At 31.6% G+C, this 144179-nt stretch overlaps 4 protein-coding genes across 11 annotated transcripts; 2 read left to right on the top strand and 2 right to left on the bottom strand.

Annotated features, from left to right (window-relative positions):
• Window positions 1–36140: 36140 nt before the first annotated feature.
• On the bottom strand, window positions 36141–129022 carry LOC119599544 (RNA-binding protein fusilli). 8 transcript variants are annotated; one of them, XM_037949334.1, is made up of 13 exons: window positions 121476–122132; window positions 106130–106567; window positions 79150–79602; window positions 65517–65793; window positions 65349–65438; window positions 65157–65211; window positions 59646–59756; window positions 54828–55098; window positions 54443–54757; window positions 54217–54363; window positions 53505–53745; window positions 41269–41519; window positions 36141–37754 (listed from the first exon to the last, which is right to left on the bottom strand). In XM_037949334.1, the coding sequence occupies exons 2-13, from the start codon at window positions 106256–106258 to the stop codon at window positions 37116–37118; spliced, it is 2979 nt and encodes a 992-aa protein (XP_037805262.1). In that variant the 5' UTR covers window positions 106259–106567; window positions 121476–122132; the 3' UTR covers window positions 36141–37115. The 8 variants fall into 8 exon arrangements, with proteins under 8 accessions (XP_037805262.1, XP_037805263.1, XP_037805260.1 ...); XM_037949335.1 differs by having other exon boundaries at window positions 37433–37754; window positions 41265–41519; window positions 121476–122135; XM_037949332.1 differs by lacking the exons at window positions 36141–37754; window positions 41269–41519; window positions 121476–122132 and adding an exon at window positions 128455–129022 and having other exon boundaries at window positions 52160–53745.
• Window positions 129023–131185: 2163 nt separating this feature from the next.
• On the bottom strand, window positions 131186–133469 carry LOC119599545 (mannose-1-phosphate guanyltransferase alpha). The gene is made up of 6 exons (XM_037949337.1): window positions 133223–133469; window positions 132392–133159; window positions 131881–132020; window positions 131693–131813; window positions 131487–131630; window positions 131186–131384 (listed from the first exon to the last, which is right to left on the bottom strand). Exons 1-6 carry the CDS (start codon window positions 133260–133262, stop codon window positions 131284–131286), a joined length of 1314 nt encoding a protein of 437 aa, XP_037805265.1. The 5' UTR covers window positions 133263–133469; the 3' UTR covers window positions 131186–131283.
• Window positions 133470–137051: 3582 nt separating this feature from the next.
• On the top strand, window positions 137052–140853 carry LOC119599537 (importin-11). Its single transcript, XM_037949317.1, has 3 exons — window positions 137052–137237; window positions 137343–139432; window positions 139488–140853. The coding sequence occupies exons 2-3, from the start codon at window positions 137360–137362 to the stop codon at window positions 140508–140510; spliced, it is 3096 nt and encodes a 1031-aa protein (XP_037805245.1). The 5' UTR covers window positions 137052–137237; window positions 137343–137359; the 3' UTR covers window positions 140511–140853.
• Window positions 140854–140999: 146 nt separating this feature from the next.
• Window positions 141000–143227, top strand: LOC119599538 (protein Cep89 homolog). The gene is made up of 2 exons (XM_037949318.1): window positions 141000–141741; window positions 141802–143227. The coding sequence occupies exons 1-2, from the start codon at window positions 141511–141513 to the stop codon at window positions 143104–143106; spliced, it is 1536 nt and encodes a 511-aa protein (XP_037805246.1). The 5' UTR covers window positions 141000–141510; the 3' UTR covers window positions 143107–143227.
• Window positions 143228–144179: the final 952 nt, after the last annotated feature.

Here is a 144179-nt window from a genome sequence, read left to right as displayed (position 1 = left end):
AAATTACCTAGATACCGAAAACTAGTAACTAAAATTATTTTTACTTTTACCTGAGATTGAAAAGAATTAGTGAAAAAACAAGCAGGAAAATGTTGATTTAAAAAAAAATTAGGTGGGACCCTAAAATATAGATTAAATTTAGTTGGAAAACATAATAAAGTACTATTGTTTGTCTAATGCACATAATTTCTATATGAAAAACATTAAACCAGACTTTTCAAAATAAATCAGTTTTTAAGAGCAGATCTAATATCCCAACATTTATCAATGTGACAGTGTGTAATTACACACATACGTTTGTCACTTTATTTATTTACTGTTTAATGACAGCCATAACACAAAACAACAACAACAACACGAGCATTGAATGGGTTAATCTATTTTATAAGTTAAATATACTTTTACTACTGTTTGTGTATGTATGTGTCCCATTTGTTCACCTACAACAGCTGCTTATTTATCAAATGGTCAACCAAAAATTATCCTGTGTACACACAGACACACATACATTTTTAAACCACTATTAATAAACATTCACAGGGACACGCATTAATAGCAAGTAATCATTAGAGTGGGTCCATTTTAATGGCGCCAAAATATAGTTCCATTTTATTTTCAGGATACCCTACACCATTATAATGAAGAGTTATAGAATAATGGTAATGTTGGAAAAAGTCAACAATTCTCTTTATATTTGTAAATTTTAAAATCAAAGATCTTTTAAAGGACCCCATTGCAAAAAAACTCAACTTATCCTTTGTAATCCTCCTATTAAATCTACAGATAACTATAGTATTTATGAAATTGAAATGTGTATTTAATGGTGTTGTGGTATTAATATGTGAGAGTATATATAAATGTATGTACATATGTATTAGTAAGATATGTATGTAGGTTTGTATGTATAAATATTTGTATGCATTTTGCCATAAACATGCAAATAAATGCACATGTGACATTTTAATTTATTTATTTGTTTCTTAAATAAATACAAAAAAATAAATTTTAATTATGATCGTAATTATCTACTACATTTACACTTCATTTAACTAATTATTGTTAATATAATTAATTTTAAAGAAATATTGCTGTTGATGTAATGTTAAGGGAATGGGACCTTTAGTAGGTCATAATTAGAAAACTTTTTAAAGATTTAAATTGGTCTTATATAGAGGATCAATTATGAACTGATCCTCTTAAAATTGAAAGATTGGATAGATTTTGATTTCTACAAAACTTGCGTCACTTTACTAGTATGTTGGCGCCGGTTAGAAGCTTTAAAGTTATTTTCTGAAAGTGTATCTTATATAAGGGTCAAATACGAACCAATGTCGGTCATATTTTACAACTTAATTACTGAGTGCATAAAACTTAGGTTAGTTTCAGGTGGATCCAAGAAAGTGAAGATGGAAGGATACTAAAGAAACTAACAAAAGAAAGAGAGGAACTGGTATACAATTAAGCAGAACAAATAATGACTTAGTGGGAGTTGTTCTCAGAGCAACAGTTATAAGATGAGCAAAAGATCTCATAACTTTTTCAAAATATATTTTACGCCATCCGAAAGCGATAAGACCTCAACATTAAGACGAGGAAGAGAAAGCTCTCTCTCTCTCCACAAAATAATAAGAGACATCACGAAAAAATATAATATTTCTCTCTCTCTTTCGCACAGCAAAAGCTTATTTTAGACTGTGGGGGGACCACCAGTAACAGCTAATGTAAGATTGAGAGCGTATGTGACTATTTTGAAGACAAGAAAGAGTCGTTATTTATGTCGACTTGATGGAAGACATTGTAATTTTGGCTTAATCCCAAATTCGCGAAAGGAGAATGTCGGGTAGAAGACTGATGTACGGTAAAGTCTATTATTCCGAATAAGTTCTGTGCTGTTACCGAGACAGAGGAGTGACTGTGAGACTGAGCATTGGAAATAAGTTGATATGGCATGTGTCAAGTGAATGAGAAGTGTGCAGTGTTGAATGGTGATGGATGAAAGGTATCTAAGGCAAGTAATGCCATTGAATTTTCTTTCCTTGTCCGGGTATGTGCAGGGTTCACTCTGTTCAAACCAGATTTACCACAAGTCCTCGACTTATTTGATGGATTCGTGTTTCGTTCTACCGAATACGTCATCTCTAGGTGCTGCTGCCGACTCAACAGAGGCCGTCGTGGTTGTAAACGAAAGCGATATTTTTGCGTCTCGGAAGTTAAGCAATGGGACAGCAATGTTCAAAGTACTTGAGCAATGTGCTTGTACATGGGCCGACAGAACCATGTACTAAAATTTCCACCTGTAAGATACACAAAGGGGCGGTGGTGAATCGTCAATAAAGCTCACCATGTGGATGAAAAAGACCACCGTGAATTTAGGCCTTCAATGCAGGTGTTCACGTAAAGCACTTCGGTATCTTATATGGTCCCCTAGGTCTTTAGATCGGATACTATTGTGCTTTCAATAGACATACAGTCAATCGGACGGATAGACAGACGGACTTATCTAAATCATCTTAGAAGGATTCATAATATATCTATTTACTTACTTTTGTAGTGTTTTATAAAGGGAGTGATAAAATCCAAATACCCTCCACCTTCCCTTCAACATATTTCACTTTTATTTATCTGTAAAATTGTATGTAAATTTGACGCTACCTAATCGGACCGAACATTCAAAATGAATACATTTTTCACTCTGCGTTACCGACACTGCACTCCTGAAGTCTTGTTTAATATATACGTCATTGGTTGCTAATTCTTCTCTAGAATCTTAATTTACATTATTTAAAATTGTGTAAATGATATAACAATTTAATATACAACCCTGAAATTATTTAAAATATAACACTTGTTATAAGTATTTGAAAATTTCCACCTGAAAGTTAGACTTCATAATTAACAAATTAAGTTTTTCTTAAACTTTATATTTCAAAATGATGAAGAACATTTTGTATGATTTTATAAAGTCATAAACTGCATTTAAACTAAAACTCATAATACATATAAAATAATAAATGCGTAAATCTCCATATAGTATATTATTACTCTAAGAACCTACTTAAAGATATAAACTTTTTAAAATAACAATGGCTTAACAACTGTACACGTAAGTAAATGTACATTAGACAGATCCTTTAAAGAGTAGATTTATTTTGAATGGATCTTATTATGTTCAATAGTATAGACAACTAACTGATGTTAAAGTTAAAGCTTAAGAGGATAAAAAAAAAACTTATGGAGATAATCAACTGTATTGACCAATTTCATAATTTTGAATCCATATCTATCTCAAATTCGTATTATCCTATTGACCTTTTGTTTTTTATCAGTTAATTAAACTAATATCAATCCAACGTAAATCACTTTTTTAAGGACAAGCCTAGTTTACACGTACAATTGTATCTTTGTGTGAACTTTTTTAAGGGGTATATGTAAGCTATTTATGGAAATTGTACTTAAACCTAGAAGTAGGAATATTTTGCAGACGCTCATAAATATATTACATCATATAAGTGATACGTATTTAGCGGTAAAAAGAAAAAACAAAGAGCCTTATCAGAGGCCTTTCATAAAAATATGAAAGATATCGACACAAATATATTGACTATATATACACAGACATATATAAATGTTATTCAAGGACAAGGTATACTAGAATTTTGATTAACTTAACTTTATGCGGTACGGTCTCCGCATAAAAGCCTGCTAGAGGCCTTAAAATGTTTATCCCTGTAGAATGCTTACATGTAGGCTTAAAGTGAAAACAAAAACAATCTTTACTTCCTTGCACACAGCAGGGTCTCACAGAAACAAAAAGTAAAATAACGAAAAACAAACGTTCACAGACTCGCACAATAATAAAATAAACAAAAATTTTGAACAAAAAAAACTTTGAAAATACTCTGACACAAACTACTCGTGCAAGAACTAAGATTTATGAGAAACATTTTTCATATGTGGCGTCCATTGAAAACACATTTAAAATCGAATAATTTCTTATTGTTATACATGGTCATTCGAATATATACACAAGATGTCCTGTAATGCAATATAAAGACAGAAAAAAAGTAAGGGTATTGTCTATTAAAGGACAGGGCTGGCCAAAGATTGTCAAAGGATCTATGCAACTATTGAAATTTTGCCGATTTTAAAGATTGTTTAGGTTTAAAATTTTGTCAAATTTACGTAATTTTACGATAAAACTTTGTAGAGGAAGGTCTACTACATAAATATATATATGTTTTTATTGGATTATTTCATGAATAGTCATAAAATGATGTATGTTTACTGGACAAAATGGTATATGAAACGAAAATTTACTGTGTAAAATTGAAATTTAAAAGTATTTACCTATACATACATAAGTTACTTCCTACTTTACATATACGTATATTATATATACAGCCCTGCAGAGCTAGCTACAGACATACACTGAAAATAATCCATGCCTAATATATACGTAAACTTTCGCACATTGTACGAAATGATTCGTTATTTCGCACCACAACATTGTTCGTAATATGTACGAAATATTTCAGATTACTCAAGAAATTTTGGTATATATTACAAAAAATAGTTACAAATTTTTTTCCATAATGGGCACTTCACGTATACATATTAACAACATATTACTTAATGACATAAACGTGTCAATCGATTCAAAATATTAAACATTTGAGTCAAGTTATACCGTTGTTCATAAAGTTCTTAATGACTTATAAGTGTTTTATTTCACAACTTATTCAATACAAGGTCTCTCTTACAAATCATTAATAACTTGATTAATCGTTTACGTATGTACCCAGTAAAAACATGGTAATGACTCAACAACTTACTTTTCAGTGACTACTTCATACCATCTGCTTTACTTAGAAGAAGTCTTGTAATGACTTTCAAATAATATATAATGTAAGTACTTACTTTTTAGCCTTGACATATTCTTTTCAAGCTATGTTTTTGACACTTCCGATTTGCAGGCGATCGTAGTAAGTACTTACCTAACTCCCTATTTGTAAACGAGTGTTAAGTACTTGCCTCCAATGTCATCCCTTTGTTAACATAATTACTCAAAATGCTATTGTGTAAATAATATTTTTTTTTTTTTTTAACTTTTCAATGTAAGTTTTTACTGGGTATATCTTAAGAATATACATTGACTCCGGTTAACGATCGTTACTCATAATACAATATAATTGGCATGAACTTCAATGGAATTTAATTTTGATTTTTTATATACTATACAAGTATTTACTTATTTACCTATGTATGAAGTTACATACATAGGAGTCTGTATTCTTGTATAAAATTAACTTTCCTCTAAAGATTTTATGAAAAAAGAGAAACTTCTAACATTACTTTGGATTTACATGCCAACATGAACGCATTCAGTTCTATTGTATATTCTACAACTACTAGAAGCTGCAAAAAAGTTAATAAAGTACTTTATACTTTTTATAGAATTTGAAGTCGTATAGTATAGAATGCAAAACTTTTAAGTAATTATTACATTTTAAATAAAACTTGAGATTCTGCTCTTCAGATTTAAATTACAAAAAAACCTTAAAACATGTAATGATTACATTTTTGATTACAATTATAATTGAATACCAATCACAATTACTTGTCAATTACAATTACTTGTAATTGTAGTGTTGTCAATTACTTCTAATTGTAATTGGAATTTTTCCAATTACAGCTAATTATAATCGATGAATTTTAAATTGTAATTGACTTGTAATTGTAATTAGTAATACTTAAATTACAATTATAAGTAATTACAAATGGTAAACTTCAATTACAGTTCCATGTAATTGTAATTGGAAATTCTTCAATTACAATTACAAATTGTAATTAGTAAATCACACATTACAAATAATTGTAATTGTGAAGAATTAAATTACAAATAATTAGTTATGTTCTAGTATACATTACAAGTGATTGTAATTAACCATGTAATGAATTACTTTATGTTACATTACCCCCAAAACCTGGCTTTAATTTCCCATATTTAAATAAACACAAAATCGTTATTCTTAAATAAAACTCACATTTTTCTCTTAAATTTAAACCTGTAGCCCAAACAAAACAAAAATTTGAATGATAATTTTTAACCACAAATACACATTGGTCATCGTGTTAATGTGCCACTCTGTACAAATTGTGTTTAACAATACTACAGCATGCCAAAGGCGTTAAAAAAAGGAACAGATTTTACAAAAATTACCCTCGTATTTTGTAAAGAATGAAAGAATAAAGAGACAAGTTGAAATATAAAAAAAAAAAAAAAACTGAAAAAAACAGAACATAACAAAAGAAAATAAAATGGACATTTTGCAAATCTTGTTTGGCCAATTTTTGTAGCTGTTTCTTATAATTTTTTTGTTGTTCAAAAACCCTTTATTATGGTCAAAAATGTTAACAACAGAATTTCAGTAGTTATATGGGTTGTGTTCGTGTTTTCCTCTTTTTTTTTTTTTTTTTGTAGTTTTATTTAGCAAAAACGTACAAACGTATGCAAGTGTAACTACAAAAGTATCTATAGAAATCTTAAATGTTCATAAGTAGAGATTTAACAAATATACGCACAAACAATACAAGAAAATTTCATGTTCGTTGTTCATATTACGACCGACTACAAATAGAAATACACAAAATACATGCAGTTAACAGGCATTAACCTCAATTTATTTCAATTTCAATTGCAAAAATACATTTTCTAATGCACTTCATTGCACAAAATCACACTCACACAATTTCACACTTGTACGCATTTTCCAAAATAAGAGAAAAATAACAATATTTTTGTTGTTTTTTTTTATTTCTTCTTTACTTATTCTTGCAATCATCATTATGATCATTGTATTAGAATTGTTATTAGATTGTAATGTGAAATCAGTTTTGAAATTTTCTTTAACAAATGTTGTCATTATTAAGTGCTTTGATTTTATCACTAAACAAAATGTTTCGTATGTATTTGGGGTTTTTATATGGATTTTAAATAACGAGTTTCTGCTAGAATTAACAATAGTTGTTGTTAAATAAATTTACAATTTATTTTCGGTTAAATGCTTCGCAAATTTTGAAGATTTTATTGTTCAGAGTTGAAATATTTTTTTTAAATTATATAATTGCGAATCGGAAGTCTCTTGTACCGTTGTATAATCTACTTTTAGTCAGCAATATTTTAAACAGTAAAAAACCTTTTACAGCTTTAAAGGAAGTTATATAATTCCGAGAAATTTTCGAACAAAAATCATTGATGAAATAACTTGTTCCTAGAACCATCCTATATCGTGGCTAGATCCAAATCCCAAACTAGTTGAGGGACTAATATCATTTTCCTTGAGATTGTTTAATTTTATATCTATAGAAAGAAATTGTTCTAAAAATTTTTCGCCTGGTAGTTCACTCTCAATATGCGCTTAATCGGCATACGCCTATTATCGAAAGAATCCAATTTTGAAGTTCGTAACTTTCGGTTATGAAACTACATACATATGTATTCTGTCCCAAGTTCAGATCCCCACAGGGGCATGTTACCTTACTGAAAGACCTTCATCTTCACCAGTACCTATAGTCTGCCGGGACTATAAACTGGTGATGAAAAAATGTTTCCTTGGCCTTTCCTTCGAATGAATTGACATGACGTCGAACTAGAGAACCAGATAATCTCTCAGGATTCTGACTTGAGGTTCTTTTAAGTGAAGTATGGCTTGGCTTCGACTGCGTATTAGAAGACGGGAAGCTCTTTTTCTTCTTAGGTTTATTCTCAGTTGTGTTGTTATTATCATCTGAGGATTCAGAGTCGGAACCGTCACCTATTTTTAAAGTCTGAGGTAGCTTAGAGCTCTCTCCGAGTACATCCTACTCTTTCACCCCTATGTGTTTGCCAATGGCATGCTGTACACTTGACGCATTGTCCGCCACGGAGGCCAAGGTACTCAACTTAGTAGTAGTATTTTGCTCACGATTGCAGGATGACGACGACACGTGACTCGCGAGTGAATCAACACTTGCCGCCGGTACTGGGTTATTTAGGCCCTGCACCGTAACTTTAATATTTTTATTTTTATTTTCAATGTTGTTTTTTTCCAGTTTTTTGGTCCGCGGGGAATATAATATTCCCAGGTGGTGAACAATCTGCCCTCCCTCAGTCAAACTAAAACTGGGGGAGGACAGATGGTCCATCACCACCCCCTATCCGCCACCAGGGGACGCGCTCGGTAGGAAAAACGGGAAAACTCCCCCGAGCTGATGTACGGTAAAGTTCGGTCCTGTTGCCGAGACAAAACCCCACAGAGAAGTGTGTTGGTGTCAAGTTTACATGATACGTGATGGATGTGGTGGTATGCTTGCATTACCCCATCCGTATACCCAGAGTGAGTGTGTCAGATGAATGAGAAGTTGAATGATGATAGATGTAAGGTATCTCATACAATTGATACCATTGAAAGTTCCACTAAGTTTTGGCCTTTCTATCGAGGGTGGTGCCTTTGGTTCTATGGCTTCCGGTTTAGCGGAGATAGAGGATTGCATATTAGGAACAGATTCCAGTAACGCATCTTCTTCATACGTTGGGATATGTACTTCGGTAGAGTTTGGACATGAGTCCCCCAACATCGTGGTATCATCCACCACAATGTGATCGTTTAGATCCATAGATCCTTGCTCGGGTTCAGCTAGGTCCACGAGGACCATGATCTGATTCGATTTCTTTGTTTTTTTCAAAGTTTAAGATCCATCTAAAAAGAGAATATTAATGGGGAAATAAAAACATCTGCAACAGAGCCCCTTGCGGCAGATAGGTAAAAGATACAAGACACACTAACGAAATGCCATTCATCTCATGGTCACGGTACGGATAACAACCGGGATTACGGGTTTTTATCGAGCGTGCACTCTAGATCAGCCATGTTTTGCAATGAATGAGCATAGATACCTCGTGCAGGGTGTGACTATTCGCCACGAATGGTCGGTCATTGGAAATATGAAGAGGCTATAACAGTACCAACTGGTTAGCTATATTACGCGTTCATACCCCTGCAGAATCTTTAAATCTAGATAGATGAGCTTGATATCTATCAGAACGCCATCTGATATTGTTAAATCCCAAAATTATATCTTCAGATGACAACCATTACTATCAACCCTGTTGCTCTCAACTCTAAGGTAATGATATAAAAATGTCTTCCTAACTTTTTCGTTTCGATATGTCTCCCAGGATACAAAAATATTCAGGGAAATGAAATTGCTTAAAAATTATTGTTGCCGGATCGCCTTTAGAGGAAACTGTTTTGCAAAAAGATATTTATATTTCCCTTGTAACGGTATCAAATATAATCGAGGAATCATTTGTTAATGGAATGATTCGATCAAAAAAGGAATAATCGATACAACATATTCTATGTCATTGACTCGATCTACAAGATATGCATTGGATATTGGCGTATTTAACGATTTAGACTATATCGAATATATGTTGCTTATGAATCTAATTTAATGTATGTAGATCCAAGAGGAATAATTTCTTAATGAAAAGATTTTCTAATACCTTCTGTAAAATACCCAAAATACTCTGGCATTGTCTTTCAAAAACTCTTGAGACCTTTGACTATTGACATTTTAGGCATACGTTCTAGACTCTATATATTGATTCGATGAAAAGAAGAATAATCGGTGCATCACCTTCTATGCTTTTTCATGATTTAGACTGTCTCAAAGATATGCTACTAATGAATCTAATCAAATTGCTAAGAATTACCGGTTGGTACTTTCAACGATCGCAAGATTCGCCAGATTACCGAAATTATAGAGGAATTATTCCAAAAGCATCGCAAATTTCCTTCAAGTGCACAGAATAGCCCTTTTTAAAATCTTTTGATCAGCCAAAAAATCTGAAGTATAGACGATATAAACATAAGTTTGCAAGTTCGTAGTGCTGCTATATGTAGATCCAAGAGGAACTTTGGACGTATTTCTCGATCTGGAATAGTATTTGACAGGGTATTCTACATTTAAAGCTTAACATTAGAGTAAACTTTAGGTTGATGTATTATTTGTAAAATCAAATTGGGCGTATTCTCAGAAAATGACATTATTAAAAGTAGTCCTGGAAAATCGGTATAATCTAGAGGAATGAGATCTCTTCCAATACGAAGATCATTGGATTCTTATCCCAAAATATAGAAAATAAGGCTATAGTCTCCTTTGTTCGGTAATCTGAATGGTTCTAGTTAAGCCTCATATGCCTTTTTATTTACCTCCTAAGATGTCCAAAGGAACTTTGAATTTCATTTTTACATATGTAATAATTTACTTACATAAATAAAATTTTATTAAAATGATTGCATACAAAATTTGATTTTTCTAACACTTCTTAAAAATTTATTATATTCCAAACTTGTAGCCTTTATCATAAATAAGTCCATTGTTTTATTATAATTTCTATAAAAAAAAAAAAACTTTATATTTGTTAAAAATTTTTACATAAAAATATGTTGAAAGCATTTGTTCTATTATATTTTATTGTTGTTCCAAATTTTCGTATTATTTTTTCATAGACAAATTTTTGTTAATACTTCGTTGTCCTTGTTGCACTACTTCTTTATGTATTCTTACTTACAGTATTTGGATTTTTTTTTTCAAAAATATGTAGTATATATTTTTATTTGCAGTAATTTATGCAAAAAAAATATGAGAAAAAAACACTAACTTGTCATAAATTCTCGACAATAAATTTCTATTTTGTTTCAGTTTCGGTTGTAGATTTTTACTTCTATTGTTTCTTTTTCTACTATAGAGTTTTTCTTTGCAGAAAAACAAACGAAAAATATGTGCAAAAGCATTCTACCATGATTAGGTTTTTCTTATTTGTATTTTCATTTTTATTGTTTAAACGTTTTTTTTTTTGGTGAGTTTTGTTTGCCATAAAAATGGGAATAAATGCAACCAACAGTTTAGTTGGAAAGAAAACAAGTGGGAAATTTTAGTCGGGCTTAGGCGACATTATGATACTGTACTCCAGCTATACTTATACTTATATCCACTTTAATCCCAATTTAAGACACATTTCTGAGATGACGTTTAAATGGGGCCTATGTGGGGCCTATTATTCATTCTTGAGCAAAATTTTTATTTAAAATTGTTTTCAAGTATTGGAACAAACGCATAATAACCCTTGAATCTTAAAGCGCTATAAGATATAAAAAGCGACTATGAAAATGTAAACTGCAACCAACATTCTTCCCTAAACCACAATTGTATCCAAAAAGGGATGAAGTTTTGAAAAATGTAACGACTATTAAATTGTTATTATATTCAGTTTTATTTTATTTCATAGCATTTTATGCAACTACATTTTGTTTGCTGTTGTAGTTTTATTTTATCCTTTCCAAATGATAACAACAAATATTTATCATAATAAAAATATTTTACCAAGAATCTTTTTTCTAGTTTTGTTTAGTTTTTGCAATTTACTTCATATCATATTTATTAATAAAAACGAGGTAATAAAGTAAATATTTTCTTGAGAATATTTTCAAGACATTTGTTTAATATCTTCATCTTTGTTTTTCTCCTGTTTCTCTTGTATATTTCTTTCCAAGTAAAACTAAGGTCGTATATCAATTCTTAAGAAATATAGCTGATTACGTATATTTACTACGCAAATAATAAAATTGTATATGTTTTACTAATGAAAGCACATTTTTACTAACTAACTGTTTGTAATTAATCATTAGTTAATTAGTAACATATTTTCTGTATCAACGATTTTCAACAATATATTGTATTCTCTTTCTGGCTCCTTAATACATGCACTTAAATACACTTAGGATTTATTTTACGGCTTTTAACATAATACCTTCTCTTTTCTTTCATGCTAAAATTGAAATTAAACAAACATTGGTTAAACCAAATTCCAATACAAAATTTGTTTAAGTTTCTTGCAACTTTTTCAATTGAGGGATAAGTGTAGTCATTGTAAGAATAAATATTCTTGCGTAAACTCCAAAGTATTAGTAACATAAATTACAAACCTTACACGCATACGAATGTGGGGGAGCGTTTATCATCCAGTATTGCAGATAAAATTAAGCTAATTTTTTTTTCTATCTAATAAGAACTTCTATTCGATTGGAGCCGAATACCACAATCCAAATATTATACTAATATTAACTAACTAAATTTAAATAAAGCATTATTTTATTTATCATTTACTTACAACACAACACCCCCCCCCCCCCCCCCCGGGCATGTTACCTTGGTGAAATCTTCATCTTGGTGTTATTGCAATATCCCGGGGAAAAGAGGTGCTACCAATACCTCTAGTCTGCCGGCACTATAAACTGTTGATGACCAAATATATACTCGGCCTTTAAGAGGTTAAGGACTGCACTGGAATGGGCCATTAGTTGATATGGATTGCATTTTAAATAATGCAATCTTTCATGACATCATAAGGGTGGCCACCTTCCGGTATACCGGAAGATTGATTTCACCTGATGTTGGGGTTGTCGCCCCTTCTATTGACTTTAGACCAGTGATTGCTTTTTCCTTGTCGGGGTTTGCATTGGGATTGATCCCATGCTGCCTGTCATTCCGCAACGGTGCTACTATGGCTCGAGTTCTTCAGCAAAGTGCTTGTACATGGACCCGTTCATGTACAAAAATTGCCACCTGAGTTCTTCATAGAAAGATTCAGGGGCGCGTGGTAGACCGTCTCAAATCTGCACAGTGGATGAAAAATACAACCGTGAAATAATCCGTCAAGGCAGGTTAAGCACTTAGATATCTTACTATTTACTTACTTTTTATAGACTTCACCTTCGTGAGAAGGGTATATGTAAATAAGTTTGTCATTCCGTTTGTAATTTCTATAATATAGTTTTCCGTCTCCGAATTCATAAACTATATATGTTTGTTTGTTTGTCTGTCTGTCTGTCTGTCTGTCTGTCTGTCTGTCTGTCTGTCTGTCTGTCTGTCTGTCTGTCTGTCTATCTATCTGTCTGGCAACATATGAACTCCGCACCAAAAGATCTTCTAATATTTTGATGCCAAGTTTTGAACTATAACCAACCACTTCTTCCTAAGTAGTTTTTAGCAGGTATTGCCAAATGACGTGTTCGTGTATGGCCGCATATAATGGCCGTTTACGGTGAAAGCACGCTTCTAACGAAGAGGTTTCTTTCGATATAGGTTCCCTGTGTACATAGGATAATTTTAGTTTCATAAAACACAAAGAGTAGCCTTAGCAACATGGGTATTTGGCTACGGACGCGACTCGACTGATTGGTTGTTCTTAACATACGATTTAATGTTTTATCTTAACAAGTAATTACTTTCTTTTATAGCTTTCAAGCAGTATTTTTGACATGCAAAATCATTTTTCTAGAGAAGAATACTTCTTTAAAATATATTTAATGATTTTGTAAACCTTCAAACCTATTTTAGATGAAATGTTCAAGAAATTTTCTTCTATTACGTTACTATTTGGTTCATCAGATTAGATATGATTAAAGTAGCCTATAAGAAATGTAGAAACAAAAACTTATAAATAAATACAATATTTCATATGAGCCAATGAAAAATTATACTGTTTGTTTATCATCAATTTAGTTAATGTAGAATTCAATTTATTATTATATTTTTCGCCTTATTTTTTTTTTGGCAAATCTGTTGCTGACTGATGTTGTTTGATAGATGATGAATTTTATATAAAACGAGTGCAAAATTTGTAACATACAAGTTAATTAACAAAAAAAAAAAAAAAATGCAAAAAACAAACTTCACTTCGCATACAGCAGAAAACACCGGGGCGTATGAGTATTAAAATTGTATCATTAACACTCATACGCCAGGGGTAACAGCAACAGTGTGTTATGTGGAAAATTGTTTAAAATGAAAAAAGTAATTATAAATTTTAAACAACAAATTAATAAATTATTTACTATAAATCGTGGGTTTAATCATGATTAAACTTATTAATGAGGTATTAAAAATATAAAATGAAAATTATTAAATATTTTAAAAAACTTTTTAATACAAATAAATGTACCAAATATTATATAATTTTAAATATATAACGTACAATTACAACACAAACAATCTATACAATTTCAATCATCTTCGATTTAAATATTATTTACTTAATAAAACTTTTTGAGGAGTGTAAGAAGTTTTACATTCACTACATTAAATACCCAGCAGTTTTATTTTTCAAAATATCTAGTTAATTGTTTAATTCAAATTCTTCCCTTTTAGGGATTTAATTTTAAACATCAGAAGCATTATATTTCAGAATTAATGGTAATCAAAACAAAATGTTATTAAAATAAATATGAGAAACGTCAAGCATATTGTGATATACCAGCAACAGTCACCCCGAACTGCAGGTATACCTATAAAATCTCACTCACACCAAAGCGCACTTATAAGTGTGCGTTATATTTGTATTCATGTTTATGCATACACTTTCCTAAGAAAACTATTTGTATTAAAAATAAACTACGAATTTTTCTTTCGTAGATTTCAGTTCTTTTTTCTCCAAAAAAAAAAGAAGTTAGCTTGTACGTGTTATACTTTTGCGCTAGTTTTGTATATTTCATTTTATTTTCTAGTAAAATTACCCCCCCAAAAAAATATACTATTTTTTAAGTGAAATGAACACAAAACTATAGAAAAAAGAAAACATACAAAAGAAACAAACACTGACTGCACTGCAGATGGTAGAATTATCAACCCCTATGGCATCATCAATTTAATTGAAAGGATTATTTTTTTTTTTTTTGCTTTCTATTTTGCTCCTTTTAAGATACAAATATTCACTCACATTTAAACACCAACTTAAATAAAATTTTAAAAAATTAAAATTGATAAAACAAGTGATGAGTTAAAGAAAAAACTAAGAAATTTAGTTTGCTTAAGTCTAAAAAAAATATTAAAGAAATTAAGTTTTGTGTTAAATTATAGAAATTTTGGGAATAAAAGTGATCATTAAAGGAAAATTTTTTGCTGGAAAATGATTTACTTCCTTCCTTCCTTTCATAAAATATCAAACATATTCTTTTCTGGTTGCCTCTTCCCCCTTCACATATATTGTGTGCATTTGTTGAAAAATATAAAAATAATTAATTTTAAATCATTTACACAAGATTGATTTCGAAGTACATACTTTATATAATTTTATAAAATTTATTTCTAAGAAATATTTGTCGAAAACTTTTGTTAACTTTTTAAATAAAAACTATTAAAATTCTATCTTCAAGTTCAATTTTACATTAAAAATATTTTTAAAAATTTTAAAATAATATATTTTACATAAATATATATTTTCTAAATACATCTATTCAAAATTTAATATTTAAATAGTTCTTTTTTTTACTTTCCTTTTAGATACTCCCTTTGCTGGCAAAGACTTTTCGATGCAGGTAAATAAAACAATCCTCAACAATAAACAGATATTGATCTGTAACTAATAGATAAGTAAAATAAGACAATCAAGTTATCAATCTGAGAAATTTTTATAAAAACAGGTCGAATGACAAAAAATGTAGCGACAGATGTATTTCTATATTAAATATATTATTATGGGTTCGATTCCCACCAGAGACTCTGGTGATGTTGAAAACTAGTTTTCAAAAAAGGTTTAATATTGAAACCATGGTTGGGGGTAATGACTACATTTGAAGTAATTGTAGTTGAAATTTTACCAATTACTTGTAACTGTAATTGAAGTTTTTCCAATTACAATTATTTGTAATTGTAATTGAAGTTTTGCCAATTACAATTACTTGTAATTGTAAATTTAGTTCCTTATAATTACATGTAATTTGTAATTAATAATACCTTAATTACAATTACAAGTAATTTTAATTGGAAACTTCAATTACAAATACAAGTAATTGTAATTGGAAAAACTTCAATTAGAATTACAAGTATTTGTAATTGGTTATTTCTCAATTACACATTACAAGTAATTATAATTAACCATGTAATGAATTACTTTGTGTTATCATTACACCCCATGCCTGAATGAAACAATTTCAAAAAGGTTTTATGGTTATTTGAGCCGTGTTAGTGTCTATAACTGAATGAGTGAATCATGAATCATAGCGAAATCGAAAAAACTTAGTTTTCTTGATTTTAATAGATCCTATTCAGCAGACCGGTTGTGTGGGAGCTAATTTCAGATACAATAAAAGATTTCAAATTTCATTGAGTTATCTTAAAAAAAAGGAACTGCAGTTTAATTGCAAGGTTAACATGGATGGATGGACAGACATAGAAAGTGATTTTTATTCATATATACTTTATGGTCCATATAGGATCGTTACAAACATCAACACAAATCTATAATAAAGAGGAAGAGTTTTCTAATTAAGGGCAAGTAAAGAAAATAAGTCAATCATGGATTAATGGAACGGTGAGCAGAACCCAAACGAAAGGATAACCAAAAGTCTCCTCAGTGGAAACAAGTCCAAGTTTAGTTAGATAATACTTATTCTAATTTGACAAACTGAACTACGAGTACAACTTCATCAAACTGGACGAGCGGAATGTGACGAATGCAGAGCATATGAGGATAATGAAACACTGTAACACTTTCTCGGATATTGCCAAACAATATGAGGAAGTTATCCTGACAAATGCAAAAGCATCTAACTCGCTAAGGGTGGGCGGATTTAAAACCATTAGCAATAGAAGCCACTCAACTACATGGAATTGAAAAAATCTCATAGGACAGCTTATTTAAGACCCTTCTGGTTCGATCCAATGTAGTGTCATGAATGTCCTGTTAAAGGTAATGAGATCTAATGTGCCTATCATTACCGGTGCTCTTAGAAGAACTACCTCAAAGGCGTTGTTTACTATGCTCAAATGGTTTTCAGTTGATCTTCTAGCCAAGCAATCGGCTACGACCACTGCTGAAAGATTGATTTTAACTGACAAGTAAAAATACTTTTCCGTAGGTCACGCTAACATCACGGATCTTCTTCTAAGTCACCAGTACACTGTTGATTACTGCATTTCGGAATCGTCTCTAATGAGACAATTCCAGTATTATATCTCTACGGAGTTTCAAGAATCTTCCCTTCCGCCTAATAATTGCTTCCGTTTGTACACAGACGGTTTCAAAACGACGAAAGAAGTTTTGGATCCGGTGGCTCAGTTATTCATTGAGGAATTTGGTATAAAAATCTATTTTTGACTCAATGATGACTGCAGTATCCTTCAAGCTGAAATATCAGCGATAAAAAGGACATCGAATTGGCTAAGGTACTATCGGATATCTAATAGGGATATCAGAATTTATACCTACTGACAAGCTGTTATTAAAACCCTAATAGGTGTTTTTTCCGCATATAGAATTGCCCGTGAATGCCGGTCGTCTCTCAACGAGATGGCGAGACATTCAACAGAGACAGATTACCAAAAACTGTTCCTCTATTGCTCGTGACCGATTGTCGCATGAATACACATGCTCAATAGCTAAAGCGCTGTGGCCACATATATATCCATGCTGGTCTAAATATCTCCTTAGTCTCCAAAGACCACAACTGAGCAAACTGGTAGCGATTGTTACTGCTCACTGTAAATTTGGAAACCATGCTAGACGCATTGGTCTTTCGTTCAATGATTTCTGTAGGATCTCATCTTCTCTGTAATTGTACTGCCTTGGCAGAGACCTGAATTCGGACGCTTGGATCGGCCTACTTTATCGATCTATCCGAATTGTTGAATATTCAATTGGAACATCTTGTGGCGTTCATTAATTTATCAGAATGGATGTGAACTTCGGTATTCCCACTAACCAGGATGTAATCTCTATAGTCACCTCTTTTACTACATGGTAATTATGCTTTGCTGTTCTTCTCAACAATTGAATCACTGCTCCTCTCTGCATTTTCTATTCTTTCTTTTATACTTTCCCTATCTTTCTTTTCTTCCAAGATCAACTTGGACCCCAAGTTTGGCTACTTGTGATAATCTTAACTATAATGTCCTGTTCACAATCGATGTCGTATCGTTGTATGTCATAAAAATTTTTCAAACTGAAACAAAAACAAAACAATAATATAAAAATTACAACATACTACCATACAACCATACCACACCGATTGTGAGTTGGATGATTATGTTTCTTAATCAAGTCATTTTTACGATTTCACATTTTTGTATGATTTAGTTCCTAAACTTATACATGTAAATACTATTTTATTTGAGTCATGAAAAAAATAACTTTTTAACTATATTTTCAACTGTTTCAATTAAGCATCCACCTTTTAAATTTAATTTATTTCCATAAGCATTTTGTTTTTATTAAAGTTTCAAATATTTTATTTTATATAATTTTTTTCCTGTTTTAACTACAACAATTAGCTCTTGGCCTCCATATATATGTATAGGAATTACATGTGCATGTAGACATCATTTATAATGGATTTGATGTTTAATTGAGGTATTTGAAATTAAATTATACACATATTTACCTTTTCTATATATGTCAATAATAAACGTATCTTGTATATGTGTATGTATGGAAGTGTGTGTATGAATTAGTATCCCTGCAAGTCGTGATAGCTAATAGAATTAGTCAAGTGAGTATCCTAGGAGGAAGTCAATTGTATCTATACAGCTAAATATCACAAGTTACCTCTATTACAAGTAGAGTCCAAAATAGATTACTTCTGAGGGGAAATTAGATAATTTCTAATAGAACTCTATATAGATCAAAAATACTAACTAAAAAGGATACATTAACTCTTTTAATAACCGCTGGTATATAACACTGTATTTTGCCTTAAACTAACAGTGACACAATATTTAAATAAATATTATAAATATTTAGTTAGTTAAGCATTTAAAACATTCATTCGTATAACAACAAAACAAACAAAAAATAATAATATAATAGAAATTTAATAACAAATGGTCGTGTGTTTGTAGTTGATGTACGAAAAAAAATGAATTAATAAAACAAGCAAATAACCACATAAAATAATAAATCAAATTTTTATAGTTTTTTAAATAGTTTTCAGCAGCATGTGGTATATTGGCAATAAAATAATAAAAAAAAATTAAAAACTCTCACATCACACACATACATAGCAATTTTTACTTACCACCCCAACAAATATTCGGTTGGTCAAATACATATATACATCAGACTATATTAAATTTTAAAATTAACTACCAATATATTCACACATTTTAGCATAGACGAAGATAAATAAATGTTGCACACATTTAGTAGAATAAATATATAAATTTAATAGTATTCTAAATGCATGACTATGAATGTGTTAAACAAATTACCCAAAAAAATGCTAAAATATCCGGTAAAAATTTATAACATTTTTCTAAGTACTAATATTGCAAATCATAAATGTATATCCAAATAATAAGTATTAAGTGAATAATGGGTTAAGTTAAAAGGTGAATGCTTTATAACATCACATATACATTCAGAAGGTCACTACCGCGCACTGCTTTACATGAAAATTTCCCTTAGACATAATTCCCTAAAATATTTTAATCAATGTTCTTATATGCGTTATAACATAGCTTTTAAAGTATTTGGATCTAATTTCGACCAACGCTTGGCAATAGCGGAGAATGTATTATAATTTTCACTGTCCTTTCCGCCTGTTCGGCATTTGTCATATTCCGCTTGTCAAATTAGTGCTGATGTCCCCTTAGTCCTGTGTGTCCAGTCAGTATATGTACCATCAAACTAAGCTGGGACTTATACCCTCTGAGCAGACTTCTCGTTTTCCGATCGTTTGGGTCATCACGTAAGATTTTTGTGGTCATACACACCATTCCATTATTCCATGTGGTCGAGTCGGATTTTTTAGTTCACGCTTAAGTCCCCTCTCATTGCCTCGAATGGTTTTGCATTTGTCAAGTTAACCTCCTCAAGATCCCTGCCTTTATTAGCAAATACATATTATAAGCTTTTTCGCTACATAAAATCCCCAAATGACCATATGATCTTACGGGTACAAGAAAAGCTGGTTATGGCTTTCTTGCAGTATACAGTCTTAAACTTGTCCTTATTCCTAAACCTTTGGCTTTCAAAAATACATTTATATCTAACTGTACCCTACTAGAATTGAGTTCTTGATAATGGTAATATATCTGGGTTTCTGGGTTTTCAGTATAGATCCATGTGACCTTTGTATCTACCAGTTTAGAGCCCGATCAAATGCTAGAGTAGCAGCTTACCATAACTTACATACGTGGCATTCCTATTATGACATGTCCGGCAATACTTCTAGAGCTACTCTACTAGTGTTGTGGTCTTGAAGATGGTAATACATCTCGGTTACTGGGTTTTCCATTTAGATCCATATGACCGTTCTATCTCCCAGCTTAGAGCCCGATCGAATATCGGAGTAGCAGCTTACTAGCTCTAATAACACAGTTTTACAAAAACCCAGAAACCAAACTATACTTTTCTGAATCCGAATCTGACCTTAGAATTTTACCATCACATCTGGGGTTCGAGATATTGTGTCCTGAAGTTTAAAAAAACGCCGCTTTTGGCTCTTTTTGTCATCTTCATTTCTAATATGTTGTAAGCCTTCTGAAAGTCTCATCTGTCAGCTTTAAAATAATATTGGGCTATAGTCCCTTTGACCCTGATCTGTGATCCTTGTTGTATGTAACACATTTTGTGCAAAGCTGCCACTTGATTCTTAAAGCTTAAAGCTTATAAATTTATTGATCTAATTATGCTTGTGTCACAGTTGAGCTAAGACCCCATTTCGGACCCACAGCGCCAAATGTCGTGAATTTTTTTTTTTGGTTCTTTTGTCTATTTCCTTTACAGTTCTCGATAAAGATTTACGCATAGATATTTATGATGAAGGATAATTAAGTATTTCTTGTGAAAAGACAGACATAAATTTTCGCTTGTTTTAACCTTTAAATTTGACCAGACAAAAGACATACTTCTCGTACATTGGGAAGTATTAAAAAAACTGTTTTAACAGATTGGACAACATCCTTCTTCGGTTAAGGTTCTTCGTAGGTTATTAGACATTTCCTCATAGATCATCATACATCACTCATATTATAGACCTATTCCTTAGCACGAAGTGTCCTACTGAACAGCCTTTATGTCGGCATGATGCCTATATTATATGTATTTCTTTCCTAATAAGTATTATGTTGTTAACCATCTTATCGACTATTCGTTCCAAAGTTTTTAGAACTAAGTACGATAAGTCTTTTGCATAACACGGGTTTTCACTCTGGAATAAATACAACTCTAGCAACCTGTCAACGTATTACAAAAAAGTCAAGATTAGGGAAGGGTAGACTTTGATAAAAAAAAAAACTATTTTTTATTCGAACACTTTGTGGGGAATATTAAAGATATACCCACTCCAGCTCTCCCGGCTATATCGTAGATTACCATCCGGACTTACACCTCTTGAGCGTTTGCCATCATATTTCTTAGCGGTTTGTCATCAGAATGCATTCAAATATTTCGATAATATGAACCTATTGATGTATAAGCTAGATTTAAGCATATCCTACCTGTCACTCCTCTACATAATCTCCGTCCTCTTTAACATACTCCCACTAGGTTTTGTATTTTATACTCAAATTTCCTGTCTGTGGCTATTAAAATTTTAACAAGTTTTTCTAAAATAATCATAATAATAGCTGACTAGTAGTAGCAGTAGATACATATAGTAGGTATAGTAGTAGAAATATTACATACCTAACAAAAATAAACAGCTAAGTATATCATATATCTGCATCCCTGTAGTTTCAGGTGAAGGCCCTTAACTAATATATCTACTTAACATTTAAGGAAACATGTGACTGCACTTTGGGAAATAATTTAGACTGAAAAAGATACGTTAACTACTACCAAAACCGCTGGGCTACACGTGTATCCACCAATATTAATTTTTTTTTTTTTGGTTATTTTTGGATGGTCGGTTTGTTGGTTGGTTTATGTATATACACCCATACATACATAAATATATACATATTTAGTAACTTTTTGACTTAAATGAATTGTATTTTTCGGTTTTAGTTTTAACTATTATTGCCATTTTTATTATTAGCGCATTTAAGCCAACAATTAGCGGTTGTTATGAAATCAACTTAATTTATGTACTTGTGGTAAAAATAATGTTCTTTTTTTGTTGTTGTTGCTATCACATAAAAATATATACAACCGATGTAAAGCTATTATAGAGAAAAAATATGTAAATGTTATGTTAAAAAAATACGGGCGATAAAATAAATATGTTACTGATAAAAAAAATACGTTAAAAATCCTATTTATCCTTATGTAAACTATATTTACCTACATTATTGTATGTTAAATTTAAAAAAAGAGTAAAATGCAAATTTTTTATATTTCGAAAAATTTAATATGCTCAACAAAATCTAATTTTCTAAAATAAATTGCTTTACCTAAAAGGTAAAATTGTGTTTTTTTCGTGTATTTTTTAATTTAGTAATTTTTATAGAGAAAAATTAGCATTAAAATTTTGGAATTTATAAACAGACAGAGAACAATATGGAGTATTATAGTTTTAGAAAACAGTTCTTTCAGATACCGTCTATAAGTTTTATATATGAAAGTTTGTTTTTAACATTTCCACTTACTTTTATGCTCATGTTGTCAATCAAATGCAGCTAGAAACCTATTTTTTAAATTACTATCCAAACTCTCTTACACATACATATGTATGTATGTTAAGGTCTTCAAAATCAACTTAGTTCTTAAGAAATTTAGTCAAGAGTCATCAGCAAATCAAATTTTGCAGCCCTGTTTATGACAACAAAAGTTATGAAAAGATTTTTTTTAATTTTTTATTAAAATAAAATTAAAATAATAATTAACAAATGGCTTAAGTACTACTGCCGCAATAGCAATTTTTTTGCTCTTGTTAGTAATAGTGCAGTAACAGTGTATTTAGCTGCATTTCCGTTCTAAAACTACTATTAGATATGACTCCTTTTTGTATACTTGACAGTTAAAAACAAGTTAGATTGACATATTCAGCTATTTCGAATCTTATATAACCACCATCAAAACATATGTCGGAAATTTTAAATGAATTTCGGAAAGTGTACACTACACTCAAAGAAAATATTGAGTTATCGGTACTCAATTCGAAGGGGTTTCAGTACAGTACATACATGGATACCAGGGCACTCGGGAGTAGTCGGTAACGAAAGGGCGAATGTAATAGCTTTAGGGGGAAGGGACTTCGAGGTAGTTAACCTGACAAACGCAAAACTATTCGACGCAACAAAAGCAGAACTAAAAATATAGTTGAGAGAATCCCATAAGGCGTTTTGGAATAATGAAACGGTGGGTAGAACCGCAACGATCCTATAGGGTGACCCTAATGAGAGCAAGAAGAGAAATCTCCTCAAAATGAGCAAGTCCGAGGTTAGTATGATGGGACGTATTCTGAGTGGACACACAGGATTAATAGCACATCTATACAAAATTGGACGTGAGGATTCCAATGAATGTAGAGCATGTGGAGAGAACAGTGAAACTCGAGAGCACTTTCTTTACCACTGTCAGGTATTCTTCAAAGTTAGATCCAAGTATCTTCAAAGTGATATTATTCTGGAAATAACATTTCTGACTAACACTGATTAGAAAATTCTTAGGAATTACCTTCTAGAAACTGAGTTTCTGAACATTGAAAAGGAGTGCACAACTGGCCCAATAGTGGCCTATGTGTATTTCTACGGATTTGATGTAGTTAGTATACATCCTCCCATCAACCTAACCTGTCCGAATAACAGTTAGTAATCGCCTTAACGCATGTAACACCATTTCGTCAAAGCTAGAAAAAAGCTTTATTACAGAACACAGCTTTATGTTAAAGATTTTAATTTAGATAATTTCGTAGTGTCCTAGCAAAAACTTTCATTAATTTTAAGGATGTAAAGGATTCAAATTCTAACATTTACTTACACAATAGCTTTTTAAGTCATGACGTTGGAGGCATATTCCTACCACGCTCGCTTACAAATAAGGAGTGAAGTAAGTAGTTTTGTTAAAACTACAAATAAGTTCACTGCGTCTACTAAAAGTTTTCACACAAAAATACTAATAAATATGTAAATTGATATTTGTAAGTCATTACTAGTCTTCATCTATATAATGCAGACAGTATGTAGTGGTCATTAAAAAGTAAGTTGTTGTTTATATACAAGTCATTACCACGTTTTTGTTAGAGTTGTTCAAGGCTCAAATTATTCACGATAATTTGTCAGAGTAAAATAATCATAAATGTCAAAGAGTTAGCGTGCAGTATGAAAGTTCGTTTAACAGTTACCCCAACCTAGATTTAGGAATCGATTTTTAAGCTGGATTCGGTAGGTGAGCTTTTACAGGAATTTGTAACAATAAATTTTAAACGATATTAAGTATAAAAGCTTTCCAAAATATAACAATGCTAAAGCTCTCACTACACGATATCAAAAATAATTCATGGAGTTCCTTTCGTTCTGCAAATCATGGTCAAGATTACTAGACAAATCGACGAATATGATAAGAATTTCCATAGTATTGGGTATAGAAGCACCACTTAAAGAAAGTATTATATTAGTACTTAGAACTACTCTAATGTTTACAGCTATTTGAAAGTCATTACTAGACTCCCTCTATGTAATGCAGACGGTATGTTGTAGTCATTAAAAAGTAAGTTGTTGTGTAAATACAAGTCATTACCATGTTTTTTCTGGTGTTGTTCAAGGCTCAAATTATTCATGATCATTTACCAGGTTAAAATTTTCATAAATATAAAAAAGTTTGCGTGCAGTATGACAGTTGGTTTGTCAGTTAACCCTACCCAGATTTAAAAAGTGATTTCGAATCGATTGAAATAATGTAAGGTGGATTTGGGATATGACTTTATGTAGGGGTTTGGGTCAATCATAGGTAATTTTAAACGAAATTAAGTATAAAAGCTTTCCTAAATATAACCATGCTAAAGCTCTCTCTCTCTCTCTCTCTCTTTTGTATCTAAACGATATCCGGAATAATTCAGAAATGTTGTATATATTTTGATGAAATGCTACTGATGATGAATCTGGTATCAATCTATTGATAAGTGGTTCCTTTGGAATAGAATAACTTTAGTAAGATGGAGTTTCCTTTTGTTCTGCAAATCACATATACTAAATGGATCTGCTTGAGCCAGATGGTCATGGTTACTAGACAAATCGACGGATATGATTAGAGTTTAGATAGTTTGATGGCAGTGATTCTAAAATCTACCACTTTCTCTGTATCTTTTCCGCTTTATCAAAAAAGTAGATGAATTGGAGTAGAAGAACCACTTAAAGAATGAATTATATTAGAACTTAGGACTACCCTAATGTTTATTTATAGTTTTTTTTCTTCTTCCTTCAATATATGTAGTTATTTGTTGTCCTTCGTTGTCGTTTGTTGGTAAAATTTTATGCTCTACTATATTATAGTGTGTGTTTTAAAAGAAATCAACATCAAAGCCAAAAAAAAGAAACGAATAAAAAAGTTATTATATTCCGTCCGTCTGTCCGTTAGTAGTATTTGCGTTTTTTTTTTTTTTTTGCGAAAGTACATACACATTTTTTGCTTAAAGCCCGCCGCAATGCAGCAAAAATATTTGTTATTCTTGCCAACTAATGCCACTGAATAAATATGTATGTTTTTTATTCAAACCAAATACATAAAAAAAATACAAAAAATGTATGATATTATGTGCTCGTTCGTTCCATTCATTTCATTTTGAATTTTCTTATTAATATCTCAAATGGTGTTATTTATATAGAAAATATCAGCGAACAATACACAATAGACAAACAACTGATTTTAGCAAGAGGTTATAGCAGCAAAGTTGTTTTTAGATTTGTGTTACTAGACAAATAGTCGCCTTACATTTTCGGTCTTATTTGCATGTCATCTAAAGCTGGCACAATTAAAAAATAGTCATTTATAGTAAAGAAAGAAGCATAATTTCAAAAACTATGATTAGCTATCGAAATTTACAGGAAAATAGCCAACAAGTTGCATTGCAAATAACAAAATTAACAGATTTTTATAACATTTTCGTATCTTAAACTCTGAACAAATTAAATTTCATTATAAAGTCTTAACAGTAAATATTTACTTTAAAATAAATGCTTATCCATATTATTGATTTTCAAAATTTTTTTCCTTTTGTTCCTATATTTCTATATAAAGGGAAAATCAAGTGCCAAAATAAAACTAAAATATATTTGATTTTTACAATTTATTTTATTTATATGTATGTGTGTGTGTGTTTGTATATGTTGGTTATTTTTCTGGTGGGTTTTTTATGTGCATTTGTATACTTATACAAATGGAATTTATTTCCCATTTCCGAAAACCATTAAAATGTTACTTTAAATGTTCAAACTCTCAAACCCTTACACATGTTACTAAATATTAAACGTAATAGTATAGTTGAGAAAAAAATAATAGCGGTATTATTTATTACTATAAATAAAATTAAGAAATTGATCCCTTGGGTATTGTTACATTGGTTAAATATTTGACGAAACTAAGTGTAGCCATTTTATTTCAAATATTGGTTACACAGGCCGACAAATTTTTAACCCAGTGATCAAGTTATACCTTTTAAAGGACTGAGCCAGGCTGAATCCGAATTTCTCCATCACATCTGGGATTTGAGATGTCATTTTTAGGCCTTTTGTATATCATCTGAAAGTCCATTCTGTTAACTTTAAAATAAGGACTTAACTTCAGACATATCTTCTCACTTTTTCGAGTTATCTTCACCTAAACCTTGATATAAAAAATAAATTGACAAAAACAAAAAAAAACTTATGCATTCCAATTATTTACCTATGAAATTACTTTTTAAATTCTTTAAAAATCTGCTGTAATTTCTGAGATATCACCCATTGAAGTTGACGGACATCGTTAAATCGAATCAGAAGGAAATTTTGTGTCAACATCCTTAGATAGGTGGGGATCCAATATTTTTATTCGTACTATAGTAGTATAGGGTATATATAACCTAAAGTATAGGGTTTTGAACCTAACCTATGCATTCCAATTATTATACTTTTTAAGTTATTTAAAAATCTACTGTAGTTTCTGAGATATCACCCGTTGAAGTTGACGGACGGACAGACATCGTGAAGTCGAATCAGAAGGAGATTTGGAGTCGATTGGAACATCCTTAGATAGGTGGTGATCCAATATTATTGTTCGTACTATAGTAGTATAGGTTATAAACATCTCGAATATACCGAAAATGATGAGTTTTCAGGATTTATGTGAAGATATCTTTAAAAATAAAGAAGATATATCAGATTAAGCCTTTATTTTAAAGCTGACAGAATGGACTTTCAGATGGTATACACAATTTTATAAATAAAGTTGTTTAGAGCAGTTCTAATGTCTCAAACAAGGCCAAATTTAAAATCCCAGATGTGATGAAGAAAATTTGAGAAAAATCATATTCAAATTCAGCACGTTGGCATCCTTTAGAAACGTCTAACTTCGCCTCTGGGTTTCGACCTTTATCAAATTTTGTCGACCTGTGTTGTTAATCGATTGTTATTTTTTAAGTAGTATTATTAAACAACATTGCACCCTTCCATACTCTAATGATGAAGAATATATAATTTCATTACTAACCAGAGTCTAATAAATATTTTATTTTTTTCTTTTTATTTCCAGGACGGATTTCTGTGTTTATTCCAAATTAATCAAGATATAGCTTCAACAGTTTCCATGTTGAAAGTTCTTCGCTGGAGAAAACTTATGCTTGCTATAGCTGTCGACAAACTTTGGTCGATTGAGAATCACATTGTTCGGAAGTGGAGATCGAATTGATTTTATCCCACTGCCCCACATTGGTAATTATATCAACAAGTGAACACATAGAAGCGAAATCAGCAATAGGCTAGTCTAGTCTATAGTCTAGGCTATAGTCTAGTCTATAGTCTAGTCTATAGTCTAGTCTAGTCTATAGTCTAGTCTCATAGTCTAGTCTATAGTCCTAGTCTAAAGTCTAGTCTATCTATATCTAGTCGAAAAGTCTAGTCTATATTCTAAGTCTATGTCTAGTTATAGTCTTCTACTAGTCTAGTCTATAGGCCTAGTCTATAGTCTAGTCCTTGTCTAGTCTATAGTCTATTCTATACAGTCGAGTCCTATAGTCTATCTATAATCTATAGTCTAGTCTATAGTCTAGTCTATAGTCTAGTCTATAGTCTAGTCTATAGTCTAGTCTATAGTCTAGTCTATAGTCTAGTCTATAGTCTAGTCTATAGTCTAGTCTATAGTCTAGTCTATAGTCTAGTCTATAGTCTAGTCTATAGTCTAGTCTATAGTCTAGTCTATAGTCTAGTCTATAGTCTAGTCTATAGTCTAGTCTATAGTCTAGTCTATAGTCTAGTCTATAGTCTAGTCTATAGTCTAGTCTATAGTCTAGTCTATAGTCTAGTCTATAGTCTAGTCTATAGTCTAGTCTATAGTCTAGTCTATAGTCTAGTCTATAGTCTAGTCTATAGTCTAGTCTATAGTCTAGTCTATAGTCTAGTCTATAGTCTAGTCTATAGTCTAGTCTATAGTCTAGTCTATAGTCTAGTCTATAGTCTAGTCTATAGTCTAGTCTATAGTCTAGTCTATAGTCTAGTCTATAGTCTAGTCTATAGTCTAGTCTATAGTCTAGTCTATAGTCTAGTCTATAGTCTAGTCTATAGTCTAGTCTATAGTCTAGTCTATAGTCTAGTATATAGTCTAGTCTAGTATATAGTCTAGTCTAGTATATAGTCTAGTCTAGTATATAGTCTAGTCTAGTATATAGTCTAGTCTAGTATATAGTCTAGTCTAGTATATAGTCTAGTCTAGTATATAGTCTAGTCTAGTATAGTCTAGTCTAGTATATAGTCTAGTATATAGTCTAGTCTAGTATATAGTCTAGTATATAGTCTAGTCTAGTATATAGTCTAGTTCAGTCTAGTCTATAGTCTAGTCTAGTATATAGTCTTGTCTAGTCTATAGTCTAGTCTAGAGCTAAGCTATTGGTCTATAGTCTAGTCTATAGTTTAGTCTATAGTCTAGTCTATAGTCTAGTCTATAGTTTAGTCTATAGTCTAGTCTTATATACTTATTAAACATATTCATAAGTAAATTTTATTTTCAGTTTATTATGAGTCCAGGAGCAAAAGTTGGTTATAAATATGTAAATACAAAACATTTAAAAATAAGGTAAGATAAATGTTTAATAGGGAAATAGCGACAAAATCTGGTGAAATAATTAACTAGAAAATATTTATACTAAAAACTTAAGTGATAATCCCAATATAAAATTTGATCTACACATAAGCATAACATAGAAACCTAAAATTGCTTCAACTGTAATCGGTGCGACCGGATGATGGTCCTCAACGACCGTACATTTTACACTGGTCGGTGGGATTTTCGTCCGCTTGTAACGCCATAAGTCAACGTATTGATATATAAGACATAAAAAGTGTTGTTTGTTAAAGAAAATTCTCTAACAAATCAATTCTATTATTTAATTAAGCTATTGTAATTTTGTTGGTAACTTGCTCTGGTTTTAACCACAACTGTATGTAATAGTAAGTATATGTACGTTTGAGTATTCAAAGCAGGACAACATTAAAAATATTCATGCAACCATGTTGAACAAATACAATATATAATAATAATAAAAAAACATACAAATACGTACATATGTATGTATGTGTAAATATAAAAAAGCAATATATGCATTAGTATTTGTAAAAAAAAAATCAAATAACACAAACGAAATAAAAATTCCATTTTTATTCCTCCAACGAATAAAAAAAATACAAACATGAAAAGATTTAGTACACTTTTTGTTTTAAGCTAAAGAATTATTTTAGTTTTTTTTTATTATATATATATTCACATTAAAATCTCATTTTATACATATTGATTGGCCATTATTTATGAATTTATCTTCTTTCAAATACAACTACTCACATGTACTTGCATACGTTTGTATGTATAAGTAAGTAGCTGTGAAACTATGTGCATGTGTTTCAGCTTAAAAACTAAAAAGGGGTTCATATTTTTTTGGCAGTTTTTTTTTAACAAATTATTTTAAACTTAACTTAACTTTTTCAGATCATAAATTATTAAATCTACAACCACTGGCAGTGGCAGGCAGCAGCACTCAACATCCGGCAAACACTAGCATCACAATCAAGCAGCGAGGAAGCTATAGAAACGAAGAAAAAAAACAGACGCAGCAACTCAACTCGACAACCTTGTGTCAACAATATTGCAAAATTTATTTTCTATATTTCATTTATTAGTCTTTGCTTCAACACATTTAGTTTTTGCTTTTCCGCCAATTTTTGTTTTTCCAATATTTATATTTTAGTTACACATTCATTGATATTGTCTCGTATCATTGTCATCTATTTTTCAGCTATAGATCATTATAATCGTCATATTCTAATGGTTTTATTATTTGGCTGCACATCTCACGGTTCCTGCTACTGCAGCTGCGCTGTGTAACAAATGTTTCAACCGGAACATAAATTATGTCATTCCGTTATTGATGAATTCTTTTCTACTTTTTTTCTTATTTATTTCATACCCCTATAAATATGCAGTAGTATTTAATGTGTGTTTTAGTGTTTTTCCTTAGAAATAATGTAAGTATGTATTTGTGTTTAAGTGTGTTTGTGTTAAAATAAAGGTGCTTTAATTCATGTGTGTTTGTGTTTGAAATTTTAGTGTTATTCGATGTGTCTTTTATTTTAATGGTTCGGTGCGACCGGATGATGGTCCTCAACGACCGTTTTTTTAACACTGGTCGGTGGGACTTTCGTCCGTTTGTAACGCCATCTGTCAACGTTATTTAACAATAGAAAATGAAAAACTAAAATGCTATCGTTTAATAGTAAGTGAATTTATAAAGTTATTTAAATACATACAAACATACTGTACTTATTTCAAAAACCCCGATCTGCGATAATCTGATGGTCTATTTCATCCACTGGGTAACCTTGAGAACGGTCTACCATCGCCCCTAAATTCTTCAATAAAGAAATCAGGTGGCAATTTTTGTACATGGCTAAGCCGGTCCATGTACAAGTACTTTGCTGAAGTACTCGAGCTATCTAATCTCTTGCCATAGTAGACCCGTTGGGGAATGACAGGTGTCATGAGCAAGCTCAATCTAAACTCGACAAAGAAAAAGGCAATCACTGGATAGAATCGATAGAAGGGGCGGATCCAACATCAGGTGAAAACACCCTATTGATGATATGAGGAAAGCACTGTCCCTACAAACATTCTCATCATCTCACCCCAGTGCATTCCTGAACCTTTTAAAGTCGCCCAACCACACTACTGAGATGGCTTCTGTTGATTTGACAACAGCACCCAAGATAATAAATAAAGATCCATCTTCATGAACCGATCCGTAACAAAGGATGTAAGAAATTCCAAAGTCAACTGAACCCAATAATTGTCCCGACAAATAGTCGTGTAGCATGAATCCTGTTGAGATGGCAACAGCACCGAGAACCTTCCCCGAAGCGTAAAAAGGCATACTAAATCAGTACTGATCTCTAATATATGGATACTTTCCCAATCTTTCACCAATTTTTGCATCAGTTCCATTCCCATGATCATAAAGCTCTCTCTACGGAATGACAGGAAATTACTGATCGCTAACCTGACAATTCCCCAGCATATACCGGCTCCCTACTACCCGATCAGAAATGCTGATCGGGCTCAGGAATTTAGCATATGCCTATTTGTACACAGACCTGTGTCATTTGAAAAGAGAATAAATAGGGAATATCAGCCCTTAAACCAACATTCTCTTCCAGCGAATTTGGGTTTTTAACCACAGGCACTACGTGGATCCCGAAGCAACCTCAACCAACTGACCAGCCAGGATAAGTCTTTCCACCCGTAGTACCAGATTATGTGGTTCTCTGGTTAGACCACATGTCAAATCACACCCAGGACTAGCAGAGGAGTGAATTGACATCACCAGTTTATGGTCCCGGCAGACTAGAAGTATTGGTAACACCTCTTTATACCGGGATTGCAATACAATATGGGATCTATCATCAAGAAAACATGCCCCCGGGGGATGTTCGGTGTGAGTCATTATCGCGTAAGGAAAGAATGTATGGTTCCAAGTGAGTCTGCTAAAATGGTCGTCTGCTTGTAAAACCTAATCTAACCTACCCGACGGAATTAGTCTAATAACGACTTATTAATAATGTGTTATATATATAGATATATTCCTTTCACTCCTCGGGGGAGCATAGAGCATATAAATACTTTGTAATTCATAAATCATCCTCTGAGTAAAGCTATTTTTGCTGTATACGATTTTTCACACAATTTACATTGACTGCTTTTTCGGATTACTTATAAGCAATTGTGGTAAATACTTGCCTTCCATGACATCACCGCGTCAAATAGAGAGTTAAAGAAGTACAATTTCGCTTAAAAGTAAGTTGTTGAGTTGTTAAATAGTTATGTTTTTTAATAATAAAAAGAACCAGCGAGAATACTAACCTGGTACTTCGGTTTGTTAGTCAAATGTTCCACTCACTGAGCCACTGCTTAACAAATTTATTGCGCGTCAAATAATGGTTTTTCACATAAAAATGTTATTGTTTTATTTTTTGTAAAACACAATTCTTAACTTGCGATCAAATAAAATGTCAAAGCAGAAAATAAGGTACTTCTGTATTAGATTAAAAGAAAGTAATTGCTGGAGTACTTCTAAGTAATGCACACGGTAAGAAGTTGCCATTGAATAGTATGTTGTTGAGTAAGAACAAGTTGTTAACAGACTTTTACTGGATAGTTCATCTCATCTACATTGTACTGGATAGTATTGCATTGTATTTAACATGTCACTAACTACATCATTCTTAGTTTTAGAGCTATTAATAGACATCTCCGACGATCCATTACGGAAGATTAGTTCCATTTTTTTTATTTTTGGTAATTGTAGAATTTAATAAATTAATTTTTGAACTTGTACCCATTTTTACTTAAATTTAACGAGAATCGAACCTATAAACCCCAAACTGACGGGCTAAGATACTAGCCTATAAATGCACCCATAGGTATCTTTTTTATTTGTTGTAAAAGAAACGTCCATTTAGTGAATATTTTCTACACCTTTGTATTTTCAAAATCGGAGGCCTCAAATATGGTTCAAATGAGAAAACTCATTGCATAATCATAGGTCATATCATACAAAAATCTTTTTTTTCGTTTCCAGAGAATCTCCGTATATAAATTTTAAAAACCGATTTCAACATACATACAGACTAACAGACTGACAGACAGACGGACATAGCTAAATCGACTCCGCTGTTTATAAGGATCCAGAAGATATTCGGCTATTCCGAATTTATAAAAATTTACGTTTTATAAACTTCTAGCTGTACCTGTGGAACAATTTGAGGATTTTAGGTCTAATAGTTTCTCGGATATAATTCATATGCTAGTACTCCAATTTTTGTCCTAAGTACTTATATGGACACTAAAGTGGTTTCAATATTATATTGTATTATCTTTATATAGCAGGTGCCACGCCCACTATAGCCAGCCCGCCCATTTTGTGCCTAAATGTTCATATGGATGTCAAAATTGTTTACATACAATTCGAGCAGCTTCTGATATATGCTGATTGGTTGGTTAACGTGGTATTTCACTGCTCTCGAACAATCAAGTAGTGTCGAAGAGACTCCGTTTTGACCAGACCACTCCACTCGTCAGATGTAGTATTGTATAGTATTAGATCCAGCCTGTAGCAGTGAGAAATCTTAGGATATCATTAAGCTTAGATCCAGAAATCTCACCAAGGTTAGATATGAAGTACGTGCCAAGAAAGATGGAAGACGGTTTCTTGCTTTACCCTGTCTTTGTAACTGCGACAGTGTTCAGTGAAGGGTAGCCCAAGCCGACTTGCATGTCTGCCTAGCACCCAGTGTCCTGTTGTTGCTGCTATCAATCTCGATATATCCCGTCTACTTTGGTTTATAAGGAGCGAAGAAAGGGCCACAATATCTTGACCTCTTTACATGTGTTTAGGTTATTCCACCTATTTTCAGCCTTTTGAAGGTAGAATCTGAGGATACTATTCTGATAAAACCTAAAGAGGTTGTTACTGGAACGGCGTTGGAGATATCAAGAGCAGATCCCGTTCTGGCAAGCTCATCTGCCTGTTCATTTCCATAATAGTCCTTATGTTCAGGGACACAAACAAGGGTCATGTTAAATAGGCGACCCACCCTTGACAGATCATTCTTGCGTTGTCTATCTAATACAGAAGTGGTAGTATAAGAATTTAATGAGAGAAATGGCGCTTGACTATCGACAAAAATTCTTATGTGGCCTCGAATATTGAGGTCTGACATTATCGTGAAGTGAAGACGGTGAGATATAATTATCCCAGCTTCTTCACAGAAGACACCAGAACGAACACCTCAGTTCATTTTAGGACAATTTGTAAAGATTCTGGTGGTTGTTGTTGTAGCAGCGACACCTGAAATTACACGTACATATATATATATACATATATAGTTAAATATTATTCCCTACTCTTCTTCTTCTTCGCTCTGGTTTTACAAATCCTTTAGATCTAAACCCAGTAGACGAGCAGCATCTAATGGTTGAGCCCAAAGGGATTCAGGTTCCAACTGAGTTGGATTTGACCTGCAGTTGAAAAGGTGTTGAACATTGTGTGGGTTTGTCCCACACGCAGGACAGATATCTCGAATGGTGTCGTTTATTCTCGATCAGCACGAGTTTAAACGGGTAAACCATCCCGATCTAAATTGTGCCAATACCACTCTAGTACAACGTGGTAGGTTTCGTTGTTCGTTTGCAATGGGTGGGGGATCTTTCTTGACATGCCTGGGGGGTTCCAACTCCGTTATTTGTAGGTTCGGGTGGCCCCTCCGATGACATCCGTCCAAGGACTCCACCTTGACGTACTCCCTTCTTTAATTCTACGAAAATTGGATCTCTGGTTCCTAAACTCCACAGATGACTGTCGTCCACACATGTAGTTCACTAGCCATCTCTTGGTGTTGTCGGAGAGATCAGATGTGAAAATGTCTCTGCAGAGAATGGCGTGATTGACCGTATCAAACGCTTTTGATAGGTCGAGTGCCACGAAGACCGTTCGTTGACATGGTCGGGCCTGATTAAGGCAGTGGTAACCTGGTGATGGCGTTTAAAGCTGTTGTTGTACTGTGCGGAATCCATGTTGATGATCTGCTGGATGTAGGTGTTGTAGGTTGTTGTTCTGGTGGTATATTCGCTCGGTAGGTAACCCCTACATCCTGGAAGGAACTCTGACTTGGAAAACTCTATCAAAATCCGTGTGTTGGGTAACATAATCGGATGGATGATTCAAGATTGGAGGTAATTGGCATAAAATCTTAGCCTCTCCATATGTTCTTGATTTCCAACTTCCGGATGAGTTAAACCTCGCTGTGCTGCAAGCAGATATAGATGTGAGATATGTTACTTTTATTACTTATTTCGTAAGTAGGGTTGTCAAACCTCAATGCTTTAGAAAAAATAGGGAAATGGAAAACAAATATTTAATCATACCATTTTTATCTCTTATCTCAGATAGACGATATGCCAGTCTATCTGAGATAAGAGATAAAAATGGTATGATTAAATATTTTTTTTTTTTTTTCCATTTCCCTATTTTTTCTAAAGCATTGAGGTTTGACAACCCTACAGGTTTTCCTATTTAGTTTTAACAACACCCAGTGTCGGGTGTTAGTCTTAACTAAGCAAAGGCACACTATACTAACAGCATGTTTCAGAAATCTTTAAACCCAAAATGTAAAAAAATACACATAAAGAAATTTTTGATTATAAATATACAATAGTTTATTTAAAACATTTAAAAACAATTTAATAAAAAGACTTGACAAAATTAAAAACAATATAAACAGAAAATTTAATTACATTTAAATTAAGCAAACATAAACAATTATTGAGAGTTTTGACAAGATTTTAAAATTTATGTATTTGTAAGTTTTGCATTAACTTTACGTTTAGCATAAAATTTTCTAAGAAAATTTTTTTGTTCTTTTTTTTGGGGAGATGCATTAAGAATTTAATTTAATTTAATATTTTTTTGGTAAACCAATTTTTTTATTATTTTTCATTAAATAACATTCATTTAAATAATTAAATACATAAAAAAAAACATAAATAATTTTACTATTGACTAGGGTTTTGTTTTTCGTTATATTTTTCTTTTTCTTGTGATTAACTTATTGCTTTTTTAATAAATTGTGAAAATTGTATTAATTATTGATTGTTTTCATATTCACTAGAAGATTTGTATAAAATGTTTAACATGCAAATTTATTTAAATTTATTTTCTAACCAGAAAGAAATTTTATATTTGTTAGACAAATGATTTCTTAAGACTGCACACTGGTTTCTCTTTCTTTTTTATCTTTTCTTCATTTTGTTTTATGATTTGTGAAAATTAAATAAATATTAATTAATTTAGTTAACTTAAGAAGCGAAATTTAGTTTCTGGCTAATTTTTTTTTAATTAAATAATTAATTATTTTTCGCTATATTCTTCAGTATTTTAATATCATAATTTTTGTTTAAATAAAATTTATAAACGTAGAAAAACTACTTTAACTAAAACTACTCGTATTTATTATTATTTGACGAGTTTAAAATGAGGACATAATGAATGTTTCTTTTAATTAAAGGAGCCGTTTTGTAAGCATTCGAGATTCGTTTGGTATGACAAAAAATTCATTCTAGACTAAAAGGTTTGTAACTTGGCTTAAACATTGAGTTGGTGCAACAACCACTTGCAAGGTGTTTTAAAATATTAGAAATAATAGATGGGCCATCTATTGGCAAGATTAGGAATAGTGGTTGTTTGTTGTTTTCAGTTGTGAATAGATTAATAATAATAAATAATTTAAAATAAAATCCTTTTTTTTTAATAGAAATCTCAATTTTTGTTGTTGTAGTTGTTTGTGTTTATAAAGTAGCACTTCTTAGTTTTAGTTGTAGAAATATTTCATGCTTTTAGTATTTCCTATGATGTATACAATTCCACACAGTGATTTGTGACTAAAGCAGTTGTACCATTCATAGCAGCCGTGGAAGTAGTAGTAGTAGTAGAAGATGAAGTAGAGGTGGTGGCATCTGTCGCTGCTACAACCGCCTTAGCAGTTACAGCCGGCGGCCCTGTTTTCAATTTCGCATTTGTTTTTAAAGCATTACGTTCTACTGTATGACTGGTATCGATGGCAAGCAATGGCTGTTCAATTGGTGGCGTTTTTAAGACGCCAGCCGGTGGTGTATTTACAATTGCTGTTGCTGGGCTAGGTGGTGCTGCCAAAACTACGGCAGTTTGCATAGGCGGTGGCGAACTATAGTGGTGATACATGTTTGTGTGAGTATGTCTTGCTGGTGGTGGATGTGCTGGCGGTAGGGCCATTTTACTGTGATAGGTGGGTGTGATGGGTGTTATAGTTGGTGATTGTGTTGGTGGTCCAGCTCCAACTGCTGGATATTGCTTGGGATTAGGCACCATGGCCATTGTTGGTGTCTTATTTGGTGAGAGTATTAGACCACTAGTGTTTGTGGGAATTCCCACTGTAGGAGGACTTAGTGGTGATGTTGGATTAGCGTAATTTGTTGGTTGTACAGCGGGTATATAATCGAGAGAATACTGGAAAATATAATGAAAAAAAAAAAAACAAACAAGTTAATAACTATATTTAGTTTAGTGTCTATAGTTTAGTCTATAGTCTAGTCTATAGTGTGGACTATAGTCTAGTCTATAGTGTGGACTATAGTCTAGTCTATAGTGCAAACAATAGTCTAGTCTATAGTGGGGACTATAGACTAGTTTATATTGTGGACTATAGTAAAGTCTATACTCTGGGCTATGGTCTGGACTATATTCTAGTCTATAATCTGCACTATAATCTAGTTTATAGTCAGAACTATAGTCTAGTGTGATCTATAGTATGGACTATAGTCTAGTCTATAGTCTAGTCTATAGTCTAGTCTATAGTCTAGTCTATAGTCTAGTCTATAGTCTAGTCTATAGTCTAGTCTATAGTCTAGTCTATAGTCTAGTCTATAGTCTAGTCTATAGTCTAGTCTATAGTCTACTCTATAGTCTAGTCTATAGTCTAGTCTATAGTCTAGTCTATAGTCTACTCTATAGTCTAGTCTATAGTCTAGTCTATAGTCTAGTCTATAGTCTAGTCTATAGTCTAGTCTATAGTCTAGTCTATAGTCTAGTCTATAGTCTAGTCTATAGTCTAGTCTATAGTCTAGTCTATAGTCTAGTCTATAGTCTAGTCTATAGTCTAGTCTATAGTCTAGTCTATAGTCTAGTCTATAGTCTAGTCTATAGTCTAGTCTATAGTCTAGTCTATAGTCTAGTCTATAGTCTAGTCTATAGTCTAGTCTATAGTCTAGCCTATAGTCTAGTCTATAGTCTAGTCTATAGTCTAGCCTATAGTCTAGTCTATAGTCTAGTCTATAGTCTAGTCTATAGTCTAGTCTATAGTCTAGTCTATTGTCTAGTCTATTGTCTAGTCTATAGTCTAGTCTACAGTCTAGTCTATAGTCTAGTCTATTGTCTAGTCTATTGTCTAGTCTATAGTCTAGTCTACAGTCTAGTCTATAGTCTAGTCTATAGTCTAGTCTATAGTCTAGTCTATAGTCTAGTCTATAGTCTAGTCTATAGTCTAGTCTATAGTCTAGTCTATAGTCTAGTCTATAGTCTAGTCTATAGTCTAGTCTAAAGTCTAGTCTATAGTCTAGTCTATAGTCTAGTCTATAGTCTAGTCTATAGTCTAGTCTATAGTCTAGTCTATAGTCTAGTCTATAGTCTAGTCTATAGTCTAGTCTATAGTCTAGTCTATAGTCTAGTCTATAGTCTAGTCTATAGTCTAGTCTATAGTCTAGTCTATAGTCTAGTCTATAGTCTAGTCTATAGTCTAGTCTATAGTCTAGTCTATAGTCTAGTCTATAGTCTAGTCTATAGTCTAGTCTATAGTCTAGTCTATAGTCTAGTCTATAGTCTAGTCTATAGTCTAGTCTATAGTCTAGTCTATAGTCTAGTCTATAGTCTAGTCTATAGTCTAGTCTATAGTCTAGTCTATAGTCTAGTCTATAGTCTAGTCTATAGTCTAGTCTATAGTCTAGTCTATAGTCTAGTCTATAGTCTAGTCTATAGTCTAGTCTATAGTCTAGTCTATAGTCTAGTCTATAGTCTAGTCTATAGTCTAGTCTATAGTCTAGTCTATAGTCTAGTCTATAGTCTAGTCTATAGTCTAGTCTATAGTCTAGTCTATAGTCTAGTCTATAGTCTAGTCTATAGTCTAGTCTATAGTCTAGTCTATAGTCTAGTCTATAGTCTAGTCTATAGTCTAGTCTATAGTCTAGTCTATAATCTAGTCTATAGTCTAGTCTATAGTCTAGTCTATAGTCTAGTCTATAGTCTAGTCTATAGTCTAGTCTATAGTCTAGTCTATAGTCTAGTCTATAGTCTAGTCTACAGTCTAGTCTATAGTCTAGTCTATAGTCTAGTCTATAGTATAGTCTATAGTCTAGTCTATAGTCTAGTCTATAGTCTAGTCTATAGTCTAGTCTATACTCTGAACTGTAGTCTATTCTATAGCCGGAACTATAGTTTCTGAACCACAGTCTAGTCCATAGTGTGCACTACCGTCTAGTCAATAGTGTGCACTATAGTCTAGTCTATATAGACTGGACTAAAACCCGGACTATAGACTATACTGTAGCCCAGACTATAGAATATACTATAGCCCACACTATAGACTATAGTGTGCACTATAGTCTAGTGCATACTATGTAGTCTATAATCTGGGCTACAGTCCAGGTTTTAGTCTAGTTTTTATGTGGACTATAGTATAGTCTACAGTCTGGACTACAGTCTAGTCTTCATTCTAGACTACAGTCTAGCCTATAGCTTGGACTATATTCTAGTATATAGTGTGAACTATACTCTAGACTATTTTCTAGTATATAGTCTAGTCTATAGTCTGATCTATAGTCTATTCTATAGTCGGAACTGTAGTTTCTGGACTACAGTCTGAACTATAGTCTAGTTTATAGTCTGGACTATAGTCTAATTTATAGTCTGGACTATAGTCTAAGATATAGTCTAGTCTATAGTCGGGACTATAGCCTGGTCTAAAGTCGGTACTATAGTCTAGTCTATAGTCTGGACTATAGTCAAGTCTATAGAATGGACTATAGTCTCGTCTATAATATGGACTGCGGTCTAGTCTTTAGTCTGCACTGCGGTCTAGTCTATAGTCTGGACTACAGTCTAGTTTATAGTCTAAGCTTTGGTCTAGTTTATAGACTATAGTCTTGTCTATAGTCTGTGCTATAGTCTAGTCTATAGTCTGTATTATAGTCTAGTCTATATTCTGAACTACAGTATAGTCTATATTCTGGACCATAGTCTAGTCTATAGTCTGGACCATAGTCCAGTCTATATTCTGAACTACAGTATAGTCTATAGCTAGGACTTTAGCCTAATCTATATTCTAGATTATAGTCTAGTCTATAGTGTGGACTAATTTCGAGTTTATAGTCTGGACAATAGTATAATCAATAATCTGGACAATAGTATACCCTATAGTTTGGAGTATAAAATAGTTAGTAGTCTAATCTGTAGTCTACACAATAATATATTCTATAGTGTGTACTATAGTCTAGTCTATAGTCTGGTCTGGTACCTTAGGATATTCTAGACTGTTGTTTAGTCCATAGTCTGACCAAGAGTGTATAGTCCGGTCTATAGTCTGGTCTATTGTGCGGTATTAAGACTAAAGACTAGGCTACAGTCCAGATTATAGACCGAACAATTGTCCGGACTATAGACTAGACTATATTATAGGCTAGACTGATTATGGACTCATGTGTAGTCCAGACTATGGACTAGAGTATAGATACATATACATATGTATGTATATATAGGCTTTAATTAAAAACCTAGAATATTTTATAGTCCAGACTATAAATTACACTATATTACGGACTAGGTCTATAGTCTGGATTATAGTCTACTCTATAGCCGTAACTTTAGTGAGGTCTTTAGTAGTCTATATGAAAGAAGAAGATGTATTTTGGAGAAGTCGAATGCACATACTTAAGTAATTTTGAAATTGGAATACAAAGCAATATTTACCTACCATAGGTGGTCCATGACTACCAGGCACATGAGTGGGCGAATGTGTAGGCTGATTAAAGTAAGTCGTTGGCGATACTGGAGGACTTGGATATGGCCAATAAACTAAAGGATGTGGATAAAATGCCGCTGGATGTGGCGGTGGATGTGTAGGACCATGCGGATGATGAGGAGCACGATGAGGTGAAGCCAAAATAGGGCCTGGCGGAGGAAATGGACCAAAATGACCAAAAGGAGGACCAAGCACAGAGGCACCTAAACAAGAAATATGAAATACATTAATAAAAATCACTCTTAAATTAAACAAGAAAATAACTTTTAAATTTCCATAATAATTTTAATATAAAAGTAACAATAATAGGGGTATTCAATTAAACTCGTTTACTATTCATCATTTTGTAATAGATAATTGGCAAAGTTGTAAGCTTAACAAACAGTAGACGAGTGTAAATTAAAATTTATAATAAAAATCCAAGATTATTAAAAAAAAACTTAAATGTTTAGAACAAAATTCAAAACAAACTCAAAATTATTTATTAAAGTTAAGTTATTATAAGTTTAAAAAAAGAACAACACAAGTGATAGAATTAATACAGTGTTTTTGTTTAAAAAAAAAAAAAGATTTTTGTTTTTAGGTTAAAAAGTGTTAAAAGGAATCAAGGAGGATAGGAAAAGTGTGAATAAAATATTAAATTTAAATTAAAAGCACTCACCGTAGCAAAATTTATTAAATTAAAACATTTATTTAATAAAAAAAATTAATAATTACCAGTGACCCACCATGAATAAGAAGACTGTATTTTTGCAATTCAGTATTTTTTTTTTTTTAATTTTTATGCCACCAGCACCACCAATAAGAGTAGAATACAACTGACACTCTGGACCAAAAAAGTACGTACGATGATGAATATTATAGGTTTTTTTTTTTGGTGTAAAAATAGTAAATGTATAAAAATTAAACAACACACACATATTTTAATGTAACTATGTAAAATAAACAAACACTTTCAATTTAAGGAAATTATGTTTAAAATAAAACTAAAACTAAAATATTGTTTTTTTGTTTTCAAAAAGAAGCTCCAGTGCTAAAAGGTAAAATGTCGTTACATTTAATTAATCGAAAGAGTTATTTTAAAACGTTATATACGACTAAAAGGGAGTATGAAAATCCAGTGCTAAACAAATGTCAAATGTATGCTGCATATCCGGTTGATCTCGAATGAAAACATTAAACGTTAAACATGGTTGAAATAGAAAGAGATTTAGATGTCTTTTTGTCGGAACTAGAAATTGCATTACTAGACTCCGCTTCTTTATTGTGCACTAAGCATGGAAATGTGCAAATATTTAGCGAAGGGTATTATTTAAGGTCAAAAGTACTACATTATTTTTCGAATTTTTTATTAATATTTTATATTATCTACTAGTTTACAGACTAGACTAGTCTAAGGCCTAATATATAGGCTTGTCTAGGGACTAATCAATAGACTATTTATTAGTCGATTGCCTAATCTATGGACCAGTCTATAGATGAATCTATTGACTAGGCTGTTGAAAAGTCAATGGACTAATCTATAGGCTAGTCTAGGGACTAATCTATAGACTAGTCTATGGACTAATCTATAGACTAGTCTATGGACTAATCTATAGACTAGTCTAGGGACTAATCTATAGACTATTCTATGGACTAGTCTGTGGACTGTTCTATTGACTAATCTATAGACTAGTTTAGGGACTAATCTATATACTAGTCTAGGGACTAATCGATAGACTAGTCTATGGACTAATCCATAGACTAGCCTACGGACTAATGTATAAACTAGTCTAGGGACTACTTCATAGACTAATCTTTGGACTAATCTATAGACTATTATGTGCACTAATCAATAGACCAGTCTATGGACTAATCAATAGACTAGTCTATGGACTAATCAATAGACTACTCTATGGACTAATCTATAGACAACTCTATGGACTAAGCTATACTATTTTATAGACCAGTCTGGGATCTAATCTGTAGACTAGTCTAGGTACTTATCTAAAGACTAGTCTGTAGACAAATCTATAGACTAGTCTACGGACTAATCTATAGACTAATCTATAGACTAATCTAGGGGCTTATCTTTAGACTAGTATAGGGACTAATCTGTAGACTAGTCTAGGGACTTTTCTATAGACTAGTCTAGGGACCAATCTATATACTAGTCTAGGGACTAATATATAGACTAATCAATGGACTAATTAATCTATAGACTAGTCTAAGACTAATCTATACAATAGTCTAGGGACTTATCTATAGACTAGTCTAGGGACTTATCTATAGACCAGTCTAGGAACTTATCTATAGACTAGTCTAGGGACTAATCTATAGACTAGTCTAGAGAATAATCTATAGACTAGTCTAGGGACTAATCCACAGACTAATCTGGGGACTAATATACAGATTAGTCTATGGACTGATCTATAGACTAGTCTATGCATTAATACACAGGCTAGTCTATGGACTAATATACAGACTAGTCTACAGACAAATATACAAACTAGTCTACGGATAAATATATAGACTAGTCTACAGACTAATAGCCTAATTACTAGTCTATGAAATAGTCTATGGGTCGGTGTGCTAAATAGTCTATGAAATATTCTAATAGAAAAACTATTGACTGATCTATGACCTAGCCTATTAACTAGTCTGACTGACATATATTTTAAACTATAATCTGGAGTACATACCATATAGTAAATTAATGTCTAGTGCATATTGTAGATGAGGCAGTAATTCAGACTGAAGAGTCTGTATTATGATTTAATTTAAATCTGAATAGTCTAGACTGGCGCGAAGTCTGCTCTACACTTTATCCATAGTCTGAACTTTAGTGTAACCTATAGTCTGTGCTCTTTGGTGAGACCTTTATGAAATAAGACTTTATGACGACCACTGCTCTAAGAGCATTAAAAACTACTAAAAAAGTCAGATATATTTGAAAACTCCGTTTCTAAGAGAGCAACTTTACATGTCGGCATAGAGGATTTTGATATATATGCATGTATGTATGAGTTTACAAATGTCCGAAACCAAGAGAGCCGTTAGCTTGAACTCTGATAATTCAGAAAATTGATTAATGTAAAAGATGTCAAAAGTTAAGAGATGTTCCATGTAACGTTTAATGTTATAGACTTTTACTACGATATACTAAACGATATTATAAGGAGCAGGTAAACAATTACTTACAGCTTCATAAATAAACGCAGTTATACTTTAAGTATTTGTTAACACCAACCACGAAAACACATACAAATAGTTATAGATAAATTTAATTAAAATTAATAAATAAAAAATAATTAAGAAAATAAGTTGTTTGAGCAGTTTTGCACGGCAATCAGCACCTTGAACCCAAGATTATAAATCCAAAGAATTTTTTGTTTTTTTTGTAAATTGATTTTTAATTGAAGAGATATGGGCGGACGTTACAAGACACACACGTAGTTATATATGTTGGTATGTAGTAGAGATTTTTTTTTGTAAATTTTTAATTAAATACAATTAAAAACTAAACTATAAACTAAAATAAATATAAATATTAAAGCCACCTTTGAAACCCCTTTTGTTTTCTTTAATTCATTTAATTAACTTTTTGTTTGATTTATTTTTGTAGCTGGAAACCACCAAAAAAAATTTGTTAATTTTTTAAAACCAAATTAAAATGGAAAAAATTGTACACACTTCTCTAAAGTAAATGAATGCAATATGCAACCATTGAATTAATTAGATAACCAGAGTAATAGAGAGAAAAAAATTATTAAAAAAAAATTAAATAAAATAGGAAAAAAATACACACATATATACGATATATAAAAAATGCTAAATAAATGAATGACACCCTACAAGAAGAAATTAAATAATTTATGCGAGTTAAAAACACTAGAGAAATATACACACACACATACAAACTAAATTTTGAAGAAATGTTTTAAATTTTTTGTTTCGTTTGTTTTAATTATAATGATTATATTATATATTTGTTGTTGTAATTGTATATAAACAATATATTAAGTAGATAATATGTTTTTTTTTTATTATTATTTTTTTAATATTTATTTAAGTAAATAATTCAAAATTAAGAAAGTGGGAATATATTTTATGTTGTTTTTATGTTAAGTATCAAAAAAAATAATTAATTAATTAAAATTATTTAATATCAAAACAAAATTAAAATGTCTTTTTTTTAGTTAAATTATAAAAAAAAATCAAATCTTTAAAATGATTTAATTTTTTGTTTTTTTATGTTTTTCTAATTCTAAAACATTTCAATATTTTGCTTAAAATTTAACATAAAAAAGCATTTTGCTTTGATTCCATATAAAATCCCAGGTTAGATTTATTAAGGCACTTAAGGTTTTAAAACCCAAAATACTTTTTTATGCTAAATATTGAAATGTTTTTGTTTTTTAGAATTTTTTACTTTTAAACTTAAATATATAAATGTATTTTTTAATAGTTTACTCTATTGAAAGCAATTCCTTTTTGAGCAAAAATTTTTATGTCGTTTTTAAATTGTTTTTGCTACTGTTTTGTTGTACTTAAAGTACAAATTTTATAAAAATATTTATTAAATCAATATTGTAAATTTAAACTAATTTTCTTTTATATATAAAAAAATTTTTAAAGTGCCAAAGGTTTTACTCGAAATATTTGCTGCGAGTTACAAAATCATTATCTGTAAATGTATGCATGTTTTGGGGAGAGCAAGAAAAGAAATGGTCCTTCGAAAAAATCGCTGAGCATTCACTAAATTTAAGCAACATTGGCAGATACACATGGCCAATGATCTGGAAACATTTAAATATTTAAAACAATCGACGAATGCTACCTAATCTAGTCTATAGCCTAGTCAATAAACGAGTCAACAGACCAGCCTAAAAGGCTCTCTTGTTATCATTCTTTCATGCGTATGCATGCTCACACATGTATAAAAAGTAAGCAAATCCAGTCAGAGAACTAATTTTTTACTCTTTGCCTTTCGCTGCTATAAGGTAATGAAGAAAGCTGTCAATAGACCAACTAAACATTTACCCTCTAGACTAGTCATTAGACCAGTCAATAGACTAGTCCATAGATCAACCAAAAAATATATATATAAATATAATAAACTATTTTGGGTCTTGATGTTCGTAAGCTAGACCATTTTCAAAACTAACGTAGAATCTAGTATCTAGTCTAATCTTAAGAGACCACACAATAGACTACTCTATGGACTAGTCGTTAGACCAGTCAATAGACCAAACAATAGACTATTCCAAAGGTTATTATGAAAAAACTCAGTACTATTTCAGTCTCTTCATTTTAGAGATTTTTAAAAATTGACCTACAATGATCATAAAATTAGGGCAAGTTTGCTCTCTATCTCTCTCTCTTTTACGAACTGAAACTTTCAGCAAAAAAACATAATCAATCTAAACCAGATATCGGCAGAGAGTGACAAATATTCTCTGACATATGTATCTGCATCGTAGAAATTTTTCAAAATTCTCGTACAATGATCGTAAAATTAAGGCAAGTTTGCTCTATATATCTCTCTCTTTTACGAACTGAAACTTTCAGCAAAAAAACATAATCAATCTAAACCAGATATCGGCAGAGAGCGACAAATATTCTCTGACATATCTGAATCGTAGATATTTTTCAAAATTCTCGTACAATGATCATAAAATTAAGGCAAGTTTGCTCTCTATCTCTCTCACTTTTACGAACTGAAACTTTCAGCAAGAGAACATAATCCATCTAAACCAGATATCGGCAGAGAGTGACAAATATTCTCTGACATATCTGCATCGTAGATATTTTTCAAAATTCTCGTACAATGATCATAAAATTAAGGCAAGTTTGCTCTCTTTCTCTCTTTTACGAACTGAAACTTTCAGCAAGAGAACATAATCCATCAAAACCAGATATCGACATAGAGTGTCAAATATGCTCTCTGATATGTTATAAATAATTAAGTGAATACAGACGATCTGGGATAGAAAATGTCATAAAATTGTAATATCTTTCGAACTCTTAGACATTTAAAAGTACCTCAGTAATATCAGATATCAGGCTTGGACATAATGACTATATAAAGTAATAACCAATTACTATTATTTGTAATTCCAATTATAATTACTTGTAATGTGTAGCTGAGTAATAATAATTACAATTACTAGTAATTGTAATTACTTTCATACATCTTTATTTATAAGAATTTATCTTAAGATATTTCGAAGAAGGAAGAATAACAAAAATTAAACATTTATTTCAAAGTCGACAGATTTTCGGATGACATAACAGATTTTTGAAACGAAGATGTCTTTGCGCTGTTAAAACGTCTCAGATATGGTCAGAACAGGGGTTTTTTTAAATTTAACACTCTATAAATCAAAAACGTGATGTGATAGAGAAATTCATAATTGATAGTAGAAATCAGGCTTCAATTACATTTACATTTCAAGTAATCGTAATTACCAATTACAATTACTTGTAATTGAAGTTTTCCCAATTACTAAAATTAATTGTAATTGTATTTGAAGTTTTGACATTTACGATTACTTGTAATTATAATTGAAAAGTTTCCAATTACAATTACTTGTAATTGTGAATATTGTTCCTTGTAGTTACATGTAATCTGTAATTAGTTATACTTAAATTACAATTACAAGTAATTTTAATTGAAAACTTCAATTACAATTACAAGTAATTGTAATCAGGCTTGGGGGGTAATGACTACATTTTCAATTACAATTTGAAGTAATCGTTATTAACGCTTTATCAATTACTTGTAATTGTAATTGAAGTTTTCCCAATTACAATTACTTGTAATAGTATTTGAAGTTTTGACATTTACGATTACTTGTAATTAAAATTGAAGAATTTCCAATTACAATCACTTGTAATTGTGAATTTTGTTCGTTATAGTTACAGGTAATTAGCTATACTTAAATTACAATTACAAGTAATTTTAATTGGAAACTTCAATTACAATTACAAATAATTGTAATTGTCGAAAATTCAATTACATGTAATTGTAGCTGTTCTAATTACAATTATTTGTAATTGTAACTGTAGAATTTCTAATTACAACTACTTGTAATTGTGAATTTTGTACCTTATAATTACATGTAATTTGTAGTTATTAATACCTACAACTTTAATTACAAGTATGTAATTGTAATTCGTTATTCGCCAAATACACATTACAAATAATTGTAATTAGAAAAACTTCAATTACAGTTACAAGTAATTGTAATTGGTTATTGCTCAATAACACATTATAAGTAATTGTAATTGACAATGTTATGAATTACTTTGTATAATCATTACCCCCATGCCTGCTATATAACTTATTTGGAATTCGGGTACTAAAGCCTATATAGGACCAAATTAGAGTAAATAAATCATAACTCTGGAGCACTCATACTCATATTAATAAAAGATAATTAAATTTCCATTATTAATTACAACTAAAGTTCATTTTCTAATTTACTAAATAAAAACAAGAAAAAAACATGAATGCATGAAACTGTTTGAAATACACAACCCAACAAAGTAAATTTTATGAATTTCATATACGAATACTATGAAAAGATAAATAACCCAGCAAACATATTAAAGATAGAGCGCAAAAAGTTTTGACATAAAAGCGAAAAAAAATTTTAAGAGATAGAATACAAAAAAAAATATTGAAACTGTTGTCTAGTGTACATGGATTAGTGATGACAAAAACAAAACATACATTTAGATTAAAAAAAAATTACAGAAATAAATACGAGTAATTAAAAATAAAATCTATACAACATAATGATTTTGTAACTAACACCAACAAATTTCTTATTTTACCCTTTTTTTAACTCACGCACAATAATAAATAATTTTTTTATATAATTAAATGTATAAATAATGTTTTAATGTAAATATAATAATATTAATATTTTAAATTAATTTTTTTTATAAAAAAAGTGAAAATTATAAAATGTAAGTAAATAATTTAAGTACGAATTATGAAGAAATTAGAAAAAAGAAAGTTAAAAAAAAATTTATAAAATGTATAATTAAAATAGACAATTTTCAGATTGGAAGCAAAGTGTGAGAGGTTATTGCTTTAATATATAAATTTCATGCTTTTTGGTTCCGATAATAAGTTGTAAAAGAAAATAATATAAAAATTTGACATAGAACTTTTTCGGATCTGATCTTTACAATTAGATCTGTAAAGCAGCATGATTCGAGTCTTAATCGATCAAAGTCTTTAGAGAAAAGCTCCTGTTACTCATCAGTTTTATTCGATTTGAGTTTCTCAAGTTTATATTTGATATATATGGGTCCAGATGATATCGTTGAGATCGGGGGTATTTGGTTTGATTTAGCTATATATATGTATATGGAAATCTCTTTTAAAATTCGAACCAAAAGCTGAGAATTTTGGTTTTCAAGTGTATATCTGATCTACATACAAATATAGGTCCATAGGCAATCGTAGCTCTAGTTTTTAATTGGGTAAAGATATATTGAAAACCAGAGAAAACCTTAAGATAATGATCGGTTTTAAACGATTTAAAGTTCTCAAATGTATATCGGATATATATATATGTATATAGATCCATAGGACCTCCAGTTTTTATTTAGCTAATGATATATTGAAATCTATTTTGATTCAAGCCAAAGTAGAGAAGACTCTAGTTTATATCTTATATATAGTACATATATCGATCGATATATAGCTGTAGATATAGTGAAATATCTTTTAAAATTCGAACCAAAGGTAAAAAAGAACTCAGAGTAATGATAGGTTTTAATAGATTTAAAGTTTACATCTGATATATGTATATGGGTCCATAGGATACCGTGGGGTGAAGAGTATCGTCAAATTGATTTATCTGTAGATATATGGAAATCTATTTTAAAATCCGAATCAAAAGCAGAGAAGAAATGACGTTAATGATCGGTTTTAATCGATTTCAAGTTCTTAAGTTTTTATCTGATATTTATGGGATCGTAGGATATCATGGGTTTGTGAGTATCGCCAGTTTGATTTAGCCGTAGGTAATTAATAGATTTAAAGTTTTCAAGCTTATATGTGATATTTATGGGTCCATAGAACATTGTGGGATTGTGAGTATCGCCAGTTTGATTTAGTTGTAGATATAGTGAAATATTTTTTAAAATCCGAATCAAAAGAAGAGAAGAACTTATGTTCACTTTCACGTTAACGATAGGTTTTAATGGATTTAAAGTTTTCAAGTTTTTATTTTATATATATGGGTCCATAGGACATCGTGGGGTTGTGAGTATTATCAGTCTGATTTAGCTGTAGATATATGGAAATCTCTTTTAAAATTCGATGCAAAAGCAGAAAATAACTCACATTAAAGATCGCTTTTAAACGATTTAAAGCTCTCAAGTTTATATCTGATATGTTTAGGATCGTAGTATATCATGGGGTTGTGAGTATCGCCAGTTTGATTTAGCTGTAGATATATGGAAATTAAAATCCAAAACATAAGCTGAGAAGAACTAACATTTATGATCGATTTTAATCGTTTGAAAGTTCTTAAGTTTATATCTGATACATATGGTTCCATAAGATATCGTGAGGTGGTGAGTATCGCCAATTTGATTCAGTACAAAATCAGAGTAGAGCTCACTTTAATGATCGTTTTTAATCGATTTTAGGTTCTCAAATGGGTCCATATGCATATTAGATTCCCTAGGATATCATGGAGTTCTGAAATCTCTTTTAAAATCGAAACCAAAAGTATGAACTTAGTTGCAATAACCCTGTTTAAAGTTAAAATTAAAAATTTTCTGAAATTGTCTTTTAATTAAGTAGTAATTAATTAAAACTTTGAAAAGATTACGGAAATGTTTTCAATAAAGAGTAATAAACATATTTCAAATGATTATTTCAAAATTATGTTCAAATAAATTTTGAAATTTACTTAAAGATGACAAAAAGACCAAAAAAGTGACACAAATGAGCCAACCAAAAACTAAAAGTGATTAATTTTGATTTGATTTTGTTTGCGAATAAAATATTTTATATAATTAACTTAAAGCCTGCAAAAAACACAGTTATTTAAATTAATTTTAAATTTATAATTCTTAAAAAAAAACAAACTGCAAATGCCCAAATATGTAATAAATAAATGTCAGACCATTTAATATAAATATTTTGAAAATTTTATGACAATTCTTTTTTTTAATGTTTTCGTAAACAAAATTGTATGCAAAAGCCAACACCAGACATTAATCAAACACGGTAGAACTTAATTAAGGAAATAATTAAATTAAATACTTAAACAAATTAATATAAAATAAAAATTTTATTTTTTAAAAATAAATTGCACTTAGTAGAAAGAAGGTTTTTTAAAGAAATAGTTTTTTTTAATTTTTTTAAATTACGTTGAACAGTGTTTGATTAATGTTAGCCTCTTAAAGTCTTTTTTTTTAATTGTTATAATATTTTTTTGAACCAAATCTCAAAGCCCAATTAATGATTTAAGAGATAGTTTTTTTTTGTTTAAGTTTAAAGCTGCCAAATATTGTTTGAATTTTTTAGAATTTTTTTGTTTTAAAAGGAAATAATTTTGTTTAACTTTAAATCCTTTTTTTTTTTTTGTTTAATTATAAATAAATTAAAGTTTTTTTAGATTTTAAGTATAAATTATAAATTTGTGCAAATGCTTCAGTTTTTTTTTCTAAAAAAAAGTTTTAAACTTAAAGCTATATTTTTGTTTTTCAAAATATTGAACTTAATATAAAAGAAAAAAAAATCCAAAATTAAACTTAATTTTAAGTTAAAAGTAAAAAAAATAATAAACAAATAAATTTTAAAAAAATATATATAAATTGTTAAACCCATGATAAAATTTATAAATTTCAAAGAATTCAATCAATTATTTGTATGAATGTAAAATGATGGAGTTTAGAAAATAGGTTTTCCGTTTTTTTTAAATGATAATTAAATTAATATTTAATTTGTTTAAAAAGTTTTGTTTTTTTTTTTAAATATTGCAATCGTACCGCCCTTGTTTCATGCAAGTTAGCTCGGGTTGCTTTCAGCTGGGAAAGGCCTTAATGGAAGCACTTAATAAATTTTATAAATTGGAATGTCTTGAGCAAAGTAATGGAGTCTAGTTAGTTGCAAAATGCTTGCAAAATTATTAAAATTATAAAAATATATATTTTTATTATAACTACTGCTATGCAGCCATTTTCTTATTCGATTTTCAATTTTCATTTAAAACACAGAACTTTCATTTAAATGCCGGGATTATAGAATTGATAGAAATTTCCCGGTGGACGGGTTAAAACACGTTTGGCTGCACTAGCAGCGGCATTGGCTTCCTGTTGAAAGGCATTCTCATATGAACGTTTCATGGAATGTGGCAAAGAAGCAGCGGCTGCCACATTGGCAGCATTAACAGCAGCTGCTGCAGCAGCAGCATGCATGCCACTTGTGGCAGTGGCAGCTGGAGGTTGATGCATAACACCCGCAAACTGATAGCTCTGCTGGGCGGGCATATAGCCTAAGGGAAAGGGTTGGAAATAGGGGCGTGGCATAAAGACAAACTGAGGCTGACCAGCAGCTGAGGCACTGGCCTGACCCATAGCTGCAGCAGCGGCAGCAGCATTTTGCTGTTGCATAAACAAATGATTAACATTTGTATACATTTGTTGCTGCTCAGCTACGGAGGCGGCAGCAGCTGCCTGTTGGCGTGCCAACAAATTGTGTTGAGCAATAAATTGAGCCTGTTGTTGGGCTATCAAAGCCGAATTAGCGGCAGCAGTGGCCGCTGTAGGCGGAGGGGGTAAAGAGAGATTAAAGGGAAATGTCATGGCTGCCTGAGGACTAACCGCTGATGCTGAGGCAGTATGCACGGGCAATTGATTTGAATGATTGGTTAAAGAACCTGCCACAGCAGCGGCGGCATTTTGAGCTGCTGCTGCTGCAGTTTGAGCCAAGGACGGATGTGGTACGGCGGCCGGTGGCGCAGTAGCTGCCATATAGGGTGATAACCCACCAGCAGCAACGGAAACCGTTTGAGCTGTGGCCGGCACAGCTAATTGGGGTGGCTGTGAGAGTGCCGCAACGGCTGCAGCAACAGAGGGCGGCGATTGCAAAGCATGAGCATGGGCATGAGTGTGAGCATGCGTATGAGGACTAATAGTTTGTGCGTTGGCCGGCGGTTGTTGTGCTAACATACCCGGTGATAAAAGTGATGGTTGTTTGCCAGCCCCCAAATGGGGGTGTGCATGAGCAGCTGGTACTGGTGATTGTAGACCTCCGTTCAAGACCATATTCATGTCGTCACCGGAACATTGGAAAACTTCTATATAACGATACTTCTTGCCGAACACCATGAATTGATGGTGTTTGCGCTGGGCACACAAGCGAGCTGATTCCTCGGAATCCATCTGTATAAAGGCCTCTCCGCTGGGTTGACCCTGTAATGAAATAATTAAAAATATTTAGAATATTTTATTTGACTAAATCTGACAGTAATGCAGTTTTATACATTTTATGATCACAAAGAAGCGCTTTTGAAATGCATTACTTTTAAGGTATCATAAGAGAGAGAGAGAGAGAATAAGAACTTTTAAAAGATTGAAGCCTTTCTTTAGTCACAAGTTATGCTTATTCTACTCATTATAGAAGACCTGTTTTATATGTTAAAAGCTTTTATTTAGAAGAAAGTCCCGCTCATGAAATTATAGGAGAGGGAGAGTATAATATCGTTTAAGAGATTGAAGCCTTTCTTTGGTCTCAGGTTGTGCTCATACTCCTCTTTATAGAAGACCTGTTTATATGCTAAAAGCTCTTATTTGAAAGAAAGTCCCGGTTCATATATAACTTTTTAGTAGCATAAAAGTTTGTTCAGATTACACTCATACTATATAGATCAAATCATTAATTACCTGTGCATTGATGACCATATGAACACCTTGGAATATAATATGTTTGGCAAAATCATCTAGGAAATGCAAAATATGTTCGACGAGAGCTTCATAAGGTAAGCCTCTTAAGCGTATACAATTTTTAGTAGTGCCCGATGTTATAAGATGCTATAAGAAGAAGACATTTTTAAAAAATTAGATTTAGGTATAAAAATCAATACACTAAAATATTGAAAATCAATTTTACTTGTGGCAACAGAGACAACTGCATTGTAGGCAATTGAGCTATCAAAGGTGGCTGATGATTTGGTTCATAGGTCTTGGGATCTAAAGAACGATTCAAAACCTGTTGCACCTCAGCCGTGGTTGATCTAAACAACTCAATATAACGTTGACCAATTGATTCTCGATGACGAGCCAATGCCTTGGGAGCATCACTTTCATTGGCAAATAAAACAAAAGCATCACCGGTAGCCCGACCATCGGGTTTCTTAACGAAGAGAACACCTTCGGTATTATCCAAAACATTGCAAGGATTTTCGCCATTTGTGAAAAAGTCCAACTATTAAAATTATTAGAAATTAATTCAAAAATTTTCAGATAAATTTCGATATGATTCAAAATACACTTACCACTTGTTTAGCGGTGCAATCGTAGGGCAAGCCACGCATACGTATTATAACTTGGGCACCTTTTGAGAGAAATGCCTGAGCTTCATTGGAAGCACCACCAGCTACGGATAGGAAATCATCACCGGTGGCACGATAAACTTCTATATAACGATTACCAATATGATGTTTGTGTCGTTTTAAAGCCATGTCGCGATGTTCTTGGGATATAAAACGAATCAGGGCCTCACCGTTACGACGACCCAAAGGTGAAAGACACAATGCTACGCCGCCTCTGCAAAAATATAAATTAAATTTAATTATTAAACATAATTCCTCAGACTTCAATATATATATTTTTTAAATCGGTTTAAAATTCTTTTTAAATCATTTAATATTACTTCCAATTCAATCGATAATATTATATACCTTTCTCAGTAAATTATTATTAAAACTACATATATATTACGTATTTAATATAGAATAATTGCAAAAAAAATAATTAAAAATCACATAAAAGATTATAAGAGATTAAACTCTAGTAATAATTATTTGAATTTAAATAATTGGAAAATATTTATAAAATATTTAGTAATAAATATATTGGATTTTGATATTTAAATAATAAATTAATATCAAAATAGATACTAAAGCATTTTATTAGTTCTAAGAACAAACTTCATTATTAGTAGGAAAATTATTAAAATATAAGGGAAAATCCCTGATTTCAATTATATATAACTCTTCATATAATTATGATCAAAAATGCATTAATCCAAATTACATTCATCATTTCCAAACGATTAAAGTCATAAAGTAAATTTGCTAAATGTAGTAGTAATATGAATCTTGTAAACCTTTAGAGATCTGTTATCAGTGCGTATTTGACCTTTAGTGTACAATACTGCTCGTATCTTAATACAGATCAGTGGAAAGAGTACAAATGTGATAGAGTGAGAGAGAAATGAGTGAATCAGCATCAAATATTTTATACTATATGTAGTAATAAATTGTTTATCAGTTCAATATTTATGTATATACAAATATATTAACTAAAACGTAACTAAATATATAGACAAGATTTGAAATAATTACAAATGAATAAGTTTCAATTCTTTAAAAGAAACATGAATTAAATTCATTGAAAAGTTATTTTCCATATTCTAATGTTAGAATGTCAAGGACTTGAAATGAAAATTATAAAAAGTTATAATCAATGAATTGGGAGATTTTTTTGGCTTAAAATACATCAATCAACTTTGAACATTTTTTAAACGATCTACCATTTAGAACTTCTTTTGCTTTAAGAACAAACTCATAATAGGTTTTAAATATCTGATAATGTAACCTTAACCTTAGTATTATAAAATCATAATTAAGGCTCATTTTTGAGTTGATCATCGCTAATATGTTCACATCTGAAGATATTCGGGAATTTGTAATAATTGCTTTAAACAAGCTATTTGAGGAAATATTTAATATTGACAAATCCTACATTCTCAGAATTTCCGATTTCATGATTTTAAATATTATACTCTTGTATTTCACCATAAACTCGAACGAGGAACAAGGGAGGCATTTAAAACCTAAAATTTTGAACCAAGATATCATTCAGAAAAGTGGCAAACTGGTCTGCTATAACAGAATTCAGATAAGAATGTTCAAATATTTACCGACAGCCAAACTATAATCGAAATCCTAACAAATTTTTGTACTACATCGATATCAATCAAGAAATCCTTCGGCATAATATTCACGTTATGGCCGTCGAAAAACATTTTGCGACTATATACATCTGTATAGACAAGACTGTCCAGTGCTTTACGTGAACACCTGCCTTGACGGCCTAAGTGGTCTTTTTCATCCACTGGGTAGACTAGGGACGGTCTGAATCATTTTATTAAGAACTCAGGTGGCAATTTTTGTACATGGCTGAGCCGGTCCATGTACAAGCACTTTGCTTTAGTATTCGACCTATCTAATCTCTTGTCATAGTAGCCCAGTTGCGGAATGACAGGCAGCATGGGATCAATCCCAATGCAAACCCCGACAAGGAAAAAGCAATCACTGGTCTAAAGTCAATAGAAGGGGTGACTACCCCAACATCAGGTGAAATTAGTATTCCGGTATATCGGAAGGTATGTGATGTCATGAAAGATTGCATTTTTTAAAATACAACCGCCATCAACTAATGACCCATTCCAGTGTATTCCTTAACCTCTTAAAGCCCTCGCAACCACACTACTGAGATGACTCTGTTGATTCGGCAACAGCACCTAGAGACGTATTTGGTAGTCCGAAATACCCAGCCAATAAATCAGGTTCCCTCAGTATATCTGATAATGTGACAAAGGATGTAGAAATTTCCAAAGTCAATTCGAACTCAGTAATTGCCCCGACAAGTTAAATCGCCTAGCATGAAACAATATGAATCCTGTTGAGATGGCAACAGTACCGAGAACTTCCCTGAAGTAAAAGGTCTACTAAATCAGTACTAGTTCCCTGTCGGACAGAGAAGACTTTCCCGATCGTCATCAGATCAATTCTCAGACCATAAAGAACGATCTAGGGGATGAAAGGCAAGTACCAAGTGTCAACATGAAAATTCCCCAACCTATACTGGCGCCCTACTTTGCGAAGAGTAAGAGTTACTCAACGGGTTCAGGAATCCAGCATAAGTTGAATCCAGAATCCAGACATATATGGCATTTGGATACAACATTCTCTCCCCGCGAATTTGGCTATAAACCACAGCCACTACGTGGATCCCGAAGAAACAACAACCAACTGACCGGCCAGGACAAGTCCTGCGGGCAACTGGCCACCCGTAGTGCCAGATTATATGGTACTCAGGTTAGACCACATGTCAAATCATTCCAAGGTAAGGCCGAGGATACATTTGATCATCACCAGTTTGATAGTCCCGGCAGACTAGAGGTATTGGTAGCACCTCTTTTCCCCGGGATATTGCAATAACACCAAGGTGGAGATTTCACCAAGGTAACATGTCCTGGGGGGAACTGCGTAGACAGTCCTGCATCTCTTTATGCTCTCACCTCGATAAAGTCGAAATATGTTCTCAATTGCAGTTCCTAAGCCAATCTAGAAAATACCTGATGATTCTCTCTGGGACCTAGCCAAATGGATAGGTCCCTATCCAAAAGAACGCCAAAGCAAGGGAAAAAGGGGCAATGACTACGAAAGTACTCCAGAGTTTCACAGTCATCTCTACATGCTCTACATTTGTCAGAATCCGCAGGTCCAATTTTGTATAGTTGTGTCCGTAATACTGTGTTTCCACACAGAAAACGTACCATCATACTGTCCTCAGACTTGCTCATTTTGAGGAGGCTTCTCGTGCTGCACTCTTTAGAGTCGCCCCATATCTAGGATCTTATTCTAAGAGGCCTTATTACATTCTCTCACCAAGACTAGATTGATAAATATATCCTCTATAAAACCTATCATGACCTATCAAGAATACTTGTATTGCCCTTTAATGACTTCTTTATTCTTGATATAAAATTTTCAATGCCTGACAGCTAACATAGTGCTGAGAACTCATTTTCAGGCAGTATGTTTTCGGGCATGTATAAATTATATAGATAGACAATGCTAATTTGTCAGATAATTTATCAGAATTTTAATTAGACTGCCTCAATGCATATACCTAAAAGGCACTGAATTTGGTTCAGGAACAGTACCTTTCCATTGCACTATATGAGTCAATAGCATTCTTCTTATAATCCTTTTTATTTCCCCTTAAACTTCGTTTTACTTAGAACTTGCTCTTATATTCTACACAGAGGGATAAAGAAATATACACGCCTGGTACCAAATTAACATCAAACTGTTTATAATTTTTCAATACCATCCGTTGTCAAAGTTTATACATACGTATGACAACACTATATAATGTTGACAATATTGCAACAATTCGTTGTCGAAATCTAAATTGTGTCTAAATGTTAACAATGGTGGTAAGCTCTCTATTGACAAACAATCCGTTGCTCTAATAGTGAGCTTACCACGTTTGTTAACATTTAGACAACGGATGTGTATAAAATTTAGATTTCGACAACGAATTGTTGCAATGTGTTGTCGTACGTATGTATATACTTTGACGACGGATGTTAATGAAAAATTATAAACTCTTTGGTGTCAATTGGCGTGTATATTTCCTTTACCCTCTGTGTATGTAAAATTTTTGATTCCGAACCAGATCTCACCGTTCCCCTAAAGAATCGATTACGAAACTTTTGAATGTATTCACTCCCCTCTTTGGTTGGTTGAAACCAAATTGAACGATAATGAATTTAACAAAATATGATTGCGTCAACTAGATATATAAATACAGTGATCATTATATTGTTGAATACCTTATAGCGTTAGAATGACTTTTTTATCTCTGGCAACCATATTTTTGCTAAGTGTAGGGCATGATTAAAGCAACATGATCTTGCAAACCTATCTGACTTTCTTAGTCTCTTCGTAATAGAAATATTCGAGCCTGATTATACTTTAACTATAGATTTATTCATATAAATAATTCAAAATCTAACAATTCATTAAAATTTTATTTCTAATACTTCAAATACTCTGTATAAACTAGGTTTTTAAAATACAGATTTTAGTCACAAATACGCAAAAAAAAACTATATAACTTTATGCGTAGACATAGAGCAGATATGTATAGATATTTTAAAATTTCCATAGACAAATTGAAAAGAAACCGCTTTTAATATACAAATAACAATTGAAAAGGAAATCATTTATACATCATACATATGATTTACATACAAGTATGTAAATAATGAAATATTAGCATTTTATTTTACTTACTTGGCGACGTTGAGACCACGAAAGAATTTAGCTATATCCTGATCACTACTCTGCCAAGGTAGACCACGAGCTCTTACAATACAATTTCCATCAATTTCATCATCAATTGAACTGAAAAGATAACAAAGGGAAATTAATTAAATATAAATAAATTTTGTTAGAGAAGAACAAAAATTAGTAAAATATTTTAACTTTATATAGTGTAGAGAGGAATTATTATTTTGAATATAAAATAATTTTGAATTTGCTTTAAAACAAAAATTACATATTCATAGGTACATAATAAGTTTAAAAAAATGATTACTTTGTTTTAATATTTAGTTTTTTTTTTATTACAATTTTTACAAATATATTTGCCAGTAATTTTTTGCTTAAAAATCACGTTTTCTGTAAAATCAATTTTGCACTGCACTATAGTCAGCCAAATAACTCGGAATTGGAAAAAAAAAACTGCTGACTTTAGCTGAAATTTTACTAAACACTTGGCTTTTTAACTCACTCTACATAAAGAACTTTAATAAAATATTTATTTTAGTATTTTTTTTTTTTACTTTTTTTATATTTTGCTTTATTTTGTTACAATTTCTGATTGTATAATACTTATTAGGGATTAAATTTATAACAAATCCATCAATCACTCACTTTATCACTCACTTTTCAAGAAAATTTCTTTGGACTTTAGTTATGTTTTCTATGTGAAATTTAAAGTGATAAAATCTAGGATTTATATTCCTTTTTCTATTCTATCACTTGTTAATTATTTAAATAAAATATATATAATATTTGCTAGATAATTTTGTTTATTATTTTTCTGTTTTCTTTTTAAACTAAGAATAGCAAACGTTACGATAACAATCGTATATTTGATTATTTTCTTTTGTTTTTTGAACTTAAAAAATCAATGCGTTTTAATCCGTAAGATTTAAATGAATAATTCTTTTTTTTTTTTGTTGCTGAATCCCGTCAGTTGTATTTAGAGTGTAAATAGCTACTGCTGATTTCAAGATCTTTTTACACTTTTAAGCCAGAGAGCACGTTTCAAATAGATTTGACGCAAAGTAAAGTGTCATTCTTTAAAAATGAACAACAATAAAAAAAACAAAACACCAGTTCGATTTTCGAAATTTATTCCAATAAGTATGCAAGAGTATTTTGAACTATAATAAAAAAAAAGCACACATAAACAAAAGAATAGAGTAAAAACTAAGGTACCCGATACATTTGCTCAAACATAAGAGAACAGTGATGGTACAGGGACAGCAAAAGTACTTAAGTACTTTTTCTTTAAATATTTATTTGTCAAAATTAATGTAGAAGTACATTTTTAAAAAAATTCCGAAATTAAAGAATGATGTTTCTACGGTCTAGTTGTTAAACTAATATTCGAATACGTCATTGGACTTGTTTTTGGACTAGTTTATGGACTAGTCTATGAATTAGTTTATGGAATAATTTATGTACTAGTTTGTAGACTAGTCACTCAACTTATCTACGGTATATTCTGTAGAGTACTCTTTGGACTAGTTCATAGTCTAATCTATGGACTTGTTTTTGTTCTAGCTATTAAATCTTTGGACTACACTATAGACTAGATTATGGACTACAATGGACTAATTATTTTACTAGTGTTATTGACTTGGCTTTGGAAAAGTCTGTGAACAAGTCTAAGCACTAGTCCATGAAATATAGTCTAGTCCACGAACTATAGTGCAGAATATGGATTAGTATATATTAGTCTAGTCTATGGACTAGTATATAGCCTAGTCTCTTGACTAGAATATAGCCTAGTCTATGGACTAGTATATAGTCTAGTCTAAGAACCAGACTATGGATTACTCTATGGGCTAGTTTGTGGACTAATCTATAGACTGGTCTATAACTAAGTCTATGGACAATATGGTCTAATCATTTTACTAGTGTTATTGACTTGGCTTCGGAGTAACCTGTGAACAAGTCTATAGTCTAGTTTATGGACTAGTATATAGTCTAGTCTATGAATTAGACTATGGACTGTAATAGTTTGTGGACTAATATATAGAATGGTCTAAAACCTAGTCTATAGAGAAGTTTACGGATTAGTCTGTAGTCTAGTCTATGTACTAGAATATAGGACTGGTCTGTGATATAAATAAGTCTATAGTCTAGACTATGAACTAGTCATTGAATTACTGCATTGACCAGACTTTGGAATAGTGCATGGACTAGGCTCTGATCTATTAAAAGGTTTATGGGCCAGACCATTAACTAGTCTATGAACAAGTATACGGAATAATCATTTCGGAATAATCCGTTGAGTATAGACTTGTCTATGACTTAGTATATGAATTACACTGAATTACACATTATGGACTAGTCTGTAGTCTATTCTATGGACTAGAATATTGATACATATTGGCCTTGTCTGTGATCTATGAAAGAGGTATGGCTAATCCATGAACTAGTTATTATACTACTGTATTGACTAGACTTTAGAATAGTATGGACTAGTCTGTGATCTATTAATAGGTCTGTGGGCCAGTATATGTAACTAGTATACGGAATAATTTATGTTTTAGTTCATAGACCATGGACTAGTCTATGATCTAGTCTATGACCTTGTATAAGATCTAGACATTATGGACTATATACGAACTAGTTTATGGACTAGTCTATTGAATGGTCTCTGGTCAAATAATCTAAACTACTCCCATTCAACAAAGAATTTAAGTTATTAATTTAAAGCCGACTTCATCTTTACATAACAGTAAAACACTTACAGTTTCTTCTTCATAGGATCATTGCTGAGCCTATGACACCAAATTTTTAACCATCAAATATCATCCAGATTTTTCCCAATCCTAGAAAAAAGGTACCAATATTTTCAATAACAACCCCCCATCACTGATATCTGCACTGACTATGCATTTTTAAAACACCAAACCAAAACACTTAACTCTCGCTCTCTGTTTCCACCAAAACCTTCAAATATTACTCTTTAAAGAGAACATCACTCAACAATTGTTTATGTTTAAGAAACTAAGTGATCTTCTAAGCGATATGACGACTGCAAGCAAGTGTCATATTCTAGTCCGTTCTACATACATGTGTGAGTTTATATTTTTGTATATATAAGATTTTAACATGCTCTACTGATAATTATCAAGTGGTTGTTTGTTGTGTATTTGAAAACTTATATTATTGAGTTAAAATTTCTAATGCATATCCTAAGAGAAAAACTCTTTAACGAAGTCATAAATATATAAACTATATCGATTACTAAAAAAGATTATCTTTGGGGGAAAATAAATAATTCTTATCTTTAAAAACTAAATTTGACACTTTTTTTCATAAAAAATTATGTACATATGTATGTACTATTACTTAGTCAATTGTTGTACAAACAAAAATTTAAGAAAAAATTTGTATTGCTTTCGATATCATGTATTTAAAATTGTCAAATACTACTTGTTCGAGGGAATATTTGTTAGGGGAGTAGTATGATTTCCAATTAGAATTATTAAGTGCATTTTCAATAATGTTTGATTTAATTTAAGTTAAACAATATTAGCATTATAATGACAGTATATATTTTCATTAGTTACATATATATGTACATTTTTGAGCTATTTTTGTATAATGGACCCCTTAAAATTAAAGGTCCTTATAAATATCTAGTACAATCTAGAGTCATACTATGTTCATCCCTTTGCCTATTTTAAATACAACATGCGCTCCTTACAAATCCAAAAAAAAATGATATTAGCTAGCTAGCTAATAGATCCACTATCAGAGCTAGTATTGAACTGATATGAAAATAATTTGTGTTATAACAACACCGACTAAGCAGTTCGTCAAAGGATCAATGCTTCCGAAAAGTGCAGTCATTTCCACTAAAGTCTAACCACCTGGTTGTTTTTAATTCGTCTTTCGAATTTAAGAGAGTAAAGACAGTCGTCACTTTTCGTCTCCTTTGTATGCGACAGCGGAAATAGTCTTCACTTTACAGTCCCCAAGTAATCAAGAGAGTGGACCCTTAAAAAAAACCTTAAAAAGCAAAGCAAAAATATTCATTCTCATACATTGACTCTTTGTAATCTATGGAGTGACGATTGACTTCCTTCTACGACAAGCATACATATGTTAAACAAGTAGGAATGTATAATCGGGCATTACCGACATAAAAATAGATTTTATGAAGAATAGGTTATATAGGTCCATGGGTAATTATAGGCATATCCTTATAAATGTTGTTAGCGGGATTTAAGTTTAAAATAATGTTATTTATTTAGATTTATTGACCTTGAAGTGATTTTCTTAAGGGAACTTTATATGGCGGCTAGGGTCAAATGAGAGCGGATCATTAAGAAAATCGGCAGTATTAAGAATCCTATTGGGGTTGTATGGGGGCTAGGTGAAATAATGGACCGATTTCAAACATTTTTAGTTCCTTCGTCGATGAGCCAAGGAAAAAGTATGAGACCTGTAGGGTGCGCGCATGGACACATAAAGAAACTGATTGACAATAATGTCTGAGTGCCTATCTTAACGGTCTTGTTTCACAGTGGTCTTCTTCATACACTGGGTGACTTTAGAACGTTCTACAGGCCGCCTCCGAGTGGCTTCAACGTGGCAATTTTTGTACATGGTTTTGTCGGTCCAAGTACTAGCACGTTGCTGGAGTACTCAAGCTATCTAATCTCTTGCCAAGTGATCACGTTGGGGAATGACAGGTAGCAACAATACTACCCCGACAGGTGGAGAAGTGCAAGTCGAATCAGAAAGAAGGGGTAACGAAACCCCATCAAACGCACCCGATAAATATATAATCACGATGTATATCTCGATAGGATTCTCTCGGAGAGAGAATCCAGACATATACATATGGCATTTGGACATACCAACATTCTCTCTCCGCGAATTTGTGTATTAAACTACAGCCACTACGTGGATCCCTAAGGAACCTCAACTAACTGACCAATCAGGAAAAAGTCCTGCGGGCAACTGGATACCGATAGTATCAGATTATCTGGCACTCTGATTCCACCTCATGTCAAATCATTCCAAGGAAAGACCGAGAATATATTTGATTCTCACCAGTTTACAGTCCCGACAGACTAGATGTATTGTTAGCATTTCTATAACCCGGGATTACAATACAATACTGACGGTTAGACGGATATAGCTTAATTTACTCAGAAAGTGATTATGAGCCGATTTTAATACTTTAGCCAGTGACTAGGGATAAACCTTAATGGTCGGATCGGAACTGCTTCTCTAAACTGCTGGGATATTTTGTCGTGATGAAAGGGATTACGTGCACATCGTGGCAACAGCGTTCTATGCTTAAATATGGTTTTAAAGGAGTATACAAGTAAGGGTTTTTGACAAATTGGGTATCAAGTGGGGTATATAGCTAGTGCTCCTGCAATTTCTCTATCAATTCCTAGGTTATAAGCTTTTCAGTCTACACTGGTTTATATACTTAAAAGTATATTTATTCTAATATTAAAAATAAATCATAAAAACACTTACCAAATTCCTGGTTCTAACACTAAACTAACAGTTTCATTTGCGGTAAATTTATGACCTGCAATAACAAATATAAAATTTATTTTTATATTTTCTTTAACAAATAAAATACATAAATATTAAATAAACAAATAATAATAAACCCCATAAGGCAAACATATAAATATAAAATACAAATTCAATATTGATTATTACCTGCTTTAAGTAAATGTTGTATTGCCGAGACCATATCACGAGATTCGCGAATATAAAATTCATTATCATCCACACTAGTGATGTTCAGTTCTAAATGAAATAATATTTTTTTTAAATGTAATAACAAATTCTTCAAGTAAAATATTTTTATTAATTTTATTTATTTACCTTTCATTATTTCCCCGATACTTTGTGGTAGTGTTGTAGCGGGCATTTGTAATATTCTTTTAATATCTTTAACTGGCACCAGGGCTCTGGACAAATCACCGGATTTGTATATGGAAAATTCTTTGCGTAAATCCGAAAATCTATTATAGTATGAAGGCAGTGCGATTTCTTTGACACAGGCCTCGCGATGTAAACACTGACGCAGGGGCAATTGACCATCGGTTATGATTTTGAAATCAGTATCGTACAACGATAATGAACGTAAGTAATCATCGAACTATGTAAAAAGAGAAAAAAATTAATTACGATTTTTTTTATATTTATTAATCATTTGTTTATTTAAATATTTAAAGTTATTGTTTAGTTAACTGGTCTCGGGGTTATTAATAAATTTAATTTGAAAAATATTTATGGGCTTATAAATTACATACGCAAATAAGTGTTTAATTATAAATATACAAATTAGATTTTTAATTATTACTTTTTTATTTATATTAAAATTCTGAAAATATTTAATTCCAAGATTCTTAAAATAAAGTGATTATGCAATGCTGAAGGTAAATAGTCACTACATTGCGATAATCAAAAATATTGGCAATTCACTCCCTACATTGTCATGTTGAACTGACAGGTCCGGACCCCACCCTCCAAGGAACATGTTAGGAGACTTGTTATGTGTTAGTTCCTTCAACACAAAATAGAGACTTATTGTTCTGAACTAGAAAAGACATTAAGATCTTGCATTACATTTTCAAAATCGTTCACTCTTATATTGGGTCCGGCTATAAAAATTATACTATTTTGCCCACAATTGTTACAGTTTTAAAGCCTAAGTAACAGACCCCATAATAAAACTTTCCTAATAAAACAAAAATATCTAAAAATAACGGTGAATTTCACTTTCATTTTGTTCCTCCTTTAAAATCATATTAAATAATCTACAATTATTTTCTAACGACAATTTGTGTTTTCATGAAATTACGTTTTTTTTTTTTTGCGTAATTATTTTTCAACAATAAAATAAATTTTAAGAATATTGAGAAAGAAACAAAAACAATGACTATAAAAAAATTTTACAATATATTGTACATCCATAGAAAAAAAAACAAAAACGTTAGCTACACGTAGCCATTAATGCATTCTCAAGATTTTAGCAGCGTCATTTAACAATTTACACGCACGCATACAAAAAAATTATTTGTTTGAAAAACACAAGTACTTACGTAGTAATGGACGTATGTACGTGAAAATGTACTTGTAAGATAATCAACTGTCAAACTTAAATTAAAATCAAAACAAAGAAACTCTATCGCTAGAAACTTCAAAGCATCGATCGCTCTTGCAAACTTGCGAAAACATATTATTACACCGTAAAAAATGCGATTTGTATGCTTTAACTTTAATGTTGTAGAAAAAATTTGTGCAAAATTTATTAAGAAATTTTATATTTTTTGTAATTAGTTCAAAATTGTTAAATGTTAATAAAATATAGGAGAATTGATTCAAAACTGTACCGAAACAGTAGCCAATTTCGTATAACCTGTTCTGTTTTGTTCTGTTCTATCAGCAAAATACTTTTTTTCCCATTTTCTACCAGCATATGGGCCAAGAACGAATCTAGCCAATTTCGAATAATCTGTTCTGAAGTGAATCAGAACAGAGGGAGAGAGAGAGAGCAACTACGCTTTCATGTCTGGCCATATATTCTAGGTTTTGGTTTCAGCCAATGCTCGCTTTAAATTAATCTATTGCATTCAATATTGGTTTCCTTTAATGGTCTGGCCAGATTTTAGCAGCTCACATTAGATAGAACCTTTTTTTGGTACCAACAAATAGAGAGCATTCCTTAGTGCCATGGATATTTGACTTTGGAATCGATTCGGCTGCTTGATCGGACTACACATGCTATCACATATGCTTCGTGTTATAATCACGGATCAATTTATTATGACAAGTTATGATTCGCTGCAATAATTCGTATGTTATCCAGTTACAATCCCCAGATCTTCAAACTTTTTTGACTGTCAAAATTACCATTTCTGAACCATACAAATCATCCCTCGTAAGTTGAAACAATGCAACACATTTACCATTAACTTCGGTGAGTAATCGGCGCGCTTTAGGCATGCCTTGATGCCACATAATTCGGCATTTTTGAAGCAACAAAAACTTTGTTATTTAAGCTGGTGGTCCACACCACGCGTTCTACGCTCCTTCGCATTCTATGCGGCTGTCAAAAGAGTAGAATCAATGTTGTTGTGTGCTACAAGTTACAAGCGCAAAAGCGTAGGATGCCTTGACGTGTAGAATGCCTAAAGTAGATCTACTTTCTACTTCAGTATGTGTCATAAACGGTTAGTGTCAGCTGATTTTGACAATTTATATTATATTTTTAATGTGTAGTTATCAATTTTAATAAACTAAAACGCTAAGTTCATTGTAAATAAAGCAAAAAATTTAGGCTGAAGAAGCGTAGCATGTAACTTGATGCATAGGATGCAAAAGAAGGTATGAAAAGCACGAAATGCTTTGCCGCGAAGACGCGTAGTGTGGACCTCCAGCTTTACACTATAACGTTCAATAACTAATTAAGAATAAATGACATCGAAATGAGGGAGTAACAAGAATGTCAATGTGCTTAACATGAACACCTGCCTTAACGGCCTTATTTCACGGTGGTCTTTTTCAACCACTGGGTGGACTTAAACGGTCCTTCAATGAAGAAATCAGGTAGCAATTCTTTGTACATGGCTTTAACGGTCCATGCACAAGCACTTTGCTCAAGTACTCGAGCTGTCCAATCTCTTACCATAGCAGTCCCGTTGCGGAATGACAGGTAGCGTGAGATCAATCCCAATGCATACCTCGACAAGAAAAAAGCAATCGATCTTCCGGTATCTTACTACGGAAGGTGACCACCCTCTTGATGTCATGAAAGATGGCATTATTTAAAATGCAATCCCCATTAACTAATGACGCAAAGCCCGCGCAACCTCGAGTCGGAAATAGCACTTAGGGACACTGTTGCCAGATTTGACGATTTATCGTCATTTTGACGATTTTCACTGTCAAAAATGGCCTGTTGACGATTTGACGATTTTAACTCTAAATTTGACGATTTTTTAAAATAGGATTTTTGTACTAATTTTAATACATTTTATCATTTTTCTGCCTATAATTTTTAAGAATGTCGATGTATTTAGAATATCCAATGAAAATGTTAAGAAAATAAAACATTATAATGTTTTAGATAATGTCCATTGATCGAATGATTTAAGTAATAAGAACTCAAAAATGTTTGAGAATTTCTCTTTTTTTTTTTGAGCCAGCACTTAGGGGTTATTGGATCTAGAATAATTGGTAGTGGGAAGAAGGATAGAGGAAGTAGTTTTTTTGGACATTTGATTTAAAGGAGGAAATTTGTTTTGCATACGAATAATTAAAACATCTAATATACATACATTTACTAGAGATCATACCAAGTTAGTTTGCAAGAACTCAATGTAAAGTATTTTAAATCATATTTGCCAAATTAAACAGATAATAAACAAATGCATTCGTAATTCAGCTCTGGGGGGAGGAAGATCGTCGTGTGTCGTTGCCATTATCGCTTAAGGGGAATAACGACGTCCTTTTTGCTCCGCCTTCGAGAGTTTTACGTTTCAAACCGCATTGGTCAAATGTGTGACGTCGAATAACTGTATCGAGTTACAGTTTTTTGAAGAGCATGTTGACCATATGTATTCGTGTTAACTTAACCTATGTTTTAATTTTGATTATTGTGGAGAACCAAAAAACTCAATTTGGTATTCCGTCCAGTCGTACTGGAATAATTGGTGTTGACGTTATAATCTTTCGATTCGCCCAAGAAGTCCTAGCTGCAGATGCAGCTAAGCAAACTTAAAGTACAAACAAACAAACAAAACTAAAATCTATCGAAATTTATAAAAATTTCTCGATAGTTGAAATAATTACTATAAAATAGTAAAAATACCATCAAACATGTATATTATATAAATGGAAAATAGCTTTGACGATTTAATGACGATTTCGAAAAATCAGTTGACGATTTTGACGATTTTTTCCTCGAAATTTGACGATTTTACACCCAAATCATCTGGCAACTATGCTTAGGGACAAATTGGTAGACTGAATCACGGCCTCTATAATAACTTGACAAGACTTATTTCAGTGGTCATTAGGACCTACTGCTTTGTGCTAAGCATGATTAGAGTAAACTCCAAATATACCCTACCACGAAGGAAAATTGCCGATAAAACAAAGATTAAACATCCGCCACTCAACCGCTCAAAAACCATTAATGATACTTAAGTATGCAGCAAAACTCTAAACCATCTTCTTCATCCCACCGTTATCATCAACTTTTCAACCTTTGCACTCCATCCATCTTACAACACTTTCATATCTTTCAACACAACCGTCTAGGCCAACCATCCATCTCTTCCATCAATCACATCATATCCAACAGTCAGCACAGCATTTTAATGTTTAATCTCTGAATTATCAGCTCATTCTCAACATTTTATTGCACAACCACCCCCCCCCTGTGGTTTGTACCTTTCCTTTGAACGATAACAGAAATATATCTTGAAATGTTATTACTTCACCATGAATCAAAATCCAACCAACTTTTTGTTAAAATTACTTTTTACTAGACGTGGACTAGTATAATAACATTTATATGGTCTAGTTTATTAAAAAGTCTAGGGACTAGTCTATTTACTAGTCATTATACACTAAAGTAGTCAATTGTATAGTCTAAGGTCTAGTCTATAGACTAGTTAATTGTCTAATTTATAGACTACTCTATTGTCTAGCCCATGGAAACACAATATACTTTCTAGTTTTATGACTAATCCATGGGCTAATACATATGAACTGTTTATTTTGAAAGTTATATGAGTCCACTTTCCAAAAAAAAAATAGTTAAGGATGGACTTAGAGATTATTATATAGGATCACTTAATAAAAAACAGTTCATATAAATATGAGTCAAAATTATGGGATTTTACTGAACCAGTTATGCTCAAAATTTGGGATTTTTTGGACGTAATACCTTAGAATTTTCCAATCAATGTTCATGAGGGATGTTATATCTGGAATACTATTACTTGCAAGATAAGTGGATCTAATTTTGGCGAAAGCCTAACAATGTCAAAGAAAGTGCTTCAGAGTATTACTGTTCTCTCTACATGCTGAATACGCACGTCCAATTTTGTATGGCTGTGTTCGTATTCCTTTGTGTTCACTCAGACTTCGTACCATCATACTAACCTCAGACTTTCTAATTTTGAGTAGACTTCTCTCCCTGGTCTCTTTAAGGCCACTACATTGGATCTTTGTGGTTCTACCGTTTCATTATTCTAAGAGGACTTATGGGTTTCTCTCACCTTTTTTAAGTCTGCTCTCGATGCGTCTCCCCATAGGATCTTTGCGGTCCTAAGGTTTCATTACTGTAAGACCCTTATGGCTTGCCTCAAATAGTTTTGCGTTCGTCAGGCTAACTACCTCGAGCTCCCTTTTCTTAAAGTTATTACAATCGCTCTTCCGTTGCCGATTACTCCCGAGTGGCCTGGTACCCATATATTGTAAATAATACCTCTGGGAGAGTATTCGGTTAGAGACTTCTTAGAATCCAATACGGTCTTGATTTAACTTTATCACCTGATATCGCCCTAATTGATTTCTGGCTGTCGGTAAATATGAAAATATGTCGTTCTAAATTGAAGATCAAGTTATTATGGATGCCGGTGCTAAAAAAGTTTTGAACTAACATTAAATTAGACGAAAATTACAAATAAGGTCCGAACAAAGATAGAATGTAGTACCCACCCAATCTAATTATAGATCAAATTAACAAACTCAGTTGAACCATACAGATCGGATATAAAAGAATGGTAAATGGAAGTCAGATTACTGGCAAATTCTAATCGAATGATATGTATGATTTACATATTTTCCTATACAATTTAACCTAACAAGAAAATTCCCCAAATAACTATTTAATTTTGAAATTTACACTATTTGCCACATATTTTCCATGTCGTCATTATAGTTTTACAACACACGAGTAATATTTGTATTTAATATTTTTACTTTTCTATATTTTTTTTGCAAAATTTTCAAATATTTACACAGACCATATTGTGTTATTAGATTTAAATAAAACAAAATCTATTTACGTTGATTTTCTAATATTTGTTTGTTAAATCAATTAGAAAACCACTACAAAATAACGTGTTAAATAATAAAAAAAAATATTGCTGGAGATGGATGTGGTTGGTTGTGTCAACGTTAATGAAGATGATGATAATGCACTTGCAACATTAGACAGCAAATGTGCAACATATTTGTTTCCACAAACGAGATACTTAAGGATCAATATAGAGTTTCTTGGTTTGTTTAAGGAAAACTTGAGCTGTTTTGTTTTATTAAAAGCAAATAGCAACAAATTAAGATTTTAAAACTGTTGTTGTTTTTCATAGTTATTTTATTATTATTTTTACTAAATATTTGTTTATTTATCTAAGTTTTAAAACGGCGAGTGTTTCTGTTAGTAACTTATTTAAATGCACTTTATAGGTGATGAATTTGTGTCAGCAACACTTCAATTTGATGTATTTGCATATAAAATTCATAATATTTGAAATATGTTTTCATACTCGTGTATTTAGACAATTTGACGTACTGTCTGTCTGTCGGTCTGTTTATATGGGTGTTGTGTTGTAATGTTTGTAATTTAATTATTATGTCAAGGTTTTTTTTTAAGTTTTAACTTTCAGAGAATCTATTCTCTTTTGAAAGTTATTAACATGTCATCTTTTGTTTTAATATCATCATCATTATTATTTACAAAAAAAATTCATACAATAAACATATAAAAATCCATAAAACCGTATGAGTATATCTCAAAAATACAAAAAAAAAAAGATTAATAAAAAAAATATTTAATCGGATAATAATCAGCATTAAGAAATCTGCAACATTCATTGCCAATTTGTATTACTTCAACAGATCGTACGAGTAAATATGTTTTCTACTTGTTTCTTATAATTTTTATTAAAAATGTTTACATGACACCTGTTACTCATACCTAAAGTAAAAACTCCCCTTTCAATCTGATCACTACTAAGATAATAATGAAGGACTTATAGGAAGTTAATATGAAACAAATTGTTACAAGTTGTTCATCTTTATCAATTATAAATTCATATTTTGCCTAAAACCTTTTCATGTTTTTGGTATGTCTGTTAGAAATCAATGAAAGTATGAAATATTACTGTGGAATAGTACTGGCAAATTAAGCCAATTTTCATTATTAGATACATTACTTTTTATTATGGGTACTACTCAATCAATACTACTTCAAACTGTCAAAGAGTTAATAAAGTTTAAAATAACAAACAATTTTAAAAATTTAAATCGAAAATTTTTACATAAAGCAAAATTAGTTTATATATGGTAATATTCCATCTTTTAGTGAAACGGTTAGACAATGAATCATATTTTAGTAGAAACTGTCAAAATATCGGATATAAAATGGTCGATTATAAAAGTATTATAATTCTCTTATAAAGCAGTTTTTCTTGACTACAAAGAGCTTCAGTTGAATCATGTCAAATATTCTGAATATTCTGGATATAATTTTTGTTTTCTGGTATATATATAGGTTTGTGCTGATGTTTGTAACGTACAAAAATAATCGGCTTAGAATCATTTTCTGAGCCGTCCGTTCAATCAAAACTTATAATCAAACTACAGGTATGAAGATAATTCATTGAAATTTGGTACATAATCTTCTATAGTCCCATGGACGAAGCCTATTGAAAATGATTAAGATCGGTCTATTATTTCACCTAGCCCTCATACAACTGAACCCGGAATAGGACTTGTAAACCTTGTAATCAAACTACAGGTGGCAATTTTGAAGATAATTCAGTGACTATTAAAAATTGTCTATTATTTCACCTCGAACAGGGTTTATAAGTTTATAATTATGTTTAATATACTCGTATCTCGACAAAAAGCTGCAAAACTAAGTACTATACTAGCCTTGATGAACCTCATGAATTTTATAATTATAGCGCCTAGCCCCTATACAAAGCCCCCTTCAAAGTATGACTTAAATATCCACAATTTTATTCAACAATAAATGGCTTAAGTATATTTGAGGCAAGGTACAATTCTACTTAAATCTGAAGTCAGATTCGAATTGAGTACTACTTATGCGTTATTATACCCTACACCACTATAGTGGTCCGTCCGTCCGTCCATCTGTCCGGCTGGCTGGCTGTCCATGTAAACCTTGTGCGCAAGGTACAGGCCGCAATTTTCAAGATAATTTGATGAAATTTGGACCAAACATGTTTTTGGCACAGGGACGAAGCCTATTGAAAATGGTTGAAATCGGTCCATTATTTCATCTAGCCATACAACCGTACCTCCCGATTTGGGCTTTTTATGCCATAATTACGTCAAATATACTATTTATTATCTCTCTAAAAATTGGCACAAATATGTTTTATATAAGTATAAATGACACTGCAGATTTTCGTAATGATCGGCCCTTATTTGACCCTATCCCCCCTAAAAACTTCAAAAAATGTCTTAAACGTCTAAAATGTACTTGTAACCATTTGTATTGCAATGAAACTCAGCATAACTAACTGTTATTTAAAAATATATCCTTTTCCCATATTGAATGAGTATCGGCCCAAGTTTGACCTATACTCCTATATAATTATATATTTATATTTAGAAAATTCGTTTTTTTTTTATCAATAAATTGCTTAAATACTTAGGAATTAAGGTAAAATTCAACATAAAAGTTTCTTTATGAAAAATTATTTTTTTTAAAATATACTCATGGTATGATACTTGTTACTGTTAAAGTTATTTTTCAAAGGTCAAATATGGCCCAACCAACACATGAAAATATAATTCCTATGTGGATGACTTTGCGGTAGCAGTTTGGAGGTTTCATCTGGGTATGATATCTCAAAGGCTCAAAGATGCTTACAAGATACTAAGTCGATTAAGCATCAACAGTTAACTGGGTGTAAATCCACTGCACCAGCTAAAAGGGTTTTAACTCTCACTTTCACATAATAACCTATTCATAATATTAAACTAGTCCTATCTAAATGAGTCATTGTTTGGTGGAAAGCTCTAGACAGGAACTCTAACTGTATAATACTTGAAAAAGATCTGAGGAATATGTCAATCTTTATAACAGAATCACTGAGAACAACATCGACAAATTCTTTGATAAACTGGATTCCTACTTAACTTGTTTGCAAATAAAATAAACAATAGGCGTTGCAACGGATACGCGAGTATAACAAGTCTTTCTAATAATATCGAATATTGTACTCCTAAACCCATTTTCCACAAGAATTTCGGTTTTATTAACTCGGAAGAAAGGAGATCACACTCCAACCTACATTTCCGTGTATACAGATGGTTCGCAAAAAGTTGAGAATTGGAAACTGTATTTTCATCCTTAAACTCGCGATCAGAATAACCTTTGGGATTCAGAATGCCTGTGGCCCATTATAACCTGAAATATCAGCTATAAAAAGAACAGAAGATTGGCGTAAGAATATCAGAATATGGAATAGAGATATTTCAATCTTAACCGATAGTCAAGCTACAGTCAAATACCTAGAATCAAATCTAAGAATGTTGGACATCCTTAGACTAGATGGCAAGACAACAGTCATATTCAAAGGTTTACGGAGGCACTGGAATTCGATGGGCAAATGTGTAGCAAATAAATTAGCGAAAATAAATGACTCAATGTCCACTGACTACTGTTGCGGAATACCCCTTAAATGGAGAAAAATATTTCCTATTAATTTCCTCAATTTCATTTTCTGAGCCGATTTAGCTATGTCCGTCCACCTGTCCGTCCGCCTCAGCTTGTAATCAAACTACTGGTCGCATTTTTAAAGATAATTCAATGAAATTTGGTACATGATCTTCTATTATACCAAAACAAAGTCTATTGAAAATGGTTCAAATCGGTCTACTATTTCTCCTAGACCTCATACAACTGAACCCCACCGAAAAGGGCTTTTGAGCTTATAATTATGGTTAATATACTCTTATCTCGATAAAAAGCGTTACAACTAAGTTTCATACTATAACCTCAATAACCCCGATGAATTTCGTAATGGTCGGTCTCGATTTGGCCCTAGAAAATTACTTAAATATCCAAAATTTCCCTAAAATGGCTAATGTCGTGATGAAATTCAGCATAAATACATATTATGTTGCCGTAAATTCATCCGCTAAATTTTGTGAGTAACGGTTCCTTTTTCCTCCAAACCCCCATATAAAGCCTCTTTCAGAATATGAGTTTTTTATCAAAAAATTGCTTAGGTATATGGGAGGTAAGGTACAAATCAACTTAAATGCGAAAGTCAATTCTATTTGACTTCCATCGATAACACAGACCGTCTAAATTTGAAAAAAAAATCTGAGACTTTTTTAAAGGATTGAAGCTTTCAAGCTTTAGGTGAAGATAATTCGAAAAATAATTAAAGAAGTTGATGAGCCATTATTTTAAACTTTCAAATAGAATTTTATAACTACATGTTATTACGTCACACAAAGGACTAAAAATGCTCTTTTTTCAAAGACACGATATCTCGAATCCCTGATGTGATGTATAAATACTGAGGTCAGATTCGCAGCTCAAACTTTTAGGCAAATATACTTAATTCTCTGGGATAAAAATTTATCGGCACGTGTTATCCATGTACATCTCACTTTCTTTGGTCTGTGTGTAATATATTTACAGATATCACAAAGGGATCATTAGGATTCGATTTAAAAAAATATACATATGGGGAATTTCATGTCAAGTGACCCAACTTTAAAAATCGATGTCTTCCGATTTGCATGAAATTTGCAACAAAGTTAGTCTTTTGGACAATTTTTTCTAGGACCAATAGGTGAAAAGTTACAGTCATTTGAATAAAACCATGTATGACCAAAATGTCCAACTTTAACCCTCTCTAAGTCTGGCAGTTCTTGACCGATAGAGCTGAAAATGTGTGTAAATTTGGTGCAAATTTTGTCAAAATCGATGTTTTTGAGTTGGGTCACTTGATATGAATTGCCTGTATAATTCGGTTTGTAATTTTGAGATATTACGAGTTCAGTTTATAACTACATATTTCACAGTCCTTCAAACATTTGTATTGCATTTAATCAAAGTAACGGTGGTAGTAGACATTATATTGCTGATTCATATTTGTTTAAAGTATTCATATATTTATCAATTACAAATTGTACTAATAACTAATAAATAAAACTAAAAACATTTAATAATATTTTAATATTAATTAAAATAATTCTACATTAAGTACTTTGCAATAAATGACATTGCAATAAAGAATTGTTAAAAAAGAATATATTTGTATTTGTTCTTATTTGATATAAATTTTAAAATCACAATGTGTTTGCACTTTTTCTCCCTAGAGTTGGACGATAATTTTAAAAACAAATTTAAAGTTGTTAAAAATAAATAAGAATTTTGATATTTACAAATCTGTGGTATAAATACTACGTATGCAATCCGTATGCATGAGCTAATTTTAGCATTAAATAATAGCTTTTTAAACATAACAAGTTTTCAGTAACCTATTAACAATTGATTAAAATATAGTATATCGAGGGTCTATATTCATTCTCTATATTCTCTATCTGTCATTTTCATGTTTGCTTTCAACTTTAGCAACAATTTCCTTACAACTATTTTCCTTATAAATCACAATCGCTTAATTATTATTTTGCATTAAAGATTTTTAATTAAAATTAGTTTCATAGCTACTTTTAGCAACATCTTTCATCATTGCCAAAGTCCAATGTTTAAAGTTCAGTAGTATACATATACACAATAAGTTAAGAAATGAACAAAATATATTAATATAACGATATTTAAACAAATACTATAGTCGTAATCGCACAATAAAAAAACATTAAAAAAAATATTAAAAACTTGTTAATTGTTTATACTTGTATTTGCACTCGCTATAAATGTTTGAAAGAATTAAAAAAAAATGTAAGTGTAAAAAACAAACATCATCCAGTGGGGCTTTTTTAATCTAATCTTAATGATAAGAACCCAGAGTTTATATAGACGACGAATTTGCTTATTAACATTAACAAATAATAATTTATTTACGTGATTAAACTTTAAAGAAGTTGCATTTAGAAAATTGTTAATAATAGCACTAAATGTAGATTTGTGTAATGAAGATGGATTTTTAATTAGAATGAAATAGTTCTTAGAAAAACTTGTAATCATTTAAGATGAAAACTACAATAGAAACGTGAGACATGACACGTTTTTGAGCCACATTCGACGGGTCTATAGCACCCTTAAGGGAAGGTCTACTTCATGTTGTTGTTAAATTGCACATTGACAAATTCATATTTGAATCCAGCTCTCTAATAAAGTCCCATTAAGAAACTAAGTTTATCTTTTTTTAAACTTTTAATTTTACTTTTAAAAAGAGTACGATCTATAATTACTCCAGGACCCCAAAGAGTACTTCGTTCCGAAAATTATTCTATTAGAGTTCAGTATAGGAGTCTAATCCAAAAACTTCCTTAGAATGAATATTATTGGTATGACACAATACGGTCATCATATAGCAATCTGTACTTCTTACAGTAATCGCTCTAAAATTTGTCATAGGTAATGTTGTAGAGTATGGCGGACATGGGCCATATTGGACCCAATACCCCATATAAAGTATCCTTCGAAAAATAACTTTATCTATCATAAATTTCTTAAAGATATCATTATAACGTTAAAATTCTACAAAAACAAGTTCTATAAGAGCTAAAATCTCTTTAGCTCTATATTTCATATGGTTCGGAACATAATTGATCATATTCCTTCCATATAACCGTCTTAAGAAATCAGCATATTATCAATAACTCGTGTAAAAATTATGGAATTTAGATAAAATTCGACAAAAAAAAGATTCGTTTGTATGATAGATCATTCAAAAATAGGGGTCCGCAAGATTGAAAATGACTTCAAAACTGTCCATTAATACTATAATCGGAACTAGTTACAGTGAACATTAGATAGATTGTCCGGAAAGTTCTTCAAATATACGAGACATTATAACTCTGGCGTATACACCTATTCTGCCAACTCAACTTATGGAGTATAAGGAGTATCACAATTTCTAGACATTGACCATATCTTTGAATTGGGATCCGAAAAGCAAAGAACGATGGAAATCCTTGGTGCAGGACACGGGCCATGATTAACGCAAGTCCATATAAATGGCTGCAGTTCGAAAATCAATCTGATGTTCATTAATATGAATATAAAACTATGTATAATTATGCTAAATGAGTTAAAGGTGTTAACTAATTACGAGTCCAAAATTAACTTTTGATTCTTGACACCTGCTTTGATTCGGAATACATATAATATATGAGTAAATCCGTAAAGATCCGAGAGTAATTTATTAGATAAGTTTATGAAAACTTCTCCATGGATCTTAATTATAATTAAGACCCATTGTTCTACAAACAACTAAAGAAAATATTACTAAAGAAAGTTTTATAAAAAAAAACTCACCTCCTCGATAGCTTCCTGTAGTGGCTTTCCAGCAGCCTGAGCAACAGCAATTGGAAGTTCGATAATATCGACAGGTGCCAACGAAGTTGGTCCATTTGTGATAATATTATTATTATTAACAATTGTATTGTTATTATTGATGGTTGTAGCCGATGTCGGTGTTGATGGAATGCTGGTATTAGAGGCGTTAATGTTATTATTGTTGTTGTTGTTAGTGGTCGTGGGTGAAGTTGGCGTTGAACTATTATTTGTGATGTTTAAGGAATTTATACTGTTGTTTGTTGAATTTAAATTATTACTACTGCTACAACTGCTGTTATTAACAGAGTCGGCATATGTGATAGCCAGTGGTGGTGATGAGGCGGTATTTGAGGCATCCGAAGATGTTGATGTTGTACGATCCTTAACAAAGGTACCCTCGGGACGTACTAGAATTTGTTTGGTACCAATTATCTGGAAATAAATGAAAAAAGAAATAAATTTTTAATAAAAAATTTCATTATTAATTCTTATAATAGTTTTAACATTAAAGTTTAATAAAATCCGTTATAATAACGTTGTTTATCTATATAAAATAAACATAAGTAGCCTGACCTAATTATCTTTGCAAATTAACTAGTTGTTTTTGTATGTGGGCTTAAGTTATTGTTTAAGTATTATGGGTTTTTAGAGTCATAATTCTAATCAGTTTTCAGTTTTTTTGTTGTAAATTTATTAATAGTTTAAGATAATTTTTGTTTGAGAATTTTATAAATAAATTAAAGAATATTTTTTTATACAGTATTAATTTGTTTAAAATTTGTTATTTAAATTAAAGCTTATTTGATCACATTTAAGGTTTAATAGTTATCGTTTAAGCTTCTGTTTATAAAAAAACAAACTTTTGGTGTTTTGGAATGTTTAGAGATATTTTGTCTTTTAAGTGGAATATTGATAGACCTTTAAAGTACTTAAAAATTCCATAATAAAGCTAAACTATGGTCTATACTATTGATTCATTGATTAGAAGATGGTTTAGTCTATTCACTAGACTATAGTCTAGAAAATTATCTGGACTATGATTCAGTCTATGGTCTAGTCAGTAAACTAGTCGATGGTCTTTCGAGTCTATTAACTAAACTATGGTCTTGTACACTAACTAGACTATGATCTAGTCTATTAACTAGACTATGGTCCAGTCTATTAACTAGACTATGGTCTAGTCTATTAACTAACTAATCTATGATCTAGTCTATTGACTAGACTGTGGTCTAGTCTATTGACTATACTATAGTCTAGTCTATTAACTATACTATGGTCTAGTCTATTAACTATATTATGGTCTAGTCTACTGACTATACTATAGTCTAGTCTATTAAGTAGGCTATGGTCTAGTCTATTAACTAGACTATGGTCTAGTCTATTAACTAAGCTATGGTCTAGTCTATTAACTAGACTATGGTCTAGTCTATTAACTGTACTATGGTCTAGTCTATAAACTATATTATGGTCTAGTCTACTATACTATAGTCTATTAACTAGACTATGGTCTAGTCTATTAACTAGACTATGGTCTATTAACTAGACTATGGTCTATTAACTAGACTATGGTCTATTAACTAGACTTTGGTCTAGTCTATTAGTTAGCCTATGGTCTATAAACTATACTATAGTCTAGTCTATTAACTGTACCGTAGTCTAGTCTATTAACTTGACTATGGTCTAGTCTATTAACTAGACTATGGTCTATTAACTATACTATAGTCTAGTTTATTAACTAGAATATGGTCTAGTCTATTAACTAGACTATGGTCTAGTCTATTAACTAGACTATGGTCTAGTCAATTAACTATACTATGTTCTAGTCTATTGACTATACTATAGTCTAGTCTATTAACTAGACTATGGTCTAGTCTATTAACTAGACTATGGTCTAGTCTATAAGTTAGACTATGGTCTAGTCAATTAACTATACTATGATCTAGTCTATTGACTATACTATAGTCGAGTCTATTAACTATAATATGACCTAGTCTATTAACTAGACTATGGTCTAGTCTATTAACTAGACTATGGTCTAGTCAATTAACTATACTTTGTTCTAGTCTATTAACTATACTTTAGTCTAGTCTATTAAGAAGACTATGGTCTAGTCTATTAACTAGACTATGGTCAAGTCTATTAATAGACTAGACTACGGTCTAATCTATTAACTAGTCAATGTGTCTAGTCTATTAACTAGACTATGGTCTAGTCTACTAACAAGACTAGGGTCTAGCCTATTAACTAGACTATGGTCTAGACTATGGTCTAGTTTATTAACTAGATTATGGTCTAGTCTAAACTATGGTTTAGTCTGTTAACTAGACTCTGGTCTATTAACTAGACTATGCTCTAGTCTATTAACTAAACTATGATCTAGTCTATTAACTAGACTATGGTCTATGCTAAGCTATGGCCTAGTCTATTGACGAGATTATTAAGAAGTCTATTGACGGACTAGTCAATGTACTAGATCATAAACTAATTTACTGTCTAGTATATAGACTAGTCTATTAACTAAACTAATATCTAATCCATTAACTAGTCCAATAGAAGTCTATTGACCAATCTATTAACTATTCGATTACTTATTCTATGAACGAGAATATTGACTAAGAGATAGTCTTAGAACTATTGATTAATGTAAGGTTTGTCTATAGACTATTCCATTGACTAGTCTATGAACTAAATAAATAATTTAATTGTTTTAATAAATTCCAAAAGGATCAATCCATAATAAACTAAGTCCATTTATAGAACCAACTTCTGAAAATAATTTTAAATTAAAGAATCATATAAATAACACTTTTACTTGTATAAGTTATTACATGTATAGAGGTGTAATGTTATAATTTCCATTTCCGTTAATACCAAACAAACAAACAAACAAAAATTAAAAGTAAGAAAACATTTGAAATCAAAACCAAGTGGAAAAGATTTGCAAACGGAAAAATTGTTATAATAAAATTAATTTAATTAAAATTTTCCTAATGTTTGTGTTTGCTGGGTAAGTAAATAGTCCATGAATAAAATTGTTCAGCTAGTATCAAGTGTTTTATTTAAAATTATATATATTTTGAATTGAAAGACAATACATACAAATATATGTCTTTTATATAAAACTTACATACATTCAAACAAATAAAATAAATTACGTTGAATTGTATTCAAAAACAGAAAAAGACGAAGACAATTTAAATTCAATTTGGTATGAAATTTATACAGAAACCAACTGGACTTGTTTGATCCAAGGGGACGACATGCAAATAGCTGAGGTGTTTTCTTTTTTTGTTTCTTTTCTTTTTATAACGTATAATAATTTTGTACAGGTTTAACCCCAAAAATCGAAACGACAATAAGCGTCTAAAATAGAATATTTTTTTTTTCTTACATTCAGAACAAATTGAAACTGTTTTATTTTTGTTATTTAATTGAAAATCGCTTTAAAAAAACTGATCGCAAAAGTCATAAATATTTCATTATTTAATGAAAACATTACATTTGAAAAATATTCTTATTTTTTTATATATATTGTAGATATGTATTTCTGAATATATATAAAGGTATTATAACAGCTCTTTCGATTTCAATGTGGAATTTAAACGGAAATATTTATTGTACATTGACGTTGACAAAAATATTCCTTAACGAAATGTAAAGTGACGTAAAAAAAAGTAAATACAAAAACAATTGATTGGTTTTTTTATATAATATTTTAAATTAAACTGTAGAAACTTGTGTATCCTGATATGTAACCGCAATTATATAAATAATTTTTATTTTATAACTTTGTATAAAATAATATAAACAATTTGTCTGTTTTAAGTTAAAAAAGTGATTTAATCATTTATAAATATAAATAAGAAATCGTTTCAGTCCCCATTTGCTACTAATCATATTTTACACCTACAGAATTTGGAGGATTATTGGCCGACTTCTTCGACTAATTTTGATGACAACTAATCAGTTGCGCATCTCAAAAAAGTCACGAAAATGTTTCGTACTTATGTTTAAAGAAAGATTCTCAGACCAGATCATAGCATAGATTATCCCAGCAACCTTTCTTGTCAACTTTGGCATAAGATGGCGGCTCCTTTTAACCGCATTGTCAGAGACTTCTTTTCAAACGTCATTTTCTTAGAGAACACAGAGGTATATTTCCACTTATGTGTTTAACTCATCGGCTGATCGAATTCTCTTTGCTCAGAGAGGTTAAGGAAGAGTCTGATTTATCATTGAAAGTGTCTTGATTTTGTCTTAATATAACATTCTGAAAGATCTTCTTCAACTTCTTCCTCTTTGCCCAGATAGCTCGGCTGTGTTGTCGCCCTCCTGATCCACAGCCCCCTCCTAAGATTGACTCAATATGATATTGTGTAGCATTTTCTTTAAATTCCAGTTTTGTGCCTCAGATAGCCGATATTTTGTTGGTCGATATGAACTCTGGTATGAACAGAGTTTTAACTGAACATAACTGGTCAAGAAAGGAAAAGTCACCATCACCATTCAACCCTGCACACTTCTCATTCATCCGACTTCTCATTCATCGGCAGCCACTACGTGGACACCGAAGGAATCTCAACTAACTGACCCTCCAGAACAAGTCCTGCGGGCAACTGGCCACCCGTAGTACCAGATTATGTGGTTGTCTGGTTCGAACCCATATAAATTCATTCCAAGGAAAGACCGAGGAGTCAATTGACATCACCAGTTTATAGTCCCAACAGACTGGAGGTCCATCACATCTGGTATTCGAGATATCGTGTACTGAAATTCGATAGAAACGCCCTTTTTGAGACAATATAACTGTGTATTGGTGCTTTATTTATAAAATATTGTATGCCATCTGAAAGTGCAAATTGTCAGCTGACAAATCTTCTTTCTTCGAGATATCTTCACCTAAAGGCGTTTTTTCAAACATCAGGACACGATATCTCGAATACCCGTTATGTTATGGAGAAATTATGAGGTAAGATTCGAAGTGAGCGCTAATTTCTTCAGAAAATTATAACTTAGTCTCAAGGTTTCGACATTTTTAAAATTTTGTCGGCCTATATTATGGACCCAACTCTCAAAATTACTTCTGGATACCTGGAAGTTGTTTGTTCATTATTTTTTCACGTTTGCTGTTTAAAATGTATATGTATAGACTACGTGATGTCATGGAACCGATGTTAATATTAATGCCACAAAAACGCAGATCTTCATGATTCCGATCTTTATAAGATCAATATTTTTGCTGGTTATAAATACATAATACACGGCCTATTTAAGTTAGGTGTTATTTAAATGGTGCAGGAGTCCGAAAAACTAATTTTGATATCAATCACAGCAAATCTATTTTCGCATCTAATCGTTTAATAGAAATATTATTTCGATGCACAATCTCCTAACAATTGCATGCACAAACACTTTTACAATTCTAAATATAAAAACCATTTTTTCAATTTTTATTAACAAATTGATGTAAATTTTGCATGAGAATTTTGTTATAAAACGGTTATGATTTGAATGAAACATTAACAAGTTAATTTAACTATAAATGTATTAAGTTTTTTTTTTTTTTGTTATTAGATTTCTTAATAAATATTTAATCAGATTTAAAGTTTTCGTTATAATATTTTGAAAATTAAAAATAGACTGCATTTGAATTTCAAACATTTCCAAATATTACATTTTCCTGTATGTATGCACTGCTCACTATCTAGAGCTTAAGATAATGTCTTTCTTATCAGACGTTAACATAGTTTGGATTAGATAATAATATAGTTTTTAGTGTAATGCTTCAATAAACTATTAAAAATGTCAAATGAAGTCTTTTTTTTTTCAAATCATATAAAAATATTATTGTGAACAAATTGGGTGCTATTGAAGTACTTCAGTATATTCAAATCTTTCAGATATTATATAGGGGATCTACACCTAAAAATATATCGATTGTCTTTGAATGACTTTGTTTAGGAAAGCATATGTATATGACACTTTTGACTTAAGAACAAACTCGGCCCAAGAGCTCACACACTAATGATCTCTCTAAATATAAATGTTAAAAGAATCGGCCGGTAACAAACCCTAGATCCATAATAACTATCTTTATGTTGGTGTTCAGAGAGAGAGTTTTAGATTTTGGTTTACAATTCCCCCAATTTGTAGAGTTTGGTTAAAATTTCCCCCAGATCCCATGTAATGTGTTTTTCGAATTCGATATAGATTAGTTTTCAAAGAGTCTCAGACAATATACACGGATCTAGAACCAATATTTCTCTAAATTTAATAACAAATTCAAATTTTTTTCTAAGTATTACTTATAAACAGAAATCTCAATTCAAATTGTATTTTTCTAAATGTTATTAACAACAAATTAATTATCTTTGAATGTTGTTAACTGCAGTAGCTAAAATTTTGTATCTTAAAAATATTTATCCAATATCTGTATATATACGAGCGAGTGTTCAAAGTAGTTGCAATCAACCACACGCAATTTCTTAATATTTTTTTTTTTTTTTTTCATTATTTCAGAGAGAGAGAGAGGGGTAAAGATTTTACTTTTAATTTGTAGCTTTTAAAATACAAGCGCAAAAAAAATATAAATGATTTTTATCATTCTAAAGATTTTATTTTTATAATTTTATATTTAACAAAAAAAAATGCAAATAATTTTCAAGTTTTATTGTTGTTGCTAAAAGTAACTAAACCCAACAGTTTTAAAATAAGTTAGAACAGCCTCTTTTAGAGAGAATTTTTCACAAATGTCTAAATATTAGGTTATGTTTTTGTTTACTTTATAGTTCCCTGGTATTCAGGCGGGAAGTCATTTGTCACTTTAGTGTCTCAAAGTAATGTATAATGTAATCACACTAAAGAAAGAAATTCATTAGAAGTAAAGCGTGATTGTTGTGTGATATCGCCGTGTCAAAAGAACTAATCACCTATACTCTATCAAGGTGAGATCACTCATCCGTTATTGTCACTCTGTGCTGCAGGGTAAATATTTAACGGCTTAAACATTGATGATGCCTGAGATTATGTATGAATGGAATTGTATGATCTTATGAAGTTATGAGTCTGACTAATTTAAATAATTTCAGTATTTTTTTTTTTAAATATTTTGTTGTTATTATTTTAATATTAATTCTAAAGATAATTAACACTTTTTGGTTTTTTTATTATACATAATTGAAATGTACATATTTTTGCATTTTTTATGATTATTTTAATGGTTGAATCGTCTTATGCAGGGATTAACAACCTTACACAGAGTGAAAAAGAAATATATACGCCTGGTACCAAATTGACACCAAACTGTTTATAATTTTTCAATAACAACATTGCAACAATTCGTTGTCAAAATCTAAATTTTATACACAACCGTTGTCTTAATATTAACAAACGTGGTAAGCTTACTATTGACAACCAATCCGTTACCAATAGTGATCTTACCACGTTTGTTAACATTTAGACAACGGATGTGTATAAAATTTTGATTTCGACAACGAATTTTTGCAATGTTGACAACGTTGCGTTGTAAACATTACATAGTGTTGTCATAAGTATGAATATACTTTGACAACGGATGTTATTGAAAAATTATAAACTCTTTGGTGTCAATTTGGTACCAGGCGTGTATATTTCCTTTTCCCTCTATGTAGAACTGAAATCTATATATGTATATATATAAAGACGAATGTCTGTTTATAGACGTCCAAAGGTCCGGACTCTTTAATTTGATATCTCAAGTAGGCAAAGAGCCACGCCCACATAACTAGTATGCATTAATGTTGTCTTTTTCAGAAACTGCGACAATTAGAGACCTCAAATTTTGTTTGGACAAGTTTGATATCCATATGAAAAGTTAGGAGCAAAGTTGGCGGACTATTCATAGAGCACGTGGCACCTGTCATATGAATTAAATACAAAAATTTGTATAACTAAGAAACTGCTGGAATCTTCAAATTTTACAAAAACAACTTTGATATCCAAATGAACATTTGTGTATTAAATTGAGGGATTAACAATAGGGGGCGTGGCAGCCCCATACGAATTAAGTACCAAAATACATATATCTGAGAAACTGTTAAAGATAGAACAGTCAAATTTTGCAATACAAATCTTTGGCATCCATATGAACATTTTTGTAATAAACTGACGTATAGCAATAGGGGTAGTGACAGCCCCCATATGAAGTGCAAACATTCGTATATACAAGAAACTGTTAGACTGTCAAATTCAGCTAAAACATCCATGTATATCCATGTAAATATTTAGGAGAAAATTGGCCGGACTAACAATAGGGGGCGTGGCAACTTCAATAAGATTTAAATACAAAAACTCGAAATCGGGAAGCTATTAGAGCTAAAACTCTCAAATTTTACACGAACAACTTTCACATTCATATGAACATTTAGGTAAGGAAGGGTGTGGCACCTTCGATATAGATTAAAGACAAAAATGTGAATATCTGGGAAATTTTGCATGAATAATAATATGGATCCAAATGAAATTCTGTGACAGGTTCCATAAAATCTAAATAGGAAAAGAAAATGCAATATCGTGTTCTGATTTCTCGAATATTTACAACCTTATGTTCTTTATTTTATAAATTTATTTCAATTATTCTGATTTAACACCCTTAGCGGCGGCCATCTTCCAAAATTGCGGAACTTATTATAAAATTTAATAATAGGGTTTTAATACTTTGTAAAAAAGCTTTAATAATTATTATAAATCTTTCATCATATATTGACAATTATAAATTACATTTAGACAAAGAAAAAATGTTAAGTCATTGATTAAATTTTTATTAAGAGTGCCCAGGAAATAAATAGTGCAACAAAAACTAAACAATTTCATTTTAAAAGCTTCACACATTTTTAGTCTTTTTAGTTACTAAGAACTAAAGTTCAGCTATATATTACTATTTGATTATATTTAGAAGTGCCCTAGAAATAAATAGTGCTAAAGATTCTTAATAGTTTACAATTTTAAACTAGGTTTTATTTATTTCACTCTCACTCCTTGTTTCCAACTGTCAATTACATTTTATTATTATTGTTATTATTGCAATTATTTCAATTACTTATTTTTCACTTATAATTTAGTTTTAAACTTATTTTTATTAGTTCAATTCTAGCTATTTTTAAACCTTTTTAGAATAATGTTTATGGCGTCATTTAAAATTACTTAATGGCACAAATTTGCCACTAATTCCCACTGACCTTTAGCCTAATTTATATACAGTATCATAAATTCCATTGGTTATGCAAATTATTGGTTTTGAAAGGTAATTTTTTTAATAAATCAATTTCAAAGTGGACTTCGTAATTAAGCTACGTTGGCAAAGAGAGTTTTAACAAAGAAAAACACTTGGGCCTTTAAACGTTTAAGCAACGTTTACACAGGCCAACAAATTTTTAACCCAAAGACTAAAGTATACATTTCTAAGGGATTGAGTTGACAGATTGGACTTTCAGATGACATAACAGATTTTATAAATAAAGGTTTATTCGCGCTGTTATAGCGTCTCAAATATGGCCAAAAACGGGATTTATTCAAAATTCAAGACGCGATATCTGGAAAACCAGATGTGATGGATAAATTCTGAGGACAAAGAAGGCAACAATATACTTGTGACAGACAAAGTTAAGTACTTAGCTGTAATTCTCGACCGGAAATTAAAATGGAGACACCACATAGAGGATAGGATCAACAAGGCACATCGGTGCTAGCCGATATATAGGAGAACTATAGGCATGAAATGGGGTCTTAGTCTTACTATGACAAAATGGCTTTATAAAAGTGTAATTACAGTAATAGTAGCTTATGCTTCAATAATCTGGTGGACTGCTTTAGACAAAAACTGCAATATCAAACTACTACAGGGAGTTCAGCGTACATGCTGCTTGGGTATAAGTGGTGCCATGTGTACTACTTCAACCAAGGCTCTGGAAACGTTACTAGATATTCCACCCATTGAAACATATTTAAGATATGAGGCGGCGCTTACAGCCGAACGGCTCTTTACTTTAGGCGAACTGGCAAAAAGCGGTTATAGGACAGGTCATCAATGTATAGTGAACACATTGGAAGGTTATACACAATCATCGGACGTGCCTGATCGCATACCAAACACAGAATATGTCGAAAACATTGAAACGCTGATCCCAGATAGAATGTCTTGGTCAAGCGGAAAACTAGAGCAAATACCAGTACGAATCCGTTGTTACACAGATGGCTCTAAATTGGGGGATAAAGTGGGCATGGGGTTCTTTATTGAAGACCCAGAAACAGAAATATACTACCATTTACCTAATCATAACATATATAAGCTTCCAGGCAGAAGTCCGAGCAAAAACGGAATGTGTAAATTGGAATAAATATGGCGCCCACAGCACTTAATATATGTATTTACCAACAGCCAGAAGGCAATTAGGGCGATATCAGGTAATATAATTAAATCTAAAACCGTATTGGATTGTAAGAAAGCTTTAACTCTCCCAGAGGTAAGGTTTACATCATATGGGTACCAAGCCACTCGGGAGTAGTCGGCAACGAAAGGGCGAGTGTAATAGCTTTAAAGGGAAGGGAGCTCGAGGCAGTTAACCTGACAAACGCAAAACCATTCGACACAACAAAAGCTGAATTAAAATATGGGTGAGAGAATCCCATAAGGCCTCTTGGAATAATGGGGTGATCCTGATGAGAACAAGAAGAGAAATCTCCTAAAAATGAGCAAGTCCGAGGTTAGTATGATGGTACGTATTCTGAGTGGATACACAGGATTACGAGCACATCTATACAAAATTTACCGTGTGGATTCAGACGAATGTAGAGCATGTGGAAAGGATAATGAAACTTTGAAGCACTTTCTTTGCCACTGTCAGGCATTCGTCGAAGTTTGATCCATATATCTTGGAAGTGATGTTATTGCGGAAATAACATTCCTGACTAACACTGATTGGAAAATTCTTAGAAATTACCTCCAGGAAACTGAGTTTCTGAACATTGAAAAATAATATACTTAGGACAAAACAACAGGACGCACAACAGGTGCGATAGTGGCCTAGGTGTATTTCTTCGGAATTGATGTACTATACATACCCGTATTAACCTAACCTAACTAAAAAAACTCTAAATTTTAAAAACATTTTTTCGAAGGCTTTAGTTTTGGTCTAAAGGAAATATTTTAAAACTGTGTTGTTTAAGATAGAGAGTTTTGAATATAGACGATATATAATTTTGTGAGCTGTGGTGCAGTAGAACAATTAACTTATAAAAAAAGGCTTTTACTCAACTACTACTTTGTAAGAGGGCGTGGTAAGTACTTATTTAACTCCCTAATTGTAAGCAAGCGTGATAAGTACTTGCTTGACAATGACATTACAGTGTTAAAATGATTAGTTAAATGTCAATTAATAAGCAGTGAAAATGCCTATTAGTAAGTAGACACAATCTCAATCTCTGGTTATCGTTTAACCGGTAGATAAATCTTTTAATATATAGTTTCGATAAAAAAAATTATACCACATTGATAAAATGGGGGTTAATCTAAAATGTATATTCTTACAAATGAAAAAACAACAAAGAAAATAATTTAAAATGTTTAACAAACATTTAACAAAACCAATCAAATAAAAAACACAAAGTGTTACTAATTCGTACAACTTTTTTTCAATACAATTTTCACACGTTATTTTTTTGGTTGTCATAATTTCAATATTCCAAAGAAGCAGTTTTGTTGGTTGTCCAAATAACAAAGCGGATGACTGAATATTCTATTTAAATTTCAGGTAAAAAAATACAATAGGGAGGCTCGCCTTGCAAGAAACTGAAAATATTTGCAAACAATTTCATTTAAAACAAATTTTTATATTTTCGGTAAATATTTGTTAAATTTTGGATCATCCTAATGTACATAGATACAATATGCATCCACACATTTAAAAAAAATATGTATCTGTTACTGATATTATTATAGTATTTGTGTCATTTTTCGAATTGATATGAAAATGGCCAATAATTGGTAGTTAATTATTATATAGTTATGACTTCAATACTGACAATTAAATGTAATTATCATAAGTGTTATTTGTTATACTTTTACACTGAAACAAACTAATACCAAAACATTTGCATACATCTACAGTTACATAGAAGTTTTTTTAATATATTTCTTTATTTATTTACTTTAACGTTCGTTGTCTTTTGATTTAAAAACAAAAATAAAACTGAAAACAAATTTAATAAATATTTAACTGCATTTAATTTTATTGTTTTTTTTTATATTTAATTAAATATTCGTTAAACACACAACATTGTAGCATTAACAATAATAATAATAATAATAAATCATATCATATTATTTCTGTTAAACAAAAATCTGTGAGACAAATGCTTGTATGCGTTACGTGGGTCTTAGAAAATCAAATTCATTTATATTTGGTCAATAGAAATGTAATAAATTATAAACAATTAATCAACTCTAATAAGAGTTTTCAAACTTGTTTTATTAAAATTTTATATAGTTTTTACTATTTTTTTCATCTTAGCTTTTATTTCTCTAATTTGACAAATAAATGTCAAATGCTGTAGAATCGTATAGTGAGTGATGCACACACACACACACACACACAAAAAAAAAAGCACTAATTTGCATAATTAATGGCAAGCAATTATAGTAATGGGCTTTTTTGGTATTAAATAAAACACGAGTCACAATACCCACTGATTGAATGGTTAAGGAAAATTGTGTTAAAACTACTATATGTATAATTAAATGTATTTTAATAATATATTGGTTATAAATGGTGTGAACAACAGAATGTTTTAAATAATTTCTTAGTGTTATTACTGTTTTTTAATAATCGGTTTAAATGGTATTTTTAAGTTTTTAATTTAATGATGTTTTGGAAATTCTTTCATTACTGGCCAATTGACTTTTGTAGTCTAGTCAGTCTATAGTCTAGTCTATAGTCTAGTCTATAGTCTAGTCTATAGTCCTAGTCTATAGTCTAGTCATAGTCTGTCTATAGTCTAGTCTATAGTCTAGTCTATAGTCTAGTCTATAGTCTAGTCTATAGTCTAGTCCTATAGTCTAGTCTAAGTCTAGTCTATAGTCTAGTCTATAGTCTAGTCTATAGTCTAGTCTATAGTCTAGTCTATAGTCTAGTCTATAGTCTAGTCTATAGTCTAGTCTATAGTCTAGTCTATAGTCTAGTCTATAGTCTAGTCTATAGTCTAGTCTATAGTCTAGTCTATAGTCTAGTCTATAGTCTAGGTCTATAGTCTAGTCTATAGTCTAGTCTATAGTCTCGTCTATCGTCTAGTCTATTAGTCTAGTCTATAGTCTAGTCTATAGTCTAGTTCTAGTCTAGTCTATAGTCTAGTCTATAGTCTAGTCTATTAGTCTAGTCTATAGTTCTGTCTAGTGTCTATAGTCTAGTCTATTAGTCTAGTCTATAGTCTAGTCTATAGTCTCGTCTATAGTCTAGTCTATAGGTCTAGTCTATGTCTAGTCTAAGTATGTCTATAGTCTAGTCTATAGCTCTAGTCTATAGTCTAGTCTATAGTCTAGTCTATTAGTCTAGTCTATTAGTCTAGTCTATAGTCAGTTTAGTCTAGTTCTAGTCTAGTCTATAGTCTTAGTCTATTAGTCTAGTCTATAGTCTAGTCTATAGTATAGTCTTAGTCGTCTATAGTCTAGTCTATCGTCTAGTCTATAGTCTAGTCTATAGGTCTAGTTCTATAGTCTAGTCTATAGTCTATGTATATAGTCTAGTCTATAGTCTAGTCTATAGTCTAGTCTAATTTTAGTCTAGTCTCATAGTTAGTCTATTAGTCTAGTCTATAAGTCTAGTCTATAGTCTAGTCTACTAGGTTCTAGGTCTCTAGTCTAGTCTATAGTCTAGTCTATAGTCTAGTCTATAGTCTAGTCTATAGTCAGTAGTCTATAGTCTAGTCTATAGTCTGTCTATAGTCTAGTCTATAGTCTAGTCTATAGTCTAGTCTATAGTCTAGTCTATAGTCTAGTCTATAGTCTAGTCTATAGTCTAGTCTATAGTCTAGTCTACAGTCTAGTCTATAGTCTAGTCTATAGTCTAGTCTATAGTCTAGTCTATAGTCTAGTCTATAGTCTAGTCTATAGTCTAGTCTATAGTCTAGTCTATAGTCTAGTCTATAGTCTAGTCTATAGTCTAGTCTATAGTCTAGTCTATAGTCTAGTCTATAGTCTAGTCTATAGTCTAGTCTATAGTCTGTCTATAGTCTAGTCTATAGTCTAGTCTATAGTCTAGTCTATAGTCTAGTCATAGTCTAGTCTATAGTCTAGTCTATAGTCTAGTCTATAGTCTAGTCTATAGTAGTCTAGTCTATAGTCTAGTCTATAGTCTAGTCTATAGTCTAGTCTATAGTCTAGTCTATAGTCTAGTCTATAGTCTAATCTATAGTCTAGTCTATAGTCTAGTCTATAGTCTAGTCTATAGTCTAGTCTATAGTCTAGTCTATAGTTTAGTCTATAGTCTATCTATAGTCTAGTCTATAGTCTAGTCTATAGTCTAGTCTATAGTCTAGTCTATAGTCTAGTCTATAGTCTAGTCTATAGTCTAGTCTATAGTCGTCTATAGTCTATAGTCTAGTCGTCTAGTCTATAGTCTAGTCTATAGTCTAGTCTATAGTCTAGTCTATAGTCTAGTCTATAGTCTAGTCTATAGTCTAGTCTATAGTCTAGTCTAGTCTATAGTCTAGTCTATAGTCTAGTCTATAGTCTAGTCTATAGTCTAGTCTATAGTCTAGTCTATAGTCTAGTCTAGTCTATAGTCTAGTCTATAGTCTAGTCTATAGTCTAGTCTATAGTCTAGTCTATAGTCTAGTCTATAGTCTAGTCTATAGTCTAGTCTATAGTCTAGTCTATAGTCTAGTCTATAGTCTAGTCTATAGTCTAGTCTATAGTCTAGTCTATAGTCTAGTCTATAGTCTAGTCTATAGTCTAGTCTATAGTCTGTCTAGTCAGTCTATAGTCTAGTTATAGTCTAGTCTATAGTCTAGTCATAGTCTAGTCTATAGTCTAGTCTATAGTCTAGTCTATAGTCTAGTCTATAGTCTAGTCTATAGTCTAGTCTATAGTCTAGTCTATAGTCTAGTCTATAGTCTAGTCTATAGTCTAGTCTATAGTCTAGTCTATAGTCTAGTCTATAGTCTAGTCTATAGTCTAGTCTATAGTCTAGTCTATAGTCTAGTCTATAGTCTAGTCTATAGTCTAGTCTATAGTCTAGTCTATAGTCTAGTCTATAGTCTAGTCTAGTCTATAGTCTAGTCTAGTCTATAGTCTAGTCTATAGTCTAGTCTCTAGTCTAGTCTATAGTCTAGTCTATAGTCTAGTCTATAGTCTAGTCTATAGTCTAGTCTATAGTCTAGTCTATAGTCTAGTCTATAGTCTAGTCTAGTCTATAGTCTAGTCTATAGTCTAGTCTATAGTCTAGTCTATAGTCTAGTCTATAGTCTAGTCTATAGTCTAGTCTATAGTCTAGTCTATAGTCTAGTCTAGTCTATAGTCTAGTCTATAGTCTAGTCTATAGTCTAGTCTATAGTCTAGTCTATAGTCTAGTCTATAGTCTAGTCTATAGTCTAGTCTATAGTCTAGTCTATAGTCTAGTCTATAGTCTAGTCTATAGTCTAGTCTATAGTCTAGTCTATAGTCTAGTCTATAGTCTAGTCTATAGTCTAGTCTATAGTCTAGTCTATAGTCTAGTCTATAGTCTAGTCTATAGTCTAGTCTATAGTCTAGTCTAGTCTATAGTCTAGTCTATAGTCTAGTCTATAGTCTAGTCTATAGTCTAGTCTATAGTCTAGTCTATAGTCTAGTCTATAGTCTAGTCTATAGTCTAGTCTATAGTCTAGTCTATAGTCTAGTCTATAGTCTAGTCTATAGTCTAGTCTATAGTCTAGTCTATAGTCTAGTCTATAGTCTAGTCTATAGTCTAGTCTAGTCTATAGTCTAGTCTATAGTCTAGTCTATAGTCTAGTCTATAGTCTAGTCTATAGTCTAGTCTATAGTCTAGTCTATAGTCTAGTCTATAGTCTAGTCTATAGTCTAGTCTATAGTCTAGTCTAGTCTATAGTCTAGTCTATAGTCTAGTCTATAGTCTAGTCTATAGTCTAGTCTATAGTCTAGTCTATAGTCTAGTCTATAGTCTAGTCTATAGTCTAGTCTATAGTCTAGTCTATAGTCTAGTCTATAGTCTAGTCTATAGTCTAGTCTATAGTCTAGTCTATAGTCTAGTCTATAGTCTAGTCTATAGTCTAGTCTATAGTCTAGTCTATAGTCTAGTCTATAGTCTAGTCTATAGTCTAGTCTATAGTCTAGTCTATAGTCTAGTCTATAGTCTAGTCTATAGTCTAGTCTATAGTCTAGTCTATAGTCTAGTCTATAGTCTAGTCTATAGTCTAGTCTATAGTCTAGTCTATAGTCTAGTCTATAGTCTAGTCTATAGTCTAGTCTATAGTCTAGTCTATAGTCTAGTCTATAGTCTAGTCTATAGTCTAGTCTATAGTCTAGTCTATAGTCTAATCTATAGTCTAGTCTATAGTCTATCTATAGTCTAGTCTACTATTCTAGTCTAGTCTATAGTCTAGTCTAGTCTATCTATAGTCTAGTCTATAGTCTAGTCTATAGTCTAGTCTATAGTCTAGTCTATAGTCTAGTCTCTAGTCATAGTCTTAGTCTAGTCTAGTCTATAGTCTAGTCTATAGTCTAGTCTATAGTCTAGTCTATAGTCTAGTCTATAGTCTAGTCTATAGTCTAGTCTATAGTCTAGTCTATAGTCTAGTCTATAGTCTAGTCTATAGTCTAGTCTATAGCCTAGTCTATAGTCTAGTTATAGTCTAGTCTATAGTCTAGTCTATAGTCTAGTCTATAGTCTAGTCTATAGTCTAGTCTATAGTCTAGTCTATAGTCTAGTCTATAGTCTAGTCTATAGTCTAGTCTATAGTCTAGTCTATAGTCTAGTCTATAGTCTAGTCTATAGTCTAGTCTATAGTCTAGTCTATAGTCTAGTCTATAGTCTAGTCTATAGTCTAGTCTATCTAGTCTATAGTCTAGTCTATAGACTAGTCTATAGTCTAGTCTATAGTCGTCTATAGTCTAGTCTATATCTAGTCTATAGTCTAGTCTATAGTCTAGTCTATAGTCTAGTCTATAGTCTAGTCTATAGTCTAGTCTATAGTCTAGTCTATAGTTAGTCTATAGTCTAGTCTATAGTCTAGTCTATAGTCTAGTCTATAGTCTAGTCTATAGACTAGTCTAGACTAGTTTAGTCTATAGTCTAGTCTATAGTCTAGTCTATAGTCTAGTCTATAGTCTAGTCTATAGTCTAGTCTATAGTCTAGTCTATAGTCTAGTCTATAGTCTAGTCTATAGTCTATAGTCTAGTCTATAGTCTAGTCTATAGTCTAGTCTATAGTCTAGTCTATAGTCTAGTCTATAGTCTAATCTATGGTCTAGTCTATAGTCTAATCTATAGTCTATAGTCTAGTCTATAGTCTAATCTATAGTCTATAGTCCATTCTATAGTCTAGTCTAGTTTAGTCTATAGTCTAGTCCACTTTCTGTAGTCTGATTGTGGAGTAACAACAGATCGATAGATGTGCTGTCGCTAATTACTAAAATCCCTGATTTAAATCTGGGAAAGTAACCAGTTATTTTTTGTAAATCGTCGTACAAAAATAAGTGGTTTTTCTACCAAATAGTAAGTACTATCCTATAACATTACTTGGCAACTTACCGAATAAGCAAAGATTATACTTTGAATAAGACTTTTTTACTTGTTAACAATAAAATTTAAAATCTAAAGTTAGTTGTAATTGAATCTAAAGAATTATAACTTGTTTTATTTCTTTGAATATATAATTAACAGTTGATAAAGGAATATTTTTTTAAAAAACCATGAACGAAATATTAAATGTAATTTAAAGGCATTTAAAAACATAACAAGTTTTTTTAAATATGAGAAAATTCTTTTAAATTCTAACGACTTTTGAATTCTTAACAATTTTCATATGTATTTCTTAAGTTATTGTAATAAATGTGTAACAAATATTTCATATAAGATCAACTACATTTAATGGAGAAATAGTTAATAAGTATTTTGGTATTTGTTGTACGAATACTAACTAATAATGATTAATATCTTTATTATTATTATTTTTTAAGCTGTAACTAAACTAGTTTAAAATCAGTTTTAAACAATTTTTTCACTTAAATTGTTTTTAATTGTAGTGGCACAATTATGTATTATAAAACAATAAACTAACAACAACTGAAAACCTAATGGCAGTGATCTTTTGATTACAAACAACATTTTTTTTTTAAATTTTTTATGTTTGAAAAAACGAACAAAAAAAGTTGTAAGTTTTAAAACAATACAAAAAAAGTGAAACTTATTTTCCTGTCCAATGCAGTTATAATTATAAAATAATAATAAATAAATAAAAAAACACAAAGATGATATTTAATGTTGGAAATAAAAAAAAAAATAATATACAAAAAAAATATACAAAAAAATATACAAATATACAAAAAATATTTTGGTTAAAACCAAAAATTTAATGAACTTAAAATAACAACAAATATTTGAAAACAAACGGTATGTGAATATTAAGCAAAAGTCATTATTAACTCATTTAATGAAGCGATTTAAGATAAAAATTATTAACAAAAAAAGGTTTTAAATAGTTATAATTACATAGACAAAAATTTATTTAAATATATTTTGTATTTATAAAAAATAAATAAAATTATATAGACAGCAGAAGATTGCAATTGAAACTCAATAATTATTTGTATTTTTTTTAAAGAAATTACAAAATAAAATTGAGTGGCATTGAGAATAAAAGTCTGCATTGACAGGTGTATTAAAATAAATTGAGACTGTGAGAATTCTAAATGTATGTCATTATAATAAAATATTTTGCCAAAAAGTAACTGAAATCCATAAATATAAATTTCTTGAAATATTTAAATTAAAAACAGGTTTAATATAAATGAGATTGGCGCGTCTGCCAGACTGTATATGAAATTTACCAACAACATTTGATTAAATATTCTGTCCTATCCCACTTTACCCTCCCCTACCACCATGTTGATATAACAAATGCCTTTTCATATAAAGTGTAAGAACTAGAACCCCTGAAAACCCTTCCTTCAAGAATTGATCAATACATATAAACATTGTTAAACTTTCAAAAGTCATTTTCCAAACTAAACATCTCTTCTAAAATCTTATATATATATTTTAATGAGAGTATTTTTAATTATTTCAACTTTAGCAACAACATAAAGTATTAATTAACGAAAAATTAACCAAAAATTTTGAAAGTATCAAACGTAGATATAATTTAAAAGAAAAGACAGTTATTAATGACAAATCTTATTTAAATAGATGATCATAAAACAGTTTTTTAACAATAATCATCAAATTATATTTTCATTTCCTTTCCTTTTGAATTTAGTAATTTACTAAAATATTAGGTGGGTGCACAGCTTAAATGTGATAATGATTTCAGTCATATAGCTTTTTTAACGCAGTGGTCGTCCAACTTTTCGAGCATTGCTGAACTTATGTCATGAATAATACGACAAGTATAGCCCAAGAAGGTTTATCAGCATCTTTCATTTTGGCAATGAAACGCATTCATTAACTATAGACTAGACTATAGACTAGACTATAGACTAGACTATAGACTAGACTATAGACTAGACTATAGACTAGACTATAGACTAGACTATAGACTAGACTATAGACTAGACTATAGACTAGACTATAGACTAGACTATAGACTAGACTATAGACTAGACTATAGACTGGACTATAGACTAGACTATAGACTAGACTATAGACTAGACTATAGACTAGACTATAGACTAGACTATAGACTAGACTATAGACTATAGACTAGACTATAGACTAAACTATAGACTAGACTATAGACTAGACTATAGACTAGACTATACACTAGACTATACACTAGACTATAGACTAGACTATAGACTAGACTATAGACTAGACTATAGACTAGACTATAGACTAGACTATAGACTAGACTATAGACTAGACTATAGACTAGACTATAGACTAGACTATAGACTAGACTATTGACTAGACTATAGACTATACTATAGACTAGACTATAGACTAGACTATAGACTAGACTATAGACTAGACTATAGACTAGACTATAGACTAGACTATAGACTAGACTATAGACTAGACTATAGACTAGACTATAGACTAGACTATAGACTAGACTATAGACTAGACTATAGACTAGACTATAGACTAGACTATAGACTAGACTATAGACTAGACTATAGACTAGACTATAGACTAGACTATAGACTAGACTATAGACTAGACTATAGACTAGACTATAGATATATAGACTAGACTATAGACTAGACTATAGACTAGACTATAGACTAGACTATAGACTAGACTATAGACTAGACTATAGACTAGACTATAGACTAGACTATAGACTAGACTATAGACTAGACTATAGACTAGACTATAGACTAGACTATAGACTAGACTATAGACTAGACTATAGACTAGACTATAGACTAGACTATAGACTAGACTATAGACTAGACTATAGACTAGACTATAGACTAGACTATAGACTAGACTATAGACTAGACTATAGACTAGACTATAGACTAGACTATAGACTAGACTATAGACTAGACTATAGACTAGACTATAGACTAGACTATAGACTAGACTATAGACTAGACTATAGACTAGACTATAGACTAGACTATAGACTAGACTATAGACTAGACTATAGACTAGACTATAGACTAGACTATAGACTAGACTCTAGACTATAGACTAGACTATAGACTAGACTATAGACTAGACTATAGACTAGACTATAGACTAGACTATAGACTAGACTATAGACTAGACTATAGACTAGACTTCAGACTATAGACTAGCTAGACTAGACTATAGACTAGACTATAGACTAGACTATAGACTAGACTATAGACAGACTATAGACTAGACATGCTAGGACTAGACTATATGACTAGACTATAGACTAAGACTATAGACTAGACTCTACTAGACTAGACTATAGACTAGGACTATAGACCTAGACTATAGACTTAGACTATACGAGACTATAGCACTATAGACTAGACTATAGACTAGGACTATAGGACTAGACTATAGACTAAGGGGGACTATAGACTAGACTATCAGACTAGGACTGTAGTCTGGACTATAGGATCGTCCTATAGACTGGTCCTATTGACTACTTTTAGAAAAGTATCCGAAAACGTTGGGGCCGCCGAGGCCATGTCCGTCCAACCGTCTGTGATTAGAAAACAAACTGTATATCGGAATATTTTGACAAATGTTTTCTACTTGATACTTGTTTTGTTGGCATTGAAAATGAGTACACTCGATCCACAATTTTACATAGTCCCCATACAAGTGGACTCTCAAAATGTAGTTTAAACAGTCTTACAAGCACTGATAATGAATCAATAGTGAGTTAAGTTAATGTAACCAAAAAAGATATTGTAGAGTATGCCAAATATTGGGTCATATTTGACTCTAACATCCATATAAGTAATCTTCTTTGCTTTAAGAATATCAGTATAGCGATGAAATTCATCATAAATAAGTTTTATAAGAACGAAAGGGTCTCTACCAAGCTTTATTATGATCTACCCACAATCGGTTCTATACCACAGAAAACTTATTCAATTAATCAATAATAAATTCAGTCCATAATTAACTGATTCCCTGCAAGAGGAAATGAGCGCCTTACAAAATTTGTTATTTTATAATATGTTTAAACTCAAATTTTTACGATCCTCACGTCTAGTTATAAAGTTTAACAATTCCATTCACCCTAATATTCATACGTAACCAAAAACTAAAGAGTTTAAAGATGAAATCAAATCATGGCTTTTCAAACAAAAAGAAGTTTGAAACAAACAAATAAAAAAAAAATGGATGTTTGGAAAAAAACCAAAAAATAAAATGTAATAAATTATTATCTAAAAGTTTATGCAGATTTAATAATTAAAAAATAATCTGTAGGGGATTCACATTTCCGTGTAGGGAATATGGGGCATTCCACGGTGTTAAAACATTTATAAATAGCTTCATTAGTTTTCAGCATAATTTTGTTAAATCAAACATTTCTCACAAATGAACGAAATAAAGAGAACATTTTAGCTCCGATAATCTCTCTTGGTAGAAGTGGCTTTTTTATGAATCATTTTAAAAATCACGAATCAAGTTTCATTTTCAAATTTGAACTTCAAAATGGAATAGACCATATATTACAAAAAAAAACATACATAATAAATCGAAAGACTTATTGAAAGCAAAGTTTTATCAGTGATTTGTTTGTTAATTTGGAAATTTAGTTTTGTTCATAAATACATATTTTTAAGTCGTTGACCTTTGGGTCACATTTCACCATACTCCTCTAGATGAAGTGAAGAAAACCAGCATAGAGATAAAATAAAATAGAAAGAAAGATAATAATGGTTAATTTTGTAGTTTTTGTTTCTTTATTAAGATGCCGAGCAACATTTTTTGAATATGCGGAATTTGTGGAAAATTTTTGCAAAAATCTAATCATTATAATTTTTTTAGCATGTGTGTGGCGATTTCTTCGCAAAAATGTTTCCAAAATGTATAAATAATATAACAAAAAAATATTTCAACAAATGTATGTTTATGTATTTATTATAAAATATATATTTAAATATTATTTTATAGATTTGTGCTGATGTTAGCATTTTATTGTTATTGTTTCATCCAAAAAAAATATATCAGTTATTTATATTAAAACTACTACATATTTTGGAATTAACATAATTTTTTAACTCTTTTCATATTAATAGATACAAAGTCTATTTTTGTCAGTAGTTTAAATATGGATTTATGAATTAAAATTGTGTCATATAAATTTGCTAGTTTTATGTGTCTGACTGCCAAAAATGGCATTATCCATCATTTCTACACGTGTTGACAACATATTAAACTTCCACCATATATCATTAATCCACTCTCAAGGTCGTTTTTTGCACAAAATTAGTTTTATTGAAAAAAAAAGAAACAAACATTTCTAGAGAGAAACTTTAGCTTTGTGAATGGAACAGGAACCGGATCTAGGATCTAACACACGTCACTTTAACATAGCAATGTCCAGATTCTCTTGTCATAATATTGAGCTTTAGGTACCGGATCTTTATATGAACAATAACATAACAATATCAAAATTCTCTTGATCCTTAGTATTATGATTCTGTTTTGACATAATATTGGTATCGCTGGTATAAAATCGAACGTTTTTACTTAATACTAAGTGAAGCTTCCTACTACTGCTACTTGGGGGCAGTAAAAGTGATCGAAAAAATATGTATGTATATTCGAACTCATTAAGAGAAATATCAAGAAAAGCAAATGGCTAATAGATAATTTTATTTAACCTATTTTTGTGGTTTTTAAAACAAGTTTTATAAATTTGCAGATTTTAATACATTTGCAAAAAAATGATGAATACAAAAATTTATGGAAAATTTTTTGATAAATATTATAATTTATATGTTATTAAATTTAATGACTTATATTGAAAGCAAATCAATTCAGATTAAATAGCGGAATCTATACACTTGGTAGTTTGAATTAAAATTTCGGTAACTTAAAAATGTGTGTTTGATAAAGAAGTTCGAGAGAGTGCTTAGATAATCGAGTTAAATTTATACAGATAATAGTTGAATTTGGAAAATTTAAACCAGATTAGCAAGTAAACGGGGACAGTTATGAATTAGCTATTTAACCTAGTACCTAGCCACCCGACTATATTACAAATAAACAGTTAGAAAGATTGTCCAAATGAGTCAATACCTGGCATGTAGAAGCAAGAACCTGGCTTAAGTTTTTTTTAAGAATCTACTCTTTAGATTACTAGGGGACAGTAAAGTTAGAAAGATGGTCCGAATGAGTCAATACCTGGCATGTACAAACATAAATCTGTCTTAAGTTTTTTTAAGAATCTACTCTTTAGATTACTCGGAGAAAGTAAAGTAAAGTGACGACTGTCATATCTCTCTCATTTACAAAGAGTACATTCGTGACAAAAGACGAATTAGAACTAACCAGGTGATTAGACCTTAGTGGAAACGGCGGTAATTTTTGGACGCAATGACTCTTTAGCAAACTGCTAGGAATACTAAGCACAATCCTCTGTAAAGCAGCTAAAACCATTATGATAACAAAAGAAGGTCAAAGTCTAATAAAAAATCTGATGACATGAAGCATTCGCTGAAGTTCGTTGTGTTCTAATGCTTTTCCAAACGATTTCAAATTATAATTATGCCGAAGCTAGGAATGAATATGATATTGACATATTCTCATGGACCTATTACACCTCCAGGAATACTCTGATGGCATGAAGTATTCGCTGAAGTAACGTGTGCAACCTGTGTTCTAATTATGACTCTAGAAGTTTTTCCGCACGATCCTAAATTACAATGATACTGTAGTTAGGAAAGAATATGTTATTGGCATGTTCTTACGGACATTAATATTACTTACACCTCCAGGAATACTTGTTTCAAATTCTAAGAAACAACTTCCACAAGACTGAATTTCAGAATATTGGAGGTAAATATCAAAAATCGCTGTATGTAATATAAATTCGCCCTTCAAGCAAACCTAACCTATAGACCTACAAACTTATTTTCGGATTTCTTTAATATCATGTCCACCGGTAGGTTAGTGGTTAGTGTTCTAGTCTGGTAGATCGGTGTTGGTGGGTTCGATTCCCACCTGAGGAACTGGTTAAGGAGCGCACAACAGGCCTAATAGAGGCCTAGGTGTATTTCTTCGGATTTGGTGTATATTTGGTGTATCCTTTCAAAGTAACTAACTAACTAACTAACTAACTAACTAACTAACTAACTAACTACTAACTAACTAACTAACTAACTAACTAACTAACTAACTAACTAACTAACTAACTAACTAACTACTAACTAACTAACTAACTAACTAACTACTAACTAACTAACTAACTACTAACTACTAACTAACTAACTAACTAACTAACTAACTACTAACTAACTAACTAACTAACTAACTAACTAACTAACTAACTAACTAACTAACTAACTAACTAACTAACTAACTAACTAACTAACTAACTAACTAACTAACTAACTAACTAACTAACTAACTAACTAACTAACTAACTAACTAACTACTAACTAACTAACTAACTAACTAACTAACTAACTAACTAACTAACTAACTAACTAACTAACTAACTAACTAACTAACTAACTAACTAACTACTAACTAACTAACTAACTAACTACTAACTAACTAACTAACTAACTAACTAACTAACTAACTAACTAACTAACTAACTAACTAACTAACTAACTAACTAACTAACTAACTAACTAACTAACTAACTAACTAACTAACTAACTAACTAACTAACTAACTAACTAACTAACTAACTAACTAACTAACTAACTACTAACTAACTAACTAACTACTAACTACTAACTAACTAACTAACTAACTAACTAACTACTAACTAACTAACTAACTAACTAACTAACTAACTAACTAACTAACTAACTAACTACTAACTAACTAACTAACTAACTACTAACTAACTAACTAACTAACTAACTAACTAACTAACTAACTAACTAACTAACTACTAACTAACTAACTAACTAACTAACTAACTAACTAACTAACTAACTAACTAACTAACTAACTAACTAACTACTAACTAACTAACTAACTAACTACTAACTAACTAACTAACTACTAACTAACTAACTAACTAACTAACTAACTAACTAACTAACTACTAACTAACTAACTAACTAACTAACTAACTAACTAACTAACTAACTAACTAACTAACTAACTAACTAACTAACTAACTAACTAACTAACTAACTAACTAACTAACTAACTAACTAACTAACTAACTAACTAACTAACTAACTAACTAACTAACTAACTAACTAACTAACTAACTAACTAACTAACTAACTAACTAACTAACTAACTAGGAAGATAAGAAAATCTTTTAAACTTATCTTTTCAGTCTATCACGAAATCCGAACTGATGATTTAGTTCACCTATAGTCCTAGATGTTTTTCAAACATTTGACAGTATGTGGCAGTCCAATTATAGGAAACGGCAAAAGATACTTGTATGGATCTTAAACAGAAGGTCCATATCGGTATTACAGTTTATAACAATTTACAAATAACAGTTTATGCCATTAAAAGTATGAATAGGTTAAGCCCAGTCTCTTCAAAACTGTTTTTATTAATCCTATAATTTAGACAATCATACATACTACTGTTATAAAAGATCAGTAGCATTTCTTTTTATTTTAATTTGGTAGCAAAATGTTTATAATATCTACATAGTTTTAAAAAGGGAATTTCGAATTTAAATTAAAAAAAAATGTGAAATTTGCATTAATTTATTTCTTTTTCAAACAAAAAAATTAAAAAGTTTTTATGCAAAACATTTAAACTCATAAATATGTATAACAAAACGCTAAATGGAAAAATTGTCAAACAAAAATTAAAATAAAAAAAAATTAAATGCATTTTGAATAAAGTCATGCAAATGAAAGAGGTCTGTTTTTATAATCAAACTTTGGAAATAATAAAACGAATGGAAAAACAAAAGAAAAATTAATATGTGAAAGGAACAACCTAGTAACTAATGCTAAAATATTTATAATTTGGTTGGTGTAAATAAGTAATTAAAATTATAAAGAATAAAAAAAATGGCGTTAATTATAAAAGAAGGCGGTGCTAAGAAAACTAAACAAACAGTTTATATTAAAATATAAAACTATTATAAAGTTTATATAGAAATAACGGCAACTTACCTGTCCAGTTGCTGCCTCTAATATCACATAGACCAGCAATATGATTTCTTTTTCATCTGAACCCAAACCGGGTCCATTTTGTCCACACGTTGCCACATAAAATGACACCACATGTTCGGGAACCTGCATTTTGTTGTTTTTTTATATTGAATTTCTTTTGTGGCAAAAACTTAATTTTGTTTTTAATTATCCAAATCAAACAGCTAACTAAATCCTAAATTATATTTATCAAGTTGTAAATTTACAATTTGTCAGTATGTGGTAGAAAATTTTCTGGTCAGGCATATATTTTACAATTTTATATTTGTTGATCCATTTAAAGAGTTGTTATTTATTTTATTCAGTTTTCTTGATATTTTGTGGTTTTAAAATTTTCTTTTATTTTGTACTAAGCTGTACCAATTGAAAATTTGGTACGTGTAGTAATATTGGCATTATCTGAAAGAAAAATAAAGGAAAAAAGTCATTGATTAATGTATGAATAATTATGTATAAGTTTTACAAAATAAATAAGAAAGTATAGTCCATCAAAAACGACTATATTAAACCCTATATCCATATGAACTAAAATTCTTAAGAAGGTCTTGTAACGCAGTTATGTACTAATCAAAAATTTTTAGTCCTCACATTAGTAATGCTACTGAATCAGTGATACTTTTATAAAACAATAAACTGTGTCGAATTGTATAAAAATTCAAATCAAAACTTTTAAGAATTTCTCGTTCCAACTTCCCTACATTGTTTCTTTAACTAATTTTAGTACTTTTCCTTCAACTTTAACTTAATTACTTAATATTACCCATATTAAGTATTTCTAAGATTTTTTTTAAACACCGGTAAATATTTAAATTTATAAAAAAAACTCTAATTAAAAAATTACAAAAAAAATATCCACTGGAAAAATATACATATACAATTTCAATGACGTTCAACGATCAAGGGTTAAGCTCAATAGCGCATAGGTTAATCGGGCAAGTCAAACAACCGAATGCGGTGGACTCTATCTGTATGAAAATGATGAAATTATTTATTTATTGTAACTCTACCAACAAATAGTACTTAATTTAGTCGACATTTTTAAATAAATGTATATTTTACTAAAATTATTTATAGTATTTGTATTGTTGTCGTTAGTGTCGATTACTTGTTTAATTATAACGTCAATACTTTAAATTAAAGTAAAATGAAGTAGTAAAAAACAACAACAACCACCAAACCCAGTAGTTTTAGAGAAAAAAGTATCTCGAGCATGGAAAACTATAATTTGAAAAAAGTACTAAGTACCACCAAGAAGTGTACTTTTTACGGTTTTTTGTCTGTTCGTTAAGACTTTTAAATAGTTTTGCTGGATCTATGGACTACTCTTTGGGCTAGTATATTAAATAGTCTATATTCTAATCTTTCGACCAGTCAATTTAGCAGTGTATGGACTAATCTATTGCCATGTCTGTGGACTAATCTATGGAATACTCTTTTGTAGACTATTGGCTAGTCTATCGACTACTCTATTGACTGATCCATCAACTACACTATGGACTAATCAATAGATTGGTACATTAGCTAGTCCTTGGACTTGGCTATTGACTTTTCTATTATTAGTCATCGACTACTTCATTAACTGATCTATTAACTAGTCTATAAACTATAGTATCAACTAGTCTATGGATTATTCTATTAACTAGTCTATGGAACTAGTATATGGAGTGGTATATTGACTATTGACTAGTCTATGGACTGGTCTATGAACTAGTCTATTACTAGTATATTGATTAGTCTATCAACTGGTATATCGACTAGTTTGTGGGTTAGTCTTTTAACTAGTATATTACTAGTCTATTGACTAGTCTATGGATAAGTCTATTAACTGGTATATCGAATAGTCTATGGAATAGTCTATAACTAGTCTATTAACTGGTTTATTGATTAGTCTAAGGACTGCTCTATTAATTAGTCTAAGGACTACTCTATTGACTAGTCTATGAACTAATCTTTTGACTTATCTATGGACTGGTCTAATAACTAGTCTATTGAGTATCTATGGATTAGTGTATGAACTAGTCTATAGACTGGTCTGTTGACTAGTCTATGGATTGGTCTATTGACTATTCTATGGACTGGTCTATTGTCTAATCTATAGAATGGTCTATTGACTTGTCTATGGACTAGTTCTTTGACCAGTCTATAGATTAGTCTATTGAGTCTTTTAACTGGTCTATTGATTAATCTATCGGCTAGTCTATGGTATAATCTATTGAAATGTCTATGAACTACTCTATGAACTAGTATATGGACTGGTGTATTGACTAGTCTATGGACTGGTGTATTGAATAGTTTATGTACTGGTCTATTGACCATTTTGACTGGTCTATTGACCATTGTATGGAGTGGTCTATTGACTAGTCTATGGAGTGGTCTATTGACTTGTCTATGGACTAGTCATAGATTAGTCTATTGACTATTGTATAGACTACTCTATTAACTGGTCTATTGATATGGGCTAGTCTATGGACTAATCTATTGACATGTCTATGATATATTCTATAAACTAGTCTATGGACTGGTCTAATGACTATTTTATGGAACTAGTCTATAAACTAGTATATTGACTAGTCAATGGACTGATCTATTGACTAGTCTATGGATTAGTCTATTGACTAGTATGGACAAGTCTTAGAACTATCTTATTGACTAATCTAGTCTATGGACTAATCTATTGACATGTCTAAGAATTAGTGTATAAACTAGTCTATGGACTGGTCTATTGACTTGTCTATGGACTGGTCTATTGACTAGCCTATGGAATGGTCTATTGACTAGCCTATGGAATGGTCTATTGACTTGTCTATGGACTGGCCTATTGACTAGTCTATGTTCTATTCTATTGACTAGTCTATGGACTGGTCTATTGACTATTCTATGGACTGGTCTATTGACTAGTCTAAGAAATGGTCTATTTACTTTTCTATGGACTGATCTATTGACTAGTATATGGTCTAGTTTATTGAATAGTCTTTCGTCTAGTCTATAGAATGGTCTATTGAATTGTCTATAGACTGGTCTATTGACTAGTCTATGATCTAGTTTATTGACTAGTCTATGCCTATGGAATGGTCTATTGACTTGTCTATGGAGTGGCCTATTGACTAGTCCATGGTCTAGTCTATTGACTACTCTATGGACTGGTCTATTGACTAGTCTATGGACTGGTCTATTGACTAGTCTATGAAATGGTCTATAGAATGGTCTATTGAATAGTCTATGGTCAAGTTTATTGACTAGTCTATGGAATCGTCTATTATCTGGTCTATGGAGTAGTTTATTTACTAGTATATTGACTAGTCTATGGATTATACTATTGATCAGTTTGTTGACTAGTCAATAGACTATAGACTAGTTTAGTAAATACTATTCACAAAACATCAATGCTAGACGAAAACACTGCAACAGTCTCCCCAAATTACAGGGCTGACTTTAAAAAACACGGCAACAGGTACATTAAAACTCTTATACAAAAGACACTTAAATAATTAAAGAAATAAAGCCACAGACACCAAGAAAAAATACCTGATTAATGTTTATTTCAAAAAAATACATAAAACGAAAAGAAGTGAAAAAAAAAATAATGACATTTTTTCAAAAGTTTATAGCGGTAACGGAATGAATACTATATAAACGTTAAAAATAAGAAAGAAAGAAATGCTTTTTACAATTTTCCACTTCCACTTTATTTAGACCGAAATCTTTCATGCTTTTTGACTTTATGATTTCTATATTTTGTTCGTTTTTTTGGAGGGGATTTTTGGCGTGTTTAAGAAAATACAAAAAACAAACATTTCATTTTATTTCAGTTAATGATATAAAACACTAAAAAACAAAAACAATTTCATTTTAACAATTAAATTACGAGTACTTGTGATGGTAGCTAGGTATGTTAAAATTTTAGTTACAATTTTTATTATTTTCATTATTTTGTAATAATTTTAACATTAAAAAAAACACATGTTTGTTTGTGTTTGAATTACGAAAATTTTTAAATTAAAGAAAAGAAAACCGCCACTGCTACTACTGTCGTTTCAGTTAGTTAGTCCGGATGTTACCGTTCAATGGTCAGAGGGTAAAAGTTAAGAAAACCATTAAAATAACAAAAAATTAAAAGAAAATCTTTATATGTGGATTACTTATTTATAAATATTTCAGGTAAATTTTAATTTTATGAAAATATTTTTTTAAAGTGAATAAATGAATAAATGAATACTAAAAAAAAATAAAAGTGCATTTGTTGGTTTTAACATTTTTGATCTTTTATAAACCCAAAGACCCTCATTAAACCTCTTTTTTTACATTGACATAATAATGAAGGTTTTGCTACGATGTCTCATGTATTTTGGTTTTAACTTTAAACTAAATTTTGTGTGTTTAAATGTTAACAAAAGTTCTTATGTTAAGAAAATTTTATATATTTCCGGCAACATGGACATTATGTTAGTTGAGAACTTCCTTATTTTTCGAATTTATGTTAATTTTAAGGAAATCTTCTTATTTTCCATATGAATCGATGGTATGAAGTTGTGTTACCATATCTACAAAAGTTCATGAGACATCGAAAACAGTTTTTAAACCCCCTTCCTGAATTAGAATTTTTTTATAAAAAAATCACCAAATATGGGATGAAAATGTGAAAATTTCGGAATTATCCTAAAATTTTGTAATTAGACTGAATCAGAATCTTAACACAGATGGTCCTACGAGTTAACTGTGAAGAAAAAGTTTAACCTCTGTAATAGAACTTTTTTATATAAAAATTTCACTTACATCCCAAAGATGAGATTGAAAATGTCGAAATTTCGTAAATAGACAAAAATCCCCAAAAAAATCTTAAAATTTTAATCTTAATACAAATGGTCCTACGAGTTAATTTTTAGGAAAAGGTTTGACCTCTGTATTATCTTCTATATGAATCGAATCTGTAAAGTTTTGTTACGATATCAACAAAAGTTCACGAGATATCGAAATCTGTTTCTAAACTACTGTGACCGCTTTCGAATTAGACCTCTTTTGTATAAAAATGTTCGCTTAAGGTATTTGCTCTAAGATTCTAAAGATAAGATTGAAAATTTGGAAATTTCGGAAGCCTTATTAAGTGGACATATAAAAAATGTTATAACAGCGCAAATTCGGCTTCTCTTATACAATTTTATAGTCAGAAGGTCCTACCAGTTAAGTAAGTAAAAGTTTAACATCTGCCTTATCGACGGTGTGTAGTTTTGATGCGATATCTCCAAAAGTTCGCGAGATGCCGAAAACTATTTCTAAACCTCTAAGAGACCTTCCCAATTAGTCTTTTTATATAAAAATATTCACTTAAGGTATTTGTTTTAAGATCCCAAAGATAGAATTAAAAGGTCGGAAATTTCAGAAGCCTTGTTGGGTCAAAATCTTAAAATTTGGCATTTACATTGAATCTAATTGAATCTAAGGTTTGAAAAAACGTTATAATAACGCAAATTAGTTTTCTTTTATAACATTTGTAATACCTATAGTCAGAAAGTCCTGCCAGTTGACTTTGCAGTAAAGGTTTAACTTCTATCTCATCTTTCGTTTGAATCGACGTTGTGAAGTTTTATTACAATATCTTCAAAGTGTTGCGAGATGCAGAAAGTTTTTTCTAAACCGCTTTGAGCGCTTCCAAATTATAGAGATTTTTACTTAAGGTATTTGTTCTTAAACCTCCAAGATAGGATTGAAAATTGGTAAATTTTTAATATAGTCAGAAGGTCCTACGGGTTGACGTTGAAATATGGGTTTAATCTTTGTCATATTTTGTTAATATATAAAAATCGTGTAGACATACTTTTTACCTTAATTGTTTAGATATATTTTCTAATCCCTAAGATATCGTCTCTCCTAAAATTCGACGAAAAATTTACCTCAGTTATTCATTAATACGGCGAAATAGAGCGAAAATTTGGCACCAAACTCACTTTAAATATTTGAACTTTTTTCTCTTAAAAGACACCGTTCAAAAATTTTCCACGACACTGTAAATCATATAACAAGTCTGCTAGGTCTATAAAAATCACATTAAAACACTTGTTGCAATTTGTTTATAGGAATATTTTTTATCTTTGCAACAACTAAGTTTTTACACCTAATTGTCTCACCAATAAAAACAATGGACTTAAAAACAACAGCCTCGTTTTCTAGAGAATAAATTGACTGGATAATTTGAAGACCAGCGAATTCATAATGAATTAATTGTAATTATTTCATTAACTTTTTGTTTTCAATAACTAAGATAAATTTAAAAATAATTAAAATACTTTGTCCTAAGTTCACTGTAAATAAATATTTATTTTTAATACAAAAAAAAAAACAATAAATCTTAGAAAAAATAATACTACACTCCGGGAATTAATTGAGTAAATTCTGTGATAATCAGGGAAAACTTTTTTCTCTGAGAAAAATTAATAACAAAATAAATTTGTTATTTTTTTTTTAATTTACTATAATTTTTTTCACTTTAAGTATTTAAGTTTAAAGAAAAATCTTGTCAAAATAAAACAGATAATCTGACAGTTAGAATGGAAGAGTTGTTTATAACGGAGAGTTATATATGATTAAAGTGGACAGACGAAACAGTGTTGATATTTTTGGTATATATACATAGTTTTAAAAGCAGTGAGGGGCGTATATATTAATAATTTTTTACTAATATTTTATTTATGAGTGTATGATAAAGATTTAATTTTAGTTGAAATGGCAATTTATGCTATAATTTACTTCATTATTATTATGATTTGCTAGTGAAGGGAATAAATAAATTTAATATCTATAAGTAGTAATAATTGTTGTTGTTTATGAAATTATAGATTTAATAAGACTAAATATGAAATGATAACTTAATACTTATTACATCAAAATAAATTTTATATATAGAATCCAATTAAAATTGTATAATAAAATGGAAAATCTGTGGAAAAAAACAAGTCAAAAATTATATGAAAACCTACACTAGTGATTCTGTTAAAGCCTAGTTTAGGAGCTTAGGTCCTATACAGACTAATGGTATTATAAAATGTAGAGAAGAGTATCACATCAGTTATAAACCCAACTCTTCGAATTTCAAACGATTTGTTTCATTCCAAAGAACTGCAGTACATTATTTTAAATTTTCAATTTTTTTATAAAAAATATCTGTTATACACCATTTATCTGACATTAACAAAGGTGAAATACTCTGTAAACCCTAATTAAAATAATTCCTATTAATCACTAAATCTAAAAACTGTAAAATTTTAAAACAAGTTTTTTTTAAAACAATTTGATACTATTACACACATTTTGAAATAAAAATCCAAGGACAAGTGGAACCATAGGCAAAATATTTACTATATTCTAATGTTTACAGCAGGTAGTTTAACTGTTTTATGATCTAATATATAAACTAACAAACATATTTAGTTTTAATATACCATTTCTTAGTAATACACAATAATATGTATATGTTCAGTTGTCAAAATTTTAAAACAATTAAATATGAATTAGTAAAACTATAAAATATTAATGAACTGGTTTCATTTAAGCGAAACCATAGAATTTGGATTTTAGAGAAACACTAATGAATACAGTTTTGGTCATAATAATAATGTGAAATGTTAGAAAACACTAAGTTTTGTCACCATTTGTTTCCAAGCACTTACTTGGGAACTTAGGTTAGGTTGATAGGAATATGTACATATACTACATCAAATCCGAAGAAACACACATAGGCCACTATCGGGCCTGTTGTGCGCTCCTTTTCATGAAAAAATTTCAGAAACTCAGTTTCCTGGACGTAATTCCTAAGAATCTTCCAATCAGTCAGGAATGTTATTTCCGGAATAACATCACTTCCAAGATACTTGGATCTAACTTCGACAAATGCTTGACAGTGGCAAAGAAACTGCTCCAGAGTTTCACAGTCCTCTCCACATGCTCTACATTCGTCTGAATCCGCACGACCAATTTTGCATAGATGTGCTCTTAATCCTGTGTGTCCACTCAGAATACGTACCATCATACTAACTTCAGACTTGCTCATTTTGAGGAGATTTTTCGTCTTGCTCTCATCAGGGTCACCCCATAGGATCTTCATGGTACTACCCACTGTTTCGTTATTCCAAGAGGCCTTATGGGATTCTCTCACCCATAGTTTTAGTTCAGCTTTTGTTGCGTCGAATGGTTTTGCGTTTGTCAGGTTAACTGCCTCGAGCTCCCTTCCTTTTAAAGCTATTACATTCGCCCTTTCGTTGCCGACTACTGCCGAGTGGGTTGGTACCCATATGATGTAAACCTTACCTCTGGGAGAGTATTCAGTTAAGGCTTTATTACAATCCAATACGGTCTTAGATCTAATTCTATCACCTGATATCGCCGTAATTGCCTTCTGGCTGCCGGTAAATATATTAAGAGCTGTGGGCGCCATATTTATTCTAGCCCAATTTACACATTCCGTTATTGCTCGGACTTCTGCCTGGAAGCTTGTGTTATGATTAGGTATACGGTGGTATATTTATGTTTCTGGATCTTCAATATAGAACCCCAGGCCCACTTTATCCCCCAATTTAGAGCCATCCGTGTAACAACGGATTCCTACTGGTATTCGCTCTAGTTTTCCGCTTGACTAAGACATTATATCTGGGATCAGCGTTTCAAAGTTTCCGACATATTCTGTGTCTGGTATGCGATCAGGCACGTCCGATGATTGTGTATAACCTTCCAATGTGTTCAGTATACATTGATGACGTGTCCTATAACCGATTTTGGCCAGTTCGCCTATATCCAAGCGTCATGTACGCTGAATTCGCTGTAGTAGTTTGATATTGCACTTTGTGTCTAAAGCAGTCGGTCAGATTATTGAAACATAAGCTAGAATTGGTCTATTTACACTTTTATAAAGCCAATTTGTCATAGTAGGACTAAGACCCCATTTCATGCCTATATTTCTCCTACATATCGCCCAGCACCGATGTGCCTTGTTGATCCTATCCTCTATGTGGTGTCTCCATTTTAATTTCCGGTCGAGGATTACACCTAAGTACATACTTAACATTGTCACAGGATTCAAAGTTGAGTATACGTAGAAATTTTTGTTTTTCTTGTGAAAAGACAGATTTCAGTTTTTGCCGGGTTAATATTGAGGCCTCTCGGTTGAGCCCAGCTCAAGGCCGTATTCAGAGCCTCCTTAGCTCTTCTACACAAGTAATATAGATCCTTTCCCTTTAAAAGTATTACCTTCTCCTTTCTCTTCTCTTGGGAACTTACTTTCAGACGAAAATTTAGGCCGTCTTTATCTGCTCTAGATAATACTTGAGGGGCAATGGACCGATACGAAAAAAGTGTCTCAGAATGATTTGTATAACTATATACAAAAAATATTCGTGTAGAATTCTATTCCGATATCATGAAGTCAACTTTGACCAATAATGGGTCTATTCAGAGAAATTTCGCTGAATATTTTCTGTATGTGTTTAATGTGTTCGTGTTAAAGTTTGTTCCGAATTATGTTCGTTTAAATGATTGTCGGAAGTTGACCTTATGTCAGAACTATGTTCAATTATGGTTTTAATCCATAATTGAACATTGGCAATATGATTGCAATTAATATAATATTTATATGTGCAAAATTCTGGTAAAAAATCCTTTTTCCAGGAGTATATTGTGTGGGAGCTATCTATATGGAATTTTGAACCGACTATGTATGTTCATCCCTAGACGGAAATACTTGTGACAAAATTTGTTGAAATAGTTGCTAAATATTCTGAAAAAAAAATAATCAAGTTCTTCGTTACATAGGTTGTTTCGGAATTTTGGTCATATTTCCGATATTTATGCACCGATTTGATCATTTTTCTCGAAAGCATGTCTGATAGAATTATTGAAGATTCCGACCTCGAATACATATACATATTTGGAATCATCTAAAAACTAATTTCATCATACATACGGACAACACTCTAGCCACTCGACCTCTGGGGCATGTTACCTTGATGAATTTCCCACAACTTGATAAGATTACAATCCGGGGAAAAAGAGGTGTAGCAGTACCTCTAGTCTACCGGGACTATAAACTAGTGGTGTTAAATGTATCCTCGGTCCTTCCTTGGATTGATTTGACTTGGGTTGAACCAGAGAGCCAAATAATCTAGAACCACAAGAACCGGGGGCATACAGAGCATAATTTCGGACTTTGCCTATGTTCGGGTCGCATGTGGTGCCTGTATTGGTTAAAAGACTGATACATGGTGAAATCTCTATTTCGGGATAAGTTCGATACTGCTGCCGAAAAAGACAGAAGAGTTACTGTGGAGCTAAGCGTTGGGAAGCGAGCTTTTCCACCCGTATACCTATAGTGAATGTGTCGGATGTTTTTCTCAATGATATGTCAGATAAATGAGAATGTTCTGGTTTGAATGATGATTGATGAAACGTATCTTATGCAACTGATACCATTAAATTTTCCTTCCTTGTCAGGGTTTACTCTGTTCTCTCGGATTATTTGATGGATTTGTATTTCGATATACTGATTACTCCTCTAAGTGCTGTTGCCGAATCAACAGAGATCACATCACCTGTGTGGTTGTAAACGGAAGTGATGTTTTTACATCTCTGAAGTTAAGCAACGGGCCAGCAATGGTCAGAGCTTAGATAGCTCAAGTACTTGAGCAAAGTGGTTATACATAAACCGACGGAACCATGTACAAAAATTACCACCTCCGTAATCTTTGCAAAGCAAAAAGAGGCGTAAAAGTACCACCGTAAAATAGGGCCGAAAAGCCAGGTATTCAGGCACTTCGTAGGGTCGGAAAATTATATTGTAGAAATTACAGAGCGCAATGACAAACTCATACATAAATCTATAATCTGAAGGCTACAATAAAAAATATGAAATATTTCGTTCTATCCCTCTTATTATTACCACCACTGTACATATACATGCAGTCAAATTTACTTCATTTCAAATTTGGAATTGAAAATCAAGTTGTTGTATAATTAATAGTATTCATCTATCTTTCTTCTATTTAAATGTGTCAATAGGAGTATTTCCGGTATCTAAAATTTTATTAACAACACAATTAATATTGTTTATAAATAAATAAAAATTAGTTTTTATTCATAACCACAAATCCAAATAAATTATTAGTATTCTTTCTCTTAAATAATGCATTAATTAGAGTATTCACTTTTAATATTTCAATCAAGAAGGATTACAAAACTTTTTAATATTGGCAACACTGTTTACAATTAAATGTTGTTATTTTATTAACACATGCGTATGTTGTTGCATGCAACAGTTGTGTATTGAATTAACTTGTTTTGATAATTTCCATACGATTATTTTTTTATTTAGTATTCATGTTGTTGTTGTTGTTAGTGTTTTCATTATTATTTTATACCGTAAACTTAACTTAAATCAATTGCAATTTTATTTATTTACAAACAATAAGAGTAACAAATAATAAAAAATAATAACATATAATATATAATTTGTTGTTGTATTTGTATTTAATATTATTAACATTTTATATGGAATGTTGTTGTTGCTATTGTGGTAGTCTTTTTGTTTCTTCTTTCTTAAAAAATTGGCCACAACAAAAAAACATACAAACACACACTAATGTTTATACAAATGTGTTCACAAGTTTGGCAGCAAACAGCAGTTTAACAAGTTTTTAACGTTTTTTCTCTTTTTTGTATTTTAGCAACAATAAAAGCTAAAAGAAGAAGAAGAAGAAACAAAACAAGTAAATAATAATAAAACAGCAACAACAACACGATTAAACGTAGAAGAAGACGAACAAGAAGTCAGTATTTATAAGAAAACAAAAAAATGTAATAATAATTATGAAAAAAACAACAACAATCGTAATGATGATCATCACTGTTGCCAGACTGACTTTGCGGTGAAGGTTTATAAATTGGAAATTGACCTATTGACTAGAAAGAAAGTCTTAATTAAGTAAAAGTTTGCTAAAAATTAACAATATTCTGTTGAAATTAATCACATAATTTATTTAATTTTCGATTCTTTTTAATCTTTTTTCAATGCGGCTAAAAGTTGTAGCCGAACCATGGATTTGATGTGAAAAAGAGAGTTTGCGATTTGTCCCATCTTCTTTCACCACAAGTCTGCAACGACTAACATTCATCTTTTAATTCGAGTTTTTTCTACTACTTCCCGAAACTTTCTAATTTTCTAAGATTTCTAATCTGTTCTACGATGTCAAAAAGGAAGTGAGTGAAACAGGCTGTTAAAGTTTTATAAATTACTCACAGATAACAAATTTCAAAAATCTGGCCTCGTTACGATCTTCTGATGAGAAGGTACTTTAAGTATGCCAAATTTCAGTTTTCTATGTCATCAAATAGCTTCAGACTAAGAACTTGTATATTAAGATTTGTTGTTTTTTTATATAGCATGAAAGAACTAACGGATACAGTCGAACTGTGTAGCTCTTTAAAGTCTGGATGGAAACCTAAAATAGTTTATTCCTACCTCGTCTTGCACATGAACTTCGCAAACTTTTGACTGTCACTTAAAGTGTACTAGGGAATTCATGGAAGTAGATTGTTCTTCTTATAAAAAACTTAGACTTTTATAGACCTGGAGTATTTTACGCTCAGAACTCTTATTGGTCATGGACAAGGCCTTTTGTTTCTTGACTAATAAAAACGGAGGAAATTTATGATGAGGTCCATTTTAAGAAGCATTTGGTAAGGGACAGTACTTAAGATTAAATAACAATAATTATCTACTGTCAACGCAAAGACATATATAACTCTCATGGATATCGGTGATTAGACTTTCTACTGTGAATTCATCTGAAGTCACAGCTCTAAGGCTGTTAGACTCAATCTTTAAAAGCCTCTACCTCTACGACTGATGCCGCCGCCATCTAAGGTCCTGTCGAACATTTTATTACTATTACTTCTATGACAGCTTTTCATACATATATTTTGTTCCAAAACTGAAGAAATCGAAAAGTTTCATTTACAATATTAGAGATATTGCGATTCCAACGAAAGTACCTTTCATATTGAACATGGTTCACTCCAACCATAAATAGATGTAGTAGACGTGAGGTCTTGAGGAAGTCATTAAACCGACTTGGTTCATTTACCTCGTAGTGGTGATTAAGCGAAAAACGAGCATATTAAGTCTAGAGAGTTTAATCTTGAAACGATCTGATCTATGACCAAATCAATACGTGAGTGACAGATATTACCACCATCCGCAAATAATATATTGGATTAGAAGTGATTGGTAATAAATCGTTCAAGAAAATATCCAAAAGGATTGGAGAGAGGAAGCAAAGCTCTGGAATAACGGAGTTCCAAAGAAAGTCATTGCAACTAATACCATCTGAAAAGAAATTTAAAACTAAAATACAGTCGTAACTGCAAACGATATCGTATTATGTTATGGATAGGTACGTCAAATACTCTGAGAATCCGCAGAAATTAAGAAAAATCAAGTTCATTCCTTATATTTATCGTTATCGTTCAAGAAAATATCCAAAAGGATTGGGGAGAGAGAGCATTGCTCTGGAACACCGGAGTTCCAAAGAAAGTTATCGCAACTAATTCCATCTATAACTACTGTTATCGTATTTTAAAACGAAAATCCAATCCCAACTGAAAACGAGATAAGAGAGAACAAAGCTTTGAGAATCACCAGAATTTAGGACAAATCAAATTCATTCCTTATGTTTATTTCGGCGAGGAATTTTAAAACAAGAATTCAGTCCTGACTGCAAACGAGATAAGTTTTTAAAACGGTGTATCGTACCAACAACGATCGAACATTGCTTTCCTCATTGCGGTATATTGATCCGACAGAAAATTGTCAATATAAGGATTGTCTATTATTAAACAGTTTGTTTGATCTCAGAATGTTTTCTGTAACTTCTGAGAACACTATTCCAATTTAGTAACTATCTTGTTTTTAGCAGACAAACGGATCGGATCGAAAACCCGATCTAAATCTCTGTTTTATAACAGGTTTTGTTTTTTGCGATTTCTTTTCAACATTTTAATGATTTTCCAGAGAATTCCGTCCTAACTACAAACTAAATAAATTTTGAAAACGGTGTATCGTACCAACAACGATCGAACATAGCTTTCCTCATTGCCGTATATTGATCCGACAGAAAATTGTCAATATAAGGATTGTCTATTATTAAATTGTTTGTTTGATCCAAGATAGTAATTAAGAATGTTTTCTGTAACTTCTGAGAACTCTATTCCAATTTAGTAACTATCTTGTTTTTACATACAAACGGATCGAATCGAAAACCCGAACTAAATCTCTGTTTTATAACAGATTTAGTTTTTTGCGATTTCTTTTCAACATTTTAACGATTTTCCATTTAATAATCTGGCAAGTATGATTTGAACATTATTATTTTAAAGAAAACCCATTTAGAAAATCATCAACAAAAAATGTTGATGACAAGAAAGAAAAGATCTAAGAAGAGCTCTGATGAGCACTGAAATCTGAAAAATACTTGTATCTGTGTGTTTTGTATATGAATGTCTGTGTATTACTTTTATATAGTCTTATTGTTTTGTTCTCTGTGGTCGTCTTAACGTGTTTTTTATTGCCGTTTCTTTCGTTTTTAACTGTAAATTGTTTTCACTTCGTAGCACAAACGAAACTTTTTTTCTTTCGAAATGATGATTTTGTTTTTTGTGGATTTTTCTTTAACAACATTTTCTTTTAGATGTTTTTTTCTTTAAAATTTAGATTTTATATCTTAAAAGTTGTTGTGGTCATATACAATTAATACTTGGTGGTGGCATATAAAAATAATTTGGACTGATGATTGCCAATAAGCAACTATATTTGCTCAATTCCTTTTCGATGTGTACATATGCATATAGAGGGGGGACATTACAATAACAAATAGTACATATTTGTATTTAAAAGTACATCGTTGCACATGCTCTCTGACTCTCGCAAATTTACGCATGCATTCTTTACATTGCATTATTATTTTGCATAGTTTTTCTTATTGCTGTTGTACACTTGTTGCATGCAACAGGTAAATGTGTTAAACAATGGCAGTCATTGGTATTTTTGTTATGTCTAAAAGGGGGAACTGCATATTTAGTTTTATGGTAGAGGAGAGTAGTATGTAGTAGTATTATTAAGGCTGTGCTCGGTCTGATTGTCTATCAGTTCAACTGACACTTGTAGTAACATCGTTTTTCTCTGTTTTTGTAAAATTTATCATTTATTCGTAGATAGGTATGTATGTAAGTGGTATGTTTGATAATGTATCTGAAATTGGTTATTTCAACTTACGTGTAGTGTAAACAGCAGGTTTTTCTATATTTACTTGAAAAACAAACAAAAAAAAAACTTTTCCAGATTTTCCACAAAGTCCAAGTTTGATTCCTCCCTAACAGGTTGTAAATAATTACACCACTTTGTAACAAAAATAAAAATTACCACAACAGTAAGCAAGCAGTAGAGACTTTCGTTTACTTTTTTTTCGAAATTTATCTACAAAATTTTCACTCTACAACAAAATGTCTGCGTTTCGTTTCGTATCTTATTATTATTATTATTTTTTTGTTTTAACAAACTTAAAATTATTTGTTTATTGCACTTTTTTATCTTTTTTAGTAGTTTTATTAATTTAATAAAATAGAAAAATATATTAAAAACACTGAAAAATTGTTGTTATTTTTAAAATAAATATTCAACAGTTTTTTTGCTTTTCGTATATTTTATTTATTTTTCTTTTTAGCTTTTTTTTAAGCTTAAACGTTAAACGTTTAAGTCTTAAGTTAAATATTGTATATCTTTTTTAACAATCAAATAAAATTTTAACCAAAATTTCTTTAATTTTTTTTTTAGTTTTAAATTTTTATCCGTTTAGTCGCGCTCTCCGGTTGATGGTAAAACAGCAACTGATTAGTGGTTTCCCGTGTATATGAAAACCTGAACAATCCACCAAATATGATGATTATTGTATTATTTCTCCTTTATACCTATAATTTTATTATTTCGCTTTTTTTGTGAGTTTCTTTTTTTATTGTATTTATTTTTGAGTTGTATTCAGTTCTGTGTTGATTCGATTCCAAACAGAAATCGTGTTTCTTTTGTTGATTCTGTCATTCGTTCGTTCGTTCATTCATTCACTCAGACAACACACGTAGTAAATAGCAACAACTTACCACAACTCATCTAACCAGGTGTTTGCTTTAGTATGGGTTTTGTGTGCTGCTAGTAGAGCAACAATATCAGTTAAGTCCAGCTAGCAAGGCGAGCTAAATGCTCCACTCATTACCATTTTTACCACTTGTTGATATCTACTCTCACTCTCTCTCCATTTAATATTTATGCTCTCTTTGTTGTCCAAATATTATTATTCTTATTACTAACAATATCTTTAACGGTATAGCCGAACATGCCTGACCAGGTGATACCCTACATCTTGTATATTAAAAATTAATTTCGAAAGATATTGCTCAACTGTATATCATATCAGTTCAAGAACTTTAACTTTAGAAAAAAGTTAAAGTGATTTTCTGAGGGCGATTTTATATAGAGTCCGATTTTCACCCTTTTTAACTGTGTGATTTCTGGTTACTTAAAACTTGCTCGTTACAAACTGCGAAATCAATTCCGAAAGCACATTTGTGGTGTAAAATATAAACAAGATTGAAAGATCTGCGATATTCTCCATATTTATCCTTAAATCTTTAAAGCATATGGGACAAATAGAGCATTATATAATGTTCATAGCTATACTAAGTCCAGCTTGCTTAAAAAAATAATTTGATATATGTAAGTTCACTTAAAGAAGAGGGCAGAATGTTAACTCAGCGATGACAAAAATCCGACTCTTCATAAGAAAAACGAAAATTCCTGTGTACACTGAACCCCCCATCTTGGATATAGCTAGCCTAGGTGTATTCTATAATCGAAAACTAAAATGGAAAGAACACATAGAGTTTTTAACCAACAGAGCAAGCTATGTAGGAGAAACATAGGTCTGCAATTTGGTCTTAGTCCAACTATAAACATTAGGTGTACCCAATCGAATACCAGAGATATAAACTGTCAGAAATTATGAGACATTGATATCAGATAGATAATCTTTGACAAGTGGAATCCTGTTGGAATCATCTCCTACTCAGAACGAAATAAGCAGGAAGATAGAACGCCCATGTATGTATATGTACATTGAAATCCCTGGATCTGATTGAACATTACCGTCTCCCAGATAACAGGTGAAAGTCCGTGATATTACGGAATTTGTAAAATGTGCTGTATTGTAAAATGCAACATCACATTAGATTTTCTATCATGGGCAGCTCAGTATCATATGAATACCAGGCTTCTTTGAATTACTCGGCAGCGAAAGAGCTGATACACTTGCCATTAATGGTAGGGAACTAGAAGTTAGCCTTACGAGGCGACGAGAACAATTTTAAATTTATGGACAAAATAATAGGACTCGACAAGCCGGAATAGTGGAATGGTGGGTAGAAAGCAAACTAAAGGAGAACAAGAAGTCTTTCCATTGAAAGTAAGTCCGAGGTTACTTTGATTATATGTATCCTGACAAAAAACACAAGACTACGAACGCGATTACACCATCCAGTACGATATCGTTGAAATTATATCCAAAGACCTCGGGAGCGATGTAATTTATATCAGATGTAAAATCCCGAAGGAACATTAATTGAAATATTTAAAGGAATTACGACTTCGGAACGATAATTCTGTTTCATTCATGAATATTGCATGTAAAGGAGCGCAGAACAGTTAATTTTATTTGTTTTTCCTCAGTTAAGATCCGATTATATAGTCCATATGTGAAAGGCAGAATCAGAGTAATTTGGATATTCTGCAAGTTGCCAATTCATCTCTTCATCATAGCTAGGGGAATTTGCTAAACAATTGTATGTCCTATTCTCAATGTGAATTTTGTTTAGAGAGGTCTATATACTGACTAGCATCGATCAAGGCCATCCGAGGAGATTAAATTTCCGACAAATGCGAGATTAAAGGAAACTGTAATATCTATATTACACTCCACGAAACACACCAAAGAATCTTTTATAGAAAACTACATTGATTCTCTTGGACTTTGATAGAATCGATAAGAAAGAGGAAACTGTCAGAACGTATGCTTTACTAACTTAATAATCACTATAGAAACTATTTAGAAAAGCTGAAAGAATCGGTAATTAATCCACTGTAGTCAGATATCTTGTAAAAAGTAAAAAATAGTCAATGTAATCGAATTTGTTAGAAAAGTAAGGGTTGGTTGACACAAGAACGTAAAGAAGGAGAAATACAATATCCCAATAATTCTAATATTTAGCCTCATAGTTGATTTTTGATTTGTACATCCATATAGTATGTATAAGATTAAGATTTTAAATAAAATATCAGAGATAATAACACTAAAAATTAATCCGCTTTGGCAACACCAATTGATCAAATAAACAGTTAACTCACCTGAGTAAAAATTTATCTCTTTTCACCACAATTTTTATTTTACTCAATGACAGTTGTTGTACACGTACGTATTTATATCTGTGTATACATGCGATTGTGTATGTTTGTACAATTTCGTACTTAAAGTGTAAAATGTTGTTTTGTTTTCGGATTTGTTGTAAAATACATAGCTTCACGCACAATAGCATTTCAGACTACTTACTACTAGTATTATGATTTTTTCATTTGTTTTGTTTTGCTCTTTTCACTTTTTTTCTTTTATTTTGTTAACAATTTTCTAAATTTACGAATGTAACGAACTAGACACATTAAAATACCGTAAAAGTGATATAAAATCAAAGATAACGGTGTGATTTCTTTTATTTAATATTTGTACAATTTGTGAGTTAAGTAGAGAAAAGTTAGAAATGAGGGAGGAAGAGAAGGAGGATTAGAGATAGAGATAATGATTACATGATGATGAAGAGAGAGCTAATAAATTTGTTGTTTATTTGTAATCTTTTTAGTACTGCTGAATCATTGTTACATTTAGTTAATAAAAGGATTAAGATTTGTAATAGAGGAGGAGGGGTAGACACACAGGTGAGTGAAAATTGACTTAGGGTACTATTACACACACACAATATTCATACACATTTCGTGATAATTGGATTATAGATTTCAGAAAACTAGGATATTATTCAGCGATATTCAATATTACATGCTAAACTCTCAATAAATAAAACGTTGCTGGATCGTAGCATTGTATATCACTAAATCTTCTACCTTTAAGGCTCCTTATTCATCTGTCAACCAGACATTACTACCTACGAAGTCTATTGTACCACTATGGTGAACATTTCAGGAAAAAGCAATTCAAAACATTGGAGAGCATAATACATTTAGGTAATCCCCAATCTACTCCCCTGCAAACATTGTTGGAGTACATTACTTTAGTAGTCCTATATAATGCAGGCATGGACCATGTTCATTGTTTTTGAAAACATTACGATCCATAGCCTGTATTGCAAAGGATCATGTTGTGGATTATAATTTTACTAAAGGAGTAGTTGTAGTATTAGTTTGATGTAATGCATGTGTGCATTACGTTGTTCTCACCTAGAACATTAGTTGATGCCCTGGATCAGTTTTTTATCATATATTTGCATTAGTTTTAGACCAGTCCTTGTCACTTACGTAGTACTCTTACCACTTTTGTGCGGTGTAGACTCAAAGTTTAAAACCTAAATTTCAAAGAGTTGTTTACATTAGGTAAGAAATTTTTATTAACAATATTTATGTATTTGCATCAGCTGTATTAGTTCCTTGGAATTTTTAAAAATAAAATGGTCAAGTGCATAATTCCTCTTACTGTTGTTGATCACTATTGTAATTTCAGTGCTTTCACGGTATAAACAACAACCAATAATTCTTTTCATGACTTGTCTGCTCATATACACAGGTAAAGATATAAATCTTTACCCTCAAAAACCAGTAAAGTAATGAGAAATAAAAAATACAACAAAATAATAACAACAATATCGGAGATGGCAGAATGAGTAAATTATTTAAAAAATTTTCGAATTGTCTCTTCGTGAAAAGAAATGATTTCAAATAGAAAAGGCTAGATGTATAGAATTCGGAACTGACTTAGATTAGGTAGGAAGGATATACACCATAAAAACGGTGCATATTCATTCGGAGACCATAAGGTCCATTGTGATTCCCTTCATAGAGCGAAGATCTAAATACAGAGAAGCAAAACACTATAACAAGGCAAGAAAGAAAGATGATAGGTAAAGAGAATAGATGAGCGGAAAACAGTTCTATTCCCAAGGGGAGTACAAATTAGAATATTTATATATAACACAAAGAATGAATAAATAAAAGAGAAAATCCATGTCCCCCTATAAAACAATGCCCCGTTAGCATCCCTATCGGAATCTTTAGACTGCGTCTGTCCAGTCCTAGAAGTATTTTAGTAGCCTCTTATCGAGTTTTGACCAAAGGGCCTTTGATTCTATCGATTACAGTGACAAATGGATGGTTTTACCACCCTTTTCCTGTCTTATATATCAAAGTTCGAATCTAATCTAGCCAGATCGTCCGCAACCTCATTACCATGTACATTACAGTGCCCTCGCAACCCAACACAATCTAGTGACAAACAGTCTTATAACGTCCATAAGGGCATTTCTACAAACAGGCGCGAATGTACCGTGTGATAAGCCAAAGCTCGCGACTGACTTGATCTTATGCATTTATACAGCGGGGCAGTCAGATAAAAGTTTTTCTACCGATTCTCCATCGTCTAAACAACTACTGCAATTAGTGTTACAGTACCCAGTTAGTATGCCTTTAAAAAGCCTTAACGGATTTCTATCAAGTGTCAAAAGAGTCAATGTCTTTTCGTGAAAGACCGAGTCAGAGTATTTTGATTATTCTGCAAGTGAAGTTAGAGTTGTTCATTCATCGATTCATCATAACTTACGGAATTTGTTAAACAAATTCTTCCAAGGACGACAAGTTAACTGCTACTTCTTTGGCAATTTATTTCCCCCAAAAAACTGGATCTCAAATCAACTCCACTGAGTGTGATATAAGTTAGAACAGGCAGTAAATGTAATTGATATTGCATTTCGGCCGTTCGAGGTAAGACACCAGACTTTCCTAGTAGATGTTAGTGGTTGAATGTTCCTGAATGTTTCTCGCATTCGTACTATTGGCATAAATTTCAATCTAATCACAGTGCAGGATTTAGGTAATCTAACGGAGGGCAAGCTCATCAAGATTCTGATTCAGAAGATCCTATTAATGATTGTTGCGGCGGTACCCAACTAATGCATAATATACATTCTTCCTCCTTGATATAGGATGGCTATCATGATCAATAAGATCATATTTCGGTAATGGCAGTGAAAGGTTAACATCAAGAGCCTTCCAATCAACATAAACTGGAAATATTTATTAGAAGGTGGTTCTGTAGAGCGATCCTCACAGAATTTGAAGCAGATATTACTACTTTTGAGAGTATTAACATATTGTTCAGAAAAACTTATACTCTGGGGGCTTGGCTTCAATATCATGGGTTTTGACTATAGAGAAATTTAAAAAAACTTGTGATGATCAGAAAAATATGTGGTTGGATATAGGACCAAATATTTTTGTTTAAATCAATAGATTTCGATATTTTACATGCACGTTCTACTTATTGTAACTTTACAATTTTTGATAAATATAGTCACGCGATGTAATGAAATTTAAAACACAAACACGCTTGAATCATGCGTCCATCTCTAGTTTATACAACATTGACTAAAATTTATTTTAATGTTACGCTCATTTGAAATGAGTTGGAAAAGAGCAAAGACGGGAACAATACGATGTAGTAAAGTGGTGGTGTCAATCGGTGTCTTATAGCAAACACGCACTCATAATAAACAATTCAAGAAAATGTACAATTTTACCTGAGTTTACCTCACACACACACACACATGCTCACAAAGTCAGAGGAATAACAACCAACAACAAAAGATCATAGATACGAGTAAAAGTGTAGAGAATGATAAACAACAATAAAAGAGAGATGGATGACAATAGACAATGTATTCGTAACTGGCAATAAACCCCGCGCAACACTTGCAACACCGTAATTATCAACAACCTGATGCTTTCGTTCTCATGCTCTTGGAAATTACTCTCACGGATCAGTGGTGCTATAATAACTGACTTTTCTGTATTGGCCATAAAAATACTAAAGACAACACAACAACAATATAAACGACGATGTCGAGTATATTAACAAAATAACTGCCTACGTACGTACCTGTTCAGTTCAGCGTACTGCCCCCGTTCCTCTGTGAAGATTCTTTGAAATTGTTATTTTTCTCTCGTAACTTTTATTTTGTTTTTGTTGAATTGAAAACCATAAACCTGGTCTGCACTTGTAGATCCTCTTGTTAATTACACAGGGGTTTTTTCCACATTCAGATACACACACTACCACCACAATTTGATTCCTTTAATTATTATTTTAAACTTGTTTTTAAACGAATATTTTTTTTTAGATTAAACCATAAAAATTAGTAATTTACTTAAATTTTTTCTCTTTTCCTCTAATTAAAAACAATTTTGAATATTATTTTGCTGATATTCATTAATAACTTATTTGTGTTTTGACCACGTTTTAATTGGTATACGATTAAGAAAATTAATAAAATTATTCTTTAACTATAGTTGTGTGTATTTGTTGATGTTAAAGATGGCGTTTGGTAGATGTTTTCGAATAATAATTTTAATAACTCTTTTTTTATTTTTTGGTTAATTTAATTTGCAATCAAGTATCTATCTGTTAAATATTTTCCGATATTCACACAGACACAGAGTTTAGTAAGTGAAAACAACTTCACGAATTCTCTTGATTAACTGAAAAACCTATTCGAGCAAACCAAAGTCTAAACTCATTAACTCACTGACTTGCTGCTACCTGTTCGCATACATGTTCACGATTTTACAGAGATACTGTATGGATATGAGCAACACGTATGAAAGCTTACACAGATACTTTTGATTACATTGGTATTTGTATTTGTTATTTTGAGATAAGATTTACTTTTTTATATCTTATTTGTTCTCTTTCTCCCACACATTGTTAAAACTCAATTGAAATGTAGTGTTGAGTTTCATAAAAGTGTGGTGAATTCGAACTTCATTCCAATTGCAGTTTTTCGTCTGACACCTGAACATCCTAAGAACTAGTTAGTGCAGAGTAATCCGATTATTTAATTGACTTATCGATTATATTTAACGGATTTTCCAAATTTAAAATATAATATTTAGTTTTTATCCATCGCCAAACGAAAGATATCATTGACAAATTAGTCAAAAAAACCTCTCCCAACCGTTTTATTCGGAGCAAACATTTAGGCAAAGCGACGCTTTATCCTGAAACTAAAATTACTCAATTACTAAAACAATTACTAATGGAATTAACAGTTATGACTAGGGAGTGTATTGTTGCTGGGGTTCACAGCCCTTGGCCGAATAATTATATACGGTTCGGGTAATTCCAGTACGTAGAACCGACTGTTGGGGAATACAGGAGTGTAACTATCACCAGCGAAGTAGTCAGCAACACTTTTTACCACCTGGACGAAGGAAGCAGAATTAAAACTTGGCGCCGTGGTCGATGGAGTACAAATTTCGATCGAGCACCACCCAAAAATCTTGGGGGTCACATTTGATAGACTCTTTACTTCCTTAGCTCATGCCACGGCAATCACGCACAAATTGCGAAGTAGAAACAAGGTCCTCAAAGCGCTAGCCGCCAGCACTTGGGGTATGGACAAAGAAACCTTGTTAGCTACATATAAAACGATTGGTCAGTCAGTGGATAACTATGCTGCTCCAGTATGCTGCCTACAAATTACTTCGGAACATTTTCTGCATGAGGAAACAAAGTTCCTCCCAGTCAAGGAACGCAGTGTCATGTTGACTAAACAGTTCCTCCTGGGATGTCATCGAAGAAATCATTCTACCTTTAAAATCACATAGTTGGATACTCTCCGGAGGCATGTCAGGAAAGAAGTTCGTATATACGAGGAGAACATACGCAGATGTGTGCACGATCCATTAGATCAGTCCTGGTATACAGCAGGATACCGCATAAATATCGTACTTGGAGATCGCCCATAGCAGACACAGAAGAAAACCTACAGCGGAAAAAAGGGAAGCTTTAGCACAACTAAGATGCATGCATGTAGTCAAGGCCCTCAAGACAACCCTACTTCCAATGGATTTATGGACGCATCTAATGGAAGTAGCACAATTTTTAGGTCTGAACAGTGATGTAGAATCCCCCAACTAGATTATTGTATAGTTTTAGCTGTTACAACAACAACAACAACAACTAGGGAGTGTAAATTTGTATGTAAAAGATAAGTTTGTGGATGTGGCTTAGGCAAATTGCAAAATCTTTGGAAGCTACACAAAAGACAGGCAAAAGGATTAAAGCAACATTACTATATTTCGGTCATAGAAATTAATCACAGAAAACAATTCGCGAATGGATGGCATAGCTACATCAAGAATTACTATAAAGTAGGACATACGTACATATTTGATTTAGCTACATATGCATAATAATTTGGCAAATTCGTTAGAAGAGGAAAATGCATTTCAGTCAGATAGCTCAACGGATGAGAATACTGCAATTTTTGATGCTACTGATAATATTGTTTCAAGATCTGAAAACGAAAATATTCGAATAGAAAGCAATATCTTATGATATTTTCTTTTCTTGAAGCGAAGGAAACGCATGCCAGATAGTTCTCGCTTTCAAATACCAAAAATTGGCAATTTGGAATTGATGTTTTATTACTGTTTGATAATTTGAAATTTACTTTGAGGTTAAACAAAGGACCTGTTCTGAAGTTTTTACAATTAAGAGTTCTTATGAACTTTGTTAGGACAAAATAGTCTATTTTTTAGTGAAACAAATAAACTCAATTTTTCTCGTAAACTAAAGGAGATTTTGTTAAAAAAAAAAGAACTACATATCCAGTCATTATAAAAATTAATAAACTTTTAATAAAACAAAATCTAAAAAGCGCAAGTAAACATTTGTAAATACATAAACATAAATAAAGTAGTCGATTTATAAAATGATTTCGTTTTTAAAACTTCTGCTAAGTTCTTTGTGCGGCAAGACAATACTATTCAAAAGTATCTTCTCCGAAGGCACCTGTACGAAACAGCCTAAAAGAGAAAGAAATGTAAAATTAAAATTAGTAAATCAAAATCTAAAAAAAAGCAAAGCTTCTTTTAGTAAGTAAATTTTGAATTATTTTTAAAACTCACCTAAAATAGTTATTGAAGGATTAAGTTTTCCCTCCTTATTGAATAGAGGTGGATTTTCCATTTTGGCAAAAGGTTTATTTGGATCAGGATCACTGGGTGTACCCTCAACACGAGACCACTGACCAATTGTAGAACCACGACCGACTGTAATTAAAAATATAAAATTTTCTAAATATCTATTATCTACTAAAATTGTATTCATGTACCTATAGAATGCAATATTAGAGTGTGATCTTTGATAACAGCATTTTCCAATATTATGGACTCACGTATTCTAACACCGGGACCTATGGTAACACCTGGACCAATAGATACATTTGGTCCCAACTGCAAATGAATTGGTTAACATTTGTTATTTTAAAATAATAAAGTTTATTCATTTTAGATTACTTACTACTGCCGTATAGTGAACTGTTGCGCTTGGATGTATGTGCACATCGGACATTATGGTGCATATTAGGTTTCCCCCATCATCCTCTGCATGTTTAACACCAGCATTGGCTAAACGTTCTGGATGGGTTTTCTTATAAAGTTCTGTAATTAAAAAAAAATATGTGTAAATAGTTTTCTATAATTTTTAAAGACTTTTTAACAATGTAACAAAAAATTCTATGGGTGCTGTTGTCCAAATGTAACCTAACATGTAGTGTTCATTGTTGCACTGTATGTATGGAGCTACAAATTTTAGGAACTGGGCTCTTGTCTACGTTTGTATGTAACAACAACTTTGACAATCTGGTAAGTTTCCTTATCTTACTTAACCCTTTAACATATGTTGAACAACATATTAATAACAAAATCATATTACGATACATGAACACCTAAATTATTCTATACATACATAGATATTTCTGTATAGCAAGAAAAGTGTAACAAATAGATAAAATGTTCATTTCATGACTCACCCAAATAATGACGATTGGCATAAATCGCTGAACCGGCCGTCTTAAGTTGAGACCACCAATTTGGCACTGGCATAGCATACAATTTATCTGTGCCCGCCAATGGAGTCAACACCTCCTGTTCCCATTGTATATGACCCTGATCCTTGCCATTACCATTCGAACCACCATTTGTATAATAATTAGTACCATTATACTCTTGCACCTTAGAGTGAAAAATTTCCGATAGCTTAGCAAAGATATCCATAGAACAGACATAAACACCACAATTAATAAAAGTGGAAACATATGAACTAGGCTTTTCGACATAATGTGAAACTGCGCCAGTGTCACGATCAAATACTAAACATCCATAATGCACAGCCTGTTGTCTAGTGGCCTCGGTGCTCATAATAGTAACCAAAGCAGAAGCTGGTCGTTGGGTATGAAAATCATAGAGGTCCTGTAGGGGGAAATCAGCACAAACATCACCATTAAGGACGAAAAACGCTTTTGGATTACCGGCACGAATTTGATCTCGAAAATGATACATGCCACCCGCCGTACCCAAAGAGGTAAATTCTTGTAAATAGCGTATATTAATGCTGTACAAGGTTTGCATGTCTGTAACAAAGTTTTCCATTTGTGTTTGTGGGTAGTAGCCTATTATAAGGATTTCTTTGAGGTCGGGTAGCTTTACACAAGCCTCAATATGATGTTGAATAATAGGACGACCAGCTACTGGAAAAAGCGGCTTTGGTGTATCCAAAGATAAGGGTCGAAAGCGAGTGCCTATGGATGAGAAGTGGGAACAATTTTAAAGTTCTTTGGCATATTATTTCGGAGTTTTCTTACCTTTCTGCGGTCCACCAACTAAAATGACAGCCTTCAACATGTTTAAAAAGTTATTTTATGTTACTGAGAAAGGATAAATTGCTTTTCTTTGTGCTACGTGTTAAAAGTTACCGGTTGTTATCAATTTTGTAGATGAATAATTTTCTTTATTTATTTTCGTTTTTTCGGCAACAATTTGTTTTTCTTTTTAGGGTCGTTCAAAGAGCTGAGACGACGAATATTTACGGCGCCGGCGGCTAACGCTAAAAATTTCGACGTCGGCTTAAAATCGGTGTACAGCCGTGAACAACACTTAAATGTCTAAAATGGAAATAGGTAAATACATATATTTAATAAATTAATTAAGTTAATATAATAATTTAAGATAGTAAGTTTTTGGACTGAATTATAATTTACATGTTTTTCTTCCAAAATATTATTTAAATATTTTTAATCTAATTTTTTGCCCGGTATTGTGCTATCTATATTTCTCTAACGTAAATAAAATGTACATTCGTACATTTTATGTACGCATTTTCATTAGCTTTAAATTGGTATATAACACTTTATGATTTAATTCTATTATAGATGATATTTTTCAGTTTAACTAAAATATGAACACAATTTGTTTGTTATGCTTGATTTGTTAATAACGGTTTGTATATTGTTATGTACATTATTATTGCAAAATAATGTACAAAGGTTTGGTGATTAAATTTTGAAAAACGGAAAAAAATCTTTTCCGCAGACATTATTGAGGATTACTATGTATTAATTTCAACGAATTATATTAAATTCATCTGTGTTAAAATGTAAAAAATTTGAAAATTTCCGAAAAATTATGTTTATGTAACTTTTGCTGTTACATAAACATTTCTGATATGCAATTTAAAGCGTCTCTCAAGGAGCAATATTTCATATCTTTCCTTTAGAAGAAATATGAAAAAATCATAAAAACCTCAAAAAAGGACCTTTTTATTCTTTGATCCAGCTCACTAAATATTGACGCCAGGACAATTTTCAGAAATGGTATCTTAGAATCAATTAAACTTTAATTTTAGGTGAGAACATTGACACCTTATTTTTCCTCCTTATAAACGGGGCGACCCTATTGTACATACATACAGTGTCTCTCATAAGTATTCGAATTTAGGTAAACTATGAAAGGAAACCAAATTTAATAATATATTTTGTGTGGAAAATAAATAAATTAATTTGTTATATTGTCTAGATAGTCCTTAGTTTTGATATCACGCCCCTTAAAACTTGAAAACTTTACATTTACTTATATTAGTTGTGCTTTTTTTAAAAATAGTCCATGAAACTACTTCACAAAAGTATGCGAATTTTTCCTGTATTTCATATTTGATCATATTATACGATACAAAAATTTTAGAATCGCATGGTTTTATGCTTAATATTGTTTTAAGGGGTTGCTATCAACCGCATGGATATATTTTTGGCCCATTTGGCCCACAATTTTGGGGGATTTGTACCCTCTTTTCATGTAATATCATTAAAATGGCGATTTTTGGCTATATTTGTAATTTTTTCACCCTTTTTCCAGAGATAAAACCAAAATTTAATATTGGAATTTAATAGAACCCATAGGGTATCTAAAAATAATATTTTTTGTTATAAGGGTCTGTACTTAAAAGTTCCAAGATGTATTTTTGGTATCGTTTTTTAGTTTCTAATTGAATTATCTGGATCATAAGTCCCTTTTCGTACCTCTAGGGACGATATTTTCCGACAAAGTTGTCTAGTGTATATTGATGTACATATTGGCACTAATGTATTTTAAATTTTCAATATATTATAGCGGTATACAACCCCAAAACATGCCTTAACAAAACGTCATCCTATATAGTAGATTTCAGTTTTTACTACTCGTAACTTTCACGCTTATGTTGCCCGTTACAATAACACTGTAAGTCCTAAATTTTGGTTTTAATTTGATCATAGTAAATAATATTTAAACACATATCAACATTTTTGATGTGATCATAATGATATCGTGCCATGCAGCATGGAGGCCATTGGTATATAAAAATTATGATTTTACTATTTTGAATGGTGCTTCTTCGAGGCATGTTTTGGAGTTGTACACTTCCACAACACATTGAAAACTTAAAATGTATAAAAGCTGATATCTAAAAGAATATATACCAGAAAACTTTCCCGGAAAATAGTTGATCCTAGTATTATAAAAATGGACTTAAGTTCCAATATATTGAATTAGCGACAGAAAAATGATCCGAATAATTTATCTTGGAAAGTTTAAATACAGATTCTTGTAACAAAAAATATTATTTTTAGATACCCCAAGGGGTCTTTTAAGTCCCAATATCAAATTTTTGTTTTATCTCTGGAAAAAAGGAGAAAAATTTACAATTATGGCCAAAAATAGCCATTTTAATGATATTACATGAAAACAGGGTACAAATTCCCCAAAATTGTGGACCAAATGGGCCAAAAATATATCCTTTCCGTAGATAGTAACCCCTTAAAACAATATTACGCATAAAAACCATTCGATTCCAAAATTTGTGTTGCGTATAATATGATCAAATATGAAATACAGGAAAAATTCGTATACTTTTGAGAGGCAATTTCATGGACTTTTTTAAAAAATCCACATTTAATTTAAGTCAATGCAAATTTTTCAAGTTTTAAAAAGCGTGATATCAAACATAAGGACTATCTAGACAATATAACAAATTAATTTATTTATTTTGCACACAAAATATATTATTAAATTTGGTTTCTTTTTATAGTTTACCCAAATTCGAATAATTATGAGAGACACTGTATGTACACAATAAGTATGCAGTTATCATACACCAATTCCATTTTGTTATAGCCCATAGAATACGAATGTACATTTAGTCTTTCCCGATAAATTCTTTAAAGAAAAGGTAGTAAAATGATGATATTCTAAAAGTTGCAACTTAAAATAATAATAAGTCTGCTGGTTGAAACAGATCTTTGTAAAAGTTTCTATCAAATAATGCTGTATCTTAGCCACTACAATCTAAAAAGAAATGCACTTTGTAATTCTCTATATTATTCTACAGTGACATAGATATTTTTAATAGAGTAGTACACAATATGACAGCAAATTAATAAAATAAATATTTAATATTTTATAATTTTATAATATTTTTAATAGAGTAGTACACAATATGACAGCAAATTAATAAAATAAATATTTTCTATTTTATAATTTTTAAATTCAAAAATATTATAACAAGATTTTTTAATAAGATTTTGCTACTTATCGTTAGATGTCGCGCTAAGTATATATTTCACTGAACACACTCTTTTTAGCAGCTGAGATCTTTATGAGATAAGTCATGTGTTAATTCGGTTAGAAGACGACTCAGTCTAGCCGCTGAGGTACTTTAGAAACCAACGTCGAACATAAAGTATATATTTTGTCTCATATATTTTCGGGTAGATATTGTTATAAGTCGAAAAAATTTATGAATTGGGAAAAAGTCAATATTAAAAAAAATTATTGGAAAAAACTATTTTTTGTTACGGACGGACATAGTAAACACATTCATCCATTTTTAGTCCTCTACGACCAATATTGTAAAAAATGTATGTAATAACAAAATCAGACTAAAATTTAAGATTAATAATAATAATTCAATACATCCGTATTTTTTTGTTTTCATTTGTACACACAGAAGCTTATATTTAAACAAAATTTACAAAGTCGAAATAAATCGATTTAAAAAAGTTTGAAAGATCTTCAAAATACAATAATTTTGTTCAAATAAATACTATTTTCCTTTTGCCGGTTGAAATTATATATCAAGCCGCCGTTGAAATATTTATTGTCATTCGCCGTCGTTACTGCTGTCAAGTTTCGTCGGCGCAGGTCTCTGCCGACAAAACATCACGAATTCTGCAGAAAATTTTTTTGTTGCCAATTATTTCTTCATATTTTCACGAAAAATATTCGATTTTTTTCGCAACTAACACAATCAATATCCGGCAATAAGGATATATTTAATGTTTTCTACATGTAAGTATTGAAGTGTAGCTGAAAATCTTGGAAATAAGGAGGATTTTAGCAGGTATTTGCCACACCTTTGATGCGAATCATAATTGTGTGTTTCTTTTGTTGCAGTTATTTGACCATCCATCATGGATATGCAGCCATCATCACCTGAACTAATGGTGTGTCAAGCGCTGTGCGCAGCCACCGATAGCAATCACGAAGTGGTACGTAAAGCTGAACTACAGCTGGCCGAATGGGAAGGACAGCCGGGTTTTTTCACGACACTAACACGCATATGTCTAGCGGCTGTTGGTGGAATGGATCCATCCATTGCACCACATTTGGATGTGAATGTGCGCTGGATGGCGGTGGTGTATTTGAAGAATGGTATAAACAAGTTCTGGCGTAAAGGAACTCGCCAGGAATTGTCGCAGGAGGAGAAGCAACAAATTAGGGATTTACTATTAGTACATTTTGCCAATGAACCCATACCTCAGATTTCCTTACAAATAGCTGTTTTAATGGCTCGTATAGCTCGCATAGATTGTCCACGTGATTGGCCTCAGTTGATACCGGAACTATTGAAGCGTCTGCAAGAGTTTGCTGCCAATGTTGGTAGCTGTGATGTTTACGATTCCGGTGAACAGCAAAGAGTACTTTTAACTTTGCATCATGTAATCAAGGCTTTAGCCTCCCGTCGCATGATGGCCGAAAAGAAGGTTTTCGAAGAGCTTACCAGCAATATTTATGAATTTATTTACCAACTATGGGATACACTTTGTCCACTGTTCTTCCACCAATTAAAGGAGGCGCCATTCCTGGCCAAAACCACTTTGGAACGCTCGGTGTTATGCACTAGAATTTTGCGTAAATTAACTATATTTGGTTATTCGAAACCACAATCTTCCGAAATATGCCTGCGTTTCGTCGAGAAACTATTCGAGCGTCTTAAGCAGTGTTTGAATTGTCGCTTTGAGTTGCGACAACTAAATGCGGACGAACAAATTATAGCACTATTGGAGAAATTAATATTGAAACAGATGAAGACTCTATTGGAATTCCATGAAATGCATGCCGAGGCTTTTAAGAATTTTGCCCCCATGGCTTTGCAGTTCTCATTCGACCATGTCTTCCACATAAGTGCTTATCTTATATTCACCGATAATATAATAAATTTTCGCCAATTTGCCATTCACTGTATTAATCTGATGAAGGGTCTGATGTCTCCGTTCTATTGGCAAAAGATCGACAACTCGTGGGACAATGAAAATAATCGAGAATTGGAAATACGCACCTCGCTGGAGAAATTCTTCACTGAAGAACGTTTGAGCTACATTTGCGAAAAGATTATAACACACTATTTTATACTAACACAAATTGAACTTGACCTATGGCTAGAAGATCCCGAGGAGTTTGCTCAAGATGACAATGGTGGCGACACATGGAAATATGCCTTGAGACCATGTGTGGAAACATTATTTGCTGCTTGTTTTGCTAGTTACCAAACACAAATGTCAGCGGAAGTGGTTAAATACATACAGAAAGCCCAACAAATACAGCTGACAGCGAGTTCCGATCTTAAGGACATTCTACTAAAAGATGCAATTTACAATGCCGCCGGACAAGCGTCTCTACATTTGTTCAATGAACTGGACTTTGATGCCTGGTTCAGTGGTCAGCTATTGAATGAGTTAAAAATTGACTCAGACAATTTTCGAATATTACGTAGACGCATAATTTGGCTGCTGGGAGAATGGGCTGGTGTGAAATTCTCACGAGACCTACGACCTCTGGCTTATGAGGCTTGTTTACATTTATTGCGTCCCTCTGAAGATATGTCCATTCGTCTGGCTTCATCTAGAACGCTGTCAATTTTAGTGTCAGACTTTGATTTTGCACCCGAAGCATTTTTGCCCTACTTGGAACCATCGTTTAATGCTCTGTTTGTGCTGTTGCGTGAATCGAAAGAATGCGATACTAAAATGAAAGTTTTGACAATCATGTCATCGTTGGTGGAGAAAATGAGTGATAATATTGAACCGCAAGCTGATAATTTGATATCATATTTACCTTTGCTGTGGAAGGAGAGTGAAGATTATAGTATGTTACGTTGTGCCATTATATGCACACTACAACAAGTTGTTAAGGCCATACGTGATATTCCCGAGAAAATGCGTCCATTCTTATACAGTGTTATTGCTCTGAGTACTGATATACAGGTAAGGTTTTCTTTATTTGCTAATTTCAAATCATATTCATTAATTTAACTTGCAGGAACCTTCTCACATCTATCTTATCGAAGAAGGCCTATCACTGTGGGTGGCTGTGGTGGAAAATTCGACCAGCATGTCCGAGCATCTCATGAATTTGTGTCGAAACATAATGCCCATTATAGAAATGTCTTCGGAAAATTTACGCACCGTATTGGTGCTAATACAGGCATACATCTTGCTAGACGCCCATGCCTTCTTAGAACGTTATGGACGTTCATTTATAGACTTTTGCAATCGTATGTTCGATGATATACGTCCCGAAGGCATAAGTTTGATGTTGAAAGTACTAGAGATTTGTCTAAAGACAGATGCTAGCTATGGCTTGGAGCTAGTACGACCTCTTTTACCATACATATTCCGACAAGTATACAGTAACAAAGATTTTCCCATGCTGATGGGCATGTATCTAACAATGGTGGCCCGTGTACTGTTAATAAGTCAACAGGTGTTTATGGAAGTTATACAAGAACTGCAGCAGCCAGATGCTTTGGAAAAGATATTGGATGTGTGGATCACAAAGATGCCTTTGGTGACAGAGTTGGAAAAACTTAAACTATTCTGTTTGGCCTTTCTGTCAATATTCTCTAATAATCCCATAGTGTTGGAACGATTTCCCGCCATCATGCAAAACATTAGAGATACATTGTTTGAGGTAATGCGCGAGGATGAAGATGAGGAAGAGCCGGAAGATGCCAATAATCCGAATAAAACAAATGAAACTAAACAGGTCAAGTACTGTGATTCATTGGTTTTTGTCGATGAGTATGATTTAGATACGAGCAGTTATTGCACCATGGACGATTTCGATTATAAAACCTATCATTATGATCGCTGCAGGCAATTGTCTCTCAAAGATCCGGTTCACAAAATCTCCCTACCACAATACATCGAATGGCAATTGAATAACCTGCGCACTCAATTGGGCGATGAGGCCTATCAGCAACTAATGCGTTCCGTTTATCCAGGTGTATTGGAAAAATTTGGACAATTTGCTAATTTGCAAATAACATTTCCCATTAATTAGTGTCCCCTGAGGTGTGATATGATGACACTTTAAAGAAAAGAAGATGATGAAAATAACTAGAATCTAAAATGTTTCTACTAAAGATGTAAGCGATATATTGCAAACGACTCAATTTGCAAAATAATGTCTGGCATCTGTTGCTTATTTCTAAGTTACTATTCTAATCATTTATAATTTTTTGATACCAATGTAAATTATTTGATGTAATTTTTTTTTATTAATTTTAATTTGTACACGATTTTTTCTAATTTTAGAACCCCACAACAACTAAACGCATCTCTTAAGGCTGCGATATTAATTTTATAAATTGTTTTGTTAAAATGAGAATAAAAGTAATAATTTCAAATTAGAATGTGTAGTAGTTTATTGTTAGAAGAATGTCTTAAGGAGGTGATTTTTTTTCTAGGAATCAATTTTGAACTTTTTGAAGTAATTAATCTAATTTAATTTAATTCATATTTTGATTTGTTATATGCATTTTAAAGACATTAGTTATGTATGTTTGATATAAGAATTGTATCTTCTAGTAATGACAAATTTTGGTATGCGGCTATAATTCCCTCGATTATTGGGCGAACCCCGATTTTGATCGACTTCTTTTTTGAACAGTATTGCTGTAGAAGATTAGACAACGAATACAAAAATATGTATTAAAATTTAATGAAATTCCTTAACGGGACAAAAGTATCTTTGTTTAATAGATTTATGCAAAATTAGACTAAATCAATATTGAAACTATAACAAGATTTAACCACGACAAACAACCCCTTGGAAAAACAAAGAATTTATTGCGCCAATACTCTGTAAATAAACTAAATTAGTTTACCATGGTAACGGGCAACCACATTGTGTTCTGTTTACTGCCACAAAATGTTTCGATTAACAGAAATACACGGAGACATACTGTTCACAAAATTTAGGGTGGTAATAATTTCAATAATAATTTGTATATCAGAAAAAAAGGAAAAATTGGAAATAATTAAATGTCTCTTCATAAAAAATGACAACTACTACAAGAAGAAATGTTATTATAACCGATCTGGACCAATCGGATACACAAATAGGCGCACACGAAGAAGGTAGTCATCGTAAGGTTCATAAAAAGCGCACAAAAGAGAAAACATTGCAAACACTTTCGGGCAATTTCAATAGGCGTTCTCAGAGTGCAGAAGGTTCCAAAGAGGATAGATGTGGGAAAACTGCTAAACACACCAGTTACTTCAATGAATTGGTAATTAAACGATTCTAAATGTTAAACTTAATTAAACTTTATTAACCAATCTTTCTTTAGCTTCAATCAAAAGACCAACAAATGGAAAAATTACTGCAACGTTTGGCCACTCTGCATAAATTCAATGAACAGTTTGCCGATGAAAATCAACGTCTTCTTAACGATGCCAAATGCCTAGAGCAGCGTATTGCTGCCTTACAACGTCAAATAGCGGATTGCAACAACTGTCACAAGCTAGACCAGGAGTTGTCCCAACGCATAGAGGATAACAAAGTGTTAACAGCCGATGTGGAAATGATGAAAACTCTAGTCTATCGTTTAAATGTACAAATAGAACGCTATCAAGATTGTTTTAGACAAGGAACAAAACCAGAGGATAAATCACAACAAAACTCAGATGCCAAGTCTTCCATTTCACAGTGGCAACAAGGACGTTTACGTACTCACACTTTGTCGCCTCTACTGCAGGCTTATGATGAAATGCTACGCGATAAAGAGGATTTAATACAACAATACAAACAGGAGTTTGAGCATTTTACGGGGGAATTGAAAACCGTTATAGAGGAAAACAATCGTTTGCAACAGGAAATAGAGAATCTAAAACGGGATGGAGGTAATTGGCGAGAAGAAAGAGCTAGACTGCAAGCTCAATTGGAAATATGCCGACAAAAAGCAGATTCTCAAACGAGAAAAACTGATTTGGCCAAAGAAAAACTTGTTGAGGTAATGCATTGCTATGAGCAGAAGATTCAAACTTTAGTTTTGGACATGGAACACTTGCAAAGTGCCTATACACGCTGTAAAGCCGAATTGGCCTCACTGAAGGGTATGGCTGCTCTGCCACAAGACACCATTGCCACATCGCTTCAGGAATGCAAAGAACTTCTGGAGCAGTTACGACAGCAGCACAGCAAAGAGAAACATTCATTAGAACGTACCATTGGTGAACTTACGGAACGTAATTCCAATGTGGACATGAAAATAGAAAAACTTAAGCAAGACAACTGCAAGCTTAAACAAGAACTCGAAGAGCACCTTTCCCAAACAAACGACTTACGTAAACGTAATGTTTCTCTCCAACGTTCGGTGGAAAAAGTCAAACGTTCTCGTGATCGTCTAAAAGCTCGACTACGTATTGCTTTACAATGGGCCCAAAAACTCGAAGAGGGTCAAGCCAATTTACAAACTACCTGGGATGCTCTTAAACGTTTGGAAACCATTGTCAAGCATAAAGAGTCTCAGGTACGGGGACTACATGCCAGACACCTGCAGGAAATAGATAAATTAGAAAAGAAATTAGCTCAAAAAGAGGAGACTATTAAGACCATATTAAGGGATCGTTTAAATGTAAATACAAATCGATAACAATGAAATTTTATTATGTTTATAAATAAGCAATATTTGCTACTTCTATTTATTAGGAATTAGTTTTATTTTTTATTTAATTACTATCTAGTCATTTGTTAAATTGTTTTGAACATTTACTTTTTAATTAAGTCCTAATAAATCTAGTCCATTAATAAACGTATAATCATGTAATTACTTAAGTAATTAGTTATAAAACAACGTTTTTATACCAGTAAAAATTGAGCCTATTTCTTACACATATGTAAAGTATATTCCACAAAGGACCAGGACCATTCGTATATTAACCCAAATATATCGAACAAATATACTCAAATTAACAAGGCGACGTCTTAGGTGAGAACCACGTAATCTATTACATCACACTAATCCAAAAACTACTTGCGTGCAAATTGCCTGGATCCAATGCAAGCGGTCAATACAATAATGATTCTGTAGAGTGTCGGTCTAGCAGCGAAGAACAACTTCCTGAAGCTTTACACAAAGCACACTTCTCGAGAACACGTGTGAAAGTTCAATTCCTTATAAATGAAAAATAAACTGAAATCGAGCTTGAAGACTGAAGGCCCTTTTTAGCATAGTTCGGACTAAATTAGGCCCTGGTCATTTCTGAAATAAATAATCAGCTTTGAGTGGTCATATATCCCGAAATATTGAATCTGTTTTACAGCGGTCATTATCATAAAAGGAGGACAGGCCTTCTACACTAGATTAAACTATTTCAGGTCTATAAGTCTGCCATCTTAATTAATCTTATCTCTGTTCTTGATATCAATGATAAATATCGACCGATTTTTTGTATTTCAACACCTTAACATAAATTGCAAATCGAGAGATTGTGGCTCTGCTTCATTCGTTGTAGGTTTTAATAATGTAATTTTTAGTGGATCTGAATGGGTTAGGAGATACCTCTTTGATGATTTACTGTCTTAGACTTTCTGATCTTATAGAATCTGGTTATTATTCTGATCCCCAAACTATCATCGAAACTAAATATATGTACATACGTATGCAAACCATTTGGAGGACCTTTGACAAAAGTCTAAGAAGCTACCTGCTAAAATTCTTCGATT

The sequence above is a fragment of the Lucilia sericata genome, unplaced genomic scaffold (genome assembly GCF_015586225.1).
Source record: "Lucilia sericata isolate MDLA Ls3-8-SP2 unplaced genomic scaffold, ASM1558622v1 Contig000080F_arrow, whole genome shotgun sequence".
Lineage (NCBI taxonomy): Eukaryota > Metazoa > Arthropoda > Insecta > Diptera > Calliphoridae > Lucilia > Lucilia sericata.
The sequence above is the reverse complement of the archived record's forward strand: the minus strand, read 5'-3'. Positions and strand labels throughout refer to the sequence as shown.

What these genes read in the sequence shown, in the direction of transcription:
- LOC119599537 (XM_037949317.1), top strand. Translation starts at nt 137,360, where the DNA reads ATGGATATGCAGCCATCATCACCTGAACTAATGGTGTGTCAAGCGCTG. An exon ending in CTCTGAGTACTGATATACAG is followed by an intron (nt 139,433 to 139,487) that starts GTAAGGTTTTCT and finishes TTTAACTTGCAG; the next exon opens with GAACCTTCTCACATCTATCT.
- LOC119599545 (XM_037949337.1), bottom strand. Translation starts at nt 133,262, where the DNA reads ATGTTGAAGGCTGTCATTTTAGTTGGTGGACCGCAGAAAG. An exon ending in AGTTGGTGGACCGCAGAAAG is followed by an intron (nt 133,160 to 133,222) that starts GTAAGAAAACTC and finishes TCTCATCCATAG; the next exon opens with GCACTCGCTTTCGACCCTTA. An exon ending in CAGTTCACTATACGGCAGTA is followed by an intron (nt 131,814 to 131,880) that starts GTAAGTAATCTA and finishes ATTCATTTGCAG; the next exon opens with TTGGGACCAAATGTATCTAT.
- LOC119599538 (XM_037949318.1), top strand. Translation starts at nt 141,511, where the DNA reads ATGACAACTACTACAAGAAGAAATGTTATTATAACCGATCTGGACCAA. An exon ending in CCAGTTACTTCAATGAATTG is followed by an intron (nt 141,742 to 141,801) that starts GTAATTAAACGA and finishes ATCTTTCTTTAG; the next exon opens with CTTCAATCAAAAGACCAACA.
- LOC119599544 (XM_037949332.1), bottom strand. Translation starts at nt 106,258, where the DNA reads ATGCAGGTTCCCGAACATGTGGTGTCATTTTATGTGGCAACGTGTGGA. An exon ending in CGTGGTCTCAACGTCGCCAA is followed by an intron (nt 55,099 to 59,645) that starts GTAAGTAAAATA and finishes ATATTTTTGCAG; the next exon opens with AGGCGGCGTAGCATTGTGTC. An exon ending in AGTTGTCTCTGTTGCCACAA is followed by an intron (nt 54,364 to 54,442) that starts GTAAAATTGATT and finishes TTCTTCTTATAG; the next exon opens with CATCTTATAACATCGGGCAC.